This window comes from Cyprinus carpio, chromosome A7 (genome assembly GCF_018340385.1).
Source record: "Cyprinus carpio isolate SPL01 chromosome A7, ASM1834038v1, whole genome shotgun sequence".
NCBI lineage: Eukaryota > Metazoa > Chordata > Actinopteri > Cypriniformes > Cyprinidae > Cyprinus > Cyprinus carpio.
In genome coordinates this window covers 19,363,957-19,508,135 of record NC_056578.1, presented here as the reverse complement: position 1 = coordinate 19,508,135, position 144,179 = coordinate 19,363,957, and the positions used below count along the sequence as shown (strand labels likewise).

General features: G+C 36.8%; 4 protein-coding genes and 1 long non-coding RNA gene across 10 annotated transcripts; 1 reads left to right on the top strand and 4 right to left on the bottom strand.

Annotated features, from left to right (window-relative positions):
* Nucleotides 1-27,620: 27,620 nt before the first annotated feature.
* Nucleotides 27,621-35,976, bottom strand: LOC109094179 (membrane progestin receptor gamma-B-like). Its single transcript, XM_042760168.1, has 8 exons — nt 35,537-35,976; nt 35,089-35,216; nt 32,039-32,244; nt 31,157-31,284; nt 30,411-30,454; nt 30,040-30,136; nt 29,591-29,735; nt 27,621-29,277 (listed from the first exon to the last, which is right to left on the bottom strand). Exons 1-8 carry the CDS (start codon nt 35,642-35,644, stop codon nt 29,018-29,020), a joined length of 1,116 nt encoding a protein of 371 aa, XP_042616102.1. The 5' UTR covers nt 35,645-35,976; the 3' UTR covers nt 27,621-29,017.
* A 5,559-nt stretch (nt 35,977-41,535) lies between these two features.
* On the bottom strand, nt 41,536-80,487 carry LOC109066693 (D-glucuronyl C5-epimerase B). Of its 3 annotated transcripts, none has more exons than XM_042760166.1 (5): nt 80,296-80,487; nt 62,402-62,502; nt 53,194-53,699; nt 46,211-46,450; nt 41,536-43,806 (listed from the first exon to the last, which is right to left on the bottom strand). In XM_042760166.1, exons 3-5 carry the CDS (start codon nt 53,687-53,689, stop codon nt 42,782-42,784), a joined length of 1,761 nt encoding a protein of 586 aa, XP_042616100.1. In that variant the 5' UTR covers nt 53,690-53,699; nt 62,402-62,502; nt 80,296-80,487; the 3' UTR covers nt 41,536-42,781. The 3 variants fall into 3 exon arrangements, with proteins under 3 accessions (XP_042616100.1, XP_042616098.1, XP_042616101.1); XM_042760164.1 differs by having other exon boundaries at nt 62,388-62,502; nt 80,296-80,486; XM_042760167.1 differs by lacking the exon at nt 62,402-62,502.
* Nucleotides 80,488-83,498: 3,011 nt separating this feature from the next.
* Nucleotides 83,499-96,430, bottom strand: LOC122145628. Its single transcript, XR_006160442.1, has 2 exons — nt 96,166-96,430; nt 83,499-84,089 (listed from the first exon to the last, which is right to left on the bottom strand). It is a non-coding gene; the product is annotated as an uncharacterized LOC122145628 (long non-coding RNA).
* A 151-nt stretch (nt 96,431-96,581) lies between these two features.
* Nucleotides 96,582-100,935, top strand: LOC109063078 (acidic leucine-rich nuclear phosphoprotein 32 family member A-like). Of its 2 annotated transcripts, none has more exons than XM_042760162.1 (7): nt 96,582-96,767; nt 98,814-98,963; nt 99,064-99,186; nt 99,365-99,563; nt 99,657-99,775; nt 99,863-99,917; nt 100,042-100,935. In XM_042760162.1, the coding sequence occupies exons 1-7, from the start codon at nt 96,714-96,716 to the stop codon at nt 100,104-100,106; spliced, it is 765 nt and encodes a 254-aa protein (XP_042616096.1). In that variant the 5' UTR covers nt 96,582-96,713; the 3' UTR covers nt 100,107-100,935. The 2 variants fall into 2 exon arrangements, with proteins under 2 accessions (XP_042616096.1, XP_042616097.1); XM_042760163.1 differs by lacking the exon at nt 96,582-96,767 and adding an exon at nt 98,599-98,640.
* LOC109063077 (coronin-2B) lies at nt 100,731-138,778 on the bottom strand. 3 transcript variants are annotated; one of them, XM_042760159.1, is made up of 12 exons: nt 138,526-138,778; nt 116,351-116,551; nt 109,801-109,917; nt 108,937-109,086; nt 108,514-108,678; nt 107,911-108,030; nt 107,191-107,295; nt 106,457-106,553; nt 105,812-105,924; nt 104,294-104,384; nt 104,076-104,215; nt 100,731-103,959 (listed from the first exon to the last, which is right to left on the bottom strand). In XM_042760159.1, exons 1-12 carry the CDS (start codon nt 138,538-138,540, stop codon nt 103,792-103,794), a joined length of 1,482 nt encoding a protein of 493 aa, XP_042616093.1. In that variant the 5' UTR covers nt 138,541-138,778; the 3' UTR covers nt 100,731-103,791. The 3 variants fall into 3 exon arrangements, with proteins under 3 accessions (XP_042616093.1, XP_042616094.1, XP_042616095.1); XM_042760160.1 differs by having other exon boundaries at nt 107,911-108,027; nt 138,526-138,777; XM_042760161.1 differs by lacking the exon at nt 138,526-138,778 and adding an exon at nt 118,097-118,254.
* Nucleotides 138,779-144,179: the final 5,401 nt, after the last annotated feature.

Genomic DNA, 144,179 nt, shown 5'->3' with positions numbered 1-144,179 from the left:
AAGGCTTGGGGATAATCAAGATATTTTTTGGCAAATATGAGACAAGTCTTCGTGTTCTTTTTGGTCAGCAATGGCTTTTGCCTTGGAACTCTCCCATGGATCCCGTTTTTGCCCAGTCTCTTTCTTGTTGAATCATGAACACTGACCTTAACTGAGGTAAGTGAGGCCTGCAGTTCTTTAGATGTTGTTCTGGGTTCGTCGCTGTGCTCTTAAAGTAATTTTGTTAGGCTCCCCACTCCTGGGAAGGTTCACCACTGTTCCAAGTTTTCCCTATTTGTGGATAATGGCTCTCTGACCGTGGTTCGCTGGAGTCCCAAAGCCTTAGAAATGGCTTGATAACCCTTTCTAGACTGATGCATGTCAACTATTGTGTTTCTCATCTGCTCTTGAATCTCTTCAGATCGTGGCATGATGTTTTGATCTTTAAGCATGCTTCACTTTGTCAGACAGGTTCTATTTAAGTGATTTCTTGATTCAACAGGCCTGGCAGTAATCAGGCCTTGATGCGGCTAGTAAAATTTAACCCTCTGGAGTCGATTAACGCGTATACGCGTTTTGGGGTATTTTCTCCTGATAACCCCGAAAAGAACTTAAATTACACTTTCAGTTTTGATCGTAAAGATAAGTGCAATACATCAATCAAATCTGTAAAGGGTCTACTTTTTTTTGTATACAGACATAATAACAACAAAACTTTGTGCACTTATAAAATAAAGATAACAAACAAGGAGTGCTGTCTGCAGCCTTTGTCTGCGCTGATCTTCAGATACAAATGCGTCATTAAAATGAACTGTAACTCAGTGAATACTCAACGAAGAGACATGAGAGAGATATCTATAGAAAGCCTGACATGTCTACTTTTAAACTAAACAAGTGCTGCTGAAAACAAATATTCTGTGATAAAGTAATCCATATGAAAACAACGCGATGTCCGTTTTTCACGTCTCTCTTCATTATCTTCTAATGCGACCACGCCCCCGCGCCGAGCGCGCTTTTGAGATTCAAATGTTTCACTGAAGCGCGCGGCTTTTGAATACGCCCACACAACAGAAGACAACGCAGCGAGACTGTTCTTCAAGTTTTTATTATTTTACTGTTTGCTTCGCGATGAGAGGAATAAGAGATAATTCACCCCAAAAAATATGTGATGTGGTTGAGGATTTGAGATTTGGATTTCCTCAGAAAAAAAGAATGAAGCACTTTATTCAGCAGAGATCATAAACATGAGTAAGTCTCTCTTTTATTTATTTATATACTTGTACTAGTTTTCACATAACGTGTAAACATTTTACTAGTTAGACTTTTTCCAAAGACTTTTTCCAAACTATAATTCCTGACTAAATGTATAATCAAGTGAAATATTATGAAGTTTCAATAACAATATACACTATTATACCATTCAAAAGCTTGATGTAAATAATATAAATGTAACAATAAATGTAACTGTAACAAATGTAACAATCATTGCTGTTCTTTCAATTTATCCCCCCTAAAAAAATATTCTCAGCTCTTTTCAACAATAATAATAATAATAATAATAATAATAATAATAATAATAATAATAATAACAATAACAATAAATGTTTTTTTGTAGAAAATAAGATTGTTAAAAGGATTTCTGAAGGATTGTGTGACTGGAGTAATGATGCAAAAAATTCAGTTTGAAAGTCAGCTTTGATTTTTCCTAATAAACTGTTTAACTGCACTCACAAGTGAATATTAAATTATGTTGTGGGATAATTAAATATATTCTAAATAAACTACAAACATAAAATTATATACATTTATTTTGTCCTCACATTCTTTCTTGTAACTCATCCCTCTCAGTGACACAGCTGACTGAATGGCTCATTATGCAGCTCATTATGCAGGCCTTTGTCTTCTCAGGTGTGAATTCATGATAGTTGACGCCTACTCGCATATGACTTTTACCAACAAAAAGTGTCTTAGAAAATTTAAATCAATACATTGTTTTCTGTAAGTGAGTAAACAAGATGATTTTCACATCATTTAGAAAAAAAAAATTCTAGGCTACAAGCTCCAGTTCTCAAAATTCCTGGGAACCAATTTTCTGTATGTGTTTTATTGCCTTATTCAAGTGATTTAACATTTTTAGTTTTTCACTAACCACGCATAACATTTTTTTTTCTCAAAAACACAATCATGTACATACATGCTGCTCACATATTATTATAGCCCAGTTTGTGCTGATTACAGTGAGATTAGACTTTAGCCATTTAGATATTTATAAGAAACTGAAAAAAGCACAAATGTCAGGGCATGACAAAACTTCTCCAGGCCCCAAAAAAACCCTTAGACTCCAGAGGCTAAGCTTTCTAAAATAATGTGGTTATTCACAGTTCTTTCATGATTTAACAGGAGGGGGTAGTTCATTTTTCATGCAGGGCCAGGTAGGTTTGGAAAGCTTTTTTCCCTTAATAAATGAAATCATCATTTAAAAACTGCATTTTGTATTTACTTGCATTATCTTTGTGTAACAGTAAAATTTGTTTGATGATCTGAATTTTTTTTAAGTGTTACAAATATGCAAAATATATATATATAAAAAAAGAAACATTTTCACGGCACTATATATATATGTACATACACCACAACAAACAAAGAAAACGTATGACCTTTACAGTTATGAGACCCTGAATAATATGTTAACCTGAATAGTGTGTGAAGTGCTTAAAATGACTAATTAAACTATTTATTCACAACATTTGTAAATGTAAAAAATTGCATTAGGTAATATATATAGCCTATAGTTTAATGAGATTTGTTGGCCTTTTATTTACATTAGATAATCTGTTAATCTTTCTTTAATTAAAACATTAAAATGTATGTTATCTCATGGTTGTTTGAATACATATAAACTAATGATCCATTAAGCATTATAATGTTTGTTAAATCATTTGTAGATTTTTCTTTAAATTGCATGATCATATGAATTGAAAGTTGAGTGACATTTGTAAGCATTTCAATTTACATGAATGATCTGTTAATCATTATGTAGTGTTTAATAAATTCATTAGTTAACATTAACAAGCATTTTATCTCATATTTCTAGCTATGTGAATATATATTAACTAATGATCTTTTAAGCATTATGTAATGTTTATTAATGATTTATTAATTAAAGTTATTATAAAGTGTTACCTTGGTTTTCAGTTGTCCAACGGAAAATGAAAAATGAAGCAAATACTTAACGTCTCTGTTTTTCAGGAGAGACAATACTCGAATGATTGTAATAATAAACGACTGAAAGATTAGCTTCAAACATTCCCTACTGTCAGAAAACAGAACAGCTTGTTCACTTCATACTTTCTTATTAGTGTATTATAATTTACAGTTAATTTTTTTTATTATTTTAAAGTATAAAAAAATTATAGTACAGTTTTTTTTTTATTATATTTTAGCATGATTCATATTACTGCAGAGGGCTTTGTATATATTATTAATGAAAATGTTAAAATTCCTTTACGCATTCATTTTTAGGTATTATGTTAAAGTGATTTAGCTATATTAAATAATAGTATTTTTTATAATATTCCATTTAATTTGTATTTAATTATATTAATTTATCAAATTTGTATTATTTGTGTTTTGTTACTATTAACATTTATTTTAGTATTATTAGTATTACTCTGCATGTATTATTTATATGTTATTTAATTTTGCAATTTAATTTTGAATAGTTTCCATAGTTATCACTCACAATGTGATCTTTTTTAATTGTGAATTCATTATAAAATAAAATGATTTCCCTCCAGATTAATCTTTTTTTTATTATTATTTAAATAACTCTCTGTAATAGACTAACAGACTGAATGCATTTCATGTAAAAATTGAGAAAGTCATCATATCAAAGGCTGAAACTTCAGCATTTTTTAAAGAATAAAGTTTGACGGTTGATTTTATCAGTCTGCTTCTTGTTCTCCCTTTCTGTTTCCAAACAGATGCTTCACTTTCTCAGAGGCCAACCATCTCTGTCTTAACTCAAGTGTTTGCAACATCACTGCAGGTGCATTATCTTAGCAAGGTTAAGAGAGCTCACGGATGAAAAGAAACAATCATGCTCACAGTCTGTGGAATGTGAGGGCTGGTGCGGGCTGCCCGTACAGTCTTTGTCAATAAGAAGTAAATGAGGCTGGTAGTCGAGATCTTTGTGCTTTTGGAGAGTCCCTAGTGTTTCTCTGATCAGAGAAGATTAGATCTGAGCGAACAGCACAGACTTTGCCAACACACTGAGCAATCCACTTTCACATTTCTCTTTTATTCACATGTTTGTACTCCTCAATGCATCGGCATAATCTTAACGTTCCAAATCTGCAGTTCTCTGAAAATGACTCACTTCCTAGTAAGCACATCCTGTAATGTGGTATGTTTGCTGTACAGGACATTTGGCTACCCCCATTTGCCCCTTAACAGCCCAGACTGCTTTCTGATTGGCACTTAGATAAAGCTGTAGTGTTTTAGCAGCCATGTCCGACCCACCAAAAGACACTCTAATTTAACCATTGTAATCAAAACACTTTGAAGGGAAGGAAAGGGATGAAGATTGTCATCTCGTCTTTCATGATTAAGGTCAGTCTGCTTTGGAAAGTCTCACACCCCCATGTACAAGTCTTCAAAAGGTTCACTTCAAATCAAAACTCCTGTCAGTCACCACAGAGATGCATTCTAACAGATTTTATGCGGATTAACAAAGGACTTCTGAGAAAACACACACACACACACACACACAGAGAGGCTGCGAGCCATGTAGTCATTGACCTGTGTTATTTAGGGGCGAACCTTACTGTGTGACTGTTAACCTTCCATTTATTCCCATCGTGTGGGTGCGCTTTCTGTTGAAGCTGGCCTTCCTCTCACTCATCTCAGAGTTTTAGCCCTCATAACCTTCAGCACCTGCTCCTGCTTCCCTAGTGCTGCTTGTTTTTGGAGCAGCTGCAGACCTGCTAAAGAGCTAGAAGGAGCGAATGAGCCTCTTACTGGCCGAGAGGAAGTTGGTTGAAAGCGCAAAGGTCATTTGAGGGGTGAAGGAGGGAAGAACAGGTGTGGGATGAGGTAGTAATTGCGTATCAAAATACCTCATACCACCACACAACACACAAAACTAACAAAGCTGTGTATCCTAAAGGAAGAGGAACCAGCTGGAAAAGTGAGAACAATCATCTTGATTGAATAATGCTATAGTTTAAGAGCAGCGTGACTGTTGGTTTAAGAGTAACAAATTTATCCTTTGTCAATCTTGTAAACGGCAACTAACACGGTATCAAATTATGTTTTGCTATTTATTCTCCCATCAGCTAAATTCATAAGAGCAGCTACAGGAGCCACCTATCACATTATGTCATTCAAGAGGTGTTGGAAAGACATTTGGCAACTCAGGAATTGTACGTACTGATTTAGTGGCATGTGGACTTTGCCAGACTTAATTTAGTGTGACACCAATCTAACTTGGCTGAAACAAGAAACTGTCAGGCTTACCCTGTGAAACCATACACCTTTTGAGGTTGTGTCAGCTCAGTTGTCTTGACAGACATATCTTTAGACACACACACACACACACACGATCACCACATCACTGTCTTAGATTCACCTTGAAACTTAACAAAGAATACAACCAATGAGTTGTCGATCTAGAGGTCTGTGTGTGTGTGTGTGCGTGTGTGTGTGTGTGTGTGTGTGTGTGTGTGTGTGTGTGTGTGTGTGTGTGTGTGTGTGTGTGTGTGTGTGTGTGTGTGTGTGTGTGTGTGTTGGGGGGGGTGCTTAGTTCAGGGACAAAACTGTCTACAGAAATTTGTTACATCTCAAAAAAACTGTTTAATGTTTGTCTGATTCAAGTGGGACAAAGTTTGACCAATTCATGATGTCCTTGGGTGTCCCCAAAGAGACGAAAATGTTTTTTTTAATATAAGTTTTATTTTAAGTTGGGGTAATTTGTCTTGTATGAGTGGATGAAAAAAAATGTGAATGAAATGAGTGTGACAGACTCATTGAAACCTTTTGAATGGAATAAAATTTGCCAATCATCCACGCTCCCACACCCGCATTTGAAAACACACACAAATGTTATTAATGTTTCATCGTACTACTTTTCTCTCTCACTCTCTCTTCAGCCTCACACCTTTTTGTCCTTTCTGCTTGTGCAACATTCCATAAATTACATGCTGAGAATTGCTCTTTAATTTGTAGAAAATATGCTTCACTGGTTCAGGCTCTCTCTCTCTCGCTCTCTCTCACACACACACACACACACACACACACACACACACACACACACACAGTAGCATGCTGTCATAATAAGGTCAATATATATTCGTAATAACTTTGCAGATTCAGTGGATAGTTCTGGAATATGTAGCTCCTGTAATTCCTGCAGACTGTCAGGGAGCTTTGATTGACAGTTTGGCCGAGGGTATGTGAGGTCTGTCAGGCCTATGGTCTCATTGTTAATGCATGTTCTGCGCCAGCAGCGTGCTTTAACTAAACACACACACTCTCTCATCCTATGTGTGGTGTCAGGCTGCCAGTGCACTACTTTGCACACTACTTTTGTTGCATGTCAGTGTTACATAATTAATGGTCATAGTGTTGTTCATATGCATGGGGTTGCTAAGGGGTTAATTATATATATGTATATATATATATATATATATATATATATATATATATATATATATATATATATATATATATATATATATATAACTTTTATTGTGTATGTTTATATACATTATATAAAACAGTGCTTATTTAAAATAGATTTATATTTGTAAAAATCTAAAAGATTTTGTCTTTTTAATCAATTAAATGCGTTCTTGCTGAATAAAGTATTGCTTTAACAAAAGCAAAAGTGGATATTACAAATAATATGTAAATAATATTACTGACTCTAAACTTTTTAATAGTATAGCATATGTGAGTCATCAAATGTGCACATGAAACAGAAGCCTGAACCAGGTTTTATTACCTATAATGCATGTTTCAGGAAGTAAGAAATTCCCCTTACAACAAATATAAGTTCCTGTACCGTATATGTTTTTGTTCTTTACCTGAAAATTGCATGAACAGGGAAATGTTTCATGTAATTATTTTCAGCATTTACCCACCCTCATGTCATTACAGACCAAAAGATATCTTGAGAAAGATATTTTGAGAAATTTCTCAGTGTTTTTTTTCTCCCATACATAGGGGTCAATGCATGGTGACCAGAACTGTTTGATTACCAACATTCTTCAAAATATATTTCTTTGTGTTCTGCAGAAGAAAGAAAGTCATACAGGTTTTGAGGGGCAGTAGTAAATGATTTAAACAACCAAAGACTTTAAAACGACCAAAGAGAACATGGAAAATTTACAAAGCGGTTTCTTTTGGCAGTTTGTGTCTGTGGACAGAGTTATTGAGGGGAATGGGAATTAATTTACAATTTTCTTCCTTAACAAACCATCATGATAAATGAGGGTAATTTCACGCTCAGAGTTTCAATTTCCCCCTCAAATTATATCAATTCCCCTATGCTTCATCATCAGAACAGATCAGTGCTCGCCAACTCTTACCAAACCTGATTTTAAGCGTTACTATTAGGAGAGCCTGGTGGCATGAAAAATCCCTGAACTGGTCAAAATGTCCCAAATGGGAATTAAACAAACAGGCCAATGGAAGTTTGAGTATTATTAAATGGTCTGATGAAGAGATCTTCCCTAGGTGGCTGATGCTGTCAATGCCATGTCAAAAATCTGGTTGGGTCTTCATTAATCAAGCAAAACCACTGACATTTTCATGACTTCCTCTGCTCACTGGAGGAGGAAATGTGGATAGCTGGTATTTAAACGCAAAGCGATCCCGAATGAGGCCAACAAAAACAGAGGTTTCTTTTAGAACTGTGCTTGCTGTTCTGAAAGGTGCAACTCACACACACAAGCTTCATGTTTCTACTGATATCTGGGGGCTGGAGTTTCCAAATGTAAAAAAACCCCAGATGGAAACCCTATTAAATGATCTTGAAAGTAATCCATATATCTGTGCTGTGTGTTTTGAAGTCATATAATGATGAAATAGACCGAACAATTTTTTAAACCACTGTGACCAAATTATTGAGTCAGTGAATTGACCTCAAATCATTTTTTTTTTTTTTTTTATTTTACCGAATCAACTGATCTGACTCAAAAGACAGATTAATTTATGAATGGGGCATCAGTACTTCTCATGTTGAATTTCAGTGAATAAGGGCTTAAAATATGTTCAGTACTCACAAAATACAACTACATTATTTCAGAAGAATATTGAGAATATAGTGGACCATATATGGAATATATTGTTCTGGATATTACACGAAACATCTTTTCTGTTCCACAAAAGACAAAAGGGTTAAATGGGTAAACTGGATTACAATTTCCTTCTGTAGTACTGTAGATCAGACTTGACTTTCATATTCCAACATGTTCAATGAAAATCTTTTATTATTTATGTTTTTAATTGATAATTTAATATTTAGTCATGTATGCTATTATGTCATTGAATTAAGATTTTATGAATCCTTTTAGAGGCTACAAAGTACCACAGCAGTCAGAACACAATGTGTCTTTTGTGGCGTGTTTATTTATGTGCTGTCAGCTCACAGCAAGGTAAAAGCTCTCTGCAATAACTCTGTCTCTGTCTTTGCTTGCCAAGTGCAAACATCCTTCACATTATTATTGAAATACAGCGATTCCCTCCCTTTCTCTTTCTTTATCTAGCTCTCTCTCCCTCCGCCTTTTTCTTAAAGGCTGAACAAATTCACAACAGCTGCAGCTGACGCTTAGATAAATATTGTCCCTGAAGAGTCAGTTAACCAAAGGGTTAAACACAACGTCTGTCTTCTCTTTGTTTTTTTACACCTTAGACAAGAGGTGATTAACATCTCCACAAACATTTCACTACTGCTCTCTTTTCTTACATTCATTCTTTTCTTCCTCAGACTGGCCCAAAGTGCAGTTTAATTCAAAAATTGTCTTCATGCTTCTTGTTGTCTTTATTTTCAAACAGTTACAATGAAAAGATGATTCTTACCTAGAATTTTTGATTATTATAAGGACACACAATGACATGCCCTCAGTTGTGCAAAGACTTTTCCAAATGTGTTTGTGTATAAATGAAACACACTCACTGCACAAAGCCAAAGACCCCAAAAGCTTGGAATCTTTATTGAAGTTTGCCTTAACATGATCCGTGACATGCTGACACAACAAAGATAATGACAGGAATGTAAAGCTAACAATATCCAATGCACACTAATGATAGTTGTAGAAAGGAGGGAATGTCTGTCTTTGTTCAAACTTTGTTCAAACAAGTAATAAAATCATCAAGCAAGCAAGCAGAATATTTGAGCTTCTTCCCTTTTTTTTTTTTTTTTCTACCCGTCTTTGTTGTTGTTGCCGGGTTTGCATGGAGCGTACACTTAACACACAGTAACATACATAGCAACTCCTCTATGTCTGTATGCTCAGCCAATATTTACTCTGCTGCCAAACACTGCCACTATTGAGTTTGGCCATTTAAAATACTATTTGATGAGCATTAGAGCTACAGTGGAATAACAGCCCTGCCTGGGGCTGAGCAGAACAGGAAGTGATGTCACAGTGGGCAGGTATTGCTGTATGTCACTAGCATTTGAATCTTAACTGATTCTGAAACTGATTTTGTGATATTTTTAGTTATGTCTTTATGGCTGTAAATGACCTAGAAAGTCTTAGTTTATCACTTTATATTGTAAATGCCTCAAAGGGGGATGGGGAATAACCTTGCGAGTGTTTGCATATGATTTTCCACAGACTTGATAACAGTTTATGGGCTTAATGCTTAACAAGAGAAACTGTACAGCCTGGTATTGTTCTTTATTGAAACTGCCATAAATTTGCACAAACACTATAATCAGTCTCTTATCAGCTACTGCAGAACAATGGCCAGGGTAGTGTGCACTAGCTGAGACGTTTCTTAGTGTTAATAAAGCTATAAATAAAGCTATAACTGCTTTATCTAGTCAGGATAAATACTGGGATTGAGACCAGTAGATGGTGTGTGTGGGTGTGAGAGAGAGAGAGAGAGGAAGAGAGAGGGAGAGAGACGCCTCTCTGATAGACAGTACTGCCATCTCCTGGAGATAGTGAATTTAATGGTCTTTATCTTGACTGATTGTATAACAAAAATCATGACCAATTGTGAGATACAACCAGTCAGTCATCCAGGTCAAAGTCTTTTCTTGCCATCCCTGCAAGAGAATATGAAAAACCGAAAGAATAATATGCAGTAAAACATTATATGCCAGCACTTTTCTCCAAGTCCACTACAGTAATTATCCAATTCGTCTGCAGTTGACGGGAACAAATGGACAGTCTTCACTGTGTCCTTATTGAAAAACTCAGCGTGTCTTTTCAGTGTTTCCAACAAGCTTCTGCCAATAAAATGCTGGATAAATATTAGAGTTGGCAGGATGCAGCATACGCAGAACACATCAGGTTGGCACAATGAGAGGCCTCATTGATTGGTTTATGGATTCTTGGGGGAAAAAATGATGGAGAGAAAAACAGAGAACTAAAAGAGAAGTCTGCTCTCCATTAGAATCCACTAGGTGTTTTGGCAAACACGAGGAGCTCTGTGCAAACAGGGTTATTGGAGGAGTCTTCTCAGCCAGCCGTTAGCTCTGCAAACCCTGCACTGTGCAAAAAACTTCAAAGAATGTGGCCATCTCCTCCTGGCCCTTTGATGTAGGTATTGATTGAGGTGAGGCAGATAGTAGAATATGAGAGAACGAGAGAGAAAAACTCTGAGAAGCTCCAGCGAGCCAGTGTGAGGGTCTTCCCTTCTCCACTGGAAACAGCAGCTGGCTGTACTGCAGTGCTGGTGATCAAATAGACCCTGAGATCCCTCTGCCAAATGCACCCCCTCCTCAAACACGCGCACACACACACACACGCTTCATCTGTTAAGTACTATGTAGGGCATGAATTTATTACAGTAATGCTGTGGAATTACCGTAATTACATGTTGCTGGCTAGTAAAATTGTTTAAGTCTTTTCTGAACTCATAATAGCATGTTGGAAACCTGAGAATTTTATAAAAGCTTCCAGTGTTGAAGGTAGTTCTGTAGCCACTTTAAATGATATGTTAAAATATTAAAGAGGTGACTTCAGTATTATAAAATATCTATTTTCTGTTATGAGTGTGGCCATGGAAACAAATAATTATAACAAGAATTTTATTTCATATTTTATAAGAAGTGTTTATTTAGAATTAAAATCTTTTAATTTTATAATTTTATAAATGTATTTTTTGTTAAAGTCAATGCATTCTTGCAATATAAATTATTAAATGGAAGCACACATACACACACACACGTGCATTAATTGCAAAAGCTAGGTCATTAATTAAGTACAAGATGAGGTTTGAATACTGATGAGGTTTGGCTACTGAAAATGGTTTCATCCATTTTAGATGCAGTCTCTCCTTGATATTATTTATTATAAACATCACTATTGCATCACTTGAGCAGTTTTACATAAAGTTTTACAGTCTTTACATATACATAAAGTAATGCAAAGAGAAGAACACAACTATGCATTTGTTCTAAATGGCTTTTTTAATTGCACGATAAGCCATAAACATTTATTGTATGATGAGCAATAAACATTTCTTGTACAAGCTCAGTATCGACAAGTGAGCTTATCATTTCAGAGGAAAGTTTAGCAGGCACTAAACTATTTGTGTCATGTGCATGTTCACTCTCTTCCTCCACATGATGCACACATTCTTATTTTACTTACAGCAGCTGTAAAATGAGTCATTTTTAAGCTTACTTAAGTTTCTTTGTTTGTAAAAGCTTTATCTTCCTTTCATACCACAACAACTAAGGAAGTGTGATGATTTGCTGTTTGAGTCACCAATTCAGTTATTAAGTCCAAACATGCTTCAAACACAATTAGCAGGGGAACATTCTAATCCACTGCACAGGCTCCACTGTGACCTCCCACCACAGGTGCTTGAGTCAAACATATTCTCTGAATACTCTAAGGCCGCTTGAGTGACACTGACCAAATTTTCTGCTAGACTATAACAGTTATTTGCGAAATGCTAGAAGGGCCAATAACAGGATATGACAAAATAAAGCCTAGCAGTGCACAACTGCAACAAACCCTCGTGTTAAAAGGCTAGTTAATCCAAAATGTTCATTCTGCCGCCATTTACTCACCCTCATGTCTTTTCAAACCTGTATGGCTTTCTCTCTTCTGTGGAATGTAAAAGATGTTTTGTGTCTGTACAGAGAAAGTCAAAACCAAGTACTGAAGACTACTAGTAAAGGACTGCAGAACTGTCATTTCTGTGTGAACTATCCCTTTGAGAACCTCTCATAGGCTAGAAGAGGCCACAGCAGGGCATGAAGCTCAATTAGATGCTGAACTGGGATCCAAAACAGCTTAAATGGACAAAGGACAAAGGACATGGGAAAACTTGTCCATGTGTTTCCTGAACTTCCTTTTATCATGCCAGAAAGGATTTTACTGTACATGGGATGTGATTACTTGGAACAGGCTAAAGATATGGGGAGAACCAGGGAAAGATAAAGAGGGAGAAATCAGTGTTATATGATGTGAGAGAAAAAAAGAGGGAATATGGGAGTAATGATTATCCTTTCAACAATATGCGGTTAAAATTACCCTTCATTTGCATTTTTTTGTCAGCTCTGCCATCCTCGACAGAAAGGAATCCACAAAAATCAGCCTAAAAGTATTTTATGCTTCACAATTCATTACCACAATGGACTTACATCACTCTTTGTGTCAGGAAGTCTGACGTCATTTGTCTGAAGTGCAGGGAATTACTATAAACCCTCAACTATAGGATCGTTTATCCACTGAAATCAGCTAAAGCTTGATGCCAGAAAAAACTCAATCGTTTGTTTCATGGCTGCGTGGGTATTAAAGTAAGCTGAACACTCTTTGGCAAAGAGCAGAGTGCAAGATGGGACAGCTTAGCAAACAAAGAAAGATTAACACATTTTGAAGCTGTACATGGACAGCGTTTTGTGTAAAAGATGGATAGCAGCTCTAATCTGTTTGCTGTGAATTGTTGTGCCCTGTCTGCTGCTTTAAAGTGATTCCCAGGTCTACCACACCAAACATCTAATGCTGGCATCTAATGCTGACAGGTAACACCACTGATGTGGATGTCTACTAAACCAACCACAGAGTGTTATTGTCAAATCATGCATGAAAACACCTTAGCACCATTTAAACGCTGCCTCTAGATGCTTTCCAGAATGCCTCTTTTGCATGAGCACTTTCTAATGGAAAATGAAAGGACCTTGGGTTTGAACTTCATTTTTTTATGTTAATATCCTTTTGTCTGTGCAGAGACAACTTGAAGCCATATGTTGTATAATAAGACACTAGCCAGTATCCAGACCTCATATCAAAGTCTGAAGTGAGCTGTGTTTGATTACATATTGTTAGATGTTTTCCATTTCTCCAAACAGGGAAATGTTGAACTCTCATTTATTGTGTGTTTATATTCAGCAGAAGGTGATATAAAAATTACCATGCAAGATTTCATTGTCAGTTTCATTCACATTAATTTATAACTTCATAAAACACTAAATAAATTCATGAATTGATATCTAGTTAGGTGTTTTATTTTGCTTAGTGCTTTATTTCAAATGGAAAAGGTGCCAGGTTGTTTAACATTTTATACAGAAGTTTGTTTACTCCATAATTAGACATGACATTCCAATTCACTAAGAGCAACCTGAGAGGGTTAAATTCACGAGATTTAACAAAACTTTTCAAAGGATATGCCAATTGATGCTGCAGATCTTAACAGACAGTATAGCTTGGTATATTGGTATTAATTTTCTTTTTCATAATAAACAATTTCATGATAATATAATGTAATTAAAAAAACATGAGACATTTAATTTGCAACTGGTAGTCATCAGAAAATGTTACCCAGTGCAGTTAAATCATTTATTAGATGCTTCATTGGTTGCTGTTTATTTTACCAGAACATTCAGCATAATGATGTTAAATTCTTGGGCTCTGTGTTATTACATTAATCTGTAATGAAAGTTACAATAATAGAAGTTATTATGGAGGCAGAGCTCTGACAAACCATCAGGCAAAATACAAAGTGTTATTAAAATCAGCAGAGCGTTTTATTTAGTGTTGTTAAATTCAACAGGAAAACATTTACGGTTTTTTTTTTTTTTTTTTAAATTTGTGGAATGATTCGGAAATTAGTTTAATGATATGGAAATGAATTTGATATATATCAACCTCACACACTCAAGTTAAATACTGATAAAATATCAAATAAAAAAATTCTACATAAATGCTGTCCTTTTGAACAAAAGGATATTAATCAAAGAATCCTGGTTTTTGACAATAAAAATAAAAAGAAATGTTACCTAAGCATCAAATCAGCATATCAGAATGATTTCTGAAGGATCATGTGACACTGAAGACTGGAGTAAAAATCATCAATATTTACCCTCACATCATTAATTATTATTATTTATTTATTTATTTATTTTTTTTTTTATAATAATATATTATTGTTTTACTGGATTTTAGTCAAACGCAGCATTGGTGAGCATAAGCATAAGAAACGTATTTTAAAATAACAATAATAATAATATATCTGTATGTCCAGATGTATATGTGTGAAGTGTGCAAATAATTGATACAAACTTGATGCATGCTTGGGCTAATCTGGGTGATGTCTATTAAAACTTGGGTTAATACTGGTGTAATGAAACATATGATAAAGGAATACAAGGCCAAAAGTATGAGTCTGAGAGTGTGCTGATTCGTTACATTTATCCTGAGCAGGCTGATGAGAGGGAGTGTTCGCTCTCCGCTAAATGACAATCATCTAATTGAGAGAGCTCATTGGTGTCTCAGAACCTACATTCTCTGTCTTTTCTTTACACACGCTCATATACTCACTTGTATGCTCATATACTCACTCGTAAGATCAAATACTCACAAGTATGCTCATACACTCACGCGTATGCTCAAATACTCACTCGTATGCTCATACACTCACGCGTATGCTCAAATACTCACTCGTATGCTCATACACTCACTCGTATGCTCATACACTCGTATGATCATACACTCACTCGTATGCTCATACACTCACGCGTATGATCATACACTCACTCGTATGCTCATACACTCACTCGTATGCTCATACACTCACTCGTATGATCATACACTCACTCGTATGATCATACACTCACTCGTATGCTCATACACTCACACATACAGTATGCTCATACACTTACTCGTATGCTCATACACTCACTCGTATGATCATACACTCACTCGTATGCTCATACACTCACTCGTATGCTCATACACTCACACATACAGTATGCTCATACACTCACTCGTATGCTCATACACTCACTCATATGCTCATACACTCACTCGTATGCTCATACACTCACACATATGATCATACACTCACTCGTATGATCATACACTCACTCGTATGCTCATACACTCACTCGTATGATCATACACTCACTCGTATGATCATACACTCACTCGTATGCTCATACACTCACACATACAGTATGCTCATACACTTACTCGTATGCTCATACACTCACTCGTATGATCATACACTCACTCGTATGATCATACACTCACTCGTATGATCATACACTCACTCGTATGCTCATACACTCACACATACAGTATGCTCATACACTTACTCGTATGCTCATACACTCACTCGTATGATCATACACTCACTCGTATGCTCATACACTCACTCGTATGCTCATACACTCACACATACAGTATGCTCATACACTCACTCGTATGCTCATACACTCACTCATATGCTCATACACTCACTCGTATGCTCATACACTCACACATATGATCATACACTCACTCGTATGATCATACACTCACTCGTATGCTCATACACTCACACATATGATCATACACTCACTCGTATGATCATACACTCACTCGTATGCTCATACACTCACTCGTATGATCATACACTCACTCGTATGCTCATACACTCACTCGTATGATCATACACTCACTCGTATGATCATACACTCACTCGTATGCTCATACACTCACTCGTATGCTCATACACTCACTCGTATGATCATACACTCACTCGTATGCTCATACACTCACTCGTATGCTCATACACTCACACATACAGTATGCTCATACACTCACACATATGTTCATACACTCACTCATATGATCATACACTCACTCATATGCTCATATACTCACTCATATGCTTATATACTCACTCAAATGCAAATACTCTGGCTTTGGGAGAGCTTTTGACATATTGAGATGTATAGCTGTGGGCATTGAGCATGTGGGTAATGCACTTTCCTGTTGCATTATTTAGTGCGTGGGACCCTAGTTGAGTTTTAATGTCAGCGAATGCTCTCCTGTGAGTGTTTGAGTCCACAGTGAAAGTTAAGATCCTGATAGATAATAGCTGGCCGCTCAAATGGTCAGACCTGACAGCAGGTGACCTGCTTCAAACCTCCCTGATGCACACAATCCCACACGCTCACACGCAACCTCAGAAATACACCCCAGAAGTTGCCAGTTTAAATTTTTTACACAGCAGTGTTATTTTATCATCATTAAGATACTGCTCATTATAGTAAATCAAGTTTTTAGTACATCAAGCTATTTCTGTACATCAACAAAATTAAAATTAGAAATAATTTATATAAATAATGTTTATAATGTTATGTGTGTATAAATTATATATATATATATATATATATATATATATATATATATATATATATATATATATATATATATATATATATATATTGCTTATTTTATTTCAATTAACAACAATTTTCAAGTTTACTGTTGACATTTTGGACCTGTATCATTTCACTTTCAATCTTTGAAAAAATTTCACAATTTACAATTTTTTTTCAAACAGTTGGATATTGTGCGCAATTTTATTAGAAAATCCAGTGTCAGTTTTTCTTGAACCAAATCCAGTCCCCTCATATTGTGCAAATGTTCCCATAATACTCACTCAGCCACATCTTAGATAAAGCAGAGTAATAATTTGTTTTCAAAAATCCAGGCACTAGCTAATTAACATTGTGAATTCAAGCAGAAAGATGATGTTTCACAAGCAAGTTTAATTGTGGTGCGCACACTGTAATTTAATGGCTTCAAATGAAACATGGTTTAATTTCAGTAATTGCCAGAAGTTGCCTGTTACTCAGCGACATGTGCTCATGTATTTAGTTCTGAGGAAACAAGTTGAGCTAAACCTGAGTTCATTTAATTACTTAATAAGCTTGAATAGCTTTTGCTCCCAAGGCTAATTATGTGGCACAGAGGGCAATTATCTTATGTGATGATTGCTTACTGTTATAATTGTCAAAATGTCTGCATTTGTCCGATTTAAGAGATTGAAATTGTGTCACACCCCAGGGGTCAGCCTGTTAGCTGGGGCACTTAGACCCTACTCCCATAAGTATACTTTTATGCAGGCAAAAATGTCTTTTTCAATTTGAGGACCATTCAAATGTAGCTGTTTATTCTGAAAAAATGTATGCAATATATGTTTTTAGATCTCCTTGGTCACACCACACAACATGGACTGTTGTACCAAATGTCTACTACATTTAAACATGATTTAACAAAATTAAAACATTGATTGACTGAGATTACTTACCAGCTAGACATGTCTGTATGGGAGGTTTATTATGTGAGAGCATAAGGTAAATTTGCTGTATTCATGAAGCAAAATAAATGTATTTAACCTGCAGTTGAGTCAACTTGTTCTACAGATATGTGCTCAGTGATTTGAGAAAGACAACTTAATGAGCCAAATTAAATGTACCTACAGTCACATGCATGCGCACATCCACACACCAACACATTTAAATGGAGATCATGAGGAATAAATGGTACTAAAAATATTCATCTAGTAACCAAGAAAACAGAGAACAGCACAAAAGAGAGAAAGAGGGCATGATAGTGTTTCATTTGGTAACGTTTTAAACATCTTATTATGAAACAATGGACATTATTACTTGGGCCAATGAAAATGTGGCAATGGGTAAAAATGAGAGTTATGAGGCACAGAAACTAACAAGAGAAATATCCAAACATTTGTAATTTTCTAATCCATCAATCTACAGCATGAGGTGACTTGCCATGTGTTGCATTCATTTAAACATTATGACATTTTAAGCTAAAGTTATATTTATATGAGGGGTGAATGTGCTTCATCACGCACCTCTGTAGTGAGAAAGTCAGCCATATAACTAATAAAATGATAATACAGACTACCTCTAGGACCCTGACCTTATACACAGGACTATAATATTTTTCTGTCTTCAAACGTTTTAGAGCTTATACAAGCACAGAGGAAAAAGGCTGATCAGCTGATATTTAACACACTGATTGATTGAAATTTCTGTGGACTGTGAAAGTTGTGAGAAGTGGCTCAAAGACAAATACAGGTAAAGCAACTAAGATTATGATTGTCTATTTGCCAGGAAATTTCTCACCAGAATAAAAAAATAAAAATAAATAAAGAATTTATCTTTTGTTTTAGTTTATGTGGCCAAATGGTGTTCATGTTTTCTGAAAAAAAAAGAAAAAAAATTCACCATGAATTTAATGCTTTACATACAAAATGGTGACTTTTTTGATGACTGGCCTTCCCTTAATTCTTTCTCTCCCCGCCTCGCTTCCACATGTTTGTGAGTTTCGGTGACTGTGGCTGGTCCACGGGTCATGTGATCTCTCTCTCTCTCCCACATACTGTAGTGTGTGGTCCGCTTAACTGCCAGCTCAAAACCAGTGATGTGAATAACTAGATTCTGAGAGGGACTTTGGTATCTGACAACTATTGCCCTGAATTCTAGATTAAAAAACACACAATTAAACCCAAATGGTACTTCTTTAAAATGAGTCCTGCAGAGGTACTGAAACACTCTTATTCTAAAAAGTCCAACACAGTGTTTCTTCTCTGAAACGTTCTGTCCAGAGAGGAATCCGGTGTGTTCCTCACACTGCAGCTGGTCTGGCCTTGCAGATCTGCCAAGACACAGATGCTAGGATGCTGTGCTGGAACGGCACACTGCTGAACGTGCTTGCAGCCTGTTTGAAAAGAAAACAAGTGTAGAATATTTGAACCTGGCAGTACAACAAGGTTGTTGTGGCTTTGACTGTAAGGTGTGATATCCACCTGCTTTAGGAATTGCTGTGCACTTTGGAACGCATCTGTGTGATTCTTTACCTGCTTTTTAAATGTGTCTTTTGAGTGAAAACAGGCTTGGATATGCTGCTGTTGCTGAGGGGTTTATTTTCCCTGTGGTAGCTGAGGTGAGCTCCTCAATCCCAAGGTAAATTCTGCTTGCCGACAAGGAAAAATAATGTATAAATATTTTGAAGGAAGCTGGCCCCTGGTTGAAAAAATGGGTTGGCTCTCTTTTCCCCCACACCACCCTCATACATGAAGGCCAGGTCCTCTGCTGCCGAACAGACCGACATGATTGTTTATTTTTCCCATGCCTACCACAAAAAACTACAACATCCCCCCTCTCAAAAAATACACATGTTCCCATACCAAGAAATAGAAAGAGAGGAAGAAGAAAACAGGGGGAGACGAGAGGTTGGGCAGAAAAATATCAACAAGTCGTCATTTACATCAGAACAAAAACAAATAAACCATGAAGAAAAAAGCTGCTAAGGAGTTCAAGCTTTTTTAGAAAAAGAATCCATCTCATGTGGTATGGCAGCCTGCCAGAGAAATCTAATATGGATTTATATACAAAGTGCCTAGTCTAACATAATGAATATTCAATCATGCATGTACCCTATAAAACAATTTCACAAGAGTAACTGAAAGCCGACTTTGTTTATAACAAGATGGTAGGGGGGTGAATAAAGAGCTAAACTGTTGACCCATCGGGGCCTGGAAATCTCATGCTGGATTAAGTGTTTATACTCTTGGCTAAATGAGGCTGAATTCCAGCTCTGTGAGTTCTGTCCCCAGTGATTGTGTTACTGTGGGCTCCCATGCAAACTTGGATGCTGCCTTTCATTCTGCATGCCTAGAGTGCATTTCAAGAAAAATTTGACATGTTGGTCAATGAAACAAAAAACAAAAAAAAGTATCCATGATAATTCTGAAAAATTATACTTCATGTAAATCTAAATTTACTTAAAACACGTGACAAAATGCACTCTTGAATTCTTGGTTTCATGTGGTTCTAAAAACCATTTTCAATAATAGCTTCAAGTCATTACTTGTTGTTTAGTGTTATGTTTTGTAACCATCAGGAGAAAATAATAATACATTTTTCTTTCACTCAGAGTCAAACGTGAGTGTGCACATCTTTCTGTGTGGGAGCATGTAGTTATGCTATTAAAATGTTTCTGCATGCACAATCTATACATTCATAACAATAGTTTATTACATTAGTTATAACAATTTTTTTTAGAATACACATTGCTTCAAAGCAGGTTTACAGTAATTAGAAATACTGTCATGTCTGTAATGCCTTGTTGTTTTAACATGGATCTGTTTTAGGGTTGGGTAATATGGGGATATATGATGATCTAAATGATCTTCCAGATTGATCTATATTGTATATATTAGTCGTATAGCAGAATCATTACAGTATTTATTAATCTAGGATATGTTCATTTTTACATATACAAGTACATTTTTAACATTTCAAGTTGCATAAATTAACAATGTACTATGGATGAACATAAATTAATGATGATAGTACAAGTATAAATTCATATTAACCTACATGAATAAATAATGTAAAATACTGTTTACTTAGAGTTTATATGTTTATGCAAATGTTAAACAAATTGAACATTATTGTAAAGTCTTACCATGCAGTCTTTGACATTTAATCATAATGAACTAAATAAAATGTTTCATACTCTGCTGTATTAATCTTATTTCAAATGACTCATTCATTCAATTGACTGAATGTCATTTGTTTCAAATCTTTCTATTCTGACAAAATGTTTCATTATTTTGATTTTAGAATATATATGTTAATTACTTTATGCAGGGTTAGACTAGCTTTCACTGCCAGATGAATTAAGACTCCATCAATAGTTTACACTGACAGAAAATATTCTTGCTAGTTTGTTTAAAATACGAAAACCAAAAGTGGTCATATAGAAATGTTCATGGAAAAATCATTCTGTAAAATAAAAACAAGTTGGTTCATTTTGTGATCTTAGGGTGATCTTAATAAATTGGCTTAGCGACAGCCTGACAGCTTCATTCACTGCAAATCTGTCCTCCACAATAGCATGCGCCACTAATCAAAGATTAATTTAATATCTGTTTAATATTCTCCACAGAGAAGGAAACCTCGGAGTCCATTGCAAATGGGTCTTTCGGTTAATAAAGCACTACAGTGACTAAACATTAATAATTACACAATCACATGGTGTGTTCTGTTCTCCTGTCACTGAGGTGACTGTTTAACATTTCTAAGGTGTCATCATGATTGAGAATGTGCAGTCATGAAGTATTGTGTTTCCTGTGCTATTTTAACCTCTCACGTTCATTTGTTTTAAACTGTCATGCTAGGCAGCTCTAATATGTGCCTTATGTTTCAAACATATTTTAGTTTAATGTTTTTCATCTAAATTGGGCTTCTCTGTGAATGTCCCACTGCGCTTTGCTTCTCTGTGTGGTCTGTGCCTGGTTTCTGTGTCTTTCTCTGACTCAGCTCTGTCCCCATGTCACTCTGACAGTAACATTGCTGGCTAATTGCTATACTTGGTAGTTTGTCCTATTATGGTTAGCCTCGAAAACCCCAAAGTTTTCATGCTTTTCCTTTTTCCTTTTTTACGAGCCACTTAAAGAAAACCCTTTCAGAGGTGGTTAAAATAAGACTTGTGGTTTACCTCACTAGATAAATGACTAAAGAAAGTGAGGCCTGGCTGATATTACCTCAAGGATATTCAATATCCAGCAATCAACGCGAAGGACAGCACACTAACGGCCTTTGGTCAACACATGCTAGCTAATGGAACAGCCAGCATTGGCTCACTCAACAAGAAAATAAACAGAGTGAACCAGAAGTTATAAATGGAGAATTATCTGCTTTCGGTGGTTTCCTGCCCACTAAATAGTCACAGCTGCCTGTGTTTGGGGTAAAGATACACAGTGGAGTTCAGAACAGGCAGCCAGTCAGATATCTGAAGCCCAGAGATTAAAAAGAGTTTGGGGTTTGAAGTTAATAATACTGCCAAGGTAATATCCTCAACACACACACCTCTGGCACTATCTAACAGTAATTCATGCACACTGTTCTTCATATCTCACACATTTCTGTCATTCTAAATATTTGTATATGTAGACAGTATATTATATTATATTATATTATATTATATTATATTATATTATATTATATTATAAATTTTGTTGCTGATAACCAGTAGACAAAATATATTACAATTCTGTACTATTTTATATGCATAATTTAAAAATAAAACAAATCTAAAATCAATAATTTATGAAAGCATTATAATGATGAAAAATTGATATTCATTGTGACATCTCCTAAAGATTATATTTAAAAGTTTCTTTCTGATTTCTAAATTGTAATACCAGTATCAGTATGGTACAGATATAGTGTGTATTCTTACTTGTGTGTTGCAATTAATGTGTTTACAAAGGAAACTCAGTTCATTTCATGAGTTAATTCAGTTAATCAGTTAATTATGTAAATGAACAGTAAGCAGTAACTAAACTAGACTACGGGGCCTCAGCAAACTTCCAAGATGATTTAAAATAAGACAAAACAAGCATTAAATTAAGCTAATACAGCATTTTTCATTTACCCCTTTCAACAACTTCTTTTGAAAAATAGGGGTTTGCATGGTTAAAAAATAAATAAATAAAAAATTACTATATATGAGGAAACCTAATTATAAATATATGGTTTATAGACCTGGAAAAGTAATTGAAATTAATAAAATACATTTTAAAAAGAACATAAATGTTTTTGGTTATGTCAAGGCTAAAAATATTTTATGGGGTAGAAACTGAGAATAATAATAATTGGTTGGCTTTATTTTATTTTATCCTTAATCCTTATCCAGTAAATGACAAATGACTGGAAAAGTCTTGCTGCATTTGAATATTGTTGTGAGCAATGGGAGTCAAAAGGTGGAGAACCACAGCTCTTCACTGAATAAGCTACACTGCAGTCATTTTTATAACAGTTGTTCCACACACACACACACACACACACACACACACACACACACACACACACACACACACACACACACACACACACACACACACACACACACACACACACACACACACACACACACACACACACACACATTCTAGTTCTCATGCTGGCCCACAGCTGTGACAGTTATCCTGATGGAGCCTGAGAGTGAATCATTGCACCAATCACTCATGGGATGTGTTCCATTTAACAGGTGAAGGCAGCCACTGAATAAAGAGACAGGAAACAAGTCAGGCCAACAAAAGCTTCAAAACCTGCTTGTGTACTTTGAAAACATCATGCCGGCTGTCCAAACACACTCTGTGTAATTAGGAGAAACAGAAAGAGGGGAGGGAAGGGATGGGGATATATTTTCTATCACTGCTGAGTCGTAGGCTTTCATATGAGTAGTGAGCTAAGGGCTAAACAAACACGGCCAAACTGAATCTATCAACGCGCACAAACACAGTACGTCAGGACCAGCAGTGCGGCATGCTGCAGCCAATCCATCTTATAGTCTACTGGAATGCAAATGACCTGATTGCTAACGATCAAATGGTCACTTGAAATAATTCATCTCAAATTAATCCATAGAGTAAGCAATAAAATATGTTAACTCGACTTTAGCACTTTACAGTGGGTGAGGCAGGGCATGATGTAGGCCTATTATTAACAGTTTAATTACCATTGTTTTGAAATTTCATCCATCACATTATTTGTCTGCCATCCCTGAATTCAGTTCCTAAACCCCTCAGATACATGAGGAATTAAACACCCAGCTGGCAGACACAGAAGAGTCAATCAGTCATATTTATCACAATGCTTCAGTGGATGTTAAATGTGTGTGCTGTGTGCTAACACAAACAGGCAGCACAGAGAGATAAGAGGGTATTTATGCAGTAATTAGCAAGTGTGAGAGTGAAATGGTGCTGCAGACAGCAGCAGCTCTGTGTGATATTTGCTGGTGCTGTGTTTAAAGGCAGCCTGAGTAAACAGTACAGGGAAGGTCAAAGGTCAATATTATTACAAGGAAGTCTTGAAACAGTGGGACTATGGAGCAGAGGAAGAACTGACAGCTGTTTCCCTGTTCACTGATCAAACATGACAGGATCTCAGTTCCTACATGTCATGAATAAAGACTTTGAAGATGAATTAGGATGTTTGGCACTAATAAAAACTGGAGAAAAAAAAAAACATTCATTAAACACATGCATACATCACATGTACAAACATACATACGTAATTTTACATATATATTACATTAAAAGTAAAACTTTTATGTGGTTCATTAATATTTATGAATTGTTATAATGCAAGAAAATTGACAAAAATGTGACAACTTATTGATAAATTAGTAATGGTAATTAAAACAAGAGAACATACACTGTCCTATGCTGCCCCCTGCTGATGGTATTCCTAATTACAAAGCCCCTGAAGTCTTTTTAAAATATCAATATTGGCTGTCAAGAAAAGTATTCACCTATTTTAATTGTAATCATTTTGTCTTTTCAAATGAGAATCAAGTGTGATGGATTTCCTACAGTATTGCCAACAAACCATTCACACCATTTTGCACTTTAACAAAACAAACATAAAAATACTGCTATGGGGAGATCTCAAGCTTTCATTTCATCAAGCCTCTTTGAATGTGTGAGTGTGAAAATAGCAGTTAAATCTCTACCTACAAGGCGTTCTTAGCAGGGATCTGTACCCAGTGGAAAACCCCCCAAAAGTGAACCGTACTGAGCCGTACCGTGCTGTACCATGGAAGTGGAAAAGCGCCATAAAATATACTTTCAGTTGTGTGTGTATGTGTGCTTTTGTCAGCCTGTACAAAACAGAGAATGCTGAGCAAACAGCACCACGCATCAGTCAGTGTTTGCCCAGTAAACCATGTGAGAAAAAATGAGGGTGGGGGAGAAAGAGAGGCACAAAGGAGAGGCTAGATTGCCCTTAATCACAGGCTACATATTTTATACCTATAATTAATATATATATATATATATATATATATATATATATATATATATATATATATATATATATATATATAATTTAAATATATATAAAAATATTTGAATTTTCCTGTTTTTATCCAGGCTTCACCAGCATGTGGTGTTTCGAGCACTTTTAAATGTGAAACATTTTGCGAAACAGTTGGTTCAATTAAAGGTGCACTAAGCGATTTTTGAAAAACGCTTTTGACCACTGTGTCAGACCGAGTCTCAAAACAAACTCATAGCCAGTCAGTAGTAAGGGGCATGTCTAGTAATGATGGGAAAAGAGAGCGCTCAGTGAATGCACAGGATGGATATTAGTTGATTGGCTAATGTGAGAGATGGCAGTAAAAAAAAAAAAAAAAAAAAAAAAAAAAAAGGAGGAATATTTTGGAGGAACATTAAAAGGGTTACAACAGACAAGAGGTAGGACCCGCGTAAATATTGGAGCAGCTTTCACATGATTGAGTTTGTAAGAATCCACCCGCCAGCCCAAAAAGCATAATCCAGCGGCCTGGTCAAAAGTTTAATGCATATTCGGTCTATACTTTGCGCTTTTGAATTTATCAGGACTTAAGTTTCTTAGTCTAGCTCCGGGTTCAATCTGACCCCAATTTTAAGTGATCGGTTTTTAATTAGAAATATTGCCTAAATTTAATGACCACAAATATTAATTGTATATTAATTTAGATATTTGATTATTCCAGCCTCACTATACTTTCAATTATCCGTTCACTGGGGACCTAATGTCTCTTTTAAGTCTCACGTTGGCCTTACGTGGATCTTACGCTCACAAACTCACCAGTCTGATGTTAGTCAGAGGGTGTAGGTAGACTAATACCTGTTTTGCCTGCCGCCTACTGCTTGCTTATGACATACAGTGTAATTCACTTAGTCCTTGTTCGTACAACTTGCTAATATCAGCCATATACAGAAATCAGAAGGTCTCAGATACCGTGCCTACTGCTCCTACAGTATCATTCATGAGCCTTCAGTTTGACCTATCCTGGCCGTACATCTGCGGTAACAAAAGCCTCCTCACAGTTTATTAGTCATACTGATTTCAGGAGAGTTCAGAATAAATCAAATAATAACATTTTATTATTAGTCAGGTAAAATTGTATCATGTGAATTACATAACGAAACGATTAGAAGCCAATTTAGAAAAGAAAATGCAATTGTGAATCACATTTTAGCCACATGGCAACCTTGCTCCTGTACATGGTTTACTGTAGCTATATGAAAAATAGCCAAGTTTTCCACACAGGAGACAAAAAAATTTTACACAGTCACACATGTAACAGTTATCCTAATTTTACATAAGACACATGGTCTAAAATGCACAGTAAAGCACTCAGGTGTTTTAGAGAATAACTAGTTGATTAACTAGTTTATGCACACATGTAATAGAACAAACAATACAGTGTGCTCTATGGGCACAATGTGTTTAACACAATTACATTTCTGAATAAAAATTAAATGTATACCTGACTTCAGGATGATTCATAGTATGGAGCATATGAAATACACTCCACACTACGGGCTGATCTAACTACAGAATCGCCAAGTAGTGTTTTGTCACTTCCCTTATATACTCAGACCAGACAACAAAGACATCTTCAAATCAGTTGTAAAAACATGGTCACACCTGGCTGGAGATAGATAAACATTCCCACAGACCCCTAAAGAAGGACACACCCCCTCCTCAGCAGAACACAATTCTACAAAGGTTTTCAATATTTCTCATAATACAAGTGACTACTGTGAAATTGAGACCAATTTACCAATCGCACAGAGAACTTTAAAATGATACCAAACATGAAAAGTTAACGATCATGAATCCTGAAGATATAGTAAATGTTTTATGTGAGCATAGCAACTTGAGTTCTTGGCATTTCTCTATCAACTTTTAGTGACCTGGACCATGTACCCAGGTGAAGGGGCTGACGAGCAAATGGTCGTTCTTCCAGGTCTTCCTATCTGATAAGAGTTGATCAAAGCCCACTGTTTTGTGGCATGGCCTTTGTATTGCAAGAGTTCCTGAGTGTTTGGCTTCATGAGGAGTTAATTTCACTCCTTGCAAGTTGTTTCTTCTTGATAGGTGTTACGTTGATTTTGTTTTTTCACACAACTTTTCTGCGTTGGTTTTCATTTGAATAGGCCTATGCTACGGCAGCTGGCAGGCATAGCAGATTCCGACATCGTCGCTGCCAGGGTTGTGTACGTATGTGCGATAAAACTTTGGTGATACACTACATCAGGCCAGTAAAGGTAACTATAGGTCTCAATAAAAAATAAAAACAGGTCTAGTTTGAACAAAAACTAATTTTATTATAAAGAAACCTGCAAACAATAAATAGTTTCATTTTTGGTTACATGACCAAGGTGTGCCCTGATGTTAGGAAAATATTTTAACAGTTTTACAAAAAAGAAATATGTAGAATATACAAAGGCTGTCAATGTAGACAGTGACAGACTGTGCACACATGTAATTGTGCATATATTTTATACACAGTGCTATTTGTCGAGTTGTTTGTCTGTACATAAAAGAAATAGCAGCACATGAGAATGAAATAGTGGAGTGTGTTTCCACTGTAATTTGCAGACATTTGGTCAATCTCGGGACATATGTTAAAGAGATAAACCACCCAAAAATCTGCTGTAGATTTATTCGACCTTAGACCATCCATGATGTAGTTTACTTTTTTTTTTTCTTTTTTCAGTTGAACAGTAAAGAAGATTTTTAGCTGAAACCATGGTCCTTGGTGATTTAAAAAAAAAATGCAATGGCTACCATCACTTGAGAGTCAAAAAAAAAAAAAAAAAGCATATACAGGCAACACAAAATTAATACTTAATCTTACGAAGCAAAACAATAGGCTTGTGGAAGAAACTGAACATTATTTACAAAATTATTACATGCAATCCATAGTTTTAGGCTATCTGAAGAAAAAAGTTCACCAACTGGTGGATGGCTTAGGGGTGAGTAAAGTAACAGTACATTTTCATTTTTGAGTGAAGTATCTTTATGTCCTGAGATTATGACCAAATGTCTGAAAATTGAAAAGAAAATACTCTCACCCTCTCAATCCTATTGTAGAAAAGTCAGATTCATTCTAGTGCATTGGTTTATCACAAATGGTCCTCTCATACAGTAGGTAGCACAGGAAAGTGTAGTTCATTCTAGTGCATCTGATTTATTCAAGTGAATTAGTTAATTCCAAAAGCATACTCTAATATGTGTATCAAAATTGACGGACAATGTTGGATGGACAGAATGATCACCATTTCGCGTCTATGTATTAAAGTATGTCGGTTATGTAAATTAGGGTGTTTCTGTATTTATTGCACATTTACCTGATCAGGTTTGATACTGTAAACCTAATTGCGATGCGTCATTCAGTTAATAAATGTGTTTCTATTCACCATAAATGACCACTTTGACACACCTTCCCACTGACTTACATTTTCCTGAGATTCAGTGCCTTTTTTTTGATCTTCCCTGAGAAGCAGAGTTCATGTAGTAACACATTCATTACTCTTTGCAATTTCAGGTTTCATAGTTTCAGTAAACTTACAAACTCCTCTTGGGGATATTTTTATAATGTAATATCCAGTAAGAATGTCCTATATATATTTTCATAATAACTTTAGTAACTTGTGCAAGACTGCAATTATTCTTTCAGAGACCCCCTGTCTCACAGAGCTTTTAGTGCTTGCATTTCTTTCCTTTAGCCGATGTTGGGTGTGTTTCTGAGGAGCCGTACAGCAGAGGTAGACTATAAAGACATATGATCCCCAGACTGATGCAGACACAGACCAGAGCTGATCCAACTGTGTTATTAAATGTGATAGGAGGAGCAGTGACCAGCAGCTGTGACCGTCTCAGCACCATATCAGCTTCGATGGCCTTCATCTGGAAATGTGTCCCAATTATTGCACACACGTGAAACAGTTGATGGCTGTGGCCTGTAGGGGTCAGAAGAGAGCCATTCACGTGAGAACAATGAATGAAGATTTCCTGAAGAAATCCCTGTGGTCCTGTTTTAAAGATGTATTTTCTTAAGTGTGGTTTCTGAATTTCTTATGAATCTGGATTCTTAATTTAACACCCATTATAATTCAGATACTGTCTGTGTTCTGAAAACCCTCTTTAATGAACTAGTTCACACCCATAGGGTCTTCTTAGAAGAGATTGTGAAAATGCACAGCTAGAAACAGACACTATAAAATATCTAATATTTATAAATATTTAATATCTATGTGAGTGGTCATTACTTACCTATGTAATCAAAGCGTCCAGGTGCCAGTCTCTCAGGCAAGTGTGTTGCAAACAGGAATGCGGTAAGATAAGCAAGCAATGTATGGTGAACATGAATGGAGTTTGCTTCGTTATCAGTGCAACCCTCACCTACACACAGAAACAACTAGAAAGAGGCAACACAAAAAAATTACAGGTCACGCCATGTAGTGTATTCATATGCTCAAACAATATATTTTTTTTTAACAATGCACTGCAGTGGGTTTTCAGAGGAAAAGAAAAAATCGAAATCTAAAATTTAAGAAATGTGTCCCCAGTGGTTAACAAATACAAGATGAATTTATAAAACAGTCATTTCCAATACAAATCACAGAATTACCAGCTTCATTCCTTTGGGCATTAGGTTTTTTAACCAATCAGATCTTTGTCTGAACATTCTAGGCATTTGCGTTGAGTGTGCTGAAACTTACCCTGTAGAAAAGAGGAATGTTGTCAAACAGGTAAGGGAAGGCAAAGGCAAGAATTCGCAACACCTTACTCAGCCGTGGGCTCTGTCTCTCAGAGAATCTGACAGGTAAGGAAAGAAAGAGATTTTTTTATGTTCATTAATGATAACATCAGTTTCAGTGCTGGTGGTAAGGTTATGTAATTGTTAGGAGCAGTAAAGAGAAACTGATTGTTCATAATCACAAAAACACAAAACCACCTCATTAAGAAAATGAGGTGGAAGTGTTTTGTGTTAGTAATATTATAGAGCATTTTAACGGGTTAAAAGACAGATAAAGAAAGCATATTAGTGAGCGCCAGAGGATTCTGACACATTCTGTGTTTAAACTGTTACCTTTCATCGATGTCATGGTTATAGTGTAGGAATGGTAAGCCAAGTTAACAAAAAAATGTGAAAAATGAAAATAATATTCAACTATAAAACTGCCATGTCATACACCACCACAGTGTACACCATTTCTTTCATGGTTCTGTTTGTGTCCATGCTGAGGAGTTAGCGGGGTCCCTAACTTAACAGCATTTTTCAGTAGCATAAGCTATTTTCATAGTTAATTAATTTATTCTAGTAAATCAGTTCATCCCAAATGGTCTTCTCTCTCTCATTTATCAATATGTGAAATACAGAATTTGAAAATAGTCACATTCAATTCTTATATACTACACAAATTCATACTATATAGAACATACTTTTTTAACATGTAAGCACTTATTGAAAATAAGTACCTACTCAGAGAGTATGTGATTTCAAATGTAGCCAGCATTGAAAAAGTGAAGCATTGTAGTGAATGGTTCGGACAACTCATTTAAATCAACTAGATTTAGTCCCTGTAATATAGCTACTGTTTTTGACATGTAAATTCTGTTCTGTAAATTAGGGTGTTTTTGTATATTTAGCATAAATTTGCCTGTTCAAGTTTGATATTGTCACCCAAACTGATGCAATAATGAATTGAAGCTTGTTTCACATACTTACATACTCATTCACCAGAACTATGTAACCCACATTTTTGCAGCCTGCATTTGTGTTTTCAGTATGGTGGTGTGTTAGCAATGAGGACTATAGAATGAAATGGAGCCTTACCTCGAGTAGCAGGACAGGCTGGTTGAGATGATGGTGTTTAGTACAGCTACAGGGATGTAGTATGCATGAAAAGTGCTGTTCACCCATGCATCAGGAAAAACATATGCAGAGTAGCTGATTGCTGAACCTGCATCAACATGTTTCCATAATATTAAGCATCAAAAAACTGTTTTCAACATTAATAAATATAAGAATGTTATTTGAGCACAAAATCAGCATATTAGAATGATTCTAAAAGGATCATGTGACACTGCAGACTGAAGTAATGGTTGACGAAAATTTAGCTTTGACGTCACGGGAATAAATTACATTTCAAAATGTAATCAAATAGAAAACAGTTATTTTAAATTGTAATAATTCTTTACATATTACTGTTTTTTTTTTTTCTGTTTTTTTTCTTTTCTGTAGTTCAAATTAATGCCCGGGTGAACATAAGTGACTATTTTCAAAAACACTAAAAAAACATTTCAAACTTTTGGCTAGCAGTGTATTTTTATACTGTTTATATTTGTTATTTAGATAACACATATATATATTCATACTCAACATGATGACATTATGATGCCTAAATTCACTTGTATTATTTTGATTATTAGTTATTGGCCAAAACATTTTTAAATAATGATCAGCTTATGTGTGTTGGACAGAATTATATTACCAGTACATCTCTAGAAATAATGTACAGCATTGTGATACTGTATGCTGTATGTGATGTGTAATGCAATCTGTATTTTTATTAATTGTGCAAGAATTCCATTGTCTGTTAAATATTGCAATACAGAACTTTGAACCTTGAACTTTGTCTTTATGGCAATAATTTCTATAACAAGCCAAGGAACTGAGAGTGCTGAAGTGAATGTGCCTGTGTGTTCCTCCCTTACCGAGGCTGTATAGGCTGAGCGCTCCATAGTCAAAGAAGTAACAGATATGGCGAGCACAAGTAGACATGGTGCTGAAGGTGTGGGCGCAGCTGGAGGCCAATGGATACACACAGCAGGAGAACAAGAAGACCAGCAGAGGCCATGTATATGCATCATACAGTGCATTCTCCATCAACAACACTGTCATCAACTTCCATAGAAAATACCTGATGGAGAAAAAAGGGATGAGACAATGACAGACAAGTTTTTCCTCTTATGACTGTTTACATTCTTTTCCACAGAAAGCCTAACAGGAAAATTGCTTGCATAGTTTCTACACACAGTTTCTGACATGGAAACTACACAATCTATATCTAAGCAAGTGAATGTGTTTTACTGTGGAAATGAGGAAAAAAAAATTGTATTCAGATGTTTAACCTGCCCAGACTTGCTTGCAGAGTTTGTTACTATAGGAATGTATCTGTCAGGACGACACAGAAACAAACAGAAGTACATAAACACACACGGATCGCACAAATCAGTCTTATCAGTGAAGGTGTCTATAGTTCTAGTTTGATCTCTAAAGAGCACCAGTAAGGCTGGTTTCTATGCTGTACAGTATGTACAGTAAAGATCAGAATTAATACAGATGGTAGAGTTTTATAAAGGAGATTTTCCAAAGACATCTTACATTCAGGGTTCCCATGCCTGCAGACCAGCTATATATTTACTATAATAACACTTAAATTCCCAGGGTTTGCTATATCTATAGGAACATGACATCTAGTACTTACAGTACAACATAAGAGTAAAGACAAGAGTACCTGAAAACCATAATTAAGTAAAAGTACATATACCTTAGTGAAAATGACTCCATTACAAATTACAACTCACCAATTCCAAAACAACTTGAGTAAAAGTCTTAGAGTATCTGATTTTAACAATAATTTAATACTTTACTTACATTAAATATAGGCTCAAAGATGCATGTCAAAGAGACATGCCACTGAAAACAAGAAAGAGTTTATTTGTGAGGGCAATCACATTTATTTTCTAAAAACAAAATATAACTGAATAAAAAAAAATAAAAAAAAATCCCAAAAAAACAATATCCTTCAAAAAAGGTATCTTCAGTATAACGGATAAATAAAATAATGTTAAGTAAAATTAAAAAGTCAAAGCCTGGATGTGCTGGTTTCGTCCTCATTGCCGTCTGCAGTCATGTCCTCATCTTAAACCTGTGATTCACAACTACTTGCTAAGGAACTCGCATTCACATAAAGTAGCCTTGCTGACAATTTTAAGTGAGTAAGGGCAAAACCCACGAGATGTAGTCTGTAGTTGCCGATATCACTTCTTTTGTAGCAAAAATAAACTGCAGCAAAAAAGCTTGGTGCCATGCTAAATGTAACATGTAATTGCAGCACTCATTACAAATGTAGTGGAGTAAAGAGTACACATATACTTATATGTGTATACACATGTACATATACTTATTAAAACATGTAGTAAAGTAGAGAGTAAAAGTTACTAATATCTTTGATACTCCGTAAAACTACAGAGTATCCAAAAAGATCCTTTGATAGTACTGTAATTAATTACATTTACTCAAATACTTCACACCTCTGACTTCTGAGAGCTTCTTAGATTTAGCAATGTGCCCTAAAAAAATGTGGCATTTAGAGTTGTCTTATTAAATGTAGTCTTTAAATCTCAGATTTTTGAGTGATGAATCATGCTTACAGGTCTGATTTACTCTTGGCTGCTTTAGAGGGATCAGTGAGTTTAATGTAACCAAACATTAACACAGAGTCAGGTTACAGATTCCAGGTTTTTTGTCCTATTGATTTACTGTCAGTTGACTGTGTATTTAACCATTGTGTGGGATCAGAGGATGTGTTAGCTTTGAGATATGGCATACTTTAAACATACATGACATGGAAAAATATGTAAAAAAAAATATGTAAACATGTTTTTGCACTGAACTGTAAATTGACATTTACATGTAATAATTTAGAATATGCTTTTACATCCATAGAAAGATGATTCAAAGCAGTTTATCATATACAGCAGCCAATAACGGAACAGTGATTTATGCTAGATTATTACACAATTTATGCAGAACAGTAGAGAAAAAAAGAAGAGATGATGAAAATATTATTAAATAATATTAATAAAACAATATAACATTTGATAGTATATGTTTATTATAGCTTTATATTATAAAAATGATATAATATTTATTATTTAAAAAGTAGGTTTCCATTTCTTTTCATTCGTTCCATTTCTTCATTCTTTTTTTTACTGTAAAGCACTGGTTAAAAGAAACATATTATTAATGACTGGATGCGTGAATAAGATTTAAAATGATCTCAGTTCTGTTCACAGACCTCAGATGGAAGTTGTCTGGAAAATAAAGTGATTCAATGACAAGTATGCAATTATCTAGAAAATTAAAAATTAACCATTACAGCCAAAATTGAATTGCCATAAAAATATACAAATAAATAAAACCATACAAGATCACAATAAAGCCAAATAGACTGACAGAAGTTAATAAATCAATGGTGACATGAGCGACTCTTCAGCATCTTTAGGTCTGGAGAAAGCTCTGCTGAGAATCACACTAGGAGATCATTAACAGTGATTGCAGACCTTCTGTCATCATCCAGTAAGGTTAACTCTTCTAGGAACGGCTCAGTTGGGTTAAAGCTCGGTGAGGGACGTAACAATCCACTCTGAAGATTTTCAAGTCAAACTACTGTAAGTCTGAGCACACCGTACACACACACACACACACACACACACACACACACACACACACACACACACACACACACACACACACACACACACACACACACACACACAGTCTAAACACTGTTGCCATGTAACCCAAGGCCATTGTTCCATTAAAACTGTGTGAGTTCATATACTATTGTCTGTGAGTTATAAGATAACAAATGCCTTACTGAGAAAGTGGCAAAGACATGGAGATATTGAGAGAGAAAGAAAGCAAGCATGAGAGATAAAGGGTGACAGAAATTGCGCAAATGAACGTTTCGCTGTACCATGTTGGTAGAAAGTGTGTCCAGACATTGAGGGTCTCATTGGTGAGCTGAAATAGACTCAACACACAGTCTGTGGCAGAACTACGAGGGTGCCGATATCCAGAGATGATACTGTCCTCGTGAAATGCCTGCCATGGGAAAAGAGTTACAAACTCCTCATTTAATAAAGACAGCAAAGCAGCTCTAGCTACAGGTAAAAATGTAAGGCAATAAAATAATGCAAAGCATTAATATAAAGATCTCAATATGTTTGGGTACAAACCTTCAAACTGTTTTACATCAGGTTGCACAGTAATAAGAGAGTAAAGAAAATACAAATCAAGTGATTCTTTACTTCTTATCATCAGTTTATCTATACCAAGAACACCTTAAACTACTACAACTAGTTAAAAGCACACAAAATCTGTTTGTTGTGGTAATTTTGGGTTTGTTAAATGAGTGAACTTACTTTGGGCACTTGGTGGACAGTAAAGACACGCCGTAGTTTGATGAGGCTGAACATGATCCCTAGATGAACGGCCCTCAGTGCCTGACTCAGGAAAGAGAGGCTAGACATACATCAGCACACCGGCAGGTATGGAGAGACAAATGTACATACAGACACTCTTCCACTCCACCTGATCAGAGACAGGCTCGGTTAGCCCTGCCCTTTTCATCACACCTACAGACATCAACCTCCATCATAAAGACACACCTGACACACACACACCCGACAACCGGCTAGGTGAGAATGCTCACAGGAGCTATTCATAGGCACATTGTTTCAGAGTTCAGAGAGTTTCACTCCAAACATGCACATGAATGCACACAACATATTTGTAGACAGGTTTCCATATACAGTATACTACCGTTCATAGGTTTGGGGTCATTCAGAGGTTCCCACAAAAAGTTAAGCAGCACAACTGTTTTTAACTGATAATAATAAGAGATGCTTCCTGAGCACCAAATCAGCATATTGGAATGGTTTCTGAAGGATCATGTGAAACTGAAGAGTTGCTACTATTCAATTTTGGAATAAATTACATTTTAAAATATATTAAAATAGTTGTTTTAAATTGTAATAATATTTCACTGTTTTACGTTATTTTTTGCATTTATCAAATAAATGCAGCCTTGATGATCATGCAACTTCTTTAAACAACATTTAAAAGAAAAAACGTCTGAATGGTAGTGTGTCTAAAAAATCAATTAAAGGACAAATAAAAAATGTTTAAGAATTATGTAAACAAAGATTGTTTGTTTGTTTTTTGCAGGGAAAGTTTTTTCAGAGAATTTTAAACTCAAGCACAGGTGTAACATTGCCTGACTTAAGCATGCATACTAGCGCATGAAAAAAAATTGGATTATGATTTTTGAAAATAAGGTCACAGGATTGCCCCAGTACATCTACACAGAAAACTGAGCTTGTTGTGCTCTGCCGGGACAGACCCCACTTACTCATTCAGGGTGGGGTGTTCAAGGCAGGTTCAGGAAGTGTAGGTGAAGTTGTGAAACGAATGGATGGTGTGAAAACACATACATTTACAATGTTAATCCATAATATGATGAAATATAACACATTTGTAAGACTATTTATAACATTTATTCTGTATGTAACAATTCATATTTCCTGTCAAATAAGATTAAAAATCATACAACAGTCAAATAATAGATCTATCAAATGATCAACCACATCTTGTGAAAAAAGTGTGAAAATATTTTTCCATTTAAAACATATGAGTGTGGACATCTTGTGATTCTGGTGTGCAGAGTTTGAAATGAAATTAGAGAATAACTGCAAAGCAGGCATTACACAATATGTTCCACCAGAAGGCAGAATGTACAGTTGGTGAAAGTGTGGGTGAAGCGGTTTTGAGTGGTTGCATAAAAGTTATGCCAAAAGTCACCCCACGATGGCAGCATCTTCTAATCTAAAATAATCCACCACGTCTCTCTGTATCCAGTGTCATGTCAAAATTCATATTCTTTCAGAAGCTGTCAGTTTTCATTTTATTTATGGTTACTTGTTTTAAATGCTTTCTTATATAAACTTTACATTGATGAAGGAAACATTCAATGAAAATTAAATAGATTCAAAAATTAAAGAGTCACATAAATGGGACAAATATAGGGGTAGAATGTTCAAAAAAGGTAAAAATTTAAATATTTGCTTCTTTATCCACAAGTTTAATACTTCCCCTTTTTTATTAGTGGATATGAGCCCACTTTTTTAATCTCCAACAGTAAACAATAATCTAAATCTGTCTGTTTCTGTATTCTCCAGTGAAGGAGCAGAACTGAATGTTTACTGATATGAAATCAGTAATGCTATTGCATCTTTTTTTTCTCTGTTGCAATTTAATATAAGACTGTCTACACTTAACCTAAATCAGGATTTTGTCTTTTAAGAAGTAGGTTGCATATGAATTATGATGCAAAAAGCTATTTAAGAAACATATCCACTATAATACTGGCATTTGTCCAGTCTTCCAGATTGGCAGAGAAGGACGTTTGTTTTATCACTGCAGCAACTCTCTCATTACCTCTCGATCTCTATTCAGCTCAAACACTCTTCATCTGCTTCATGAAGTGTCTGTTTGTGTGTGTGTTGTCTGGAGGGCAAACATGAGAGGATGTGTGTGTGTGTGTGTGGCCTTGCTTACTGCATAATTAAGCATCAGCAGCAGCAGTGTGAAGGCCAGACACAAACAGACAGAATCAAACAGTGCTGCAGAGGGCATGGCCTATACAACCCCCCAGACTGCTACAATATGCTAGAATCAACTTCTGCCTCCACATCTGTCTGTCTCTCTCTCTCTGCAGCACTGATATCTTTGTCACTTCGGTCACAGTAATATTACCAAAGGTAAAATATATCAGAACATCTCAGGGTGTGCCGGATGAGAAGAGTCTGAACTCTGCATAGCTGAGGTATTAGGTCACAAATGGGAAATGACACGTACGTGTGTGTGTGTGTGTGTGTGTGTGTGTGTGTGTGTGTGTGTGTGTGTGTGTGTGAGAATCCCACACAGACACAAAAGTCACATCAGTCGCTGTCCGGTTACAATGCCAAACCAAGCAGACAACTGAAACGTCTGCTGTAGACATCAGAGAGGCAGACATGAGTTGAATGTAATGAAACACTCAAGAATAAACTGATATTTGACAGTTCAGTGTTAGTCTGGGAATTGTTTTCCTGTGTATTGCTTTCCTGTGTATTGGGTATGTGTGAGCGAGTCTATCTCTGAAGAAAATAGGTTTTAAAAAGACATTTCAAGGCAAGACACCAGGTGAATACAGTAAAAAAAAAAAAAAAACTAATAGATATCACCATACTTCCCCAGTTGATTAACCACAGAACATGAAGACAGTTTTTTTGTGTTACATTTCTTCCCAAAATGTTTTTTAAATATGCAAATGAAGCAGTATCTAATTTAATATGCACTCATTTGCATACATTTACAGAACAGAAATCTGAACATTGGATAAAGCCACGTTTAAAATTCTTAAAAAAAAAAAAAAAAAACAGCCAGAGAAAAAAAATTCACCGTGTTAACCACTTTAAATAAATCAGGCAAAAGACATGAACAAATCTCTCTTTAAAAACCTTCAGAATATAGATAGGAATAAAACTGGAGAGTTTGGTTTAAGTTCCTCTAAAGTGGAGATTTGTGATCTCAAATTTCACTAGGCCATGAAAAAAAAAAAAAAAAAAAAAAAAATCAATGGTTTTGCCTGTAATGGCTTGCTTTAAAAGAATAAACTAAGGCTGAGAAAGAATATTGATCTACTGATTAATGGAGATTTCCTTTTGAGGGATGCAGCTGCCAATGAAACTAGAGCCAGGGTTTGCAGTCTAAACAGAATTAAGAAATTTGCTAAAAGTACAGCAAGAAATAACTTTCTATACACTTGGACCACTCTAGTCCAAGAACAAATGACTATATAACTGATTCTTTTTGGTTAATCAAAGGCATGAGTCACACACAAATCGACAAAGAAAACTACATTAGTTTGTCTTTGATGCATGTTTTTGATCCAGTAAAAACCGGTTTACACAGAGCTATCATTATAGCATGAGCACAAACAAATTACTCTCACTTGAATTCAAAACAAAACAAAAATAAACTAGGCCCATTCCCGCACAAATGACTCCTAAAAAAACAAACAAAAAAAATAATTAATGTGTCCACAAGTTGAGAATTTTACAGGCCTAATAATTTTACACATTGTTAACAGTAACAGTTTAACAAATTCTTCACTGATTATTATAGCTGTATCTGCCAAAAGTACAGCATAGTTAAACTGTATATTTTCTAGTTCTATTGCAAATCTCATTAATTAACATTTTTGTAAATTTACCCATTCAGAAGCTTCCCAATTTACAGCATAAGCTAACAGCTAACATTTTTATATGGAAAATAGACATCATGACTGAAATATGCCAAAATGAAAAATAAAAATACACAAAAATTGTTATCTGGCCCAAGAAAAAACTAAAACAAACGAACAAAAAACAACTTACTGCCTACAGACAGACCACAAGCGTCAGCTGGCTGAGTCTGGTAAAACAGTGATAATCTGATCAGACAGTCATTAAAAGATGAGCTCCATGGGGCGCCTTCACCTACAGTCTACCAGTGTTATGAGCTCAGCTAATGCTGGCCAAAATAACATGCAGAACTGAGAGAGGCAGAGACAGGACAGAAGAATGAGAAGGGGGTTTAATGTGCCGAATCAGACCCCAGGCTGCAGCTAGTAATTAAACGGCAGTGTCCATATGTGTGACTGAGATAGAGAGAAATGTCGTGGGGATTCTAATGAACAGGGACTTTTGCAGGGAGATGCAGCAGGCACCTCAAGCCATGTTTAACACTGCTCATTTCTGCTCAGCTAGTGAGGAAGTATAAGTGACCGGATAGGACTTAGCAAATGAATCAAAATCTAAATAAATGAGAAAATCTAATCAATATGTATATGAAAGTCAAATATACTGCTTTATTAAAAGGAACACAGTGGACAATTTTTTATGTATAAAACGAAATGCCTTTATTTATACAATTTAAAAAAAAACTATTTAAAGCACAAAGACTTTAATAAACATTTGTCCTGCATAAAAATGATCGCACATTGTGCTTCCTTTGCAAAGTCTGTACAACCTCTGGGTGTGCAGCTGTTGCGATCCAGTTCAATCATTTATTGCATACACATGAAATACACCTCGCATGTCAACTTATAAATCAAGAATGAACTAAAACAGAAAAAAAAAAGGTAAACCTGTTCTACTCTTTTCTATAGTTTTACAATTCTAAACTGCAGCAGCTTGCAGAGGAAGGCTTTGCACATAGTCCAGACTGGAAACATTTTTAAAGAGAGAGATAGAATAAATTAATTAATTAAAGAAACTATAGTTGTGCTTTAACATTGCTTACTCCAAGGAGTTCTCAAATGCAAACAACGTTTGGTCAACTCAACTCAAAAAGGAGGCTGCTTTGAAACAAGGCTTTCAAGAACAGACATCGAAATCTCTCTTTTCCCTTTTGAAATATGTAGCACTGAGCATTAGCCCTACGTCAAGGTTTGCACACATCCCCATAGATAGCAGTGATTAATAATATTCCCTGTTCCCTTCTATACCCACTCCATTTCGTACAAATCTAGACTGAACGTGAAAAAAAGTATTAAAAGGCATTTCTTCCCAAGAGGAAGGCATGTAACTACCAACTCAAAGTGTTCCTTTAATCCCATCAGCTTTCCAAACTAAAATAAAAAGACAAATGCTCCATAGTCTTCCATACAGCAAAATACAAAAACTAATGCTTCAGATAAAAAGAACCCAAACTTTAAAGACTTTGGTACAGTATAAATTAAATGTAGCTCTCTGCCTCAGTCATGGTAACATCTTTTACCCTTTAAATATACTTCTGTCTAGTATGAAATGTGCATAGTATTGTACGTGAGATCTGTGTCGGCGAGACTAAGCAACCTGAATTTCATGGGAAAACACGATTTTTAAACCAAAAAAGGTCAACACAAAAGCTACGCCTCAGGACTAAAACACCCATAGTCTAAAAACGCTATCTCTGCCAAACAAATCAGAAGATTTCATATCAAACATTCAGAAATGCCACATTTTTCCTTTCTTTGACATTTATTTTCTGAGGATCTGAAGCCAAAAGCCCACGCTGGAATGTGAACATCTGTTTGAAATGGTTCAGAACAGCAGGATGCCAGATAATGGGATAACATCTCGGCATCTTAGCAGCTGTGGTTAGGTGAGATTAAGATCGACAGGATTCAGCCAGGTGGAGCTTTTACTGCTGAGGTCAAGCTGATCGCTCTGAGAAACATCAAGAAGTGACATAGCCAAAACTCAGACACTTGGCTGCACTAGTCATAAGGCTGCTGAAATGTTTTTGGTGAAGTGAGGAGATGCTTTTGGATTAAAACAAAAATAAAAATAGTATACTCTATACTTTGACGAGGAAGTACTGATCATTAGTATATTTTTAATACATGAAACAGCACTGTTTGCTTGCCTGAGATGCAAGTTATTCAACTGAATGTGAAAGAAACATTCTCATTCTTTTGCTCCACATTACAGCAATTGTGTTTGAAGAAATTGGTACAGCTCCAATAAAGAAAACCTAAAAATTCCCTTATAAATGATTCACTGCCATTAAGGATGAGAGAGAGAAAGAAAACTGGATTGATGTCAAAAATTAAGTCATAATTCATCACATGGTTGTATATATGCATCTTCACCACACACACACACCACACAAGTAAAGTGCATGACCAGTCTACATGTAGCACAATTTAACTGAGGTTTGGCGTCTTACAGGGATGAACACCAGCTACATGACTATTCAGAGTCCCTCAGATTTCTCAAAAAGCAGCCTCTATGTTTGTTAGTCCAGGACAGTGGTGTCTTAACTACAGCAATGTTTCCCCAAATCTGTTGTAAACAGGAAGCAAATGACCTACGACCACCTTTCTTAAGCTTTAAGTGCATTATGGGCAGGACTGGGCTGCATTCGTGACAGCTCAATCTGATTGTGGCGAAGGGTCTGACAGAGCAAAGGATCATGAAATGCAGACTGAAGGCTAGACAGTGGGTTGAACAAAAGGCGTTGTGTTTCCTTCCAATGTCAAGCCGACAGAGTAAACCTTCAGTGCTCTGTGAAATATATCAATGCTACACTTGAGGACATTTTCAGCATTTTTATCCGAAGCATATATGCATTATATGCAATGTTCTGCTCACAGGCTATGAACTTAAATAACTATTCCAGCTGAAGTTTGTTCTCTAAGATTTATTTCTCAGATGACCAATTCTTTTCCGAGCTTTTCTTGGAAGAAGGTTTGGAAAGCTGCTTTGCCATTCCTAATCTTGACTGAAGTGAGCCCAAACGTGGCAAATCTCAGCAGACGTGTTTCTCCCTCAAACCTGCAGATCTGAAGCTTTGAATTTTAAATACATAAGCCCTCCCTCTTCCTTATCCAGACACATGCTGCAAGCAGCTGCGTTTGTACTTAATTAAAACCTCAGCACCTACACAAGAAGCACTGCAATTACGGTCTCAAACTGAAAAGTCAGAGGGCTACCGAAGTGTTCAGCCATCTTTTTCTCCTCGCTAGACACCATGGCCCTCATGGCGGCAGTCGGGAAGAGGATGTGAGGGCTTGAAGAGACGTAGAGGTGTGCTCCGCTTTAGTTGTGCTTGGCCCTCCCTCCTTTCAGGTAGCTTTTCCAGCGCTTGACGAAGTCCCTGAATATGGGCGAGTTGTCGATAGTACCCAGTAGCTGGAGCTGGTTGATGTGCGTTGTATGGTAGTCCCAACGAGCCAGATTGGGCGCCGTGCCCAGTATAAAGTGGCGCAGGTCATAGATGGTGCCCGACCCCGTATCGTACAAAGGCAGCATAACTTTCAAGGACTCCATCCCCTTGCTGTACAGCTGGCCTGCATCCCGACCGAGCTTCTCACCTGCAGTTTGTGCCAGGTCATACAGGCCTATGAGGGAATAGATGAAGCCATTGAGAACAAAGGAGCTAGGGATTGTGGGGTACTCCTCATACCAGTCATACTTGTTCATGAACACAGCTTTGACGCCGTGCTGCTCCGATGGCAGTTTGAAAGGTCCGGTGGCACGCAAGGCAGCCTTTAGGTACGTATCATCTTTTGTCATCAGATAAGCACGCACTAGAGTGGACATGGCCTGCCCCTGTGCCATGGCCGAATACCAACCCGGCTCCAGAGCACGGAAACCGTCCCCGAGTTTACGAGTCACCATGATCGGCCAACCACCGCGCTCGTCCTGGTTTCGCACCAACCAGTCGCTGGCGGCGAAAAAAGCCGCCATATGCAAAGTGGTGGAGATTGTGATATTGTCTATCATCCCGTGGCCGTGCACCACTAACTTTACCACACGCCGTGGCATGGTCTTGGTGGCTTTGACTGCTTTGGTGTTGGAGAGGCCAATGCCTTTGCGGAGGTCGGTGAGAAGATCACGGGTGACCGTGGTCCATGCAGTCCGAGGGCCGATCCCGTAGGTGATGTCACGCTCCTTGAAAGAAATGAGCTGGGTGGTGGTGACGTAGTGGATAACAAACGGAGGACCTTTCTCTGTGGTCTCCAAGATGATAGAGACACTACCATTAGATGTAAACTTTAGGTCAAAAGAGATGATGAAATCCTTAGAGTTGCCAAGAGGAAGTGAGATGCCCTCGGAGTTTTCTAGAAACAAGGAACAGAAAAAACTGTTACAACAGGTTCAACAGGATGTCAGCAAAATTATATAGCAAAATTTTGGCTTTGGTACAACAACAAGCTCATGGTACTGACACTAAATTAATGCCAAAGGCAACAAATAAACAACCTTACATGACTATTAAAAATAAACTATGAAAATGAATTTCATGAACAGCATAGTATAAACCCTTGCAAGCACAAATGTTTGATGCATGTTTTTTCAAGCATTTTAATATTAATAACACTTTTTTTTCCTGTTTTGAGTCTCCATGTATTTTTGACAGATTTTTAAATGGATTATAAAACAACATAAGGGTGAATAATTGGTGACAGAACTTTTAATTTTAGATGAATTATTTCTTTAAAATAATATGTATTTTCATGGAGCTCAGCTAAAATGTTTTGTAATATTATTAGGGAAGTGTGAATTTGTTGATAAAAATGTCAACAATTGTGGTATTGTGTATTGTGGTAGACTGGCATGAAATGTGGTATTGTTTGCAGACTGCTGCTGCTTGGTTCACTTGGTGTCAGAGAGGCAGAAAAGCTCCAACCATGAAACAACTGTAAAACCATCCATCTCACGTTGGACAGTGCTAAAACTCATTTCTCCTCCAGAAGACTGTTGAACACACTGCAGTGCAACTTGCTGCAAAGGGAGCAGATCAGTTTCCCAACTCTCAATCAAAGTACTTTATCTCTTTTTATACAGAAATTCACATTCAACACTTCATCCTGAAGTTGTTTCTAACTGTTAGAGTCAAATCCCTCTCGCCGCCTCTGTCTGTGCTGCCTTCTGACAAGGTTATGCAGAACAAAAAGGAAACCAACTCATACCCTCTACTGAGAGGAGAAAAGAAGGCATAACAGAGCACAAGAAAAAGTATGAGGCCGAGTACTCGAGCAAGAGGAAACACACAATTAAGACAGAGTAATATCAACAACATTAAAGCAACACAGAAAATAAGACAGGAGAGGAATAAAGGACAAAAGCAAATCAAAGGAAAAGAAAAGAGGCAGCAGAGGACATTTTGGCTCAAACAGCCCCTATCACTATTAAATGCATTCATAAATCCATTACTTAAGGCAATGCAGAGACTAAGTGGATTTGTTCTGTCCTGCTCTGATTACCCTCCCATCAACAGCAGTGATGTGGAGGACGGAGAGAGCAGGAGGGAGGCAGTGCCCTGCTGGAGCCTTGGCCCTGCTCTGATCAATGCTCCGGGTGATGACACCAATTACTGCCTGCCAGCGCGACAGCTCTGCTAATTCTAATGGCTATTGATTAGCTCAATGCTAAGCAGCACAAAAACCCCAAAAATGCTGCCTTATCATGCAGTATCCTGAGGGAGGAACAGAATGTACTGTCTACTGTGATGCTGATTTCATCTAGTCGATTTCTGAAGGCTACATAGATGTTTCCTTCACTGTCTGCGAAACCCCATAATCCTGTGTGTGCAATTTGGAGACTGAAAGAATACAAATGCTGTCTGATGAAAGAAGAGTTTTTTTCATGATTCTATTTTTTACAGAGAAAGAAGCACTGTTGTCATTAAATAGCCTCTTTGTTATCTATAAAAGATGTCAGTGGTGCTTGAATAGATTTTAAAAGTTATTTCTGTAACGGTATGCTAAATTTCCAGCAGCTATTCATTCCTCAATGCCACATGACCCTTCATTACTTAAAAAAAAAAAAAACATACTGAACGCAGGTAGTGTATGAGGCACCGTTAGTAGAGTGTGTTTTAAAATTTTGAGGGTGTTTATGTGCATGCCCAGTGGAGCAGGACTGTAAGAGGCCATGCAGAGATGCTGATAGAAGAATATAGAAGAGATAAGAAAATGTGTAGGGATGAAAAAAAAAGATTTCATCATACTAAAGGGTTTACAAGACATTAAAAAAAAAAAATTATATATATATATATATATATATATATATATATATATATATATATATATATATATATATATATATATATATATATATATATATATATATATATATATATTTTTTTTTTTTTTTTTTAAGTCTTGTAAACCCTTTAGTATGATGAAATCTTTTTTGTATATGTATATATTTTTTTGTATATGTATGTATGTATGTATGTATGTATGTATGTATGTATGTATGTATATATGTATATATATATATATATATATATATATATATATATATATATATATATATATATATATATATATATATAAATATTGTTTTAGTCCAATTGATACTGAACTGTATACATACTAGGTGTGAAGCTGGAGGAGACTACAAGAATACAAGATCAATAAAAAATAGAATGGAGTGTATGAAGAACAGAAGAATGCCAGACAAATGATACTAGACAAAATAAACTGAAAGCATGTAATTCAATATCTGCTTCTGTACCTGGAGCGCTGAACTGTCGTACTGAAGTGGCTTTGGTCTTGTCATAGACTCTGGTGAGAGAAAAGCCTTTAGGGACAGTCCACGCGCTGGACCTGCTGTCTCTCTCCTCCGCTGTGTCATACACCTCCATGTGTGGTGGCCGCTCTGTCAGGTTCTTACTGTAATGACTCAGGCCATACTGAGCTATCTGGATAGCATAGAAATACCCTTGAGGACCCCACTGGGTGGACAAAGGTACTCCTGTAGGGAGGAACCAGAAGAAGAGATATTAAAATGTGTTGAACTGAAAAGAAGAGTAAGAAATTTTTATGTAGACTACCATTCAAATTATTAAGGTGCCCTTGAGCAAGGCACCGAACCCCCAACTGCTCCCCGTCCGCCGCAGCATAAATGGCTGCCCACTGCTCTGGGTGTATGTTCACAGTGTGTGTGTGTGTGTTCACGGTGTGTGTGTGCACTTTGGCTGGGTTAAATGCAGAGCACGAATTCTGAGTATGGGTCACCATACTTGGCTGTATGTCACGTCACTTTCACTTTTTTCACTTTTCACTTCACTTTCACAAAGGTATGTTTTTTTTATTTGAAAGAAATTAATACTTGTATTCAGTAAAGAAAGAAATAAACTGATCACTACAAACATTTCTAATGATAAAAATATTTATATGTTAAATAGATGCTGCACTTCTGAACTTTTGATTCATCAAAGAATTCTGGGGAAAAAAGTATCATGATTTCCACGAAAATATTAAGCATCACAACTGTTCATCATCGCTGATCATCACTGTTTCTTGACAATAAAATAAGCATATTAGAATGATTTATGAAGGATTGTGTGCCACTGAAGACTGGAGTAATGCCTGCTGAAAGCTTTCCCATCACAGAAATAAATTATATTTTAAAATATATTAAAATGATAAAAAATACATATTTTTAATTGTAATAATATTATACAATATTAGTATTTTTTCCCAGATAAATGCAGTCTTGCAGTCTTGCACAAAGGTTGCAGAGCTTAAGAGACTCAACAATCCCAAACATTTGAACGGCAGTGTATGTCTGGAATATATATGGTGTGTGTCTGTGTAAAGTTTGGGTGGTAAACTGAACACATCAAAAACATGACTAAACAAAGTTGGCATTTTCTCAACACAGTTGGCATTTTCTTATTGTGACTTGGTACGATGTTAAATATGCGGTGGTAACAAATACTATAGAATACCCAAGACATGTCACTCATACAGTTTTGAATGGGGAAAAATGGAACGCTCAATATAGCCAATATCCAATTGGTAAAGCCACCGCATCACTGAAGCTGCCGTTAGAAGTCCCGGTTGCTTTAGAAACAGTCAGCGTTCTGAGACATGTGCTCAGGACTGCACATGCGCACTGGCTGATCTAGCCTGAAAAATAAGCTTTATATAACGCTATTTGAGCAAAAGAAACCACATTTATGACACAGTTGTCAGATTTCTTTGGTACGCTTAGAGAACAGTTTTGGAGAATTTGATGTTTCCCCATTCAAAAAGATAGGAGCTGCACTTGCATGCCCAAGAGGCGTTTCAAAGATGGTCGCAGAGTGACATGACTTGTCTTAAAGAGACTTTGGTGGTACTCACACTGACAATGGAATCGAACAGCATATTGGACACAAATGTATAATGTAAAACATATGATGAAACAAAGTATCTAAAAGCACCCTTAAAAATTATTTTTTAAAGCGAAAACAGCATTATAGACAAATATATCAGTACACAGTTGAAATCATTAATAAAAAATAAAATAAAAAACCTTCTAAAATTATTCCTCTGAGTAATGTAATAAAGGTTATTAGCCTTTAGACTTCTTTTTGGTTGTCAAGCAACATAGCAACTTACCACATTAACATAAAATTCAACAATCACAAGTGTTCATATACAGATTGTTTACCTTGATAATTTTAGGCTTCAAATTTGAAGCATTTTGAAAATTAGAATATTCAGACATTTCACATTTATGTGTTTTATGTTATCCGTTTTATACTGTTAGCTTTTAGTGTTGAGTCTTTTTAGTTTTTAACTCAAGGGTGATCATGTAAAGCAGTGGTTTCTGCCATCTTCATTCATTATGAATAATCTTGTTTCTGGTTTCATGACTTTTACACAATTTAGATCAGATACACAATCCAGGGTACACAGTGAAAACATATAAACCTTCAATCAGCCAAAAATACAAAAAAAAAAGAAGCGCACACTGGGAGGAAAAAGCCAAAGTTGTGCTTTCCACACAAACATGAATGCTGAGAGCTACAGTTTACCCAGCTTTCATTCACCCTCTTTCCAACCTTTTCTTTTGTTTAACCACAGCTCATCTATTCTATAGCCTGGAATAACAATAATCAAGCCTCAGGCATAACACTGCGACCACAGCTGGCTTGAAAGGATCTATTCACAAACATACACATAAAAAAAACCACATGCAGGGTTAAACACAGACATAAGGCAATATAGATGACAAACACACCAATGAGCCTGCCTCCAGCTTTCCAGGACGCACGCTTACACATGCTGGCTCTAAGTGGGACCTGTATCAGGAGGCAGACGGGCGCTGTGGAGGCACTCTATGGCCTAGATACTATTCAGAGCACTCTGATCCTCTGCTGGAGGAGACACCATCCCTCAAACTGAAGGAGGAGGAAAAAGGAGCTCTCTTTCACTGTCACCCCTCCGTACTCATCTCCTTTTCATTCCTTTTTATTCTCACTCCCTCTCTCTCTCTTCTTCAGCTGAGACTGATGAGTCTGTCCGCTGTCTCTGATAATAGGCTCTCTGCTCAAACACACTGCCGCAGGCTCATGTGGGTTATTACCTCTGAGCTCAACACAATGTTTTTGTGCCAGGATGAAAGCGAGGGGAACAGAACCTCTAATTAATCTTTGTTTTGTGTTTGCATGTGAAACACCTTTCAAAAAAACGTCCATATTTCTTACTACAGTGATTTAGATCTTCAGTGGTGATTAAAGCTGCTTTCTGTTGGCATAATAGTTTGATGCTGGACACCAAGTTAAAAATACATGCCAGCTCATTACCTCAGTGAGATCCAACACTGACAGACAGCCGCACGACCTTCACATAAACACCGCAACATTCCTTGAACACTGGACTCAAGCCTGTTCTTAAGTGTTACACTTGTGTGTTAAGACAGTGCTCGCTTTAATTTTATATGGATACTGGAGGAGGCAATGCTTTAAACCCCACATGATTCCCTGCAGGCTCCTTCATTCCTACATGGTTATTACAGCTACAAAGCTTCTTTGTAGAACAGAGAGCGGCTCCATGAAAACAGACTCAGAGTAATGGACTGGCTCTTGGTTATGGAGGAGAAGAGGCTTGAAGGGAAACAAAAGTAGAGGACTGGTACAAACTCCTTTACTTTTGTGCTGCCACAGACATTGAGAATTTCATCTCAACAACCCAATTTTTCCACCTGCCACAAAGGATTTTGTTATGAATGTGCCTCTTTGCGGTGCTACAAAAAAAGTGGGTTCTTTAAATGCACACACAAAACAAGGTTTGCATGTTTTAAAAGCTTTCACCAGAAAAAGAGTCAAAAGTGGTTTAATACAGAATGCTGATCAATGAGTTTTTCAGACCAGAATGTCTGGATGTGCTGAATTTCTGCATTTTAGACAAAATACTGTAGAATGCTCTCTGTTTTTTGAGCACGTAAAGTGAAGTTTGTTTACACGCTTGTCACTGGTTACGCTGATGTACACTCACACATGCAAACAAACAAACAAACAAACAAACAAACAGATTGGCCTGCTTTAAATTAGATACACATTCATTTAATTAAAAAATTCTTACACTTTGTTTGCCATTAGTGTCTTATGAAGCACTGTGAGAGACTTCATCATCTTCAGTGAATAGTAATGATGTTGTGTTTTGGAAGGCATCCTTTATGCTCCAGTATTGATCAGACTAAACTCATTTTCAATACTTCCTCAGAAGTGATTACTTCATTACCCAGTCTAATTATAAAACAATACAGAAGAGCAAATGGCACTGAGCGACTCTACTCTCTTTAGAGAGCATCACAAACTTTGTGTTAATAGCTTTGATATGGCACTGTTAGTCTGATAATCAGAGATCTGGGCTCTTAAAACAAAGGTTGCAGGTTTAGTTCCAAGAAAGAGGTGATCCAAGAACTGGAGTGAGACTGGAATCAGAGCTCTGCTCTATCACTGTGATGCCTCGAAAAGGGCACTTAACCCCGTCTGCTGAAGGACGGTCCTTGCAAAGAGATAGAAAGGTGGAGAGAAGAGTGAGCCAGCAGGAAATTATTAAAAGTAATCTGTCAGAGGAGTGAAACAGTGCTGGATCACTGACACAGTGGAGAGAAAAATGCAGTTTCTGTACAGTAAAATCCCTCTGAAGGACACAAATGAGAGCCCCATTATCAGCTTTTTCCTGTCAAGGAGTGTCATCTATCAGTTCATTTTGAAATGCTTGTCATTTAGGTTCCTTATCAAAGAAGAAAATGACTAATAATTTGGTTTTGCGTTTCCTCATTGACATTCACCAGAAGACACATGGGAGTCTGAGTGCAAAATTATTCTCCATTACATTTAAGGTCATCAAATCAGCTTTTGTGATTCAGTTCTTGGCTGAATCAATCCCACTTTCATTTGCTTAAAGTATAGTCCATTGAGGGTGCATTACTTACTAAGAACCAGACGTAGATCATTCGAGCCTGGCTTCTAGGAAACTCCTCTCGGACTGCACTAAATGACTATTAATGGCCACTAACAAGTTGTGTTAGAAATGAGGCAGGTCACTTTGCCTCTCACTTCTCCCTGTGTGCCACAATTAAGTGCTTTAATGTGACGTGTTTAGGTGAATCTTGATGATGAGGGAGAAAGTAACTGTGTGAGACACATTAGGAAAGCCAGTTACAAGTAGGCCCAGACAGAATCTGCTGATTTTTCTTGCATCTTCTGCTCTAATTATGAGGGGAAAAACCAGCGGAATGGATTTAAACAAGGCAACCTAACCCTTTGAACACCTGTTATTAACATGCATCTCAGGTGGGGAGATGCATGGCCTCTTACAGTCCTCACATTGAGATATTAAGCAATAGTTTATTTGTTTATTTATAGAGACTCAGAAACTTTAATTACCAAAATAAAGTTTCAGTAACTAAATTTGGGTAATTTTGCAACTCTAGCATCATGGTCATGCTGAAGCGAGTTAACAGCTGACATGTTTACTTGTTGCGGTTTATCCACATTGTAAGTTTTTAAGTTATAAGTTTCATTATATATAGATCAGTCAACAGAACTTATTGTAATCAGTGATGCTGTCTACATGGATGCGGCACGGCGTGATACCACAAATACCTGACAGTATACTGCTGCCATGTTCTATTTATGTCATATTGACACAAATTTCAAATGACTTTCAACGGTCGCTTTGTCGCATCCAGTGTAGACAGTCTTTAGCTGATGCGGCGAAGCGCCACACGACAACTTTTGCGTCTGGTGTAGACACGGTGTAAGGAGAGATGACTGAGGATGATGGCGATTGATTTGCAGATCCACAGTACCACACTGACAAACATATAATCTTGTAAAATGTGTGGTAGGTACTGCCGCTCCATAGCATAAACAGAATACGTGTGATTGTGAATCTCAAAAGTGATAGTAAAACCCAAAATCGGTTGTGCATTCAAAAGGGGGGGGGGGTCACGATGCCGGTGTAACATCATGATGTCTATCAGCCATCAGCGATGGCATCGTCTATCGGCCCAACCCTAAATAGAGCACAGATAAATAAAATAAACAGTGCTTTTCAATTTTTTTTTAGGGAGCTCTAACAGTTATTAGGTACAGATATTGAATAAAGCAATCAAATGTAAAATAACATTCTATATTTAACTGTATAAAGTGAAGATTAATCATTATTCAAGTTACAAAAGCTATTCAATCAAGAGCAGAGAGTGATTTCCTTGACTTTTGCTTTTTGATTAACATTAAAAACACAGACAGCAATTTAATAAAAAAAAAAAAAAAAAAAAAATATATATATATATATATATATATATATATATATATATATATATATATATATATATATATATATATATATATATATATATATATATATATATCCTACTGTCACTTTAAAACAATTCACGGGTCTAGTTCACTGATACTATACGTTCAGCCGACTATGTCTGCTGGGATACTCACCAAGATGGACATGCTGACATAACTTCAGTGTGAATTTGTTTATTCAGGCAGAAGACTTGGAAGAGAACTCAATATTTGCACACTGTCTGAAACCTGAACGCGGGTTTGCACGTGCACACACAAATCTTCTCACGGTGTGCTCGAGTTCTCATTCGCATTCAAATGTTTGAATTAAACTGGCATGGCTTAAATGTGTTTAGTTTAAATACAGATAGTAATGTGTGCTGTTCAGGTCTCACCTGCTCATACACGCTATCAACACCCGGGTGATGACGGCATGAATGACTGGTCATATTCAAGAATACAGCACTCGCATTGAACAAAGTTTACAAAGAGTGACTGGTTTGTCCATTTTTTTTTTCATTGCTGTTTAAAGTATTGGGAAGCCAGAATGCGTATCCATCGACAGAAACATAGGCCTACATTAGCCGAACTCTGTCTGTTTTACATGTTGTTATTTTCAACAAGCCAGATTAAAGATGCGTTGTCAAATTTAAGTTGAACCTCATGCAAGTGCGTGCCGAATCGTGGGTGGAGAAAGGTACTTGTTCAATTTTTTACCCAGAACCGTTACAACCCTAATTACCACTGCACTTTTGATGCCTGTTTATAGACACAAGTTAATACCAGGTGTAAAATGCAATCCATCTCAATTGATTAAATGTGTTCGGACACCTCAGCATAGCATTACTAAGCAGCCATTATCAGAGAAGATCGATCAGAAATGAAGAGGTGTAACCATTACCACATCACTCACCTTCCACTCCACTGATGCACTTGACTCTGTCACGCACCTCCACGTTATACCCCTCAAAGGACATGAAGACTCCGCTGGGGTGATACGGCTCTCTCTGGGCATATACTTTGGAGTAACTGTGTGAAAACTCAAATCGATCGTAGCCGTCGTATTGTACCACCTTGCCATACACCTCAAAGTACTTCTCCATCCAGCTGAAGGGCAGGTATACCTCACTGCCTTCTCGGTGGCCCTTAATGGTGACATCGTCATTGATCAGGCAGTCGATCTCTTCGTAGCGCACTCCGCCGACCACAGGTGGAGGTTCGGGGGGCTGGGGCTGCTGCGGATGGCTGTCTATTTTTGGGCTGGGAGGCGGCTGGGGGTGCCGGGGCAGGAAGCGCAGCGCTTTCTCACTTGTACACTTGTTCCACAGAACAACCGTGAGCAGAGAGAGGAGAGCGCAGATCACTATCAGGGTCTTGTAGTGAACACGGGCTGCCAGACAACGCATCATCACTGCTTACCTGTAATACAAAGACACAAACGTACTTTAAAACACATTCTATGAAACACCCATTGGCTGAGCTGAAATAACAGACAAACATGCAATCACATGCTTATACGCCCTGCTATACACCAGTGACATTTTAGATTTAGGCTGTCGTGTAATCAGTAATCCAGTCAGAGGAAATTTTATGCATACCTACATGGAATTAATCAGAGTTTAAAAGGTCTAATCAATATTTTTCCCTCTGCATGAATAATCAAATGCAGCATAAGAGATTTTTTTTTCTTCTATATTTATTGTTAAGGTAATAATGTGCAGCATTTGCCCAAAAAAGATGCACAATGGAACCAGTTTCTGGATTTACTAGAGAAACTTTTATGTTTGCATGTTATTTATGTAATGTTTTTGTGTTATTTTAGCATTATTTATATACTATTATAGCATTTACAAATATTTTGAATTAGCTTTTATTTTTATGTTTTTAGTTTTCATTTTAAATTTAGTTTAGGCTTTAGTAATTTTATTGTGCCTTTGTCATTTTATTAGTTTTTAATGTTTTAAATTTAATTTTTTAAATTTTTAAGTTATTTCTATTAAGCTTTTCACAAGACAACATTTTTCGTTTTTGTTCTAATTTAATGTTCTAATTCTAATTTTCAAATTTTAAGCATTTTTTTAAATTAAGGTTTAATCCAACACTTATATTTTATTTTATTTTACAATGAAAACGACTGTTAAATCACAAAAATCAATCTGTGAATAAAACTTTTGAGATCCTATACACTGATACTAGTCTGATAATATGCATCTTCTCCAAATGAACTGTTCAAAAAAAGAAAAATTTAACTGCCCATCTAGGAATTTATTTAGTAAATGTGTTTCCATTCTAGTTTATGTGCAAGTTTGTGTGTATGTGTGTGTGTGTACTTGTGTGTGGAAACGTTCTTCGCATTTAGGTTTTTTCATTCATCATTTTTGATGCAATAGCTCAAAACATGCATAAAAATATGTGGATGCAAACCCAACTTGTAGTTTATGCAATGACTACTGTTTTAACAATAGTCATAAGCAGAACAGAAAAGAAAGAATTCAGTATTCTCTACATATCTTTCCTCTTTCACAAATCATATTCTGCTGCTGTGGCTTCTGTACTTGGGAGAGAATCCCATTAACTTTGTAAACGTAACTCATAACACGAATCAGCACCCTCTCACTCATATCATCCCTTCTCTCTCTTTGGCATGTTATCTTCCTTGCAAAGAATAAAATCAATAAGCAGAACAGCACTGCCTCTCACTACAGCTAATTACTGTGCTGGGTTTGGCATGGACAACACGCCAATACCATCATTAGCAGTCCACACCACTGTGAATGTAAAGCTAAGCCTAAGGTCAACGGAGAACAAAAATGCATCAATCCATCAACCCAAATGAAGTGCAGCATTGTGCCAAACACTCCATATTTAAGGACTGTGCAAAAAGGACCCAGGCATGATGAATGGTAGCGGTATGTACATGCCTTTAACCTGCCCTACATATGTATTAGGTGGAAATATAGTTCATATAGTTCTGTAATATTCACTCACTGGTATGGAAGATCAGGGCAAGTGAATCATTCTTTCTTCCAATCTTCCCATTTAATCCTCTTTGCAGAGTTTGCACTTGTTTGACAGACCTGTGCTCCATCTCTTTCTAATCTCTCCCCCCTTTACTTTGTCTTCCCCATGTCGACTCTGCATCCTCTGTTCGTAGCATGCGGAGCAGAGCAGCGTCTGACTGCACCGTGAAAGATAAGCAGCTCATCTCATTTGCCAAGGCTATAAATAATTTGATCTTTCGCTGGCAGAGTTCAGATGCTGTTACTCTGAGATTCAGGGACATGCTCGGAAAGTGCTGTCTGAATCCTAACATAGAGCACCTGATCAATGCTCGCTGATGGAGCATCTGGATCAGGCGGCACACCGCAGTGCAGGATGCATCTGTGTACAAGGATAATTTGCATCAAATCCACTAATATGCATGAGATATGGCCGAGCTCTGTATAATCCAGAGATCAAACTAAAAACAAGAGGAACACGGATGTAATCCCTTCTCTGAACAAGTGGCACAGCGGACTTAAAGGAAGAGTACACCATGTCCTAGGGAGCATCATACCATGTTAGATTTAAGAAAATGGCTTTTCGTAGAGAGGCTTATGACTGGTAATAGGAGACACGGATGAATGCGGTTTAACAAAGTGCCGTCCCCACAGCTACAGCTGTGGCTGATCTGCTCCTATGAGGGAAAGCAGGGTTCAGCTAACTTATTAAACGCAGTGCTCTCGAAAACTGAATTCAAAACAAGCACATCCATCTCAGTACAGCGCTCCCCATCAGAATGAGCTTAGCGCTGTCTCAGTTGCCGAGACGACCTGACATTGACCACACCCCCTCTGCATCCTCATCACGTTAATTCACAAGCTGATCTTTCATCTAATGCAGGCCGCTATCGAATCACCACATCTTCAGTTGTTTTCCTGCTACCTGGATCAGGCCCTCAACACCCACAGCTGCCCTGGTCAATCCAAACACAGCTATAACTGTATTCCTATGTCACTTAATATATAATAGATATAAAAATAGTAATGTACTTTATTATTTTTTTTATTCAGATGCCCAATTACAGTCAATAAATACAGTCTAATAAATATGTTAAGCACTGTGCTTAAATTTATTAGACCACCTGTCATAATAAAGAGAAAACAAATATTTTGGGAATCTGTCAAAAAAAAAAAAAAATAACCAAAAAATATATATTTTGTATGGCCTTGATAGCAGCTTGCATTCTTGCTGGCATTATTTTTAAGTACTTTTCCACAGTCTCTGCTGTTAGTGACTGTAATTGGGCATCTGAATAAAAAAAAAAAATAATAAAGAGCTTTTCTATTTTTTTCTGCCTTTCTTGTAAAACAGTAAATTTGAAAATTCATGGATAACAACAATAATTATATTTTAGCATTAGAAACAATACTGTAACTAAAGAGCTTACACATACTGGTGGATGAACCATTACAAAAACTAAACAAAAAAATTATTTTGATATTTACCTGTACTGTTAGTTTAAGGTAGTTGTGGCATAAACCTTACATTGGGTGGTGGTCTAATAAATTTCTTTAGTAACATAATTAATATTAATCACCATAATTGCTTGTTTAAAAAAACAAAAACAAAAAAAAATTGCCATTTGTAGAATATTACTGCAAAAAGCAGCTTAACATGATATAACATTAGAGTTACAAAAAGATACAAAGAAATAATTTAATTTATAATGGATAGTTTTGACTAAATTCATAACTAATTATATAATAAAATAATATATTGTATAATATAATTAATGTATTAATAATTAAAGTATTGCTATTAATATAAATTAATATAAATATAAATATAAATACAAAGCACAAGGTCAATCTACAAGAAAATTACAACATTCAATTACATTTAAGTACATACATCTTAGGTATGTTCACACATGCGCTAATTTTTGGCAACCGGAATGAATCCTATTCAGAATCCATACTGAAATGTCTGTTCATATGAACCATAAATGCTACAATTTTATTCACATATTTGTTTAGATCAGCATAACATTCATTTCAAGCAAAACTTCACATTGCTATGTTGAGAACAGGAGAAAGCCATAGTAACAATATCACCGGAGCTACCGCGAGTATGATTTTACCAAATATTTAGTAAATATTCAATCTCATCCACTGACCAGTTCATAAAACGAAACGTAAATAAACATACCCACATTTGTATGACGTAAAAAAAATGTAAATATATGCACCATGGCTCTGCACATATGCGCAAGATATTTGAATCCTATTTAAAAAAAACAAAGTCAGATTCAGCAGTTTACATGCTTACTTTTTTTACTTTGACTGGATTATTACAGGTCTACATCACCCCTTTTAATCCAATCAAAAACCCATTCGGTGTATGCATGGGCGAGGGTAACTAGCATGAAAGGGGGTATGTTTTTAACCGTCAATTCCCATTTCCGTAATAACAAACTCATGACCTCTTTGGCACACGTCCCACTCCGTATTTCTGCATTACTTTGTTACAGCATCATGTGCCAACAACATCAAGCAGTCCAGCCCACTGATAATAAATCTACCAGGGTATAAAAGAAACAATGAAATCTATATCTATGATCGCATAATATATACACAGCCTTACCGCCCAGCCCTTAGCAGCACTTTCCCAGGCTGCTGTCCTCTGCTGGCACCTTGAGCTCAGGGAACAGTGGAAGGTATTGTTGACACATGAAAGGTTGTCAGTAAAGGGAGGACAGGCCTGGCACAGGAGAGCTGGGTGCAATGAATACCAAGCCTTCAGCTCATTTGTCACCACAACCCACACAGACCTGCTCCCGAGACTGCACACCTGTCCTCCCCACTCAGGCCTGCCACGGGCTCTTCATGTAACACCAGACAATGCAGAAAGGAGCTAGAGCCCCACTGATGATTTTTATTTATTTATTTTTAGTTTTTTTTTGGTACAGCTTATAATGAGCGAGTTATGGTAATCAAAATCAATTCTATTAAAGAGAATAAAAGCTTTAAATATTGGCTTTAGAATTAAGAAAATCTTAGAATGCCAAATAAAGCGACAAATCTTACCACAGGCTATTTACTAATGTGCATGTTTAATCCACTAGGAAACCTCTGTGAAAACATTTTGTGACAAGGGTTTGACAGTGAAGGAAACGGATTGAGAATCTGAGACCTATTTAAGAAAACCTAATAAGGGTTAAATGGTATACAACCACATTTTGAAATGCCACAGGGAACAGGATTTCCTGCTCTATTACACAACATATTAATCACAGAATACCTCAAATACCTCGCCTTTGTGCAGGCTCGTACATCTCAAGCCAAACACAGGAAGGAAATAAGTCTAGCGAGTTAAGATTTAGATCATATACAATATGGCTTCTGGAAAAGAAGATCGAGACTCAGAAGGGCAGTTATGCCCATGCTGAAGTCTTTTATCACTCATTGGTTGGCTGGAACCGTAGACGGCAGTTTGCCAACTGCATGCAAACAGCTGCACAAAATTGTTAGCATAACAGAAATCACTGGCTAAATTTGTGGTCAGAACACAACCCTGGATCATGGCAACCCAACTAGTGGTGAGCACTCAATGGCCAACAGAGGTTAATTCGTCAGTCATTAACTAAGAAACAGAAAATAGATGATACTCATAACAACTAAAGCCGCAATAAACGTCACAATTTCCTTCCCTCTGTTGTTTCAGAGGTGGTTTTTGATGTAAAAACCTGACACCATTTTACAATAATGTGCACTCATGAATCTTGTACAATAATATTTATCAAAGTCTATAAGCATGATCATTGATCATGCTGTCTTGAAGCTAATTTTGGACATTGTGCTTACACTGTTTTGTACAATGAGGAATACTATTGCAATACTACATTGTATGTAATGTTCTTGAACAATTCACAGCCAAAGTTGCTTCATGGAGCAATGGCTAGGATCAGGTGGTGGCGTGCTCCTTCTAGTCGAGGACATAGTCTGACCTGCCAACAACAGCAGAAATAGTACAAGTCCAATGGCAAGGAGATGTGTTGCCCTCTTGGCAGCACTGAGAAGTGAGTCATGTGTTTGAGCTCAGGTGTGTCAGGTCTAACTAAACTCTGGACATATCCACTTCTCTGAACTTCTGATCTGTCTGGGGATGAATCGAGGGCAATCAGCAGCTTCAAAAGGAGCTTATTACTGATGCCCAACCTAGAAGCTAAAGAATAGATGCAGATTAATAACAGAAGTAAACCAATGAAACAAAAACACACCAATCCCCTCTGTTCTGATGTGGAACAGCTACATTATTAGGCTCATTAGCGAAAAAGATATTGCCAGAGGGACATCACAGGGTTTCCCCCTGTGTAACAGATGCAGCCCATAATAAGCACAGTTGACAGGATAATAGATAATAATAATGCACTGGATGTAATTTAGTGTAATTCTCATTATAAAGGGAGTACGGGAGAACTCCCATATCAACGGAACGGCAGTTATAGAGAACACAAGACTTAAAATTAGCCCTTCATTTTGGTGTAATATCAGGAGAGTAAGGCTCAAGCCCAGCTAATCAGATGCACTAGGACTGAACCTCTTTGCAGGTTTGATCAGATATTAGACTGAGGTGCACTGCTATTTACTCTCCCTCGAAGATGCAAATCCAGTTTATAGCTGGAAAGGCAAGATGATCAAAGAGCAGATGTTGCAAAGATCTCCTTCTGGCTGTGATTCATGATCTAATCAACACACCTGTTCCATCAACAGCACCATGTAGGCCCTAGTAAAAACAACTTTGGCTTCTACATGAATGCAATTAACCACAGCATATCCAGAAGTAGCACTAAAGACAGCTGGATAACCCATGAAGATACCTAACTGATAAGAGAGAGAGATTTCACTAAGAAGGCTTAAAAGAAACATTATTCCCTTTGTTTACTCTTCGTATACTACAGTACGCAGATGGGGTCACAGGAGAGGATTTGTACAAATTGCATGTTTTTTTTTTCTCCATATTTTAAAAAGAACTTGAATATTCAATTAATATTAAATTAAATATTCAATTTAATATATTATTATTCATACAATTTTTTTATATTATTTTAAATTAATTGTATTAATTTTGTTTTTCCCCTCGATAGCTTTAAAAAAATATACAAAACAAGCAGCTTTGCCATAATTATATCAGAATTAGTGGAAGATACATCTTACCTCACATGGGGAGGCCTTTGCAAATTGTGCTGGACATTGGGGGGCATTTGAATAAAACAAATTGAACACCACTGACCTACAGACCACATCATGGGGAAGAAATTCTACACATCCCCAAATCAGTCATTTTATGTTTTGGGGATCAAAAAAGTGGGTCATTACAGACATTCCCAGAATGGCAGCATTACAGCATATTATGATACATTATTTGGTATCTTTAAAAAATAAAACAGAAAACAAAAATCAAATTTACTGGTCAATGGTCTATTTAAACTAGTCTGTGTGATGAACCCGTGTTTACAGGCGTATCTCTTCTGGCAGTGGGTGAACAGAGAAATTGGTTTGAAGGTAATGCTCCTCATCCAATTCATCAGCAGTCAGGGGATTAGACCTGTTATATTTCCAAAAAGCTTACGATCTTACGGCCAACGGGGGGATTAAACACTTTTCATAAAATGAAGCAAACCATCTGACAGAGCCATTATGAGACCCCCCCCCCCCCCCCCACACAAACATCATTAGCAAACATACAAGTCACTCTTACACACATCCTAACCAGATGCCATGCAACACGATGTGGCGACTACCAAATGGAATGATGACTTGATATGAGCTGGATAAAGCCAGTTTACATCCATCAGCACAAAGACTGCGACATCCAGTTATTTAATGAGTAATGCAAGTCCATCAATCAGCATGTGCTTCAAAGTTGATGTTTTTTACACTATCAACAACATTTTGTTTTTCAAGCAGGAATAAGGTTGGCCAAATAGTCCCTTGAGGGCTAAGACACTTGTTAATTTCCCTAAATTAATGAAATATAAACTGTTATACTTATAACCATGTATACACACACTCCATAAAGCCCCTATTTTACAAATAATAATGCAGTCAGGAGATGCTGTGATGCAATGAGTGGTTTCCACATTTTTAAACATTTAAAATGCATGAAAATAAATATTTTCTATCACTTTGTTTATCACTCTTGAAATGACCTGTACACTAAATAATCTGACCCTCATACTTACATAACAATAGCAGTCTATTTATTTAGTGGTCCAAGTCAGTATGTATATTAATGACAATATGGGACAAATATAATGTAATTTAGTGGCGGCAGGTGCTGCGCGCGGCCGGTACATGTACAGTCAGACAAAACGATGTGCACAGTTATCAAAGGCGCGAGTGCAGTACAGTCGTAGGAAACATGTATTCGGCAGTTAAAGACACGACGCGGCGCACGTGTCTGTGGAGTGTGCGTCATTAGAAAAATTGTGCTCAGTAATTAAAGAGGCAGGGTGACGTTTCTGTTATTTGGTTTGTGACATCCTTTACGGGAAAAGCCGAATCATCAGAACACCAGCGCAAGACTGCTCACAGCGCTTGGTCACGTGTCGCACCAGAACCGTTTTTGGAACCGAAACTTAGAAATTGCTCACGGTTCCGGTTCTTTTCAAAAAACAGAAGTGGTTCTGAATAAGAACCGGTTCTCGGTTCCCAACCCTAATAAAGAAGCACAACTGTTTTCAACACTGATAATAATAAATGTTTATAAGCACAAAATCAACAAAACAGAATGATTTCTGAAGGATCAAGTGACACCGAAGCCTGGAGTAATGGCTCGAATTCAGCTTTGTCATCACAGGAATAAATTACATTTTTAAAATATATTACAATTTAAAAAAAGAGAGAAAAGAAAAACACGATTATTGACTGATTAAACTGTAATGATATTTCACAATATTACTGTTTTTACTGTAATTTTCGTCAAACAAATGTAGCATTGGTGGGCAAAACGCAAAAAAAAAAAAAAAAACTATTTTTCAACCATTTTGTTTTGAAGTTTGCATAGAGATTTTAATGTGGCATGACACCAAAGTGAATATCTGATCTAAAGCAGTGAAATTACCCAGCTCCAATCACCAGTGAATGTCTGACTGTGCCGTCATTGCGCTTTATGCCATAGTTTCGATACTCTGCTCCGGTTCATTTAGGGATCGGTTTGACAAAATAGTCTGTCATACCTGAAACAGAGGAAACAGAAACAGTAATGAGATATTGTTCCAGCTGAGCTGTGTGAACAGAAAAATCAAACTGAAATTTTTAAAGAATTTTTTTCCTGAGGACTAAGTCATCACCATGTCCTTATCTCTTTTGAGGTGGTGGCCCAATTTCAGATATCATCTATTAACACCAGCTAAGCCTGGTTATTGGTTGCCCGAAAAAGCTTTAACAGCTTTCAAAGGAGGACAAGTTATTCAAACCACCGATTGAATGTACTATCAAATATCATCTGATGGTGTTGGGGGTTGTTTGAGTTGACTGTTTGGTCAGACGAATGGCAAAGGCAGCATTGTTGTAGGACGTTAAGATGAGATCAACTCCAAGCTAATTAGACATTTATTCATAAATGAAATCTGTGAGTGCAAATAAAACTGGCACAGCACATTTGGCCTAGGCATTAAGTACACTTTCACGTCAAGGAACACTGACTTACAGGCTTTAAATAGACCATAAATGATGGAGAAGAAACAAATACATATTAGTAATTGCATTCATGATGAATTTACAGGCTTGTCGACAGCCCGGTCGTTAATGTAGTGACGATCCATCAGCTGTAGTGTGTGGAGAGTGACTGCAACTCTTCACCCCACAATTAATCTGTGCCATAACAGTCTTCCAGCACCCGAGGAGAGGCTTGTTCATTTAAAAACTGCAGTAAATCACACCGTAAAGAGGGTATTGATCATTTTTTATAAAATGAAAATATAGACGAAGCACTTAAACCAGATATTTGCTAGTTTATAACATTCTGTCGGATACAAGCCTCATTGACAAGGCTCCCATTTGTTACAATGTTATGGTGTATAAAAAGAATAGGTACCAGGATAACTTATGATGATTCAGCCAAGAAGAGCTTTAAAAAGCAACACACATTGTCATTAATCCTTTTGGTAAAATGTATTTAATGCTTTTCATTGGACGTCTGCTTAATAAAAAATCACGGAGGCTGATCTTCAGGATGCCTGTCTGGGAGTCACGGCAGTAAAATCTCAGCATGTCAGTTCTAGTTAACACCTCATTAACGTGTGGCTGTCTGCAGGGCATTGTCAGCAGTTACTATTAAAAGCCTTGTCTTTCATGCCTATTTCTCACCCAAATCACAAAAGCTCAAAGAAATCCCAGCAATTTAGTAATTCCTTCAGGTCATACTCTTATGGACTAGAAAGGAACGAAGGCTGCAGACAAAACAAGCGTGACATTAAAACAGTCTTTTCAAATTACCCTAGTGGCCATCAAGTATATATGAATGAGAACTTGAGCAAAGCCCACAATGCCGGTTCACTTTTTCCTCAAGCTTCTGATAGTAATCACTTAAACAGGATAATGTCCAATATCTGTTTATCATATTTAATGAACTAATGTGCACTGATCAATGTTTAAAAATTTATATACACATTTTGGGGTGAACTATTCCATAAGAGGTCATCGAACTCCCACACAGTCCCTACTCCCTACGGTTTCATTTATACACAAAAGTGTTTATCATTCATGTTTGGCAAGATATGGAAGGGGAAAAATAGCCAAAGTGGATGATGCATTTAAGTACAGTTTGTCCACCCTGCCTATGGTGTGTTTAATGTTCTCCATACACCAAATAAGTACGTACTATAGCTAAAAGCCCCAGAGGGTTAGTTAATTTTCAGAGCACATGCCAAACACTTGAGAGAGAGCCGGAGAGAGAGAGAGAGAAAGAGAGATATGCACTACTCTTGTTAACGTGGCAGCTCCTTCAGGACACTTCTCGCTGGAATACGTGTATAAACTGAGGTCCTTCTAAACACTACGTCCATCAGATGTCTGCATGCACACACATACACACTCTTATGAATGGAGGCAATTAAAAAGCTAATCGAATTAGTCTGACACAAATCTCAAAAGAGTTTCAAAGACTAAGGGGAGAGGAGGAGATTTTGAAGAAGAGTTGAGATGGTGGGGGCGGGGGAGAATTTGAGGTTGAAGAGTTCATGCTCAACAATGCGCAACAGTGAACCTTTTTCAATTTTCCTTTTAGAGACAGAAAAAAAACCTAACATCAACACAGTACCCACTGAAATATGTGGGTAATTTCCCAAACGTAGCATTATATGCTCAATCAATGGCTCTCACACCCTTATCAGACATAGATGGGGAGAAATACATTGAATATGTAAACAACGCCTACACACATCTACTCTACAAGAGCAACTACGCTATTCTTGAGAACAAGGACATATCCATAAGTCCTTGTCAGGTACGCTCACAATGTGTGCAGAAGTGTGGAATCCATTAAGAGCGAGAGTAACGAGAGTCAGCACATGGCCACATTCACAGGAAATCATCTCACACTTCATCTGCCCAGCTCTGCGTTTCGAGAGTAATGGAGGTTTCAGCTTCGTATGATAGAAAGAATGAAAATGGGGAAAGTGGGAGAGCGGCAGAAAGAAGCCGACAGAGGAGCAGAGGATAAAATATGGCCAGTTATCAGATGTGCACTTGAAAGCACCCCATTCTTAACTTACTGCAGGCTGGCAGATTCATTGCCTGTGAAGATGGATTGGACAAGAACATCTTAATATCAGATTCAGAGGATTCAAGAAGCGCGCAGGCTTGTGTTCAAATAGAAAAACAGAACAAACACTGTCAAAAACAGTCAGAAACGGACCTCTACATGAAGATTGCGCATAATTATTTATTTCGTCTGGTCCCATGTATACCATGGACAACATTAAAAACACTGAGAGAGCCAAAACAACAGCAACAAAAGCAGCATCAATTATCTCAAAAAGGTGAAAGACCTCTTTGTTTGATCCTGTGGACACATATCCAGGGCCCCAGCACTTTTTTGTAACCCTATAAATGGCCCGTGTGATCCTGCAGCCCCTCCTCCAGTCAGGCCCTTTGCAGTGGAAATGCGACCCTCACCGTCACAGTGGATTATGGGAACAAAGAGAATTTTGGGAGTTTGAGTGTCGCAGTAGGGGAGATGTGTGGGGCCTGTCAGTCTCTCAGGGATATGGTGCTCATCTGTAAAATTCCTATGGCTCTTGAAGAGGCTTTGCATACATTCTCAGGATATCTCTACACTGCCTTCTGGCATCTCAGTCTCATCTCATAATCTTACTCAGGGGTCAGGGTCCAAAATTAAGTTTTTGCCTCACATGCTAAGGTGGGAAGCTGGCTATGAAATGTTTCTTACCAGCCATGAAACTGTCTTTTGCATTGTTAAATTAACAATATCCATTATCATGTTCAGTCAGTAGGATTCTTTTTAAAAGAAATTAATACTTGTATTCAGCAAGGACACATTAAGGGACTGTAAGTACATTTATAATGTTATAAAAAAAAAAACACATCATTCACATTCATCACATTCACATTCATCAAAGAATCCGCAATGCATCACTAAAATATTAAGCAGCCCAACAGTTTTCAACATTGATGATGATAATAATAATAAGAAATGTTACTTAAAATGATATATTAAACAGTATATTAAAATGATTTCTGAAGGATCATGTGACACTGAAGACTGGTGTACTGACTGCTGAAAATTCAGCTTTGCATCACAATAATAATATATTCAATAATAATCCTTAAAAATATATATTATTTTAAATTTTAAAAGAATTTAAAAATATATGTGTTTTGGTTTTACTGTATTTATCATCAAATAAATGCAGCTTTGGTGAACATAAAAGGCTTTAAAAGCATACACAACAGCAAAGGTATTGTAGTCATTTCACAGATCACAGATAAACAAATAACTGAAGCTCACAAAGCATAAAATGGCATGGACACGATAAATAAATGAACATTAGGGCTGTGACGGTAAAGAAATTTTCCCACCAGTTAATGGACGCATATCCACACCAGTAATACCGGTATCACCGTGGGGGCAGGGGCATTAACTCTTTTTCTCGCTTTCCTTCACTTTTAAATAGCTTGTAAAAGCAGCGTGCGCATTTTACTTTCACTTTCAAATAGCGGAAATTCAGCGTAAAGAAAATGTTAGTTTTTAGTTTGTTAGATTTTTTCCTCGCTTTCCTTCGCTTTTAAATAGCTTAAAAGCGACATACGCATTTTACTTTCATTTTTGAAAAAGATCCTCACTCTGAATCGAAGACCTGAGACACTTTAGCAGCTGCTTCATAAATGCTTCTCTGCTGAGTCTCTCTACCTAAAGATATCTAATGACTTCTCACAACCTCCCCCTCTCTTTCATTCATCCATCGCTCTTGTTCTGCAAGGCTTTATGGTAGACACTATAACTTAGTTTTTCATAACTATGATCTCTCTCTTTCCTCTCATCACCTAATCTCAGAGTGCTGTGAGAGTTAGGAATGGTAAATTAGGAAGCTTCAAGTGAGAAAAAGTGTGGCATAGAAAGCAATCGTAATGTATTTTCCCTTTCATTTTTTTGACATCTTGCACTAATGTCACACAACCGAACCACACAACCAGAAGCTTACCAATGCACATATTACTTTTTCAGCAGCAGCACTGTGAACTGAAGACCCGAGGCATTCTCCTGAAAGCTCTTGCAATGCACACAAGTCCATCCAAATAACAGCCTCGATGGAAGCTCTCTTGGAGTGCTCAAGTGCAGACGTGGCTCTAAGGAAGCTTAAAAGATATTCACACCAAGAGCAAACGCCAATCATAGACAGCTCTTCACAAATCAATAATTTTTCATAGGATTGTTATGGATGTTTCTTTAACAATATATGGGCTCTACTGGTCCTGAGGACTTTTAGAAAATAAAATTTCTAAAAGCACACTTTTCACACTTTCTCTAGCTTAAAGCCAGCATGAAATAAAAATTTACCTATTTTTAAATGCATCTCATTGTGAACAATTAATCTAAAAGACTTCCCAGATTTCTCATTGCTGACATATGCCAGACCCGTTTAATCACTTAAACCCTTTCTTACAACCAACTGCAAGCTCGTATTCAACAGATCTGCCTCCATCCAATCAACAACTGATGGACAGAACCAAGTCCCCGCCCTATGTTTTTTTTTTTTTTTTTTTTTTTGGAATCTGTATCACTTGGCTGTACATCACAATAAGGAACAAAAGATCTGCCATTACTTCCATTTCATTGCAACTAATTTTTTTCTACTGACAATGTCCAACAATGAACAAACATGCATCAAAGGGGGAATTCTAACAGATTATGTATAGTGTTAAACATCCTTCGGGAATTGAAAAAGAAAACATGCTGACTTTTTATAATATATATATATATATATATATATATAAATAACTCTTTTGTCTGAGCCTAATTATTTACACTTTTTTTAATCATAATCAAAACAAAAATGGCAGTGGAAATGACAATACAGTACTGAAAATGTGGGTCTGGGACAAGGTAAAAAAAAAAAAAAAGTAACAAAAACAATACATAAGGGGCAATTATGCAAAAAAAAAATAAAAAATAGCAATGAAAGAAGCATAAATGAATAAATGAATGGTTAAAAAGAAAGTTTCCAAGGCTAATGTGACCATCCTGTAACAAAAGTTGAAATATGTTAATAAAAATCAACCCCCTGGGGCATATAAGTGCCTTTAAGTGAAGAAACATTCATATACATAAAAACTCTAAATGTTTATTCCTGATCCGTACATCTGCAGAAAAACCTGCAGCAAATTCAAGCTCTGTATGAACTGGACTGTAAGGACAATCCAAGAGAGATTGGTACCACCAGAGTCACCAAAGCCCCCAAGCCCTGCAAATTAAAAAAGAAAGAAGTCCAGGCAAGATGCGTTGCATTTCTCCTGATGCATAAACAGCCTCGAATCTTACACATTAAACAGCTGCAGTGAGGCTAAGATTTCAAAGCCTCAGGAGGATGCCTCAGCTTCCCTTCAAACCCAAGATGTGGAATCGCTTAAAGAAAACAAACAGACGTTCGGTCAGGCGGCCGTGGGCTCGTGCCTGACCACGGGGGTATGTGTGCGATTATTCACTGATGACGAGTTCAGACGGGCTAAATGCTTCAGTGACGGCACCGAGCAGGCCCACTCGCAACCCACCAGCCCGAGTGAAGTGTTACTCATGGCAGCCTTCTGCTGATTACAGAGATACAAGCCCAAAAACACACAAAGGCACAGGTGCATCTCGCAACCTCTGACCCTCATGTCAGTCCTGAGAGCGGGAGCGCGTCTTCTGGCTGTCAGCGAAGAGATAAGCGCCACATTCTCTGCACCTTGTTTGCTTATGAAAGGAACTTGCATGGAATATTTATCAGCTGATGCTTGAAATCAAAAGCCTTTGAGCGAAGAGTGCTTCAAAAAGCCATATCACTGCATCTATGCAAGGGTGATATGAGGGCAAGGACAAAGTGCATTGCAGCAGGAAAGAGCTTCTAAGAAGCAGACAGGAAGAGGTGGTGGGGGGGGGGGGGTATTCATCCATATCTGAACTTTGCATAAACGCAAGGCATTATTTACTAATTAAAGGCTTCGTGTTCATACAGTATCAGGATTTATAATTCATACTCCATGAGAAGAGATTGTCACAGTGGGGGGAAAAAATCAAAGACAGAGAGAGAGAGCGTGAGACTAGGGGATGGTAGATTCTGTTTCATAGATATAGATGATGATGATCTTCAGCGAGCATCTGGAATCAAGTCTTCCCATCAGTCTCTCCTGAGATCATCAAATGGATGTTACCAAGCCTGGGGCTGACACCACACAAATCAAATGCTTGAAACAAAACCCCACAAGCACAGGAGAACTGTCTAAAATTCCTACTCTTGTAATAGTGAAAAGCGTCTCTGCACAGAGGCTGCAAACGACAGCTGGAAGTGTTCTAGCATGTCTGTACTGTTGCCGTTTCTTAATACTGTTTCTATGCAAAAAGGCAGCACACACAGAGCTGGTGAGAACGAGGTGCAAGACAATCCACTATTTACAACCTACCAATATTCTGGTACTTTGGTACCGAAATGTAAAAAACATATCTAACAGTGAAAAAAAGAAAAACCACTGAACAAAGAAAGTCTTTTCTGATTGATAAGATGGAGTGCATGACAGGGTGACATTTAGGAATTAACTTTAATCCCAATGCAGGTACTTTTGCTCAATACTTTGTTGAAGCACTTTTGGCACCAATTACAGCCTCAAGTCTTTTTTGAGTATGATGCTTCTAACTATCCCTTTAATAACTTTATTAAACATCACGCACGTCCCCAATACACGATCACATGCTGTCTGAAAGAGTTGCTTTCTGGTACCGCTTTTCCACCAGTGCTGGTACCGGATCCGGTGCCCAGATCCTGGTTCCGAACCGGCCCCCAAAAAACGTGCTGGTCTCAAACAAGGGAATCTATGATGTCAGTAGGCGGAGCTTCCACTAAAAGCCGTCAGAGTTCAGGTAAATTAACAACATTAACAACAACAATTGAATTTGTCAGTTCAGCAGTGGTCGGCAGAAGAGAACAACGCTCTCCTTGCGCAAAAGATAACAAGCGATTCCGGTCACATGTTGGTGACGTAGAAGGTTCTGCTCACAGTCAGTGGAAATAAGGGGCCAGTTCTGAACGAATGGCAATAACTTTGTTATGTAGATATATTTGCATACTGCAGAACACACGATACAGCAAAATCTGTAACAACAGACACTTTATTCCGTTGTAACGATATACCGTCATACCACCTAGCCCTGCTTGGAACACTTTTCAGAGCTTTTTCCAGTGTTTTCAGAGCTTGCTCAAACAACCATTACAACAAGTCAGAATTACTCGGCGACATTAATTAGCGATGAGAAACCAGCAAACAAAACAGAGTTAAACAGTGCTGACACATCAGAGAGCGGGTCTATATAAAGCCTTTGGTATGCATTCAGACAGCAGCATATGGCAAGTTCTCACAGGCCAAACATGAGTGACTGTGACAGAAACACAAGCACAAATGCAAAAAAAATAAAAAAATAAAAATAAATATACATGTTGCTAAATCTGCACCGTACTTCAGTCTTCTGAAACTTTCCTCAAAAAATAACATCACCCACATAAATTTTACAGAAATATTAGGTCTAAAAAAAAAAAACTAGAAACTGTTTGTTAAAAAATCTAAATGATAAAATGTTTAGCATTTCTAACATCATTAAATATTTAAGATATAAAATCAACAATATATTTGTAATCTGCAATAACAGCAAGCTATTTCACCCTCATAAATGGAATTCCATGCCAGCTATAAATTCATGAACCACTCGACTGGAAAACTACATCATGTGGTGCCAAAAATTACCCATTTATAATGATCTAATAATAAACTGATCAAATAACCTGATGATTGCAAGACTATCACAACTTATTCTCATAAAATCAAAAAAATAAAAAATAAATAAATACTGTTACATTTGTAACTTTTTTTTTTTTTTTTTTTTTTTTTTGCATCAAACCTCCAGAAATCCAAATGTTTCAGTAATCAAAGGCATAAAAACAATAAATTAACAGCAATCGTTGAAACGCATTAACGCAAGTACTTTTAACTGTCAACTGGTCTGGTACTAGCCTGGGGCATCCTATGTCTAATAGGTTAATATTAGTCTATATTAGGCATGGGCCGATTACCGGTTTCAAGGTATACAGTATCAAAACCACTAATATTTTCCATTATACCATTCCTGCAGTATGTGCTGTTTTCCATGTCTCCTCAAAGACTGAAAGAGTAGGAATCCCTCAGGCTGAGTGCAGTGTAGAGAGTAACACTGACCCCTCCTCCTGTTGGCGCGAGCGAGCGGTCAGTCACACGTGTGTGTAGGATGGCCAAACTTAAGGCCCGGGTACACTTCACATTCACCGTTCCTTTCCGTCTTGTGCACAGCCGCGTCCGCACAGCTTTCAAAAGTATACTCAACCGCAAATGAACGCGGAGGGATGAGCTAGACACATGCGCAGTGCTAAAGGGTGCGCGGCTGCCAGCGAGCCCTCTTGATGACGAAAATAACGTAATGTCGACGGTTCGCAGACGGCCGAAGTATTTTGCCTTTATGCGATCGGCAACCGGACGTTTTTTGCCTTATTGCAACTCTCTATTCTGGACTTGCACAAACTGCGTTGCAATGCAATCATTTTCCAAAATGTAATTTATGTGAAAATATGAAGTCTGTAAACGCCCGTAAACACAGACCAGAGACGCTGAAGACAGACGCACAGAAAAAAATACTGTAGCAGGCAGATCACTCACTGTTCATGATGCATGAACTATTGGAAGAAAATCCTCAATATTGATTTTGTTTTTTTTATGAATGTGTTTCTGAAGGGAGCTGACTGTCTTCTGAAAAGTTTACGTGGTATAATTTCACAAAGCTTGTCAGAACATTCTGTTTTTGCTTCAAACTGGGTTATTAAATCAAATTATGTGTATGATTATTATTATTATATAACTAAATGATATGAAATGATATAAATGATATGTATTTGAATTACATAACTACAATTAAATAACTGTAATTACAGATTTAGGTTAAATAAAGATGTCAGTCTTTATTTTTTTTCTTTTTAGGAAACAAATCAAAGAAAAAAATAAACTAATTCTACTGTTTCTAATATTCTGTATGTTGCTCAAAAACAAAATATATTGTGTCCAGCGGGGAAAAAAAATATATATATTATTTTTTACCCAGTCACTGTAACAACAATACCGTGATACCATGATATTTTTGCTTAAGGTTATCATACTGTCAAAAACTCATACCGGCCCATGCCTAGTCTTGATATTAACAAGGGATGCCTGCAAAATATTCATGAAGATTCATAAAGCAGAATGCAGTTTCTTCTTTGTGCTTGTCTCTGGAGCAGCAATGTGCTAAACAACAATAAATGGTGATTTGAGGAAGCCATTTGACTCTTTTCCACCATGCTCATCTTCTAAACCTAAATATAAATACCCCCCCCCACACACACACACCACCATCCCCACCCCCTTATTGCTGAGCTTCCTACCTGGCATCATGGCAGTCATCAGGGACAAAAATCCTCTTACTGAGCTTGTGAACAACTCTGTTCCCCAGTGAGAGAGCATCACGCTGGACTCCCCACCCCCCACATAGGCTGGAATATTCCACACAAGCCTGCAGGGAGAGAGACAACTAACTGGGTGCAACAGGCTTCTGAGAGCATGTGTGTGCCTGCAGTATAGCACCATGAGTGCAGGAAATGTGCTTCAGCCCCTCTGAACCTGGAATAAACAAGTTAAAAAAAACAACAACTCACTCTGCTTTTAACTTTAAATTAGAAAGACAGCCCAATATAAGACTCTTTTAAAACAAATCGAACACAAAATTATCCTAAATCTGACCAATCTCAGCTAGACTTTAAGGGCACTTAACTGGAGAGCACAAACACAGCAGAGCAAAGTAAACATCCACCAATATGAGTCATATCATCCTGCATCCACACAGAGCTTTACCAGATTACAGAGCATTTTTTGATGTACAATGCTGGAACTGAATCTAACTTCCTGCCTTCTGTGGAAATGACATGTTTCAGTCAGAGGGATTTCAAGACACTCACCACATTAACAGATATCCAAGCTGTTGCTCCTCTTCAAAGCGAGCGCAAAAACGTATTTGCAAGGTTTACACTTTCCATACCAGTGTATCTGAGTGTTTCTGAAGACAGGATGCACAGCAGGGTTCATTTCAAGGCTGTCTACTTGGAAAACACTTCCTGGTGAAAATCCTCAGTTTTCTCAACAACGTAGTTTCTTGCCAAAGAAAGAGACGACAGGCTTATTTTTGAAAGCAATCTTCAAATATAGAAAATACCATTTCCATTCATCATCGTAGCTGGTATCTTTTTGAGTGTCTTTTATTATAAAGAGGTCATATAGGATGTTTTCACACAATGTTTTAAAAGAACCAAACTCAGTTCAGTTCCTTAAAACGGACCAAAAATGGAACAGAATGAAAAATTATTTTAGTTCTTATTACACTCAACTGTTCCTTGTCTTGAAACTGGGCTCAAATCTTATTTGGTTCATTATAACAGCGACAGTGTGTCAGTTTGTTTTCCTCCCATCTTTTTTTTTTTTTTTTTTTTTTTTTTTTTGTGAATTATGATGATTTTTGATTGTTATGATTGTTTTTTACTGTCAAAAATTAAAAATAAACAAAAATGTAAATTATCTGGTTTAATAATATGGTATTCATTCAAGACAGGTATTCATGCTCAGTAAAACACCATTTGTTAGTCTTTAGCATCAACAAAATATCTTCATTACATTTTGTCTTGTTTTCTAAAAGACAAAATGAAAGCATAAAAATCAGCACAAAATTCATATCAAACATAGCGTGTTCTGTTTTAGAGGTAAATTCAATCATGTTAAAATAAGATGTTTTTCTTTTGATTAGGCAGACTTTTTATGAGAGGGATCCATTTAAGCATAGCTTCAAACGTTAGCTAAATGTGCTTTTCAAGAACTCTCCTATAGGTTTCACTAAAGAAGGCCTGATAAATAGTAGTTCTTTTGACCTCAAAGCACTCCATCAGTCCAAGGAGCCAAAGCAGCACAAAGGATGCTTAAAAATGCATGCAGAGAGATGGGCAAATAAGTGCAGACGCCTGAGCTGCGCACTTTGAAGGGATTTTTCAGACAGCCCTTCTGAAGCACTGTTAAAAAGTCTCACTTCCCCCTGTGGAAAAAATTGTGTGTGTTTAGCCTAACTGCCAAACTTTATAAATAGAAGTTTAGAAACAAGGAAGCCTGAATTCACATGAAAGCATTATCATAAGACTTAAGTCATGTCATGACTGACACTGAGGGACTATTCATTTTAAGATGATAAAATAGATATTTCAGATCAATATCTTTAAGTGACGTGACATACAGCCAAGTATGGTGAGTCAAGTATGGTGAATTCGTGCTCATTTAAGCCATCCAAAGTGCACACACACAGCAGTGAACACACACACACCGTGAACACACACCCGGAGCAGTGGGCAGCCATTTATGCTGCTGTGCCCTGGGAGCAGTTGGGGGTTCAGTGCCTTGCTCAAGGGCACCTCAGTCGTGGTATTGCCGGCCCAAGACTCGAACCCACAACCTTAGGGTTAGGAATCAAACTCTCTAACCATTAGGCCACAACTTCCCCTTTTAGTCTGCTAAATCTGATATCATGGCTATTTAATGCACTAATTTCTTAGATAATGTTAGAGCAATACTATCAGTTGTTGTAGTCTTTAAAATATTTTGGTGCCGATTTTTTGTAAAGTGGCTAATTTACAGAATTGTTTGGTCATAGATCAATAACACTGAGACTTCAAAGCTCTCCTCCAGTATTTTTAACTGGAAGTTAAAAACTAAGTCTGTTAATGATATGGCTAAAACTATAAAAGACAAATAAGTATCAACCAGAGGATGGGTTCCCAGTCATGGTGTTTTCTCCTTAGATGATATAGACATGAAAGCAGTTTTTCTTTCTACTGTCACTGGGGGTTTAAAGCACTGATCTTTCTACAGCTGCTTTCAGAAAACATGCATTCAGAAAAGTACAATAACAAAATTGAACTGACAATGCCCCAACAGCAGTGTATGGGCAGAACTATCCTTTACGGCACTTTCAGTTAAAACAGGCCAACTTCAAATCCAGCTCATCAAAATTGCTTTACAGAACTGAAATCAAAGGGTTCATGCTTGTCATGAGACACCAAAGATCTCATGTGACAAGCCTTTGATAGACTTTAACTTCTTAAGAAGTAAAGATAATCAGCAGCACAATATTTGCTGAAGATCAAGGCAAAGCTCTAGAGTTGTCTTTCACAGAAGGTCACATTCTTATTCTCTTCACAATCGGAAACTATCGAGAGGTGACATGAAGTGAAAGTATATACTTGTAGCAGGTCTGAGGACAACTTGCCTCTGCCAAAAATTTGAAAACTAGAGGAAAAAGTATAATGCTTTCCTAAAAGAAACCTCTTAGGATCTTCAGGAATCCTTTAAGGGATATATTTTGGTTTGAAAACAGCAAATTTAATCAAAAAGCCAGAGGTCTGTGCAGCTGTGTGACAGTAACTCACAGATCAACTCAACCATCAGCGATACCTCGACTAGCTCGACCAGGCATGTGCTACTGAAAACTCACTGGAGCACTAAAGAGACTGAAAAATCAAGAGCTTGGGAAGGGTCCAGACGCTTGTATCTGATCTCAGCTGGGTGGTGGAGCAGAGCAGGTGGGGTGTGACATGTCCAACAGTCATGTCAATAGCTTGACAGCTTATTGGACAGCAGGAAACATAGCAGGCCAACGAGAACTCCTCCATCAGAACCCAGTGTGTGCAGTCTGATCACTACTATTACTCTGAGAATGTCACAAAGCTGGCACACACTTATAAAGTCTGGCTGGTGGCTGCTTTGCCAAATAATAATTGCTAGACTGGACCTCCTAACACCCCCTTCCCTTTGCTTTGTTCGTTCAGCAGCTAAAACAATAGATAAGAGAAAGAACAACACCGGCTGTATTGTTATTAAAATATTTCTTGATGCCCGAGTAGACAGGGCCCAAGGTCTTTGTTACAGGGCTGGTGGGATTTGCACTGTTGAGGTTAGGATAGTCGGACATTAATGAAATATGAATGTGTGCGTTTGTGAACTGAACTGTGTTGGAGGTGCCCCGACTGACACAGCAAGGGGCTCAACTGCCAGGATAAATAACAACCCCCCACCAACACCCATGGACCATGACACTTACTTGTGTACTGTAGCACAACAGACAAGCTGTCTACAGTCCCTCTGTGAGTTCAGCTCACAACACACAAACTTTGTTGTTATTTATTTAGGTTAGAAGAAAGCAAAAGAAAAACATGCAGATGAAATACAGGGGGAAAAAAAACCTTTTTTTTAAATTCTTAAACCTAGACTAACAGTTTAGTCAAGAATCGAACAACAAATTTATGGTCTACAGAGTACAGCATTTCAAAGAGAAGCAAAAAGCAGACCTGAAAAAAAAAAAAGAATGCTACATAAAACAGCTTCATTAAAGGCCTCCCTCATGCAGAGCTTAAAAGGCTTTTAAAAGTTATGTTGATAACTCAAAATATCAGACATGTTTGATATGATATCCTCCGACTCATAGTCTCAAGCTAAAAAAAAGTCTGTGCCCAACATACACAGGCTTGCTCTCACTTTCAGAAAGAGACTCTGCAAAAACCAGCCCAATACCATGAACACTGCTGAAGTACAACCTACTATTCTTCAATTGAGAAAAACGTCAATTTCAAAGCCAGCAACATGAATAGCATATTGGTTACAAGAAAGCCATAAACCTTTTCTGTCTCCTGGTTTTATTGATCTCAGATGCCTGAAATCCATTAGCGACCTTTACATACATAGCATTTTCTGTCCCAGTTTGGTAGAGCAAGCTTTTGCTCATGTTTCCTTTAAACCTGCCTGTGGGGGGGGGGGGGGGGCAGCGGTGGATTAGTTATGCTGGCAGAGGGCCTGCGCCAGCACTGCTCCTTGGCCAGCTCTCTAGTCATCAAGAGCATCCAAGTAATCCAAATTACGAGTGGCCCCTGTATCCAAGGGCTCAGGAAGTGTCCAGCCAAGGGCCAAGTGGGACCGACTTCCCACAATTGACTGATATTAGTCCCAGCAGGAGGCCTTGGCCATGTGTTTACAACAGTACCACAGAGAACCATCCATTATAACGGACTCCATCAGCTCAAGTATGGCACACAAAGCCTTTTTAAATCAACATACTACTACTTTTATAACAGGTGAATAGTGGCTTTTCACGTCTGAGTACTACTAATAGTAGTCAACAAAAGCCTGAATGCTTTCTCTGCTATTAGAGTTGGATATCGTTTACATTTTATCGATACCGATACCGCTTATGAACAGCTGAAGTCTTCTTCCACCTTCATAACAATGCATCCACAGAAGCTAAACACAGACGTACTCTCAGCGGCCTTTTGAAAACCAGGCCTCATAAAGAGACAGAGTTCCTGCCAGTTTACTTGCCCTCTTTTCTTACTACACTCTTTTGTGCTCCAAATTTCCCCCTTGGCCAAAATCAACCAGAATTCCCTCATGCCCCTTCCAGTACAAATAGTGTGACGAAATATCATATACCTCTTAATTAAACTGAACGATGGCGTTTGAAGCAGTCCCATTATAATAATTTGTAATAAGTGGTTGATAAAAAAGACAAGTAAGTAAGAGATCACGTCTTTGAAGAAAATTGAAGTCTGTATTTTCTTATCAGTGGAGACCAACTTGTTACGCTTATGTCAGAAAATGGATTTTGATTTTTTAACTTCATTTCTTTGGAGTGCTAATGTGCAGCATGTGATAAAGCTGATCAGAGACAGTGGAACGAGACAGAGTCATTGAGAATTGTTTACCTTATTTACAGGTCTAGGCAGATAGTTACCAGGTTTGACGAAACATTAGCAAAGTCAGGAACTGACTCTATCCCTATTAGGGCAGCACGATAAATAAAAATACAAATAAATTGTGATATGGCTGTAATTATCAAATTGAGATAGCTGTGATCTAATTAAAAAAAATATGTGCACCATGTCTTTTAGAGTGAAGCAAAACACTTGTGCGCACAGTTCATGTTTCAGTGTTTTTTCTTTGCATCAATTCTGCGTTTGATTTGCTTATAATGTATTTCTGGGAACGCAACATGCACCAACCAACTTCCCAAATTTGTACTAAGAAGTGTTAATAGACCAGCTGTTGTCAAAAAAAGAGAAGCTATAAGGGCTCCCTGGGGTTTATATTGTTTGTACAAGTTGTATTGTGAAATATATATATATTTCTTGAATACTAGATTGTTTTATTTTACAGTAAAATAGGGTTGGTGCTGTAACGGTAGACACGATAATTCGGTAGAAATTTGTCAACCCAACTGGTCTATCGTCTAATTTGCAGTTATATTCACATGACATTTCCATGCTGCGCCGTCACGATAGCTTGTCATTTGAATGCATTTTTAAGCACTGCAGTTTAAAAACAAGTGATTTTAAACCATTTGTGTGTGTTCAATTAGCAGCAAAAATGTTAGCAGCCAGTATATGTGCACACTGTCTGAGAGAGACTGTTTGAGTGCAAACAACTGAAACATGTGCACATATATCCACTTCTCACACAGAGCATGAGTACTGAACTGAGACTTTTTGGTGCCTCATTGGCCTTGAACAGTCAGATATTCACCCTTCGGCACTCGAACAGTGATTCCAGAGAAGAGAAGAAGATCTCTACTTGAAGAACAGCAGCACAAAATAGCTATTTGTTTCTTTCTTGAGACAGCACAGCAACTAAAACTAAAAAAATTGTTCCACAAATCTCACCTTATACTGGACTGGACAGTTTTCTGAAAGTGAGGCTATCAGATGCCAATTCCACACAGCTCAAATATGATGACCATTGAACACCTGATCCCTGAAACTATAACCGACTCATGTAGTCATTTCAGATAGCACTTAGCTAATGTTAAGCCCACACCACAGCAAATTTGTTACTGGTCCAGGTGTCTGCCAAGCACAAATGAGCATGCATACTCAAAAATGTGTGCTGGCTACTAATTTACTGACAATCTGAAAGGATGCACAAAGAACCATTCATAAAGTTTCTTGATATGAAAGTCCTTCTTTCAACCAAATGGTTTTGCACTTTATGGACCATTTTCACATTTCCAGGATGAAACGTGGAAGCAAACTATAACAGGCTATAGACCTCTCCCTCGTTGGGCCCTTGGAATCATCCTAACCTCCCCCCCCCCCCCTTTACGGTACCCCTGCTTTGGCTCAGCTGTTAACCTGTCAACTTGAGATTTGAATCTGTGGCGGAAGGAAGTAGTTCACACAAAGAGGGTTTTTACAGACACTCAGTTATGTATTTTCACACTCATGCTACCGAGCTGTTGTATAAATGCAATATCACACTCATAGCTGTGCAATATGGCTGTATATCGGCATGCTGTGATGATTACCTACGACCGAATCACAGCCATGCTGATTATATACAACCATATCGCACAGCTACTTGTGTGATATTGCTCATATATACAGTGTCTCCATTTATTGACTTATTTGTGGCGACCCGACACAATATCAAAACTGACCAACACAAATAGATTGTCTAATTTTTTAATTAGCAAAATATCACCAAGTACACATTTGTTGAGGTCAATTTCATTTTCAGGTATATGCTCAGTCAACATGTAATCTCTGTTCTAAACCAAGGACCACTTCAGCTAATAAAAGCGACTATAACATATCCGAGCAGTCCATTACTTTTGTCAACTCGGTGAAAAGCAGATAGTCTTACCAAACGTACCCATCAATACATCTAATAGTATCTTGTACACAAAACAATTTATCCCCAAAGGAGGCGATCCTGCAAAGATTCATCCTCAGTGAGAGTCCGACCACACGCACGTTCACACAAGACAGACACTGACAGACCGTGTACAGAGAGAAAAGGTTTCTGTTGTTCTATCAGAGCTGTCATCACACACACGAGCTTTAACTCTTGTTTATTCCACACTAGCACTGATTAGTTAGGGGACTTCCCCGACAGTCGAAAGGACATGCTGTCAAAAGGGACGAGCATGGGATGGGAACCAGAGTTTATCGTTTATTGATTTTCAAGCAGTTTAGAGATAAACGAACAAGAATGACTGAGACTAGCTGCTAGCAGTCCTGATGCTCAACTCGAAGGTAACGTACTGCACTGTCGACATGTTAGCACTGCAACTGAATGAGCAAAAGGATTCATACTCGCAGGGACGCAGAGAAGCAGCATTCACTCACCTTTAAAAACATTCAAGCACGCTGTTCCACAGGCCCTTCAAAAGTTAAAAGACAACGTAAACAGCCTCGATATATCAGGCTGCACTTCGCTTGAGAGAAAAAGAGAGAGAGAGAAACGATGGCTCCACTGGCAGTCAGGCACCCACACTCTGCCCGCTACAGCGCTGCAGCGAGAGAACATATGCCTGAGATATCGCGATATCACAACACTACCGACGGCGCTGCACTGACCAATCATACTCAACACACGTAGTCCAATAAGGAGCAAATATATAAAATACAGACTAAATATATAAAATGCATATATGTATTCACTGTATATCTCCCAGAAATGTGTCTAGTAAGATGATATCCATGAAAAATCCATAGTTTTATTATTAAAGCTCTGCAACTCTGGGCAAAACATAATGCAATACAGTGATGATTGAGAGATGTACAAATAAACATTCCTCAAAAGCCTTATTTTATCATGTGTTTATTTTTTTTATTTATTTATTTATTTATTTTTTTACATTTTGTGAGTAGCCTAATCATCAATAAGTTGCTTAAGTCCAGTAAATACTAACAATAAAAAAGTTATTATTATGTTAACTTTATAAAAATCATTCACAGTGAAAAGATACATGTAGGCTATAACCTAAAGGTGGACATTATTAGAATTATACTAAAAAGGCCTTTTACTTACTAAAAAAGTATGACATATCAGTCAAAGGGCAGAAAGCATGTAATAGATTCTATGCAACAGGTTTTCAGGAAAGTTTTGGTCACATTAATAATTTAGAGGCCTGAGAAATTCGCATTTCAGGACGCCAGTGTCTGGGTGCGGATTAACAGGTTAAGACAAAAAGAGTATAAAAATAAGAGAATAAAATAGAAATAAAAGTAATAGAAGGAAAAGGGAAATAAATGGATAAGTAAAATGTGTATATAGGTATATATGTATATAGTGTATATAGTATAGGCTAAGGGAAGAAGAAGCAAAAAAAAAAAAAAAAAAACTATGTGTTAAAACAAAAGAGTTATCGAGCCATAATCAAGCCAGTTATCGAGCCATAACCAACAAAATTATCGGACAAATTAGTTTAGCAATTTGGGTACCGCCATTTTTGAAGCTATGTGTATCTGTGTGTGTCCTGCCTGGTTAAAGCTCTTGGTAATAATTAAGCTAATGACGTAGGCTATTGTGAATATACTATGGCAATATTTATTACATTTTAGGAATATTCCAGTTTCAAGACAACATTCAACAAGTCAATGGCATTTAATAATGAACGTTGCTCCTCAAATGCTGTTGACAGAGAATGGTATTGAATGGTAAAAATAAACCTTTGATAAGCACATTTTAACATCTACAAGCGAATGTAAGTTTTCATGCTTCAAGTCAGCATTTGTTTTTTGTTTTTAACTGCTGCCTCTGTGAAAAGTTTGACTTTGAGACTCATTATTAGAGGCACTGACGTCTCTCTTCCTAACATGTGTGTGTGGTGCACAGATTAACACAATGAGTCAGTTTGCAGAGTGAAGGAGCATGACAATGATCATGTGCACCGCCACTGTACTGCATTACTACCCACGATCCATCTGGAAGCAATCCTAATGACCAGCCCCATGACCCTCATGAGTTCCCCAGCAAAAACATGTCAAGCTGCGCCAACAGTCACAAAATGCTTGTGATTATGCACCCACACACTGTTCCAGCACACAGTGCTGTGATGTTGAATTAACTACCTCCATTTAAAATATGCCAAAGCTAAGGGGGAAAAAAGCCTTTAGAACAACTTTTAAAGCCAAATCTTTTATCTTGACAGCTCTCTCTGGGAAGAATGGAAGTCTTTTAGTCTTTTTATATCTGTGTTCAGTTGATTTAGTTAGACATGATGTCATCCTAGCTACTACAAATAAATGCCTTGGGCTATTGTTCTACTTTCCGTCATTTTACTGATGTAAAATAATATTAAACTTTTATAATAATATAAAAATGTATATATATTTTTTGTTTGTTTGTTTATGAACTAGATTGACAAAGAATGCTTTCTAGTCCATGGCTTTTTCACCTGTCAGACTCTAACCACAGCTGCAAATTACGTAGAATGCATATTCTGAAATTTGACTATGAAATCTATTTCCCTCTATCATTTTGCTAAATGCCAAAAAACAATCCAGAAGAAAGGGTAGTCTTGGGTCTGGAAAATGGTCCATTCAGTTCTTGAGTCACCACAGTCAGAGTAATCCTCAGGGACTGCAGTTTCTGTGCTCCTCCGCAGCTGCAGAAGAATTACAAGTGAGAGGGAAAAGGCAGTTTGGAAATGCTCAATACAAAAAGATGACTGATGTTATCTCACTCTCTGTGTGTGTATGTGTGTGTGTGTGTGTGCTGGCCTGAGCCACTGAGAGCAAAAGATGGCATTGTTCTCGAGGTATATTCAGTAATTTATAGTCCACTGCAGCTCTTCAGTTCATTTTCTCTAAGACAGTAATGATGCCCCTTTTGATGCTCCAATGTCCTTTTGTGATTATCACCTTAATGGAAAACCCTCGGTTTAGAAAAAGAGAGAGTTGTGGATAGAAATGATTGAAGGCAATAAATCCAATAACATTCAAGCACATCTAGAAGAAAAAATTAGACATTTCCAGAGTATTGTAGATTTTTATGTTTTCATTTACTAGCACACATTGTTTCAAACCTATACTAGGATTTTCTTCCTACATTTTGAAGAACATTGGTAACCAAACAAATTTGGTTACCATTGGCTTCCACTGTATCCCTTAAAATAAGAAAAAAGGAAAAAAAGAAAAAGAAAAAAAAGAAACACTGAGACATTTCTCGAAACTCTTTTATATTCCAAGGGGAAAAAGTCATACAGGCAGCATGAGGGTTAATCATAACAGATTTTTTCATTTTTGGGTGGACTATCCCTTTAAATGCTATATAAAGTTTTTAGGAGCTCTAACAGGGTTGTGCAATTTAAAGCACACAATGCAGGAGAATTCAAAATTAATAGTCTTTTAATAATAAATACAACAGGAACACTTAGAAGATAACAGGAGAAATCACGGCACAAAAACTATAAGATAAGCAATAACAGACAAGAAACAGACAGGAACACAAGGCTTACATACTAGAGAAGTGCAGTTAGGGAAAAACAGAACAGATGGGTGTCTAATTAACAACCAAGGAAACTAACTAGAAAACACACATGGACTGAAAGCCACAAAACTTTATTTTGATTTAGTTAATCTCCTTTGTGTGTGTGTGTGTGTGTGTGGTAAACATGTTAACATATTTTATTTCATATATATTTTACTACTGCAATAATCCACACAAATTTGCCAAAGTCAGCTTTTACACATTGTATTTTTGTCTTTCAGAATACATGTGTTGCTTTGAACATAAGGTCCATCCTTTCAGACGTTCTAGACAATACTGTAGCTACAGCTTTCAGTTTTGTACATCCTGTTGGTCTGCAGAGAGAGTGAGGGGCTGACAGCTGATTGATTTCAGGGTTGCTGTGTGTGCTTGCTGCAATCCTTTGTTGTTGTTTTTTATTGTCGTTGACCTCCAAGCATATAAAAGATTCATGCAGACTGCTTACTGTGTTTGTTAATGTACTTCAACGCACCGCATCACCCAGCCAGCGACCATCAGCACCCCTTCATAAATATTTACTACGCCTGGCCTCTTCTTCCTTTTGCTTTCCTCTTCTCTGCATTTCTTTGTTTATTACTGTCACACTGTTCTTGAGATCTCGCCACCATGAGGAGGCCAATGTGACACTGGCTGACAACATGGCAATCTGAAAGGATTTAATGATGACAGGATGGAAAAGAATGTTTATTTTTAGGAACTGGTGGGTATTTCTCATAAGTAGGTCAAAGGTATAATGATCAGTTGCATATGGACAATAAGCATAGGGACACGTGTGCCACACACACACACACACACACACACACACACACACACACACACACACACACACACACACACACACACACACACACACACACACACTGTTTCCTTAAAGAAAAGTGAGCAGGTGAAACATCTGTGGGTCACTTCATGAGACATGTTTGCTGAACACTAGGCAACCGGTCACATCTGCTTAAACAATACTGACATCACCATGACAACAGCAACAACAGACTATGTGATCAAATTTACATTACATTTACATTTACATTTAGTCATTTAGCAGACGTTTTTATCCAAAGCGACTTACAAATGAGGACAATGGAAGCAATCAAAAACAACAAAAGAGCAATGATGTACAAGTGCTATAACAAGTCTCAGTTAGCTTAATGCAGTACACGTAGCAATGGCTTTTTAAATAATATAATAAATAAAAAGAAAAACAGATAGAATAGAAAAAGAATAGAGCAAGCTAGTGTTAGAGGTGTTTTTTTGCTTTTGTTAATTGTTTAATAAATGAAAAGAAAACAGATAGAATACAAAAAGATTAGAAAGCTAGTTAGTTTTTTTTTTTTTTAAGAAAACATGCAGCAAATGAATAGAGTGCAACTCTAAAAGGGACGTTTTTTTTTTTTTTTTTTTAAGAATACATTTAGAATAGAGAGTGCTAGAGTTAGAGGGTCAAATAAATATGGAAGATATGTGTTTTAGCCGATTCTTGAAGATGGCTAAGGACTCAGCTGCTTGGATTGAGTTGGGCAGGTCATTCCACCAGGAGGGAACATTTCATTTAAAAGTCTTGAATTTTATGCGAGCAGTTATTGGAAGCCAGTGCAAATTGATAAACAGAGGTGTGACATGCATTCTTTTCTGCTCATTGGATTAATTGTAAATGTTTGATAGAACTGGCTGGAAGACCTGCCAAGAGAGCATTGCAATAGTCCAGCCTGGATAAAAAAAGCTTTTTTTATTAAAGCTTTAAAGCATTAAAGCTTTTGGGAACGGCAGCCCTGAACAATGCTTATCAGAGGACAGGGGAAAAAAAAAAAATGTGCGAGTTATTTCACAATAAACAAATTGATATTGTAGCCTATATAGTTTGTGCAATTACATTTATGTAAATTGAATGCTGAAAGATAATATTAATCATGTTCTGTTCTGTAATGTTGATAGAAATCATACACTATCAGAATAAAAAGGTTGCACTTTATGCATGCAACAGCCTGTCACTGGCAGTCCCTTATGAAAATAAACCATGGTTTTACTAAAGTGAGTGACCATAGTTCAACTGTAGTATTTGTAGATTTGAATCATGTGTAAACAAAAAAAATATTTGAACCACGTGTAAACAAAAATATAACCTAATAAGTTACAATTAAGGCATATTGAATGTTAAAATGTGTTTTAAACATAAAGTTAAGTGGTTATCATTACCCATTTTACTCTTAGTAATTTGATAATTTTATAAATTTCATAATTTAAAAGTTTAGTTCAGAAGTATCGTATTAGTATCGATATCGATGATACTGCCTTGAAAAATATCGGTATCGTATCGAAAACAAAATAAGTGGAATCGCCCATCCCTAAGTAACAGGCTTGAGGTATTCAGCCAATCACAAGGCACAGGATACGATCAGAACGATAAGCTTTGTAAAAATCGACGCATTTCAGAAAGCCAAGGCATAGAGGAAAAACAATATATTATATGGAAAATAATGTGTTTTTTGATCCTTAAATCACATAAATACATATTACCTAATACACAACATAATGTTCTTTTTAGCAACATCATATTACCCTTTTAATTGTATTTAAGTATTTTTGTTTCTTCTTATTTTTGTTATTTTGTTTTACATTTTTTATTATTTATATCTTTTTTTTTTGCATAATTATAGTGTCGTGTGTCACCATTGTGTGTGTACTCTGGATGGCTTACTATTTTACCACCTTTGTGGTTTTCTGCACAATTTAAGGTACATGCAAGCTTTGGAAGTTCAAGTAGATTGGTATATTAACATTATACCACTTAAAACTGAGTTTATAAGTTGTAAAATATTCAGGCAAAATAGAATCCAATAAAACCCGAAGCATTGCCACCGTGTTTTCATGGTGAATTCATGGCAACCACAGCTGACATTTTTTACAGCCTACATTTAACAGGATTTTTTTTCTTACAGTAAATATAAACATTTTATCAATTTAAAACCCTGCTATGAAACAGAAATTCATCCAAGACATTGTAGATCTTTTTCAGCTTCTCACCCTATAGGGTCTCTTTCTTAATGTCAGTGTGTGTGGTTGTTTATATCTGCTGTTAAGCAGATGTGCATTCCTCTCCTGGGTGACACACAGAAAGGCTGCGGGAGAATGAGAAAAAGAGAGGTTTGGGGGTGAGGAAGCTTGTGAAGACGGTGGCAACAGGACCACTACTGCTCATCAAATTTCCATCTTTCTCTCATCCCTCCCCCTACATGCACAACATACTCATTAAATCCTCTCCTCAGTGTCTATACGTCTGACAGCTCGGCTGTCTATCTATTCTACTTCTACTCTCATCATGAGTTCCCCTTCCAAGCCTTTTCACAAATCCATCTATTATATTGTTCAGTCTGCCATCAGCTCTCTGTTTCTTTCTTCTTTCTGCATCTCAAAGACTGTCACCTAGAGCAAGGTACGATAACAAGGACAAATTCTCTGCTCATATTCAAAATGCAAATGCACTCTAGTTTGTCCCTTAAGTGTCACAGAACCTTTAAGGTGGGTGGAACAAACACCTGTGTATGTCTCTAGCATACAGAAGTATTCATTTAACTCTTTATTGACAGAAAAAAATGTATTGATTTAAAATATGAATTGTGGAATATTAAAGGGATAGTTCACCCAAAAATCAAAATTATGTCATTAATGACTCACCCTCATGTCGTTCCAAACCCGTGAGACCTCCGTTCATCTTCGGAACACAGTATAAGATATTTTAGATTTAGTCCGAGAGCTTTCTGTCCCTCCATTGAGAATGTATGTACGGTATACTGTCCACGTCCAGAAAGGTAATAAAAACATCTTCAAAGTAGTCCATGTGACATCAGAGGGTCCGTTAGAATTTTTTGAAGCATCGAAAATACATTTTGGTCCAAAAATATCAAAAACTACGACTTTATTCAGCATTGACTTCTCTCCCGGGTCTCTTGTGAGCGTGTTCACAGCACTGCAGTTTAGTGATATCCGGTTCGCGAACGAATCACTCGATGAAACCGGATCTTCTTGAACCAGTTCACCAAATCGAACTGAATCGTTTGAAACGGTTCGCGTCAACAATAAGCATTAATCCACAAATGACTTAAGCTGTTAACTTTTTTAACATGGCTGACACTCCCTCTGAGTTCAAATAAACCAATATCCCGGAGTAATCGGTTGCATCGGTTTTCGGATCACCGGTAGTGATGGGAAGTTCTGTTCTTTTCCGCGAACCGGTTCTTTCGGACAGTTTGATTCAATAAACCGGTTGCCGAAAACGATTCACCAGTTCTTTTGCGCTCGACGTAATGACTTCATTGGCGATGATTGCCCTTGATTCAAGCCTTCGGTTTACCCGAGCTCATAACATTAGCACAGAACCGTTTCAAACGATTCAGTTCGATTTGGTGAACTGGTTCAAGAAGATCCGGTTACATCGAGTGATTCGTTCGCGAACCGGATATTGCAGTGCTGTGAACGCGCTCATAACAGACCCGGGAGAGAAGTCAATGCTGAATAAAGTCGTAGTTTTTTATATTTTTGGACCAAAATGTATATTCGATGCTTCAAAAAATTCTAACGGACCCTCTGACCCTACTTTGAAGATGTTTTTATTACCTTTCTGGACGTGGACAGTATACCGTACATACATTCTCAATGGAGGGACAGAAAGCTCTCGGACTAAATCTAAAATATCTTATACTGTGTTCCGAAGATGAACGGAGGTCTTACGGGTTTGGAACGACATGAGGGTGAGTCATTAATGACATAATTTTCATTTTTGGGTGAACTATCCCTTTAATAGAATGTTAATAGTGTCTGTTTTCAGTTTTGAAAAGAAACATATGACATATGTTTCAAACATTAAGTAGAAGAGCTCCATAACAACCCACAAGCTAACTTATTTCACATGAATATGCACAATAGGCAAGCTATACATAAATGTTTCTGTTACAATCTATCACTGTCACAGATGATCACTTTGTTGGTCATTGTTTCTTTCTAAACAAGCGAAAGTGAGGGTCTGGCTCAATATATTATAATAAACATATTGCAGATACACCACACTGATAACAATAAAATCAATATCAAGTTATAATGCAAATCTGGTAATTAAATTCTCCTTACCTCTTACTTATAGAACAGCACGAGGCTTACAATCACAAAATACCAAGAATTGACCGGAAACATCGTGAGAGAGAGAGAAAAAAAAGTTAACTGGTTAACTAAGTTGCTTTACTACATCCATTGAGAAATTATATGAACTTTTAAAAAACATTAAACATTGTTTTTTATTACGCTGTGAATCAAATAAAACATTTTAACTAATTAATTGCACACGTTTCTGTGATTCATCACAATCACACTTAACAGCAAAATTTGTAATCATAAATATATTTATATATTAGATCCCTAAATTAATGTAGAATCTACATAAGGCAGTGCATTTTATATAATATTTGATTTATAGCATGTTTTTACTAAATACTCTTAAGCCTATATTGCTAATACCATTATCTTTGTTAGAATGACACTATGTACACTACATAGGGCTATATTGTACAAGTATCTAAAACTAAAAGTATTTTGTGGTGACCATTTATGCTGGTGTTCTCAGCAGGAACCTGCTCAAGGACACAATGACTGTCATTGTAAGTAAATCAGTCTGTCTTATCATAAATCGTGAATCAGACTTTCATGATAGTGAAGCCTATAGAAGACAAGGGAGCAATTGGAGAGAAGCCAGGTTGTAAACCTAGGAGAAAAAAAGAATTTGAGCTCTCTTCAGGGAGAAAGTTTAGTACACTTTCAGAGGACAGTGCTGATTTATTACGGTATGGGATGGTTTGTACTATTAGCGGGTAATATCACCTTTTCCTTTGTTTTCTACGATTGTGTTCAGCCTTGGGTTATCCTCTGAACAAGCTTGCACTGGCCTCCGTTTAAATGTGAATTCTTAAATTGTGAATTAAAATCAGTCCACCATCTTTATCACTTGATGACCAAATAGCAGGAGTCACACTTACAAAATATCTCATACCGTGTGGCAGATTTCCATTTATAGAACCCAAAGTTACTGTCTGTCTGGTTCATGTTCTTCTGGCACCAGTGTGGTGTATTGCAGACAGTAAATATACAATTATGAAGCCACTGCTGCACTACAATGTGATTATCTACAAGCTAGAGGATGGAGTCATATAACACGAATAAAGAGAGAGATATTAGGAAAGAGAATAGAGTGAGAGAGACAAAGATTTGGGGGGGGGGGGGGTACAAGAGAATTCAGTTTGATACAGAGTAAGCAGACTGGACTCTTTCAAAACTAAAAGATCATAAATAAAACTAGTCAGACGAGACTGTTTTGAGGTTAATTGTTCTAATTTTGTGTCTCTGAAAAACAATGATCTATGATATTACATTATGTTGAACATCAAAGTTTTGTAGTGCCAATTTGTTAAAGGGGGATCTGTGGGCATTTTTTAGAATTATGGAGTAAAAATTCTATTTTTTATTTTGAAGGAAAAAGTACAAAGTAGACCCTTGGGGTAAATTGGGATAGCACCCCTGGTTTAGGCATGCTTTAAAATGTAATAATTGTAATTAATGGGGCTATTATCAGTATTTCCATGAATTAGATACATTTCAGGCTAATTCAGTTTGCATTCATAGTGTTGCTATTATGACACATCTTCATTTAAAATATGGTCAATTAAATGTATTAATATGTCTGTATAAAAGTCTTATATATGTGGACCTCATAACAATATAAATATAAAATATAAATTTAAAATATAAATAATACATTTTACTCTCAGATCTCTTTTGCTGGCATTCTGATTTGTTTGTCATCGGTTATTCAGTTATTCAAATAAATTGTCAAAATACAATTTAAAATATTGATTTAGTATTTTAATGACACTTTGAAGAAAAAAAATACATGATGTTATTTCAACAATGTGTATCAGCTTTGCCGTGCGGACTTCTTGCCCTAGGTACTGGTAAGTAGTACTTAAGTGGAGCAACTTCCCTCATCTTATATATTATTTGCCTGTTAAGTACATAAAGATAAAGAGTAGGTCTAATGCACAACAGCAGTGTTAGAATACACAAGACACTGGGGAATCCTACAAAATGATGTGCAAGCAATCTGAATGAGAGAGCAGTTGTGTAGATCAGTCTTATATGGTTATTAGACACAGCGAGCCATCACAGCTTTCTGCCCCAGTCTCTCCAACAGATGAATGACAGCACTTGCTAACAGACAAGTGACTCTGAGGCTTTGGAAAGTGGATACAAAACTAGTACATTTCGTCTTTTGATAGTTTTCCAAACTTATGTACATTGTTTTGCACCATTCTTGGTGTTGCTTTCTATGCCACTTTGTAAGTTGCAAAAGCTTTGGCAATACAAATGCGCAATTATGTCATGATAATAAAGCACATTAAAACTGAAACTGAAAATTTAAAGAAAGAAGATGATAGATGACATTTCAAAGATTGTGGGGGAGGAAACAGAACAGTTGAAGACAACATCTTATGATCCTGTTGGACAGACTAGAGGAATCTTCATGAATGTTTGAGAAGATGGACTGAGAGCTGCACTGTTAATGATACACAACATGACACATTTTATCACAAAATAAAATGCACCACATAATCACAAATAATTTTAGAAATTAACATGATATAAACTACATACAATCAATATTGTCTTATTATCTGTGCTCAAGAAAAAAAAAGAAAAAAAAAAGATGTGGGCATGTTCTAGACTTGTCGCCATGTAAGTGAATCATGGAAAGTTTCTGAATCATTGCAGTGCATCTGTGTGTAAACGTTGTTATGTTTGTTCTCTGAACATGTGGTGTTGAATCCTGTCATTATTTACTCATACTCATGTCATTATAAAGCCATATGGTCATATTTGGTTTATTGAGCACAAAACAAGAATGTTTGTTTGCATGCAGGTAGACTATAATAGTTAACGTTTTTTTTTTTTTTTTTTAGTAATGCAGATTTCAACCCTTGGAAAGCCATAAAGGTTGTGCATTCATAACAATTCCTAAAATCTAAATCATGGCCCTTCCAAGCCATGAAACTATCTTGTGCCACTTGTAATGTTACAATGAGATGGCATAATTTGATTCAGCCACATGGTCTATAAATCTTTTGTAGAGCAGGATATCCATACCCTCTAAGTGGCTATCAAATTACAATCTCCATCTTAGATCTGATCCTAGAGTCTATTAACATTAATAATGAATGCAGGGGTTTATTTCAGATTGCTTCATCTGACAAACACATATTGGTCTCTAAAATATACATATTTGTAATTTGTACCTAAATGGTACATACAAGTACATTTAGAAAGGGTACAGCCCCAATGACAGCTTTTGTACCTTTTTTTCTGATTTTATTACATATTATATCAGCATAAATATCTGAAAAATGTAATAGTCTAACTATTATTTCTATTTCTATATATTCAGAATTAACAGAGTTTTGCTATAGGATTATTTGAATGAAAAAAAAAAACATAAAATAATAAATATAAATAGCCTCTGATATAAATAAATAAGAGATAAATCATTTGGATCATTTGTAATGGATCAAGTGTTTGTAATGATTCTCATTTTCTAACAGTAGATGCCCCTGGGACTATTCAGCTCTAAATAATGACAGCTGAGAGCAGCAGAATCTATGAGTCCTGAATACAGGCCTCACTAGCAGTATTCATACTTTCCCTAAAGACTGGTAATGTGTTTTCTTAGATTGCCATCTTGTGGTCAAAATATTTTACTGCAATGATGACCCAATAAAGTATAAATGTAGTCAATAAAAATATATTTCTAAGGTTGGAGGTCGTACTTAGCTGTATGTATGATGTAACAGGAAATGTGCCATCATGTGACTGTACTTTTGTGTGTGCTAAATTTTTTTTTTTAAAAAAGATCTATTAGACAAATGGGTATTGTCTTGTAAAAATGGGAAAATGAAAATCACTCTTTACAGTACTCTATATTAGTAAGGTCAACTGTAGTGAATATTTCATATTTAGGTGATTGTGTTTGTTTGTTGTTTAACTAATGAACCAGTAGATGGCAGCAATATGCCATCGGTGTTTTAAATGTACTTTCTGAGAAACGATATAATAAAGTTTATTATTATTATTTTAGAAAAAAGAAAATAAAACAAATAACCGTATTAATAATGAAAGGTTATAATCAATTCAGTGGTCACTGAAAGAATGTGCTCCATTTTCTTAGACCCAAATGCATAATCCTTTTTAGATTAATCCTCATAAGTAGTCTACTTATAGTAATGAACAAGTTCCTTAAAGAAAGCGGCCTCTATACATTTTGTGTATTTTAATGAAAATCGGTTATAAAAACATGAATTAGAAAAAGAAAGAAAAAAATCTATGTATTTTCATGATTTATCCATTAGTCCTAATCTAAAGCAGCAATAATATTGTGTTCGCCAAGCTGTAGCTTTCAGCCTATGAAAGGCTGTCATCTAGTGGTGTTTCAGGAGAATGCAACCTTTGGACATGTTGACAAAGATAGTTAAACAACCTAACACATGGCTCAGCATTTAGTTCTCTGTCTTCCTTCCGCCCATATTTTTTTCTGAATAATGGTGTTTAGTGGATCTTAAATGATCAAAGTGAGCCCTCAACAGCACACTTCAAAAGTCTACGAAAGTCAAGATTAGTGGCCTTGTGCTGTATCAAGTTGTTATATGTATTTATGCAAATGCATATCTCATTACATTAAATTATTGATACATAGCTATTGTTGAGACAATCATGTTTCCATAGGCCAGTGTCATAACTCCATCATGAGACCACCTTCACAGAGTGTAAAACAGCATGTTCTCCATGCAAATGTTTCCTGCTTTAATTTTGCATGCATTCTCACAGCACTGGCTGTAAGCTGCCATCTATCAATGCAATGCATGACACAAAAGGGATGAAGTGTGGAGACGAGATTACCGTCAAAACCCTCAATCCAGGAAATGCTTCAAATCATAAAGTGACTCCAGTTGGTACAAAAAGCAGCTTCTCCTAAAGTATGCTTAAACGGCCCCTGAATTTATACATCCTCACTAGCCTGTACTGAATACTCTTCAAATCTCTCCATTTACATGTATGTTCTAGTGCTGGGCAATGATTAATTGCGATTAATCGCATACAAAATAAAAGTTATTGTTTACATAATATATGGTAATATATGTGTGTAGTGTGTATATTTATTAATACACACACATACGGTATATATTTAGAAAATATTTACATGTATATATTTATGGTCATATAATTTATATTATATATACACAATTTTTTTTTCTTAAATATATACATACATGTGTCTTTATGTATACATAATAACTATACATAGTACACACACATATACTATGTAAACAAAATCTTTTATTTTAGATGCAATAAATCGTTGCCCAGCACTAGTATGTTCTCCTCCAGTGTTTCTTAACAAAGAGCAAAACATCAAAAATGCACAAACAACATAGGCAGGATTTAGCAGGTAGCTAAGGCCTCAAGAGTTAATGGGATCACTAATAAAAGGTAGTAGGAAGTCTTTCACCAGTTGTGAAAACACTGCGAACACAGTCAAAATAATATATATGGGGCATTACAGAAACATTTTCAGTTAGGATGTCATTTAGAAAACTAGTCAGATCTTAACTACAGTTTCTTTATTTACAGTCCCCGCCCCAGTTCAGTTCAGAAACCCCCTGAAACATTAGTCAAATCAACAACCATGGTACATATGTGAATGTAGAGCAGTTTAGTGGGAAATGCATGATGGTCATGCGTTTAAAAAAATAAATAAAAAAAATTATATATATATATAAACTGGATAAATGGTAAATAATTTGATTATTATCATTATTGTATCATGAAGTAGGCCTATGTATTACTCAAACAGTACAGTGAGTGGCAAGAACTACACATTTGTGACATTATTTAGAAAACAGGGGTTCTGCCCTATTGATTTGCACTGTTGTCTGAACTTTTTAATTACATTTGTGCATGTGCAGTGCTGCTGTGACAAAAATATATATATAAAAAACTTGACACGTGGCACTCCAGTTTTGTAAAAACGCAGTAAATGCCTCTGCTCTGACACAAATAACTGATCTCGTGTAACGAAGATGGTGATAAAAAGAAAAGCACTGTTGTAAAGTGACACTGACATGAATGATCAAGGTTGATGATTGAACATGTCACGAGCTGACCCTGTGCACCACACTTTTAGCATTATGGTAGATGGTTGCAAATGCTCCTCAATCCATCTGTCCTCTTAAAACAACCCCACGTTTTTCCAAACACCTTTTATTCAAATATCTAACCCTTCTGGGGCGAGTCACATGATGCACGCGGTTTTCATTGTCACTGTCAAAACGATAAAGTCTTCCGCGCAAGAAACAGTGTCCTGAATATGATTTCTGGCTTGCATGAGCAAACATGTTCGTGCACGTTCGCTCATTTTCTACGTTTCTGTCCTGATGACGTTCCTCGCCATTCACGCACAAAAGTTAGCCGTCGGTGATGTGAAAAGGAGCGACTGTGTGCCACAAAGCGTGCGAATACGATTTGGCTCTGCGCACATCGTGCACGCACTCTGCAATGCAATCCACACACAGTTGATGCAGTACTGCTAGCAAGGGCGTTCAGACAACGAGTGAGACACACCCAGAGGAAAAATGGTCTCAACTAATGCGCAAGTACAATCAAAAGGGCTTGAGAATAGCCCGATTGCGCGGGTTGGCGTCAGTGGCCAGATCAAGAGAAGAAGATTTTTTTTTCTGTTTTCTTCAAGGGCAAAATGTCCTGGTGTGAAGTGATTTCGAAATAACGTTGTAAAACGACAGAGTCGCCAGTGAAATGAGCTCTCTCTCAACAAACAACCCAGCCGGTGCACTTGTGAAAACAATCATGCGCCAAGCAGTTGCTCTACAGTTTTTTCTAAGCGGTAGCGGAGCGACACACAGACATGACATCAAATATAGGTAAAGTCTATTGCTTTTTGTTCGTTTTAAAAGTCAATAAATGGTATTATAATGATTTGAATGTGTTGTATTTTGCGAGTAAAGATGGCGCCGGGCACAGTCAGGTGACCTTGTTTTTTTACCCCCTCAATACCAACAATAGTCAAAGCGAGAAGCGGAAGTGAATGCTCCCCCTGAAATACGATTGGCTGGTTTGAACTTTAGGAAAAAGCGTGGGCCCGTGGTTGGAGTGTGCGATGTGGCAGTCAAGTGCATGTGACAAACTTGTTTTTATTAATAAGACCAGTGGCTAGCGGTAACTTATGGGCTCTGCCGTAGCGGGGCTCGTTTGGAATAATTAAACTACGGGGATCTATATCGTATTTCGCTTTGTAGATATCACGCTTGTATATGTTCTGTCCAGTGCATCTTGTTAGGCAACGTCCCTTGGTTCACGCTGAAATATTACGCTTTATCTCTTTAAATCATATTTACATATAAGCGTTTATATAGCTCATTTAAAACTCTCACTGCACGAAAGCCCATTTTTGTGAGATGCAGTGAGAAAAATCCCGTGTTTACTGCGTAAACTAGGAAAGAAAGAAAGGTTTTAGCGCAGAGAGCCTCAGTAGACGCCACCGTGTGTTCCCTCCAAAAGGGGGAGGGGTCGTGTTTTCCTGACGGTCTACCAATCCATCAGTACAAAGTGACTGTACTTACCTGCCAGGGAACTATGTGCTTCGAGACAGAAAGCAGCAGTTTGACAAAATATTTAACACGTGTACAGCCCTCGCTTACACGACCGTTGCATTAATTGTAACCAACGCGGCAGCCTGTTTCAAAATGTCTCTGTAGTCCTATAACTCCTATACCCTGGTCTAAGTGTGGATAAACCCACTCTAAACTAAAATAACTACCATACCCCTGTTTAGTCTCTGCGCCTTCGACAGTTCAGATGATTTTATCGCATAGATGTCACCCTAAAACGGATTCGCCGGATCAACCTAACAGTTTCTGTAACCCCACCCAGTTTGTGATCGACCGCTGATTGGTCGTCAGTGCAGTTCTGTATGTTTTCACATTCCATTCCGCGCTTCTGATTGGTCGCCGGTGACGACAATCCCACACCCAACTCCCACCCACTGGGGCATCATGTTTGTGAGACTCGCAATAGCTAGTTTGTTAAGAGGCTATAGCTGAATGTGCAGCAAAGACTCCAAGTCTAACTGCGCTCTTTGGTTTAAATCACTCATTTAGAGTTCAGTAAGATGGATATGAAAAAGAGAATTCACCTGGAGTTGCGGAACCGGACGCCGTCAGACGTAAGCATCTTTATTAATTGCTGAGTGATATGATTTTAATAAAAACTGTTGGTCAGAGGAGTTCTGCGTGGATGAACAACACTAGATGTGCACGCGTCAACTTGATGTCTTGAATGAAAAGTTTGCGGCGACTTTGTTACAAGCCTAGAGCCTTGGATATTGTTATCTCAGTGTGGCCCATAAGTTTAACAGTTTTACCGATTATTTTTTCCCCAACTTTCGCGAGAGCCTTTGATGATGCTGTGGTCGGAAACTGCAAGAGCTCCATGCATTCAGTGTATAAACAAGGGAAGCGGCGTGAGAAGCCATATTTGTAACTTTGTAGCCCCTGAACGCGCCCTTTTCCTTTGCATCCTCAGTGCTGCGAAAGTCGTCTCCTGCCGTCAGTTCGTGCCTCTCTCACACTTTCGCACATCCATTTTCAGTTAAACATTCACGCTCGCCAGGCACGGTGGTCGTCGGCCAGTTCGCTAACTTGTTGTGGGACGCATTTTTGTGGATTGCTGTGCAGACGATTTGACAGATAACCCGATCGCTCAAATACATTTCGTGGCATCTCTCCAGGCAAACGGCTTTTATTGACGGATTTGAGTCTTAATCTAAAGCATTTCCGTTTCTCAATCAAAGAAAGTTGTGTAAATACTTAGGCGGGATCTTTCCTCGGGCTTCTGGCACGCGCCTATTTGATTTGGATAGGAAAACGAGCGCATTTGTTGTTCGGTCGCGATATGGAAAGGAATCGTGTCACAGCATATCTAGTTGCGTAAAGGTGCCCAAACCTATTTAAACCTGCATTATATGTCGACGATGTTGCCGGAATGCAAAGAGCAAATCGGCACTCTCTCTTTCTTAAACATCTTCCGTGTTTTTCTTACTGTTTATCAATCCCCGCAAGCATATAAGCACCATCTCTGATCAGTTCAGTGCAGCGTTATCAAGGTCCCTGTTATTGCCCCTGTACGCATACCTAAATACGCTGTAATAGACCTCGTAATTAAAATGTCATAATCGTGTTCTGAGCGCCTCTGTGCGTCTTCCACTGGCAGGATAAAGAGAGAGGTTTCCAGCCGTGTGGCTCAGCTTGTTATTGACACAGACCGCGCGCTTATGTGAGCGCTACGCAACTTGAAGCTGCGCTGCTCTAGTTGCAAGATCTAGGACAAGCCGCCATTTTAACCAGCAACAAAGACGCACGGTATTTAATCGAGCAGAGAACCGTTGCCGCCGTCTTAATGCTTTGAACCGACCAGAATCGTTGAATACAGAGAATCGAGCGTGCACGAAGACGGAAATTTATTTTTTATTCCGTGAAAGTCAATACCTTTCGCTTACAGAGCGACTCCGTTGCATTATCACGCGCCTCTCTGCCCCTCCTACTCGTGAATTCTTGGGTCCGTCCTCGTGTTTTTGCCCTTCCAAGACAATGCAATGCATTTGTGTAACACCCAGGCTATCGTTTACGCGTCTTTACATTGCTGTTCGAGCACGCACGCACGCGCTACAGTAAAAATGCTCTACCTCCCAGGAAAACAATGTAAGCCGCTTGTTGCGGAGTCAGCCATTTTGTTGGATAGGGAGTCAAATGTGAGCTTTTGTCAAAGCACCGAAATATGCTTCCCTCTCTGGAGCTGTAGACCGCATGCTGAAGTAAACTTCACAACTGCACGGCGCCCGATTCGGTCGCGGCGGCGTGTTTATCTGTGCTCTTTATTTTTCTCATTCTAATCTGATTAACATAATCATATTTTGTTAAGAATGGACGCTGGTTTTCTGTTTGTTTTTAGTTATTGCTGATAACAATATGGGATTATCTCCTTAGTTTTATTTCCAGTTGGGAGCATATGTTATGCCCTTTTGCTGGGTCATCATAAAGGTAAACACACACAGTGATCGTGGCATGCTTCGAAAGTTAGAAGCAGCCCTGATGTGACTGGATTTAAGCGGCTTTGTCCACCTCCCCTTTAGTTTGAAGCTGCTCAGGTGGAGACTGTAACAAATGCTGTATTCATTAATCATAACATTTCGTCTCACGTGCCCTTTCAACAGGTAAAAGAGCTCGTGCTCGACAACTGTCGGTCAAATGAGGGCAAAATCGAGGGCCTCACCGATGAGTTTGAGGAACTGGAATTTTTAAGCACAATCAACGTAGGCTTAACATCAGTCGCCAACTTGCCGAAGCTAAACAAACTCAAAAAGGTAATAGATGCTTTCTTGTCTACGACTACAGTAGTATCAGAAATATATTTTGGGACTGTGTGAAGTCTTTGCCGGTCTTATTAATGTGTGTTTTCCACAGCTTGAGCTTAGCGATAACAGAATCTCAGGGGGTCTGGAGGTACTGGCAGAGAAGTGTCCCAACCTCACCCATCTCAACCTCAGCGGCAACAAAATTAAAGACCTCAGCACCATCGAACCCCTGGTAAGACGCGTTCATAGTATCATAGTGGAGTTTATCTTAGACTTTAAAGCACTACTATCATTAATATTCTTGAAGAACACTTCTAAATAATGATATTGTTGCTTGACTTGGATTTTAGACGGCTTGCGATGAATTTATTATTATTATTAATTTGTTCTCCTGTCTTTTTCCCCAACAGAAAAAATTGGAAAGCCTCAAAAGTTTAGACTTGTTCAACTGCGAGGTGACAAACCTGAATGACTACAGAGAAAACGTCTTCAAGCTGCTCCCTCAGTTGACGTATCTGGACGGCTATGACAAAGAGGATAAAGAAGCCCCCGACTCTGACGCCGAAGCTTACGTCGAAGGCCTAGACGACGACGAGGACGATGAAGATGGTATGTTTGTGAAGAGTCTGACTGACACCGTGCTTCAGGATCGAGAACTGAGATCAAGCAATTCATTTGTCATTGACCTAATTTTGTCCGCAGAGGGAGAAGAGGAGGAGTATGATGAAGATGCAGCTCCAGGAGATGAGGATGAAGAAGAGGGAGAGGAGGATGATGAGGAAGAGGGAGAAGAGGAGGAAGAAGAGGACATCAGCGGAGAGGTTAATGCCGGAATATAATGATTATTCCTCTGATTTTTACAAATATAGTACATGGTGTCAATTTGTGCCTTTTTCGCTCTCTTATAGGAAGAGGAGGAGGAAGAGTTAAATGACGGCGAGGTAGATGATGAGGAAGACGTTGGTAAGTGAATAGATGAAGTGTCTTTGTAACGTTTTAAGGGTTACCAGCACCTGTTGAATGCTGGTAAGCAGGGTGAGAGTAAGAGTAAATGAAACATCTGGTATCTCCTGTGCTTTGTTTACAGAGGAGGAGCGGGGTCAGAAGAGGAAAAGAGAGCTGGATGAGGAAGGGGAGGAAGATGATGACTGAACATGCACTCCCCCCAATCGTGATCTGACCGTTTAACCCCTGTATATCTGTCCTGTTGTCACTCTGCGATGGTTTGGGGAGGTATTCAGATGGTAGGGGGTGGGTTAGTGTAAACGAGGACACAATTTAAATATTTGTTTTTAGACTTTTTGTTGTTGATGTTGTTGTTGTTTTCTTTTGGTTTGGTTTGTACTTTCAGTTTGATTCCCTTCATTTTCTCCAAAAGCTCTTCAAATGGCTGACAACACAGTGTGGAAAATTATTATTGTTGGAAAAAAGAAAAAAAAAAAAGACCAGTATGCTCTTGTAATTTTTCCCTTGTCTTTACTGTTGATGCCTAAATGCTGGTGATGACTTATGTATTAAAAAAGAAAAAACAACCAAAAACCTTTTAGAAGTGCATGGCTGACTCTATTTTAAAGTTGACTACTGGATTACAAGGAAGAACATTTTCTAACCCACTTTTTTATTGCATCTTTTATTTGTGTATTTCGTTTCTTTGGTGTTTTCTTCATCATCATCAACACCACCACCGTGTGACGTGCTATTTAGGCATGAAGAACGCATCATGATGTCTGCTTGGACATGCAGAGTTCAACCTCTCAATGTGATTTTTATTTTTACTTTATTTTTTAATGTCGAATGTCTGCCCTTGTCAAATGAGCCCTAAACCCCTTCTCCCTTTTGTGTGGATAGTTCAGAGGCTTTGTGTTCTTTGTAAATAATGACCAAATATATTTTTTTTCTGATTCCCTTTGATAATGGCAGACATTTTCACAAATAATCTCAGTTGTAACCATTAACTGTAATAAAATGAATGAAAACGCAACAGGCTCTATGGTAGTTTGAAGTTCTCTGTTCTGACAGCTACAGAAAATCCGCATATTGTAATTAGATGTGATACTTGGATCAACGGGTTATGTATTTGAAGTCTTGTGCAGAGATGGCAAGTGTATATCACCTCGCCACTGATATAACGGGTTAATTGATATGAAGTGAAATTGCATTGTGACGCTCAGGGAAAATAGCCTGTATATTTTTGATGATATGTGACTGAATATTGTGTAAATATTCAGAAGCATCATGCCAATTTAAATAGAACGCATAGTTTTAACTGAGCTGTGTCCAGTTGTCAGATCATACTGATTGCAATTTTTATTAAAAAGAAGACTTCAGATTTCACATGAATAAAAGTCAGCATTTTTGTTCCAATGAATATTTACTGTACACGCATGTGCTTTGCTAACATGAGCATGAAAGCATTGCATACAGTGTAACGGAGGTGTTTTTTATATAATCTGTGTGAACAGATTGCCATTGTGAGTGAGTGTGTGTGTGAGACTAAGGTAAATTGAGCTTGTCTCAGTCTAGACTGTTAGATTTGATGCACCATTTGAGTAAATTCGGCTCAGCACATTATTGCTCTTCATCAGGAAGAGGTTTTTTACCTTGTATGCAATTACCTTTTGTACAACATGCTGTAGTTAGTCAGTTAATCCTAATGAATAGTGAAATACAGAGTAGTGATTACATATTAATGTTCTTCATTTTAATCAAAGACAAAGGTTAGCCTAATGTCTTGCCTCATAATTCTTTAGAAAGTGTCAGCTTGAAATATTTCAGCATTAATTGTTCTTGTGTAGGCAGTGAGTGCCTTGTCTAACACCAGATAAAAGGGGCCTGAGTACAACACAAATATTCTGGCACCTCACACTGTGAACAAGTTAATAACCACTTCATCTCAAAATTCTCAATGATGCACAATTATCAGGCATAAGATTCGGAATGTAGCTACTGTCCACATAACCTATTCGTCACTGTTTGGCCCATTTAAGTAGGCCCAGTGTTAGTATTACCCAGTGTTCATTAAGCACTACTGCTTGTGTCCGAACTGCTCTTTATCATGTTAAGAGAATGCTGTGTAGTCTGTTTAATGGCAAGTGTAGGCCTTTCAGTACGTGCTGACGTGAGCAAGACTGTGGCTTTACCGCCCCCTAATGTCAGAATACCTTAAGTGCACTTTACCTCAAAACGCGCTATTATAATGAAGCAGAAGATGCTGGGGTTTGTGTTATTGTTTTATGAAGCAAAATATTTACAAAGCTTGAGGCTCATAGTGTTTTCATTAAATAGCGACAACAGGAAAATGTCAAACCGACCGTGCTGGTCGAGCGAGGTTATTTATAACTAGTTCATTTGGGAATCAGAGGATCAATATATTTTAAAAGGGATAACATTTTAACACATTAGCTCTATAAGTGCTCCATTAAATGTGCCTGCAAAGTTTTTTTTTTTTTTTTTTTTTTTTGAGCTGGTCCAGTTTGTTCTGGGCAAAACCAATGTTTTAAATATATAATTAATAGGGTAACGTTAATTTCTAGAGAGTAGCGCGCACTGAGGAGCGTGACTGCACCTGTAGTGTTTCGTGCCGCATAATGTATTTCACCGCAAAGAATTTGTCCCCTTTACAATAAAACATTTGAAAGGGTTTACAATGAAAGTTAAAAGTTGAATACGATGCAATTTATTTTACATCCAATCTAAGAAGCTATTTGTTTAAGAGGTCAGTAATTTAAATGTAACAGGACGGCAAGGATACAGTAAATTCATGGTTACTCAAGACTCTTCACTTTAAAGTATGAACTGAAAATATAAATCAATAAATATGTTTGATTTAAAATGTAATAAAGAAGTAACATTATGCTTTATAAATCACAGTAAGTCTTTAAAATTAAGAATCGCAATTAATTCAACTTTCAGAATAAAAAAAATAACAATTTTCGTGTCTCATTCCCAAACGTTCTTTTTCTCACGTTCTCTACAAACTTTACTTTGAAATACAGTGTAGGTATCTAATACTACATCTATTACTAATTCATTTCATAATTGCATTTTACAATTTGTGGACTTTTATATTTTCATCAGGTGCAAAGTGTAATTTTTCTCAGTTTATTCTGAACTTTATTTAACTTAAAAACCCATTTGAATTGCCTTCATAAACTGACCTGAACATATTTCACATAAATTATGTGAAGCAACACAGTCCCCAACTTATATTAGTAAAACCCAATACTTCTAGATTTAGGAGCATGTCAATTGGATAAATATCATCTGCGATGTGAGATTACTGCATGGTGGTTTTTTAGTTTCTATATTAAAACTGCACTGTGGGTCATATCAAAATGATGCAATGGACCTAGTGTTTACATGAGATAACAGCTTGATTGGTGAAGCATGTCTGTTTGACCTTATTAAAACACGTTTCTTCTCTACATGGAGTTTATTAAGCAATTTAGAACAAGGCTAAGTAGCACAAAGAAAAAAAATGAAATAAATAATTCTAATAATGAAATCTAGTGTAGTCTACAATTATGAGATGATAATGCAATGAATAGATTGTTCCAAACCCAATCCATATAGAGAGAATCAATCCACTGCAGGTGGACCATCAGTGTGGCTGAAGGTCATGTAATGGGACAGTTTTCACAGGGTTAGTGAATCATCACTCCAATAAAGTCGACTTAGCACACAGCAGCTGTGGGGTCAACATTGGGGGTCAGAGCAAAACACTGCTTTATAAAGACAAGCGCTTGCTCTCCTGTGGTCTTGGTTTTAGGAAAAGGAAGCCTGTGTGTTTCAGCAGCGCTCACTGTAGGAGATCAACAGACACAGCACAGATCCAGCGTCAAATGCTGCTACCATTGCTGCTGCTGTTGTTATTGTTGTTGATGTTTGGGCTGTTTCTTGTGTTATTGAGCTCCAGCTCAAGCTGTCGAATCTTAATGTCCTTCTGCGTAAGTTCGTCCTTCAGTCGCCGCAATTCCTCCTGCTGCCTGAAGAACATCCGCAAGAGCTGCAGAGCATAAAGCACAGGGTTAAACACACATAAACACCTCTCAGCTAGAAACTGTATCTGCTAAACTGCCCTTATAACAACCATAATAAATCTTAACAGAATCGTGTTTACACCTCATTCTCTGTACGGGGAGGCACATTTTCTAGCAGGTCAATCCCATTGACCACTCCACCCTTCTTCTCCTTCACAGGGGCCTTGAACACCAGTTTGTTTGGTCTGTTGTAGCCCTCTTTTAAAGACATGAGTACTGGACCTAGACGTGACGAGTCGTTTTATTTCAGTATTTCTCTTTTCAAATATTTTTTTTCTGAATATAACTGCAGGTCTTTACCTCGGTTGATTCCACTGAGCCACTCATCGGCAGACAGAGCAGGTTCTGTCCCAGGAGTCATGGGATAAATGTCCTCCTGATATGTCTCTGACTGCAAAGAAAGAAGGACTTGATTTACTGTTATTTTTATAGTTAGTTGTAAGATCTTCATTAGTGTTTGGTGATGCGTTTGACTCTGGGCAGGTAAATGTTCAGTCTAAACTAATATGTGGAATCCAGAGGCTCACAGATTATAGTACACTATTATCACTCTGTTCATTGTGCAGAACACTAAGGGATAAAGCTCCAGTAATTAGTGTACTGTGAGGAACTAGGGATGTAAAGGAAATAATCCCAGGTATGAAAATAATCCCAGGTATTCAGGGACTTATTCTTACAGGTTCATGAGGGTTTGCTGAATTCCAAAGCTTCTGCTACAAATAAAACAAAATGACTAATGTTTCGGCTATGAGTAAACCTAGATGTTTTCAAAACATTTAATGTCTGCAACCTCCAAATATGATGATTTCCTTCCTAAATTATAAAGGCAGCTAAAAGTATAAAGAATATGTATTGTGTGATAAATAAATGAAATAAAATACTACATGTGTTGTTTCCCAAATGAAATTATAATAATAATAATTGTATATTTGGTTTGCCATTTAACTAAAATAAAAAAATAATAATATTAAAATATTACAATATTAAACATTTAATTAATATTTACGTTCACTGTTTTTTTAACAAAATATTAGAGAAACATTTTTTCATTTCAATCTATTTGTATAACACTTTACATAATAAAGATAATTCCAAAGCATCTTTACAGAAAATAGTTCCATAAAATGGCAAGTTAAAGGCAATAGTGCTAAAAACAGATATAACACAAATAAATACAATTCTTAAACATACTGTATGTATGTTGCGAGGGGGAAAAAGCATATAATATGCATAACTATATTCATAATGTTAAATACACTGTAATTTTATTCCTCCAAAATTTACAGAACACCCTCTTGTTGCGTCCTGATTTTAAAACCCCTTTATTAAACTGTCGGCTGGGCAACATCTGATTCGCTCTCTATCATGAATGATAGATATGGATTGATAGGTATCAGGACCCTTTGCACTGAAACAGAACTGGCGCTGGATTTATTTGGGTGTCTTTTACAATTGCGGTGTTGATAGGAGGCTGCTCTTCCCACTGTTTTTAAAGCCTTCCGATAATGGGCCAACCTGTCACTGCCCATTGTGTACAGAGAACAAAACACACGTGCTGTGTCTCTCATGGAGGTCATTACATGGCTCACTACTCTCGTCTCACCGAGGCGGCAGTTACACCAGCAACAAAGAGCTGACGGATTCCTCCATCCTTTAACACTGCTTGCTTAAAAAAATGCCATTTTGGCAAGATAGTCAGCTATAGGCCTCTCACAAGGGATGTGTCTAGCACAAATTTCTCTCATCCTTCAGTGGAACTCTCAATGATTCATTTAATTAGGAAGCGTGGACTAATAGCTTCATGGTGCTTATGCTCACCCTTCTAGGCACGATCATAGAGACTGGCTCAATCAGCCCCTTTAGAGTGACCAACTTATAAAACCTGAAGACTTCACACGCTCCTACATCCAGCCCATGCTTCGGCATCACTCCTATCAGAATACACATATGAGAAGTTTAACATTAGACACTGGTAATTGGAATGCTTTGTTGGTTTTGTCTTGATATTGAACAGACCACAACACAACACAACACAACACAACACAACACAACACAACACAACACAACACAACACAACACAACACAACACAGTTGGTTTATTAAGAGAGAGTCCTACTGAGAAGATAAAAGTGCTAAGGTTATACTGTACATACAAAATTCCAGATTTAACCCTAGACTACATAAAGACATAAAGTCAGATGACTAGATAGGGTGTGATTTTTGGAATATTTTGTTAATTCGTTGCACTTAAAATTAAGATCAATCAAGGATGCCTTTCTATGAAGAAAACCACTAAATCCAATATGAGCCATTCTGACCCCCTTTATCAATATGTGTAGGTTGTTTTGGTTTCTGTATTGTTTTTTTTTTTGCATTCTAGGGTTAATTTAGAAAGTTTCCTACACCATTTTACAGATGTTGCTGGTGTAGTGTGATCATCAAATGGTGTGGATTCAGTTTTACCGAGCCCTTTCTGTGGTGCAGGGGACCTGAACTCCATGAGATACTGCAGGTAGGGTTTCTCCAGGGTGATCTCGTAGTAACGGATGTTCCCATCACCCTGCAAATACACCATCTAAGTCAGTTCAAAGACAATTACAGTTTTTTTCCTAAGGTGATCATTTGTGATGGCAATTCAAGCAACTCTGCAATATCAACGTATGATGCCCCACTGATGTATTAATGTCTTTTCAGTATATAACTAAAACATAATATTTATACATCTAATATATTTCTAAGTATACGCTACTTTTCAGCAGTTTGTGATTGGGATTTTTTTAATGTTTTTGAAAGAAGTCTCTTATGCTCACCAAGGCTTAATAAATGGTCAAAAGTAATAATGTGATTGCAAATATTGTAATAAGAGTCTTTATTTTCAGTGTTACTGCTTTTCAACATTGCTTTCAATACTGAGTGTTTTTTTTTTTTTTGTGGAAACTATGATTTTTCAGGATTTTTTTGCTGTACAGAAAGTTCAAAAGAATATAATTGATTTGAAACGGAAACCTTTTGTAACATTACAAAATTTTGTGTTTTTTTTTAAAACAATTTAATGCCTTGCAGAATAAAAGCATTACTTCTTTAAAACACTTACTTTTATAAAACACCTTATTGACCCTAAACCTTTGAACATCTTGCACATTTATAGTACAAGCATGTAAGAATCCTTAACAGTATGGAGTAATATGTAATAATACCTTTCCTGCCAAGTAGAGCATACGTGTGTCTGCATCATAGAAAGGGAAAAGCAATCCTGAAAGGCCATCAATCTCCTCCTCAATGATTGGCATGGACAGATCCTCCTGTCATGAGAGACAATACCTTTGAAGCCAGATTTGCAGAAAGAAATTTTCCTATTTTACAAAATATTTTTGCGATACAGTGCTTTCTTCCAGCCCTGACCATGTACTAAGAGCAACGCAACCAGCTTTCTCTTTACCCACATTCTCTCATTAGTGCAGTTGAGTGTAGCTGTTTAGCTACACTTACAAAGAACAATGAATGTGATTATCACACAATAATTACAGGGAAGATGCTGAGAAGAAAACATAATGACTTTCAGCATGGTAATCTTTAGGGTAATGCAGACATCAGGGACAATGTGTATTTCTGGAGGAGTTTTGGGAATTATTCACACAAAGACACACATACATTTGTTTATCTGTCATGGTGAAGACTTTCCATTAACTTCATTTGTCTTTAAACTAAACTAATGATATATTCTTGCCCCTTAAGCTACACAAACCCCTAGCCCTGATCCTCACAGACACATTTTAGCATTTACAGTTTAGTTAAGACAATATTTTGTGTTTATTAATTTGTTTTCCTTACAGGTTTGATTTCAGGTTGAACTACCCTTGTAGGGTCATCTGATCATTTCAAAACTTGACCCACACACATACAGAGGTTGTTCTCACCTGGTCCCAGAGAGCAATCTGGCGTGTGTTCCAGCGAGACACACCTGTCGTTAGGAGTCGTTTCATGTTGCCTAGGAACACAACACGGTTCACTTTGTGGTTTTTAAAGTTCGCCTCCTGCTTGACAATGTAAAGCAACAATAAGTGAAATTTTCATTTGTGCAAACAATTTCTCTCAATAGTGCATTTACAAATCATTCACGGAAAATATAATTATTCTAGTAAATATTCAATTTAATATGCTGACTTGGTGCTTAAGAAACATTTCTTATTATTATTGATGTTAAGCTGCTTAATATTTTTTTCAAGTTTCATTGATGAATAACAAGTTAAAATTAACGACATTTGTTTAAAATTGACATTTTTTTTGTAACATTTGAAATGTCTTTACTATAACTTTGATTAATTGTATACATCCTTGGTGAATAAAAGTACTAATTTCTGATTAATTAAAAAAAAAAAAAAATGACTGACCTCAAACATTTGAGCAGTATTGTTTTCAGTTTTTTAAAAAGGATGTAAAGTCAATTTAAGTTCTAAGAAATTTGGCACGAGTGTGTCTACATCAATGGGTGTGTAAGACTAAACGCACACAATCCACACCTGTAGCACTTTGCCAGAGCGTGGCTCGATGACGCGGAGCTTCTTGTCCTTGCAGCTGGTGGCCAGTAGGCTGCCCTCTGTGTTAAATGACATACAGAGGATCACATCTGTGTGACAGTCAATCATTTTCACCGGCTCTCCAATCTCAAGATTCCAAATGAGGATCTACAGAAAGAAAAAAAAACAGTAGTCAAATATCAGATTCAGTGTATTTGACTGTTTTATTTTTGTGGCACTCTCATGTTCATATTTTGGACATTCAGAATTAGTTTTCACATAAAATCTTTAGTACCAACTGTCCACACTGTTAATTTAAACGATTAAATACTAGTTTGATGTTGTCATTTTGTAGCTCATATTACTGAATTAAAGTAAATTAATTAAAATTAAAAAAAATCAAATTGTTAAAAAAGATTTCATTACCTTGTAGTCATAACCAGCACTGAAGAGAATCCCACTAGTGGTTGGGTGCCACTCTATGAGCCCCACACGCCTGCTGTGGCCATACAGTTCTAATACAGACTCTGTCAAATTCCTCCTCAGTCCACCATCAGGAATCTCCCATATTCGCACCTGACACATACACGTGCAAACGCAAAGATGCAAAGAAGCAGAACACAAGCAAATAGCACTTCTGAATTAATAGCACAATTAAAATATGAAGGCAGTTTTAAACAATAATCTCAGGTTAGTTATTAATCTATAACTTCATAAATGGTTTAATTAGTCTCGAATAACAGAAACAACATAGGACATATACTGAAGCATTACAGTGATCAAGTATTCCTGAGAGCCAGCTAATCATCATCATGATCATCACATGTTTTCACCTGCTCTATCCATACTGTGATTTTGAGCAAGGCATTTTGGGCATCTTTCTGAGTATGTGTGTGTGTGTGTTTTTTTTTATTAATGTAATTTTTAACATTTATGCTCTAATTTATATTATTATAAATATAATTATAGATTCATTTTTTTATACTTACATTATAATTATTTACAGGGTTAATTCATATGATTTATGTAAAACAAATTTAGACACATGCAAATGACATTAAATTAAATTTCTATTTAAGTGATATTTTTGGTTCTGTTCAACAGAATAATGTTTCAGGTTCATGTGTTGGTAAAAAGTCTTCCAAAACCATGCACGTTATAAAAAAGTAAATGATGGTTTTCTATTCATGAACCAAGTTTTCATTGCACAGAAAGAGGTTTCCACAGATTATTTGAATGATGCTGACTAATTTGACCATTGTGGTGATTTTTCATTTTAGGTTTACTCACAGAAGAGTCCTCTGAACAAGAAGCGATTATGTTGTCATGAAAAGGATTCCATTTGATGTCCAGCACGTTGCCTTGGTGACCGCAGACCTTTGGATAGTGAGGGTCGATACGGCCAAACTGCAAGAGAGAAGTACAGGTTACTGACCTGATGTTTTATTTTTCCCCAATGTATAATCTAAAAGAGTATAAACAAAAGAATGTATGGACAGACATAACAAGATTAAAACATATACATATGGATAGTTGAAAACATTTACATTTTTATGAGTTGTCTGATATATGTATATAAAATCTGACAATAACACACCTGCACAGATACACACAAACGTCCACTGTGTGGCGCTACATACCTACAGTCATACCGTCAGTAGTAGACAGAATGTTAGTCATGATGTCATGCATGTTTGATGTCACTTTATTCCATTGAACTCCTTCTGAGGTCCTGCGGGATTTGTAGTTCAGCTCATGCGCGTTTATTAAAGACATAACGCTATCCTCTATAGGTCAGGCCTTCAACACAATAGTACTACTGGCAACACTGCTATTCTCTCAGATTAGCATGATAGAAATCATGTATTTGATTTGCTCTGTGTTAGATTATTGCATTAAATTAGCACTGCTGTTGCTTGAGGGGTGTTCATTTAGGAGATCAAAACTCCAAAGAACACAGAAAACACGTCCAATTATAAAATAGCAAAGCTTTTACTACTGTGACCAAAGCACTCAGTTACACGTTTAAATGTTTGCATACATGTGAGGATTTCTGATTTGGCACAGTGTTTTCCAAGATTATGTACAGCTCTTAGACTGATCCTTTGCTTATCATACAAACAATTCAAATTAAAAAGCAAATTTATTAGAACTATTACAGCCAAAACAACTTATACAAACTGGGAATTACTAAAGGCACAGCAGCCAAAAAATATAAAATATAAAATATAAAATACATACATACATAAATATACAAAGTGGCTTTAAAGTATTGCTTCACTAAAACTACTAAAATTATTAGTTGACCTTGGGGGAATAAATTAGTAAATAAATAACTAAAGGTATATTATGACCACTTTAATAATCTTTTAATTGCATTTGCCAAAGTGTCATATGGAAATGCTTTTGGTTCTTATGGCTGTTTCTCAGTTTCCTCGCTCTATTTTATTTTTTTAAATTCTTGCTTATTGTTATTCTTTGTGCAAAATAGTTACGGATTTGTGTGTAGGAGTGTGTTGGCGGCAGGCGATTGTTGACAGATGTGTTGGCTGAGTAGTCGCTGTCTGAGATCTTACAGTCAGAGACAAAAGGAGATAATATATTTAGCCACACCCTCTATTGTGAGCAACACAATGATGCGTGAGGAACAGCCATGTGATTACACTAATTATGATGTCAGTGGATGTGTAGACTACAGTCTAGACTGCCATAACTCTGATAGCACATTCTTGTAAAAAATGGTGTTTTCTTAGAGGACTAATTTAACATCCTTAGCAGAGAAGTTCTATGGCTTTGCTGAGCCACACTTCAATTAGTGTCACATGAATATCTACATCTAAACATTAAGTCAATATAACATTATTATGGGACAGCCCAGAATACGCTAAGTGTCTCTTGTATACAGGTTTAGAAGTTCGGGTTTGATTATGATGTTATTATGTATATGAGTCCTAATCACACACTAAACACATTTCTGAATACACATGATAATTTTACTCTTTAAATAAATATGCTAAATACAATAATGAATGAGTTATGACTCACTAGACCTGTACTAAAACTTGAGGCAGAAACAATTTTTTATAAATGTTAAATGCACACATCATCAGAACATGACTGGCTTTTCTAAAGCCTGTTCAAAATGATCCTGCATTCTTCTAACATTTTACATGGTTTCTGTACAAAATTCTAAACAAAGGGCATTACAGTTTCTGAGTTTACTGTATCCTAACTGAGGCATTATAAAAATGGGTGTGGGTCCAGTAAAAAGCACTTTTGGCCATGTTAAGTCTGAACTGGTTGGCAGTTTCCTATCAGTGTTGCCAGATGGCCTAACTCCCTTTTATATGTGTATATATATATGTGTGTGTGTGTGTGTGTGTGTGTGTGTGTGTGTGTGTGTGTGTAACTGTGTGCCTGCCTCCTTGAGCCTGCATTATTTTAAGAATTCTGATATCAGCCCAAACCATAACAGCACCACCTTACACATTATCTTTCACAGAAGTTTCTGTCAACAGCAGCTTAGCAGGTCAAGGAAAGGAACGGTTTCATTTCCAAATGGTTAAACAGTTTAATGATGACATCATCACGAATACCAGTCTTCTATTCATGCTCTTTTTTTTCTCTTTCCCTGGGCCATCTCATCATGGTTTCTGAATGCAGTTTCCATTCAACAACTGAAGCTCCTTTGTCATATGAGGAATTCCATCTGAAAAGCCAATGTTCTGCCACTATATTGCTCCCATGTGTCTGGATTTCAAATGTTCTATGAGGATTGCTTATTCTTAATCAGACAGTTGTCTCTGTAATATAGACTAATGTCTTGGGTTGAATAAACACATTAGAAAGATTTAATAAGCTACATACACACATTACAACAAATACAAAATTGCATTAAACTGCCAAACTTCACACAAGTTGTTATTTAAAAAGTATATTAATATTAATAACAACTATATATATATATATATATATATATATATATATATATATATATATATATATATATATATATATATATATATATATATATATATATATATATATATATATATATATATATATATGGCTATAAAAAGCTAAAAAGCAAAAATACTAAAGCTTATATATTGGTTACATAATGCCGCTAAAGATGAACTATAGCTTCACAGTGATTTCTCTGATCTCTATGGCAGATTTCAGTGATGGTGACAGAGAATTTCTCAGTATTACAGTAAGTATGTAAACTTTGCAGGGAGCTGTCAGTGCTAGACAGAGAAAGACAGACACACAAGGGAGAAGGAGGATGAAGAAGCTGGAAAAAAATAGCCCCACGTGGCGTCCAAAGAAACACATATGCGGAAGTCAGAGGGACTGAACTCTTTTCCAAGGCCTGGGAGCCCAGTTGGAGTCACAAACACTGTGGAATAAGCACATTAAGGGCACAAAGCTGGCCTTCTACATCACACATTAACTGGGTGACTCTGAATGTTCATTACAAAAGTGCTATTGATAGTTTATCCAAGTTGGCTGAGACTATGACCGAGGATCTGCAGGCCCACTGGGCAGTGTAGCATGACCGGATGCACTAAAGAGGAGGGACAGAAGAATAGACAGAATAAAGAGCGGAGAGAAGAAGACTGAAGAGAAGAATGGGACATCAGAGGCTGCCCGCACAGTTCTCATTGTCATATCAATGATAAACAGTGTGTGAGTAATTTTTTCTGCATGTGCTTTTTGTGCATTCTATCCACTTGCAGTGGAGGTGGAATTTTGAGGCACATTTAAATTCACTAACTTTGCATTTCGTATCTTTAGGACTTAAAATGTAGAAGAAAGAAAGTTGTACAGGTTTGAAACAATGTGAGGGTGAGTAAATGATGACAGAATATTCATTTTTGGGTGAACTCTTTAACATACAGAAACCCTGTCTCCTATCTTTCCATATGAAGCAGACATATAAAGCTGTTCTGTTCCAGCCAGAGCACATTGATGTCTACATTGATTTGTCCACATCACTATTATAACAGTGACAATCACCAGGAGTTTACAGCTTCCAGTGCTTGTCTATTTTACAGCATTAAAGCCAGAGATCAAACAAAGGAAAAGCATCTGCTCTCTGTTCACTTGTCAGGCTTTTTTTCTGGGCCTGTGAGCACTGTAACAGAAAGATTCAGTTTAGAGCATGTCAAGCCACTGGGTGAGGGACTTCATGGTTCTATGGAGTCAGGGGTAATGGAGATAGCAAACTTGCAAAAACAAACATTTGTGCCCTTCAAAATTATTAAAGGGGTCCTATTATGCTTTTTCACTTTTTGAATTTTAGTCAATGTGTAGTGTGTATCTCAAAGTCCACTCCAAAGGGAGATATTTCGTTTTTAAAAACTCCCTTTTCAAGAACTACAACAAACGGCTCTTTTGGACTACAGCTTGTTTTCCGGGTTTTGTGACGTCAAAGCAGCCCATTAGAATATCATTAAAATAATTCCCGCCTATGAAAATTCGAATGATTGGGAGGTGGGGAGGGCCGAGGTCATGGTTAGAACACTTGGTTGAGTGCATCAGAGAAAACAAAGAAGAAGAAGAGCTACTGCAGCATCAAGTTTTCGCAAGTTATTACACATGCACCTGAATAATTGTGTATGTAAATATGTATGTTACAATTATAATAATTTGGTGACAGTACAATACTGGACAACAATGTAATCTGTAGAATTTACACTTCAATTATGAGACTACAGTGTTTCCCATACACTGAGTGCGGGTGTTTTTATATCACTGTATTTCTGAAGGAAACCGAATGTCTTCAGAAAACTGGATGTCATTTTCATTTCATCTTGCATGTAATGCAGCGCTTGTGAGCGGAGCGCTGCTTTGTGTACAGCTGTTACCTCGATCTCTACCACTCCAACAGCGCCTCCTGCTGGCAGAGAATGATTTTGTTATATATGCCACACAAACAGAAAGTCTGTGGGAAACACTGGACTATGGTATAAATAAATTCCATATCTTGGAATATCCGTGCATGCAAAGGTTCTGCGCGATCCTCTTGTTCAGTATTCTCAGGGTCTGAATCCGACTCAAATCGAAATGGCAATACTGACACTGGAGCAGACGGAACTTGCTGCTTTGGCAAGGGGCGGGGCAGTACTGAAACACCGTCTAAGCTGTTCACCAATCACAACGCACTGGGACAGCTAACCAATCACAACACAAAAGGTGTGCCTTCATCAAACCTGGAACTAATCAAACTGTTTGTGCCAGGCTGGGGAAAAAGGTATTTTCATAATGTAAATTGTGTGAAAAGGAATGCGTTTTTCGAACCACCAAGCATGAGAGCATGTTCTAGTACACCCCCAAAACAAAATCTAGACTTTGTAAAAGAGCATAATAGCAACCCTTTAAACTACAATTTACCTCATTTTCAACAGAGCAATGGCAATAACATAACATTCTGCTGATTAATCTGACTTTATTGTGCTCTCTGGATGCAATAAAATCGTGTGTAAAGAGATATTTTCATTCAGAACGGCATGTAAGGCTGATGATACACAGGGAAACTTTTTGAGCAATGTTGCCATCAACGGGCAACCAGGTGAGACCATAGACTGTATAAAAACATGGACGTAGTGTCAGTGACGTCACCCGCAGATTTCTGAAGAGCGTATTTGAAGCACATAGTGGGCGGAACGGGCCATCGCCATCTTGGCAGCGCGTAACTCCCGGATAATCGAAAATGGGCCATGCCCACCTAGCTCGATGACAATGTCAGCAGCGGCAATCCACCTGTCACTCAAGTGGCCACGTCCTTAATTATGCAGAACTTTAAGGCTTAATATAATTTAAATTAATATAAGTGATGATGGAGCGACTCAAACCCGAAGACTTGTCAGATAAGAGGTGAGGTGAGCTAATCATAGGCTAAAGACCCAGGTAAATAATGAATGAATCTTTTCTGTTTCTTATAGCATTACAGTTGTGTATTGTTTGCAGTGTGATCAATGTTTGCGTAAGTGTTAGGGAAGTAACACGTAACATTTTAATTACATTTTGCTAAAATGAACGAAATGGCTTGCAAAAAAGATACATTCATTTTGCTAAACGAGACTCAAAGGTCAGAGTCGGTAAAATGATCCGAACTCCCCATCACAACAATATATGTGCAACATAAATGATAAAACTTTACGAATATTACATGTAATAATGCTATTTTGGCCTCATTTCTAAATATTTTTTATATGTTTCAATATATAGCCATTCATGGTCAATGCATATATTGCAGTATACTGAAAAATGTAAGCAATAGTTTCCCATATATGGAAATGTATTATGTAATACACTTGACTGATTGCACAGACACTACTGGAAGAGAGATGAACTGGATGATGACATCACTGAATCATCAATTACTGTAACTTACTTCAGCTGGGAAAAAAACAATTACTTTTTGTTATTGTCCACTTGCATTATTGCCTAACTATTTTCCTGTTTGACACTTTACAGTAAAGCTCTAAGGGTGACTTATATTGGATTATATTTTGCAGTAGACCTATATCTCCATATATATTTGTTTCGTAATGGAAGGTGTCAATTTCGTCTCATCCTGTGTAAAAATCAATAAATAAACTATATATTGGACTGTGGCGTTAATGAGTGACATTTCACCATGTGGCTCATTCCTAATAGGTTAAAATGACGGTTTTAACCCCATTTCACAATACTTACCGGTCTCCCCTATAGGCTGCTGTTCGTGTTAGTCTGAAGCCCTACATTGTGTAGGTCATGAATCCAGCATAAGCCATAAAACAAATCTGTCTCGAGAGAACACTGGTACGCGCGCGTGCTGTGTCGTCGTGGTTACCTGAGTGACCGGGATAACAACGAAAGATCCTCCTCCCGCGCTCTCCGTTACTATGGCGAGGAACTTGGCGTTGACTGCGCAGAAGTGGTTGTCATGGACGTTCTTTGTGACCGGGATGCCCTCGAAGCAGTGCTCTCGGTTGGCCACTTTGCCGTAGACGTTTCGAAACTTGGAGCTCCGGTAGGTCGGCCGCCATGACATCTGCAAAACCCATGCGAAGAAAACAGACTAGATTACAAATGAGACATTAGTTCTTTTTTCTGTAGCTTTTAATTTTTATCCTTATTAAATGTGTGACGCGGGCGGATGGGTTGTCCATATCAAGCCTGCATTTTAAAAATAAAGGTCCTAATTAGACTAGAGCTCGAGCCATAATAATCTGTTTACCTCTCTGTACTGGAGGATGATGTGAACAGGTGAGCATGATGTGAACTGATACTGTTAAAAACTGGGAAAAATCCATCATGTCAAGAATATATATATATATATATATATATATATATATATATATATATATATATATATATATATCTCCACAGAAACAGGCAACTCAAGAATCTTACACCAATTTTATTTATTTAGTTATCTATTTTGGATCCAAGCTGCTGCTGCTGCTGCAAAAAAAACAAAAACAATGATGAACCTTTATTTTTAATTGTATCAGAAGACCACGAATAAAACAGCATTATACATTTTAGAAAAGATGTGTGTTTTGGCATTAGACTTGCAGTAAAGCTGAATCTGCATTTTTGCAATAGACCAGCAAAATCTAGAAAAATACAAAAATTAAAATAAATCAAAACCATGAAATTAAAACAATGTAAACAAGACTGAACAAAAATCAACACCCAGATCCCAAATAGTTGTTACCCAGCCCATCGTCACTTAGGGTCTTGGGCCTATAAGCAAACTCATATACAGACTATGCCAAAAATATGTAACAATTAAGATGTCCAATGACCCCATGATATGATAAGTGAAATACAGGTATTGGACCCGTTAGTGCTGATTTGGCTCCATTTTCCAATATTAAACCTTTTAGATCCCTCTGCCACTCAAACAGAAAGCGGTTTTTGGATGCTTGTAAAATTTCACATAACTGCTGTTTGTAGTTTAGCCTGGAGGAATGCGCAAGGAACAATTTAGGCTCTAATGAATGAGGCTGTGTTATTCAAAATGAGCTGCGATTCCACCAGATAGCGGTCACAAGGAGTACAGGAAGTGTTAAATCACCAGTGTCTGATCTGAATCTTTATGAGAGATTGACATCACTCGTGACTAAAGACTGCATTGTGAATATCTGTCTGCTTTTGTGTGAGAACATGTACAACCCTTAGTCTTTAGTTGATTTCTAATATATATGACGACTAATCAGGAATTGTGTTAGCATAGTTAAAAAGTTCTGCTAATCATGTTCTGTTAGCAGTGAGGCTTGAAGTTGCATCTAAGTTCTTTCTGTCCTTGTAATTATTTTTTTTCTCTTCCACGTGTAATTTTCAGCTCTCCTACTGTGTGAATGTTTACAGCAGTCCTAAAGCATTGAGAGGTTTGTGTGCTTGTGTCATTTAAAGCTGCATGTGCATACACACTCGCTCAGTTCTCCAAAAAACCAACTGACCACTATCTGTGTACTGTGTACTCTCTGTATTACAACAATTCTATATATGAATCCACAACATATATTTTCTTATTCAATATATGAAAAAAATATACAAATATACCAAATTATTGAGGCTAATTTCCTACCTTTCCTCTGGTTTTGAGCTCACCAGCCTCTGAATTCTGCAGTCATCTACAATAAGAGCTTGTATCTTCTTCGGCTTCCTTAGTGCATCTAGTTTGCCGGCCTGAGTTGCTTGCATTGGTTTCTCTCTTTCCCTTTTTTCTCCAAGCGTTCTCCTCCCACAGCCTCCTTTCATCCCTCCCTTACTACTTCATTCCCTCCCTCTTCCCAGGCCCAGCCCCACATCAGCTACTTTGGCGCTACTGTAATTGCTAGAGGTCGAATATCTTTTTCTCTGCCTGAAACACACAAACACACAGTTACTCCCTTTCTAACATATACACATTACCTCCCTTACAGGCACAAATTGTTGCTCCAGCCTCTCTTTACTGTATGTCAGCATTTGCTTATTAATGTCTTTCTGCTCATTACTGCCATTAACTGAGCACACAGATCCCTCAAAATCTCTTTCAGTTCATAAAACATATTGATCTAAACTAAAAGACGATGTTAAGTTATATAATAAGTATGACGCAACTGCACTGTCTAAGTATACTTATGTCTGGGGGAAGTGTCCTCATTTCCACTGGAGAATGATCTTTTCGTGCATCCACCTATAGCAGTTATGGTCTTAAAAACATCATAACAAGATTAGCCTACCTTTTTGTTTCTGAGCTCTTTCCCCATCTACAGTATGTTCCTGTTTTTCTTCTTTTTTTTATCTCTCCACTCACTGTCCAGTCCTCCAGATAAAATCGTAAATATTATGTACTGTATTTGAGGTATGTAGTCTTACAGTTGCATATATATAACATGACATGATTAAAAGTTTCATCAGTATGTTGAAAGTTCAAGCTTTGGGTCGGTTTGGGTTAATGCATCTATATTAATTTCTTCCACAAAAAAAAACAAAAAAACAACCTTCAGATCCATTGATATACAATTTGATATGTGTGATGTATGTTAAATTTCTCAATGCATATTTTGTTTAATATGTGGACATGTTAAACAGAGTAAATGCACTTTTTATTAATTTTGTTTTGGTAGGACGTCCTGTTTTTTTTTTTGTTTTTTGTTTTTTGTGGTTGATCGATTTACAACTTCTCAAATAATTATAATTAGGCTATGATATTTTTAGAAATAAACAGGGGAATGTTAATAAGACCTTGGACATTGTCTGGGGCATTCTCAGGTCTATGTTAAAACAAATGTATCTCACTCTCTCTAATTATGTTGAATGTTTAAATGGAATATTTTGCTGGCTCTTGACAACCTCTATGCAGACAGACAAGATTTATTTTACTTTAGTGAGACAGCACTCTCTCCTTGGCCTTCCCTTCAGCTCTTCACTCTGTTCACCATGTGTCTGACACCCAACAGATATTTTGTGGTCTGGACTATTGCACACATTGATGCAAATACTGTCCAGAGAATATTTCTGACAGCATACTACACATTATAAGATGATGTTTATTTACCTGAGAGCATTTATGTACTGGTAATCAAGAAAAAGATGGGGTGATAAAGGTTAGTGGCAATAAAACAAAGTCACATTCATGTAGATGTAGTACTGATGTTGAACCTTAAGAGAAGTTAATATGTGTATTTTGAGAACTTGTCTTTATGTAAGGGATGCAAGGAGATGTGTGTGTATGCATGCACTGAAGCATTAGTCTCAGCCTCAGACCGCAGTTTGTTTAATGACCATCTGATGCATATTGCCCACAGAAATGGCAAGTGCCAGCTGAAATTGCCAGTGCTAATTTGACTGGCCGCATGGTGCTACCCAACATCTAGGAGTAAAAACACAATGGATTTTTTTATCAGTCATACTGAAAAACGTAAAAGTGTAAAAATAAATAAATAAAAATAAATAAATAAATAAAGTTTAAAAAATTTACCATTAGGGGTACAATAAATTGCTATGGGGGCAGCACTCTTAAAAGGACACCTTTGAATCTTATCTACCCCTAAAAAGTATATTTTAGTACCTTTACTATTACTAGTACTAGTACTATTGTGATTTGTGAACTGTTAGAATTAAATCTGTGATGCACTTCGTATACATTTCAGGTTTGTTTTCTGAGTATGTCTGTGAAATAAGCAATACATGTTTTTTTTTTGATGGAAGAAATTCTGATCAGATCATCTGGACACATTTTTGGTCTCTTTTTCTTGTTTCTGTATAAATTATTCATGATTATTTTATTTTTTATACTGATCTATCTAGTCTATTTCAAATCTTTCTTTCTGCCTTCCATTAATGCATCTTTGCACCATTACTGAATGGCAAAATGCAAGGCCAACCATAGGCTATTATCATTCATTTTTCATAGTGCACTGTCCCATTCATTGCTCCATTACAGCATCCAAATATTAGATCTCCCCAACCCAACTCTGCCTTATTCATGTAAATAATCATTCAAAGATACTGATATTCCAACAGCTTCCAAGTCAGGAAGCAAGCCTCTTCTGTCTTTAAAATGGGACAAAAAAATAAATAAAAAAAAACTGATGAAAGGCCTCCAGAGGGCCACAGCTGGACATTGGTTAGACTGCTTTCAGCCCCTCACCATGTCAGGGAGCCCGTATTTGTTGGGCATTATAGAAGCTAGCCTCAAGCTCCCACTTCTGAGTAGCACGAGTGAGTTCTGATGCAATTCTGTCTCTGTGGGAGTTAAATAACTCTGAGCCTGGAGACCCACTGCCTGTTTAGGCAGCTTTGGCTCCAGCTGTGAATGAAATACAGCTGAAAGAGAGCCAGGTCAAGTTGCATGCTGTCCTTTCACACACAGAGAATGAATGCTGGTGACTGTAGAGACAGGTTTTAACATAGGCTTCGATAAATCTTGTCCTTAAATCTGTCCAAAATCTGCCAGCCTTGATCTTTGGGAAACTAGCTATAGAAAATTCAGCATTTACTTTACTGCAGACAGAGATATAATGAGAACAACATGAGATTTACCTGAGGTATAGCTGCCAAGTGGCAAATGATAACCCTTACGAAAAAGAAGTTTATTCAAGTGTGCTATTAGTATACTTCTTTTAAACTAAAAATAGGAAAGTATGCTTTTAGTTTACTTTTTATATACTTCTCAGAAATGGGCTTTATGTACTCCTCAGAAATATAATTAAAATGACATTTAAGTATACTTGACTTATACTTACAAAAAGTCTAAATATATTTGATCTATACTCGTGCTCCTAGAATCCGTGTTTTCATTGTTATACGTTAGAGGGCGCTAGTACACATCTTCTGTACAGAATTTCCAAAAAAACACAAGTGAAGAAGAAGAAGAAACAACAGATACTAACACATGTAACACGATCATCTGATATGAAACAGCATCAAAACTGTAACATTATGGAATAAAATGTTGACTGATGAAGAGGTAATCATAACAGTCAAGCTTTGGGGTGTTGATTGACTCCATCTACATTTTGATTATCATTCTGAATCCAATTCATTTTTCAGTTTTTTGTTGAAAATGTTATTTCTTTATTTTTTATGAAACTTACCCACATTAAAGTGTTTAAAAAAAGAATGCATGAAGCTAGAATAAAAAGTTTTTGTTTACAAGCAGATACCCTGCTCTTTCTTTGGATGTTTTGTATGTTCAGATATTCATATAACAAAATATATACCAATTAAAACCTAAATAGGGACATAGTAGTATACTTAAAGTATTGATGTAAAGTTCACTTAAAGAAAACTTATGAGTATACTTGCAGTATAAAACTACTAAACTAGTAGTTTACTGAGACTATACTTCAAAGTGTACATAGTATTTAATTAGTAAACTGTCAGTATATCTATAAGTTCACTTTCAGTATAATTGCAGTACATAGAGGTAAACTAGTTGTGTACTCAAAGTTTGCTACTGTTATACTTAAAGTATACTTTTATATACTAGAAAGTGGGCCAATTTAGTCCCAAGGAGTATTGAAACAGAACACTTACAAGTATACAACTAGAACACTGATATTTGTATACTTGCTGCATAAAGTATACTTAAAAATATACTTGAACTTTACTTAAGTATACTTAATAAAATAAACTTGAAGTATACTAATTTTTGGTAAGGGAACACTACTTTCTCTGTGTATATTGTTTGTTTTGACTGGATTCGCTATATTCTTGCATACACAAAATGATGAGGTCATCCTAAGCCACAAACTTATGTTATTCAGCAATGGAAAATACCTTGAGGAAAACAATTATATGTTTAAGTTAAGTTCCAGAACAGAATCATTTTGTCAGGGCTGAAGGGCATTTAAATCCCTTCGATTCTCAGTGAGGGCAGAACTCAGGGGAGGGAGGAAAAAGGCTAGATGTGATAGAAACCCTCATTACTACTGTACTGGAGGGTGTTTTGTGTACTGGGGTGCCCTCTGTTTGTTATTGGCTGTCTGATTGGCTGTATTTTTCCTCCACCAGGCAGGGCAGAGGCAGCTGTAACAACTGACACTCAGATTTGAAAATTTTGCACACTGTACTTCATATATAACATACTGAAACATGTCTCTCATTGTAAATGTCCTAACAGTGTAAAGGGAGAAAAATTATGAAAAGTCAGCCTTGTTTTAGAATAAGGGTCTTCAACAGGAGGTTCACTGCCGTACTGCCAATTATTGTCTTTCACAACTTGCTTCATTTTGATATTATCATCATAATCATCTGTTTTAAGCATTCGATTAATGAACCAGCTCATAAAAGTCATTTGTTTGTGAATCAGACTACACTGGTTGTGCTGTATATTTTTGATTCACTATAAAGAATTGGTTCATACGAGTCATTTGTTGAGTAATCAGACACACACAGTCTTTTTTAGATTCAGTACAGACAGCAACAAGTTTAAAACTCAGGGAAAATATAATTTCTTTTGCCATGATGCGGAACAGCAGGTTGTTGATCTAAGAACACATGAGAAATTTATCGAGTGTGTCATGACATACTTCCTTAAATACACAAGAAACAAGAATACCAGTTTCCTCCCTTTTCGTCTCTGTAAGGGATCAGACAGACAGGATGGGTGCAGTCAGGCTACAGCTCTATAGCTCAAAGACAGACGATGGAGTGGGGGGTGGGGGTTTGTGGGGAGACAGAATGAAAGAATAGAGATTTTACACAATATTATATTCAGTTTGATCTTAAAGGTTTTATTTTGATAACTCTTGCAAAAAAAAAAAAAGAAAAAAAAGTAAAGTGCTGCAAGTGTCATCTGGGGTCTGGGGATATAAAATGTTGTTGTAAATGCACTTAGGGACAGGATGTTCTTGAGAGAGTTATCAAAATTTCATAAAGAAGCAGAAAATAATGAAAGTTATCTGATGCCATGCTGAGAAAGACACATTTGGTCCAGTTATGCTTATAAAAAATCCTTTCTATCATAGAAATGGTAAACACCTCCTCTATCTTAATTTAGCCTACACTCTGTAGCCTCTATTACTTATAATACTTATAGCTTGCCTATTAGCATCTTTTCTGAGTAAGTCCATACACTACCAGTCAGAAGTTTTGTCATTTACTTTCTCTTTGTTATTACTATTTCCTACATTTTAGAATAATTGTAAAACTACAAAAACTATGAAATTGCAAAGATGGGATAACTAAGGTATGGGAATTATGTGGTTATTCTTTACATTATAGTAGCGACCTTTTACGGTCACCACTTTAGGCATTATGGGATATCATCATGTATTGCACTATTCGTTTTAAGTCACAACCATTAAAAACAAAACTAAAATAAAATGAAATGAAATTCATTTAAAATAAAAAAATAATAATTTTCAAATTTATACATATTATTAAAGTAACAAATTATTTAAACATTTTGATATAAGCCAATATAAGATCAAAATCAGTTGTTTACATCCAGGAGGCCGTGGCCTCAAGATGACTTGAAATAAGACAAAACAAGCATTAAAATAAAACAAAACAACTAAAATGTAATATAATCTTAATTTAATCCATCCTAATATTTTTTTTCTTTTCATGAAGAACTATGATTAATGCAGGCTTAAAAAAATCACGCAGACTTGATATATGAGGTAGGCTATTTTTTTAAAGGTGTGCTTTTAGACCATTTATATTTAAATTGAATTTTTCTAGAAATGCCAAGCTCTTAAAAAATTGCAATCCACTTTTGACTTTTTAATAATAATATACTGTACAATGATTTACTTATTGTTTCTTAATGTTCAAAATCAGTACTAAAAAGACTTGTTCCTCCCATATGTCCTCCCGTGTCCTTGTGTCTTTAAGTATTACTGCAGTGACTGAAAGAGCATCCCCTAGAGATTGTCATTGCCAGGAGAGGAGCTGTCTGTTGTTTTCCTTCTTCTAACCTCCCTGTTGCTAATGGTCAGGGTGTGATAAACAGAGCCAACAGATGGATAGATGGGGATTACGGTGGGGAGGTAGAGAGAGGAAAGACAAAGGATGGCACACGTTAGGAGATGGAGGGGGTAAGGCAGCAAGAAGGTGATGCGGGTGGGGTGATCATTATGGTCACCATGAGACTAGACCATGACTCGGCTCTCTGCTGATCTATCAATCAAATTAAACAGGATTCACTAATGACATTTTGCTGTGTTAAGACATGACTAATTCAGCATGAAATGAGGACATTTCTGAATGAAAGTAGGCATAGAGTGTGACTTTTTAGCATGCATAGAGAATACAGAGTGACTGATATGTGCCTGAGCTTTCTGACACAGCTTGAGATGTCCTGATGCCAGCTCTGAACCGCATGCAACAAAAACATGAGCCCCAGTTGCAATGATGGCCATCTGGCAAGTGCTCACAAAAAATATTCGGTACTGACTCTTTGCATCCAAGAGACAAACAATATAAACCAAAATCACTGCAGTGTTTTCAGATAGGTGCATCAGAGCTGTTCTCTTGGATCTGGTCTTTTAAGAGTGGGTCAGATGGGGTTAAAGCATGCAAGAGTTTGACATGCAACATTTCTTTACCGCAGGAGCTGTTCTCTGCTCGCAGAATACTTTTCATTATTTAGAGAGCTCCAACACAGATGTAGATGCACTTTGCAAAATTACTTCCATCCCAACCTACATATTTCTTAGTTTCGAATGCCAGGAGTCCAGCAAAGAACTGCATAAAGACTAACAGCCTGTCATCTCTGATTCTGTAGATATCCACTTCACCTGTCAGGAATAATTCACTGAAGTGGCCCGAGTAGCTTTAATAGCAGCTTTCTGTTTTTTTGATTGATAGCAACTAAAACAAACAGAGTCCTGAGAGATAAAGATGTCAGATGTTTTTTCTCGGATGAACTGTGCACAGTGTGACAGCACAGGTAATAATCAAACCTGACAAAAACCTCTGTTAGTGACATAGTATTTTAATACTAAACCTCACAGTCTGTACAGTCCATCTTTTCCTCACTTGCTTAGTAACTTTCTACAGGAATTCACAGAAATGAAAATCTGTGAGAATAGGTTATTTAAACGGGACATTGGATGCCCAGTTTCCAGAAGTTGGTATGATTCTTCAGGGTCTTCATGAAATCTGCAGCAAGTCTGCTACATACTTTGGTTAAAATCCTCAATGGTTGTGTAAAATAACACCCTTTTTACAGGGTCAGTTCTAGACATTAGGAGGCCCTAAACGAAATTCATGCTGGAGCTCCTCCCCCCACCCCCAATAAAAAGCACTTGAAACAAATATGAATCCTAACCTTTTTATTTATACAACATTTAACATTAAACTTTGTATATCTTTACAATACAAAAATTTGGAAACATTGCTATTTTAAATGTTTTTGAAAGAAGTCTCTTATGCTCATCAAGGGTGGATTTAGCCACAAAAATATAAAAAATAAAAATAATATTGTGAAATATTATTAGAACTTAAAATATTGGTTTTCTGTTTTGCTCTGCTTTAAAATATAGCCCTATTTCTGTGATGCAAAACTGATTTTTCTTCAGCCATTACTCCAGTCTTCAGTGTCACATGATCCTACAGAAATCATTCTATTATGCTGATTTATTATCAATGTTATAAACAGTGTTTAATATTTAGTTTATAACCTGTGATATTATTTTTTCAGGATTTTTTAATTATTAAAAAGATGTTTAAAAAAATATATAAATCATTTATAACAATATAAATCTTTACTATCACTTTTTATGTATTTAACACAGCCTTGCTGAATATTACTGTTTTTTTCCCCTCTGTATTTCTGATCAAATAAATGCAGGCTTGCTGAGCATAAGAAATTTCTTTCAAAAACAATAAAAATAGTAATGGGTCCAAACTTTTAAATGGTACTGTATGTACATATTAATCAAACTTTACCTAAGTTAATCTCTTTTTTTTTTTGATGAAGATGTTATTGTTGATGTTATTATTATTTTGCAGTTTTATAAAATTTTAATCACAGTTCCAGAATACCACTTCAGTAAGTGCTTTTATAATTTTTTTTCTAGCTGGGTATGGGCAGGATTTCCCCGTCCCATTTGATCAATATTGACTACAGATATCGTCATATTATTGATATCAATAATATGATATTATGTATTGCATTGTTACCTTAAATATGACACATATATACACAAATCAAGTGGAACAGAAAGACAAGGTCGCTACTAAGCAGAAAAAAAAAGTTATTTAGCTAGTTGAAACAGAATTGTGTTAGAGCAGTAATCTAACCATCAGCAGAATTTAGAAGATGACATCAATGTTTTTGACCCTTTAAAAAATTTTCTAGTGTGTTTGCTTTTTTTAACTTTGAATACAAACTTCTCTGCTTTTACTTTTTTAGCTATTTTGATTGTCAGTTCCCGATGCAATGTCATTCATTGAACTCACAAATTCAAAGCGTTGCGTCTGGGTGCTCTTTTAAACTCGTAATAAAGCAGTGAATGATCTTTCCAGAAATCACGCTGATCGACAAGTTTATATTTAGAATACATTGCAATCACTCCAAAATAGATTAAAAAACAACTCACACACCTGCATTAGGAGCTATACTTCTTTTCTGCCTATTTAGCCGTTTGCATCTCACACTTCGTAGCACTTGAAGGACATTACACAAACATCCAGAAGGCGGGACCCGCTTTGAAACTGCAACATTAATTGGTTTAATTGCAGAGGAGTGACAATTCAACTATATCCAATGAACAATGAGGCTAGTATTTCTGCCCATGTTGACTGGTGGACTAGCATATAGGGGATTTTACGTTAATGGAGGCCCCTCTTAAAAGCACGAGGCCCTAGGAAATCGCCTGCTCTGCCTATAGCTAGCGCTGACCCCGTATGTTCACAGTGACCCATTTCGGTGCAGATCTCTTTAAATTATAATAAACTACTGCTCCCCCCACCCCCCTCTTTTTTGTATATTCGGTGGTGCGTTATCATCAAAAATAAAACTTATCCACTGCATACCTGCATTGCTTATGAGACGTTGCCGCTGCAGCATAAAACTGGTTGAGGGCGGAAATAAGCTAATACGGGACAGTCTGTCATATGCTGGGCCTGATCAGTATGATGTCATGATGTCATACTGCTCAGAAAATCAAAACAACTTGATAATAGAGACTGTTTAGGTTTTCTGGGGATTTAAAAAGGAGTGAATGGATTTTAGACATAGACATTAAGACATTTATATGCAAATTTAAACACATTTAAAGTGAATTTTGCATTTTGATGCCCCCTTTAATATTTCCAAAACATAGTGCCATTTTAAGGCATCATAGAAATACTTCAGACACAAAGACTGTTCTAAATAAGAAGCAACATTATGCTGCCTTCAATGCTAACTTATTTCGACCAGATTCTGAGGCAGCATCACCTGTATCTTTCAAAGAGAAAGCAATCCCAGAAAATATATTTACAATTCAGTTTTGATACAATAAGTATTGATAAAATAGTTTAAAACGCCTGTTCTTCTATTTTAGAATAGTACTTTTACCAATAGTGTCCTTTTGCATGTATGAAAATTTTATGTAAATAAACACTTGAAAATGCTAATTTATTGTATGCTCATTGGTGTGAAAATATGAATGACAGCTTTTGATCTTTAGAGCATTGATGTACATTTAGAAAATTTGAAGTAAAAAATTTTGCCTATATGAGATTAAACCATTTTTTGGTGGTATGTCTCACCCCTTGTACTTCTCAGTCTATGTTGTGCTTTCTAATGCTATGGAAGCTGTGGATAAGTTAGTCCCTCTCCTGTATTCTCTGTCTTGGAGAAAGTCCCTTTATAAATTGGATTAAGGCTTCCGATTTGGCGATGCTTTGCTGACTAGACAGACTTTCCCTCCTGCTGTCTCTGGCTCCCTGTGCAAGTAACAGTCTGCTCCTGTGCTACACAGAAGGGGAGCATCATGGCTCAGACATACCATCTGCCCTGGATAAATTAGCCAGACACACCACATCCAAACCCAAAATAGTCACAGTGCCATAGGCATTATGGAAAATCTATAAGCAATATTAAGAAAAGTGGTCGACCTATAGGTTTTCTAATGGCCGATTCTTATTTAGTAGGCTGATTTTTGTTTGATTTTACTCATATTTTTATAAAACTGTATACTCATATTTCTATATGACTATATTCTACCATTTTCTGCCTTTTTGTATATATTTCCCTAAGACTTAAGAAGCAATAGTGTGAATGATTTAGACAAAGCGCTGCCATTTCAGATGGTACTATAACACCATCAGCCAGACCTCAGAGACTGGCATCCTGTAATAGTGTTACGCAGCCACTGATGAGCACCGTGACCTTCCACAGTGACATGACAATGTCGTATTAGCCTGTTGTGTTCCTGCTTAGCTAATCTCTTCTGACTGTTTGTCATTGCTGGCATGATTCTGTTTCAGCGTGATTGCCAGCACAGCACTCTGAGCTAAAACTGGCTTTTGCAAGGTGTGCTCTGAAATGTGCTCAGGCTATTGTCAAATATAAAACAGCTGTATGAGAGGCTGAGTGAGATGCTGAGTAAAACTATTAAGCAACATATCAGGGGAGATGGCATTATTAAGGTAGCATTCAATGACAAAACCAGTGATTTCTGTGAAATGTAATCTAACACGTGCACTAGTGAGAAACTGAAAATCAGTTTTAAATCTCATGTTGTATTAAACAGGTACTAAACAAAATGTAAGTCCATTTCATGCTTTTAAGAGCCCCTTGAAAAAAAATCAGGCACTAGTTAAATTGATTGAGTCATTTACATTTTTAATTATAAGCTAGATGTATTTTTCCTGTTCTGGACCTGGAGCAACTCCCAGCACCACACATTTAGAATCTCCTCAGCCTGTTAGCAGAGTGCTCATGAACTGAACTGGGTTTGTCAAATGAGGGACACATCCAAAATGTGCAGTGCTGGTGGTGCTCCAGGACTAAGACTGAGCAACACTGGATTAGATCTTTAACTGCAGGAATACACATACAAAGTGATTATTGTAATTAATCTACACTATGATGTTTTTTTTCTATAACAACCTAAAATTTTGTATTTCAAAGCATAAATTCTCATAAACAATCTAAAGACATACCAGTGGATGTCAAAAGGTTAAAATCTGGTCTATTTTATCATGAACCATGAAGAAGCTGGTTGTTAACTGGTTGTTTAGGGAATGTAAAATTAACTTCAATTTAAATTTAACAAAAAAAATTAATATATAAAATATAATTTAAGATATTAAATATAATTAAATATACTTTGCTGCTCCGTATGATATTTAAGGACCTTTAGTTTATCTGTAGTGCTTGTTATTTGTGTCACAGATGTCATTAGCAGAAAACAAATCAATTTTCTTTATTGACAGATTTCTGTTTCTGCACAAATGCATGCACGTATGTGTGTGTCCTATCTGTCCTACATCATGTGACCCATTTTGAAATCATGCATGGATTTGAGCCCTTGAAAAAGTCAGTTAATGTTGATTGGATGATTGGTAATTTTTGGGTCAGCTATTTCTTTAAATAGTGGTCTATTTTTGTGTAGCTTCACAAACAAATGCAATAAACAATTGGAGTGTTAGAGCTGAAATCTGTGTCAGTGGGTCTCCACCTGGCTGCAATCTATCTGTCCAGGCCTCAGGCCCTGTCAAGCAGTACCTTTTGTTTTGCTCTGAAAATGTCCACAACATTGCCTCACTTTTTTTCTCAAACATCCTCTCTAGCGTCTTCTTGATGCTGCTTTTTGTTTCTCACTCTTGCACATTCTCTTTTGTCCTTCTACCTGTATCTTTCTTTAAGTCCTCCAGCTCTGTTTTGTTGTGTGGGATTTGTTTAGTCAGTGAAGTTTGATTAATCGGAGGCTGGAAGCAGAGCTAAGCGCTCTGAAAACTGCCTGAAGGAAGTCTGGGCTGCCGTAAGTCCAGGATCACATGGGGTTAGATTCAGTTGCCTCTTTAAATTGCCTTCCACAACACTGACTTTCTTTCTGAGTACTGTTATACATGTAATGCATTTCTTATGCCAAGTTTGCTTTCTACCCAGCCCAAGTTTTCCATTCTGATTTCTCCATTTGAGCAGGTTTTTGTTGCCCTTATTGCAACAGAGAGTGTACAGATTTGATATGGAATTGAATTTGCATTAAATGATTGTATGTTATCATGTTCTGGCTGGTGTTTAAAAGAATATTGATCACTCTTGCTGGAATAGCTATCACATGCTGTTGTGAATGTGCAGTGTCTAAGATTGTTCTTAAACACACACACACACACACACACACACACACACACACACACACACACACACACACACACACACACACACACACACACACACTCTCACACACATGCTTTTTTGCTCCTTTGCACTTTCTCACTGATGTGTTTTCTAAGAAAAGAAAAGGCTTGTGTTTTTGGCATATCACTTCAAAAAACACTGCTGAGGGCCAGAGAATGCTGGGAAGGAATGTGAACCTTAACAGTGCTCAGCTGACCTCTCTCTTTCTTTCTGCTCAAAAAAAAAGCTGCTCTCTTTTCCCTTTTAAGCGGCAATAACCTCAGACAACTAGGTATTGTTTACTTCAGCCTGAAGTATTAAAAACATTTTCATAATGTTCTCATTGTGCTTTCTCTCTTATGACCAGGCCCAGATGGAGTCTGCTATCTTTTTTTTTCATAATTTCTGTGCTAATTTTGTGGAGGAAGGGGAATCTGTGAAATGGATTTAAAAAAGAGACAATGTGTTAAACCAAGCTGAGAGCACTAGACTATTATTAATATCTGGAATCACAAAATTAGCTATATTATTTAATACACGTGCAAAAAATTAGGGATGGATTTGTGATTGACAGGCATTTCAGTTCTGTGGTAATCTGCCGCATCAGATTCTGCATAGGCTTGCTAAAGATCATAAAGGCGGTCCAAGGGGTTTTGTGCAAATTTTGGAATATTACATTAAAAAAGTTCCAAAATTTGGATAAAAAACATGTACGCTGACTTCAGGTTGACATTCTGTATGAAGACATACACATACACTATGATGGAAACAAATTTAATAGATCAAGATGTCATGAAAATGACTGACTACTATTTATAAATAAATTTTTCATTTTAAATGAAATCTGAAATTTTATCGGAAATTTCTTATAAAGAAGATAAAAATTTATAATGACAGATCCGAGTGAAATTTTATCAAAAGGCAATTGGATTATATTGTGTGGAACTGCAGTGTCACATCCCCACATTGTCTTTATGTATGGACAGTGTAGATATGCAGTCTATTCTTTGTTTTGATGAACTCATAGAGGGTAAGAAATGACACACAACACACAAGTGACTGGAAACCTGACATGTACATGAAAAAAAAAAGTTATTTAAGTTGAGAATATATTATATAAAGAAAGCGAGCAAAGAACACTAAAGTGGTCCATGACTTCAGTCTAGTGCTGGTTTTATGATGAGAGAATTCATGGGAGTGCAGATTCAGAATTCAGCCAGTATGCACGCAGTAAACAAATTGTTGTTGAAACAGAACACCTCTGATTGGACGTTACATTGAGAAGCTCAACGGAAACGTGTATGATTGGTCATAACGCTCAAAGCTGCATAAAAAAAAATGCATAAAATGAAATTTAATGCAATGTGAGCAGATCTTAATGTAATGCTGTAATCAAAATTTTTTATTAATTTTCACATTTCACTTGTATCATGACAGCCAGAATAGATTTAGCTTGTTTTTTTTTTTTTCTCAATGGAATGCGTTCTTAATTTTGGTGGCATTACTGCACCAAGCCTGTCATAAAACATGCATGGAAGAAAGTGTGTAGTTTACCAGCATTTTAATGCAGCTGATTGCTGTTCACCTCTAAACTGAAAAAAAAGTCATTGGTGAGTGGGATCACTCAATGGAATGTGTTGCAGTACTGCATTACAGATAAAGATCTCCACTTTCATGAGACTGTGTTAGTAGGAGAAGCACGCTGAAATCTTGAGAGCGGAAGCATATGACCCATCTTCATCATGCTGTCACGCTTTAGTTCCCTCTCCCACATTGTTTGATTTGTGTAGGCTGTAGCATTTCCTTCTCTGGTCTTATGTTCAAATGTGGACCTCTTTACACGTAGGGACACAAAAATGGGATTGCAAAAATAAAGTGCCCCATTATGGATTTTTGAAAATTACATTTCATGTAGTGTGTAATGTAGCCTGAGCTTGGTAGATTACTTATGAATTGTAATCAGTTACTGATTACAGATTACATGACAAAATTTGTAGTCAGTAATATAATCTCTTAGATTAAACATTTTTGGTAACGTAATCTGATTACTTTTGGATTACATTTAGATTACATTTGTGCTAACCCTTATTTGATATCATATATATTGAATTAGTCTAATCTTGTACTATTTTGACATATACAAAAAAAAATTATTTATATATATATATTCCACAAAATATATTTAATTCACCAACAAGGGCCACAATAGTTTCTTTTTCAAATGCAATGTATGGACAGTTAATACTTAAAAAACACTAACACTAATGTACCTTGCTGTTAATGTTAGCTAGTAACACTGAATAAAACAAAATCACATCTAATGATTTTAAAGGAATTTACTTATAATTAAGTAAATTTAGAAAACAGCTACATTACAAAAAGCAATATTGAAAAACATGAAATTCACAGCAATAATACTGCCAGGTCAAATATTTAATCTAATAAAACACTAGAAGTGTATATGAATGTATCAATGAAAAACATAAAAAAATAGCTACATATAATAGCTAACATAGCTAATTTTGAAAAAGACTAAATTCACACAGCAATGGAATTTTGGAATTTAGGCATCTCAAAACATTTTAAGTGCATAGTAACAATGAGGAAAAGACAAACAATATTACAAAAATAAATATAAAAGAACATGAAACTCACAACAATAACATTGCTAATATATATATATATATATATATATATATATATATATATATATATATATATATATATATATATATATATTAAAGACCATATCTAAGTTAAATATTTAATCTCAAAACACTTGACGTGCATAAGGTAGTAACAATAAAGAAAAATCAACATTACAAAAAATATATTAAAGAACATATTAAAGGCTGTGTTCCCCTCCATTTTCCATTATCTTGTTACTGATTTCTTTTGAGCGTGATTCTGACATCCCTCCCCCTCTCCGCCGGAAAAAGAATCACGAACGTATATATGTGGCAGGTTTAATAGGAAAAAATATAAACATTAAAAAAAAGGAAATTTAGGAGAATCAGTGAATTGTGAACAACTTATTACCATTGTGTAAATTAAATGTAATCATGTAATCCATAAAAAAGTAACTGTAGGTCTGATTACGAGTATTTTAAAAAGTAGTTTACTCTAATTACAAGTACTTGAGTTTTGGAATCTGATTACGTAATCCAGATTACATGTAATCCGTTACTACCCAGCTCTGAATGTAGCTATATATGGATGTAAACAGTCTGCAAAGTTGTAAAGCTGAAAGTGCATCATAAATAAAGTTATTGTCTCCCAAGTCAACTCTGAACCAATGAAACAAGTCGTTTTAAATTTGAATACCACTCCGCGAATTTCACACAACACAAATTCTCACATTTGCACAATGCCCACCTACGTTCTGCGTGTACATCCCGCGAAAACAGTGCAGCTGTAGGTCTCCGTTAACTGCTATTGTCTAGAAATGTGTCGATTAATATAGAATGTTTGTTGTACTTGGAGTCATGATAAAGGATGGAGCAATACATTGTTTGGGTCTTTACTACCAAGCTGTGGGTCAGGTTCGCTTACATAAGAGTAAAACATCTTTTTCCCCTCTGAGTCTTTCTTTTTAGAACAGAGTGGAGGACTATTAGTATTATAATAATATGTATTATTGATAAGCCGTAATTCAGTAATGGTGATGGGCATTCTGTTTCCGACATGAGCTGCACACAGTAAACCAATCACAACAGATTGGGTCACTGGACCAATCAGAGCAGAGTATCATCACACAAAGGGGGGGTTTGGAAAGATGAATCTTAGAACGAATCGTTTGGGAGTCATTGAGAAAATAACAAAATTACATTCATATTGTCAGAAAATGAAAGTGTTTTTAGACCTTGCATGTATGTAAACCTGTTGTTGGGGACTCCCAAAACCATTTCAAATGATGAACATTTCCAATAGCATAATAGGGGCACTTTAATGACTGTTTCTAAAACTCAAAATGTTTTTACATTGTGATTAATTCTTCTTGACTATAGAGCTTGTGAGTGTGTGTATATATCTATGCGTCTAGGATTGCAGTGGCAATAGATACAGATATCTTAAGGCAAGAATCTTAATATTTTCTCAGTGTCTTTGCCTTAGAGTAGGAGTGAAAAGTGTGCAAAGACAAACAATGAGAATTACAAGATGCCTCACAGCTGCTGTTTATCTACACTGAGTCCTACAGCCCAGGACCACAGGAAGCACATCCTCTTCCCAGTGTCTCTACCTCATGTTCACTACTGCTATGCAGGAGCTGAGCAGGATATTTATAAATGACATGATCTCCTTTTCTTTTCAATAGCAAGTCCCAATGAAACTCTCAGTCTCTGTGGAGTTAGGGCAGCTCGTTCTCACCACATAATATCGACAGAGGCGTTCTCATATCTGCATCAATGAATACTTTGTCTTGCACTTTCTCAAGCTTCATAAAAAAAAAGTTGAATAAAAATGCCAGACCTTTTAGTTTTTGTTCATTATTGGATGTTTTCTGCATAAGCACATTGGCCAGCAGGAGGTTCGAGTTGCTAAGCTAGCTGTTAGGACTTGGATCAAATGTGACTCTTCTCAGCATGTGTTCACACTGCTTGCATAGGGCATAATAGCCTGCAAATTCAGTCCAGATTATAAGATTCCCTCTGAGGATAAAAGAAAAACCAGCATCCAAATCAAGCTTGTACTCAAGGTTGCCAGGTTTGCTAAACATAACTAGCCCAGTGTGTCTCCTCTGTTTTCATTACGGAGCTCAAAGTCTTCCTTCCAGTGTCCCTCCCTCACAAAACTCATCATCTAGAACAGTTTTATCATTGGTAGAATATAAAATGGGTAAGATATACAAGCATTTCAGTCAAATAAAATCTATGCAATATTCAAATAAACTATCAGGAATATTTTAGAAGTAGCCTAATTCCACATAGCAAGCCAGGCCTGCCTCTATTGGTTATTTCTGTTCTATAATATATTCTATGGTGGATTTTTAGCCATTAGAAAATATTACTGTATTTATAAGTGTATGCATTGAAACAAACATACACTAGACAAACCAAACAGTTTTGTTGTGATTCGCAGGATTGTATTAAAGCTTTGCTGAAATATCCTGTAGGGGAACTATGATTAATATTGAGATGGAAGCTTGGGCAGGACATTAAAGGGCTTGTTTCTTTTCTTTTCTTTTCTTTTCTTTTCTTTTCTTTTCTTTTCTTTTCTTTTCTTTTCTTTTCTTAATTTCACTTGGCTTTAGTTATGTCACAACCATGCTTTGCTGCTTGCTAGTTTCTGAAGATAATGTTAGAGGAAGAGCCTCTTTTTTGTTCTAGAGACCATTTGATTGGACAAAAATCTATGTAGTGTAGAATGAGTCATTCATATTTGTGAACAGTGTGAAAACATGACACATGCAATTAGCATCAGCATTGTGAAGTTCTGTAATTTGATTAAACACAGTAGTTCACAAATTGTTATCTGTACAGTATGTATGTGGGAGTTACCAACATACCTATGTATATGTAACATAGCATACAATTATATTCACATTTCTGCAAAAAAAAAAAAAAACGCCCACTAGTATCTGCATGAGGTCAGTTGTGCATATGGAGTGTAGTTATAATGTGTTTTACACCTGTGAGTTAACAGTCCTCCTACCCACGCAGTGTCTTCTCAGTCGCTTAAACACTCCTGACAAGTATGTTTCTGTGCATTTTATATGTGAAATTGTCTCTTAGCTTTGTAAACATACCTGTACACTTCCTACCTGCCTCTCGACCTACTGACATGCAGACATGTGCAAACCACCCATGCACACCATAGACGAGGACCCTTCTCACAATCCCCCAGTTAATACACTCACACGTTGACCTTTGACTCTATGGAGACAGAATGATCTCTAACCCCTCCTCCATCCATTCCTCCTGCTTCCTTTGCCTCTTAATATGTAATTGATTACAATTTTTCTGTAGATTTCATACCTTTAAGTCACTATGGGAATTAGGGATTGATTTTGAGTTGGTTGACTATTTTGATTTAATTTTTAAAGATCTTAAAATTTCTAAAGGTATTTTCAAGGTTCAGTCTGTCATGGTTTATGCTGCCACTAGCATAGCCAGCCAAATGTCTTTTTTGTTTTTGTTAAATATTTAACTAAAATAATAATGAATTATCAGCCAGTCTGTGCCATGCAGTTATATGTGCTATAAATTAGTGCAAAAATAGCTCTAACTCCTCTTATTTCTTAGATTGTGCGAGAGGCACTTTTTGTACACTTTATTCCCCACCACTGAATAAGATATTTTGATTTGCTTCTTTTATGAGATTTTTTTGGCTGTAGTTCATAACCTGTATGAAATTAACATCTACAGTGATTTATTAACCATCGCATTGCGCTGTGTGTGACAGGAAGTGACGTGCAGCCAGATGTTTTATAGCCCTGCAGTGAGAGATGCATCCTGTCCTATTCATGACAGTCTGGGTGTGTGACCGTTTCAGTCCCGAGAGTCTGTGAGGATATCCTGCCACACAGCTGTGTGGTTAAACACTACTCTATATGTGCACTCACTCTCACATATGCAGACACACTCTTGAGTGGAATTGCTCTCTGTCTCTTACTGTCTGACACAGAGTGTTGTTCTGCTCAGTCAGCACACATGCACAAACACTGCAAGGTCATTTAGCTCTGTACAGTACCCATCACTCGAACCTCCACTCAACATCTCAACCTTAGAGCAAAACACACACTCACATCAGTTCTTACACAGTCAGCACCTGCGTCAAGCCAGTAATTCTGCCGGGGATAACTGCAACACACATCACTGCATGAACACTGGTATTGACTGAGATTTAAGTGAGATATGCATCACATAAATGAAGAAACTACAGTATATGTGTCTTATAAACTGTGTCTCTTTGTGTTCATCTCTAAAACATCAGGCTTAGACCAGGTATGTTACCAGCTTTACAGACTTTACAAATCTGTTTGATTGTGTACTGCATTTAAGATAATTTCATAGAGTTATTTAGTTAGTCCAACTTTTATTAATTAAGTTCAGTTAGCCAGCAGCTCATGACAGCTATGATAGTCAAATGACATAAATCAAACTTAAACAGACACTTTTATAAACATACAAACAAGCACAATAAAGACTGATCCACATTCATACTTATAAAATGAATTCCGCTAAATTGGGCTACTTTTTGACCATCATCATAATCTCATAATGGCCCAGTTGACCTGAATTCTCCCTATATCCTTTGACCTGCCCCTTCTCATCTTGTTCCTTTCCTCTTTTTCCTTTTTATAACTGTCACACATACTGTAGTATGTGATGTCACATGCTCAGTCTCTCCTTGAAAAAAAAGCACAGCTCAGGCTTTATGCAGAACAGCACTGGATTAAGAGCTCCACATCGTAATCAGTCTGCTAAAGCTACACACACAGACAAAAACACACACACACCACACACATAAACATGCCTCACCCAGCCAAGACCCACTGCCCTACTGCGGGACAGGCACTCGCATATTAAACACTCACAGGGGAGCCAGCTGGACAAATGCACATAGAAGTTTGTACCACACAGCTAATCCAGCAGAAACAAGATTCACCTGCATTAACAAACACACTCCACCTGTCCGGCACTGCGGTACACTACAGTCACAGATTCAGCAGAACATCCCACTGCAGTGAAGCCCAAACCCAGCAGCCCCTCCCAGCCTTACACGCTCCAGCACACGCTTACCTTTGTGACAGTCATGCAGAGAACAGTGCAGAAGAGTCCGTATCTGTTCCTGAAACACTGAGTGTGACAGCTGGACAGAGAGAGAAGCACTCACTGAGTGTGTGCAGCCTGCAGTCTCTATGACAGCAGAGTGAGATACGAGAGACTGAGAAAGAGGAGAAGAGAGAGAAAGGGGGAGGGAGGGTTTGGTCGCTGTCTCTTGTATCCAAGCCTATCAGTGCCGCGGTAGCCGTGGTCCTGTAGTCAGGAGGATACTGCAGTGAAGCCAGCTCAGTTAGTACTATTACTCCTTGCTCTCTCTCTCTCTCTCTCTCTCTCTCTCTCTCTCTTTCTCCTTCCATGCTGTCAATCTGATTAATGCATGTGCTAATGAAGATTATTGATTTCCACAACAGCATAACTCTGTCTAACATGTCATATTCTTTCTCTTTAGATCTCTTAAAAGTCATGTTCTCTCTCTTCTTGCTGTATCTAGTACTATAATCATACTGTGGTAACTTGGCTGCTTTAATCAAAATTTAGAAAGCAAACAAAATGACAGAAAGACTTTGAAAATGTACAAAGCAGTTTAAGAAGACCCGATATTAGATAATATGGGATTATGAATTACACAATAGCTAGTTTTTTTTTTGGTGGAAACTATGGTTACCATGGTTTTTGGGGGTGTATTAAAGCAAAAAATATAATTGCTTAATTAAAATGATATACTTTAACAAGTTTATTATACTCTTACTTAATATTCTTCTTACTTAAAGTAAGAAGTGTAAAGCCAGCAAAAAAAAAAAAAAAAAAAAAAAAAAAAAAAAAAAAAACATCAGGAGGCTATAATTGTTGCAAGAGCTTCATAAATGAGAAAACGTGACATAGAATGAGGTGTAGCTTTATGTTTATGTTATGCTGCCCTCTTGTGGGCCAATATTACTTCACTAATAACATTTATTGAACAACACATTTAAATACACGAGTAGCCAGGTATGGTGTCCAATACTCGGAATTTAAGCTCTGCATTTAACCTATCCGAGTGCACACACACACACCAGTGAGTAGTGAACACACACACCACTCAGAGTAGTGGGCAGCCATATTTGCTGCGGCACCCAGGGAGCCATTGTGGGTTCAATGAGACCCTTGCTCAAGACCCTTGACTGAGGCTGTTATTCTGGCTAACATCTTGTGCTGTATGGTTGAAAGCCATAACTTTGTAACAGAATGACAATAAGTAAATGACAGCATTATTTTAATGCACATCTTCATTTCACTGTAAATTAAACCTAAATGTCCCAGAAATGGCTGCTGTCATATTGTGCTGATGGCATTTGGAGCCTGAGTGTCAGCAGTGATCATGAGCTGGAACCATGGTGTCAAGGTTCTACCCAATCTCCCACAGACCCAATTGAACAGCACACAATCATGACCCCACACCCCATTTTTATAGCTTTGAATAACCTACTAAAACCAAACATTGTAGAAAAACAAACACTTGAAGTTACATCAGCGTCACTTTTCAGGATGTGTGCGCCATACTTTTATTTTTGTTTTTTTAGAACTTAGCCCCTCTTGGTAGAAAACATAACTACACCATTTTCAAGGACAAAAAATAAAATAAAAACAATATAAAAATAATAATTTTCCACTATTGACAGCCATTCAAAATGAGTTGTGTGTCTGGGGTTGGTAATATATTTTAATGTTTTTGAAAGAAGTATCTTATGCTTACCAAGGCTAAATTTATTTGATGACAAATCAGTAAAAAAAAAAACAACAACAATAAAAAAACAACAACTATATTGTGAAATATTTTAATTGTCTTCAGTGTGATCCTTCAGAAATCATTCTAATATGCTGATTAGGTGCTCAAGTAACATTTCTTATCATCACTGCTGAAAACATTGCTATTTTTGAGGACTGTTTGATAAATAAGGTTCAAAAGAACACCATTTATTAGATTTTTTTTATTTTTTTTTGTAGCGATTTAAAAGCCTGTACTGTCAATTTTTGATCAATTTAATTAAATAATGGCTTTGGAATAAGAATTCCCAAAATAGTTCATAGATAGTTTGATTGATAGTCCTAACATGTCTTAGAATAACTTAAAGGGATAGTTTACCCATAATATATATATACTTACACTTCCACAGGTCTTAAAGCTCTTAAAGTTATGGTGATTATGTCTGATGTTTGTAGTTTTATATTAGACAGTGATGAGTGCAGTTATGTGTTACTTAAAAACTTTTCTTTGGGTGTTAATGTTTGTGCATTCATGTGCAACAGGGAACAGAATGTTAACACTAGGGGGCAGTATTTATATGTTTTGCCTGAGTAAGAGCCTGTTTCTATACAGTCTGTGGTCAGAGCACACACTCACATACTTATGGTGAGATTTGAGGCAGACCCCCAATTCTGGCTTGACTGTCCACCAGATCAGTCTGCACAGAAAGTGTAACTCTAGTGGAACTTTTAATGTGCACTTCTTTGGTTACAGCTTCCCATGTACATGACACAATGTTCCAGCAACACGCTGTCTGCACAGAAACCACTTCCTCTGAAGTCAGGGGGCGAAGGGAAAAGGTAAGGGCCTCCAGGAAGGAGACAGGAGAGAAGCTGACGAACTGACGGCTTTATGGAATACAAACAAAAAGAATATGGTGTGACAGAGGATATGGAATATTATAGCCAAACTTTAATGTTTTAAAGGGATAGTTCACCCAAAAAATATAGATATAAACATTTGAAACATTTTCCAAAATATCTTCGTTTGTGTTCTTGCAAAATAAATAAAGACATATTATGGGTTTGGAATGACATGGGAGTGAGTGAATGATGGAAGAATTTTTGAATAAACTGGCTAATGAAATGTGCTTTAGTATGTTGTTCACATACACATCAAAAGAAGTGTACTTCTTTAAAGCACCAGATTATTAAAACATAGTGACTTAAAATGTATTCTGAAGTAAAACCTTTAATGTGATGCTATTAAAACGTGCACTTTTTAAAATTGTACTTAAATGTGTTAAGAAACAGTCAGAGAATTATGCACTTTTTAAAGTACACTTAACTGGCCATTTATTTCATTAGTACTATTTTGTCTGCAAGTAGGCCTACAGTTTTTATATACTTTTAAGGTTGAAGTACACTGCAAGTGCACATTCAATACAATTAAAAACACTTTTTTTCACAAGGGGTGCTGTGCATTGTATGAAATCCTTAGTGTGTCAGAAAAATTTAAAAATTAGTGGTTTTGAAGTGCACCTGACCTTGACATTTCTATATAATGTTGTATTGAGCTGCTGCAGTAGTCCTCTTTATAAGATTTTATTCCCCATACGTTCACCCATAGGGTCCATAGATCTGCACCTTTAAAAGATTACAAGTGGAAGGAAACTGTGTCACTCCACCCCCACATCCACCATAACTCTCCCTGCATTTTCTCTCAGAGTGATACATTAAGGTTTGCATTGCACACATGGCATTTTTCCCCTCATAAAGACATTAACCTGTTAACCCCGTCACATCATTTCAGGCTTATCCTGGTGAGTTATTGTCGCTGCTCCAGAGGGTTAACTGGCTGTCAGGAAATAGAGCCATCTCACTGATAACTTTAAACAAGCTTTAAACATCATGTAATGTTCTCATAAAGAATTACATGCTTTTGCATGTCATATTTGACTGATTCATTGCACATATGTGGAAATGGTAGCAAAAGACAGCTTATAGATGCAGTTTTTAGATGTTTAAGTTATTGCAGTGGAATTATTGAAATATAAATAAATGTGAGTGTAATTTATGTGTCATTATGTGTAACCTCATGGTATTATTAATGAAAATACAATAATTTCAGCTATAGAAAAATATTTAGAATTACTGTAAAAATAACTGCACAAGAGAAATAACGCAAGAACTAAATGATCTCACATTGGGTTGAGCATGGTGTCTCAGTATAAAATATAGATGATTTTTATGGATATGCTGCTCATATTTCAAAGTGTGAATGCTTTTAAATGCTTAAATTGTGATAGTTTAGAGCTGTCCTGAACTCAGTGGTCACAAATGCTTTGATGTGGTCATGGATCCATTTAACTGTTAATTTAATGTTTGTTTCATTTAATCCAGTGCAAGGTATTATGTGTTTACACAGGTCAGCACTTCCGTGTGTGTGTGTGTCTTTTGTGAGACCAAAGTACAATATGGTTGAGTGTGTGGTCTGTCAGCTACCTCACCTCTGAAGCGCAAAGAGGCTTTAAGCATGAGCCCAGTGGTCTTGCTTCAATTATAGCAGTTTTGTGAGCCACAGGGGTGCATGGAGCTTCAACTGCAAAGCTTTATTAACAAACCAGAGATTAGAAAAAAAGAGGAAATTCTACTGAAGTCTATAAAAAACGTGCAGGCGTCAAGCTGTCAAAGCTTGGTTGTGTTTCCTCCACCATTTACGTGTGTTAGTCTTTAGGATAAGATGCATGATTGCACAGTGTCTGGAGTACTTGTGCCAAACAGTTAAAGACCAGAGAGAAATGGAAAAACTTATATGAGGCTTACTCAGTTACAAAAATAGGCAAATCTGGACACTAATGATAAATCTGGTACAGTGGAAAATTATTATTGTGATAATCTTGAAAGCATTGTGTTGAAAATTACAAATCAATTATCAATGTTTTGCATCATATATCATTTAGTTTATGGTGCAGAGCTGTTTATCGTTCCTGAATTCTATTCATTTTAAAGGGAGTCTGTGTGATTGGGAGTTCTTCATGCAGATTTCATTCATGTTCATGTTGGTCATGTGAACTTTTCTATTGAAAACTTAATGAAGTTAAGACACCAGCTAATGAAATTGTCAAAACCATCAGGGAAAGAGATGCTTCACCAAGAACACACTTTTTTGGTGACTATCCAAATAGATCCTGTTCTAATATTCTTGGAATGTTTTACAGGAAGTTCCTATAGAATTGCTAAATTTGTGATTATTCCCTGAAAATAATCAATCTTTATGTTCTGCTTGACTTTTTCTGTTGGATAATGTTATTTGTGCCCCTTATATGCTCAGGCTATGTGTCTCTACTTTAACATATAGATCACCTGTATTCAATACAATATTTGTGGGATTTTCCATTCTTTCCATGGAGTGGTGCTTCTATGCCTCTGGAATAATCTTTACCTCTCATCCACCAAGCAGTATGTAAAATCATCCGGCTGAAAATCAGCTGAACACTCTCTCCAGGTCCCCAGCTGTTTGGCCAGATCCAGTACTGGATTTCAGTACTCTTTGTAAAGATGCCCATGCAATATTTCCAGACCTTTTCAAAAGACTTAGGAAGTGAGTCATAGCCATTTGTAGAGCAATTAAGTGTTTATTTTCACTTCTGTCCATAGCATATTTGCAATTTCTGCGGTGTATGTGACTGTGACGTAGGTCTAGGAAACTGATATTGTTGATTGCTTAATCCCTGGCTTGTTCATTCCTGACAAATGACTTGCAATAAAATCAACTTTCTGGGTGTGATTATCATACAAGCTGATGAAGCAGAAAGCACAAATCTATTTTAAGGGATTAAGTCACATTAGGAAAAAATCTGAAAATGTGATTTTTCCTTTTATAGGTTCCATAAAGGGCATTTGTATTCACAGTTTGTGTGCATGTCCACATTATGGATGATTCT

Coding starts and splice junctions, on each gene's coding strand:
- LOC109063078 (XM_042760162.1), top strand. CDS start 96,714: ATGGATATGAAAAAGAGAATTCACCTGGAGTTGCGGAACCGGACGCCG. Junction 96,768..98,813: donor GGAACCGGACGCCGTCAGAC/GTAAGCATCTTT, acceptor CCCTTTCAACAG/GTAAAAGAGCTCGTGCTCGA. Junction 99,918..100,041: donor AGATGATGAGGAAGACGTTG/GTAAGTGAATAG, acceptor CTTTGTTTACAG/AGGAGGAGCGGGGTCAGAAG.
- LOC109094179 (XM_042760168.1), bottom strand. CDS start 35,644: ATGTCTAGCCTCTCTTTCCTGAGTCAGGCACTGAGGGCCGTTCATCTA. Junction 29,736..30,039: donor ACATTCCTCTTTTCTACAGG/GTAAGTTTCAGC, acceptor GCCTCTTTCTAG/TTGTTTCTGTGTGTAGGTGA. Junction 29,278..29,590: donor TGGACGCTTTGATTACATAG/GTAAGTAATGAC, acceptor TGACCCCTACAG/GCCACAGCCATCAACTGTTT.
- LOC109066693 (XM_042760166.1), bottom strand. CDS start 53,689: ATGATGCGTTGTCTGGCAGCCCGTGTTCACTACAAGACCCTGATAGTG. Junction 46,451..53,193: donor GTGCATCAGTGGAGTGGAAG/GTGAGTGATGTG, acceptor TCCTCCCTACAG/GAGTACCTTTGTCCACCCAG. Junction 43,807..46,210: donor ACGACAGTTCAGCGCTCCAG/GTACAGAAGCAG, acceptor CCTTGTTTCTAG/AAAACTCCGAGGGCATCTCA.
- LOC109063077 (XM_042760159.1), bottom strand. Junction 109,918..116,350: donor TTGTTATCCCGGTCACTCAG/GTAACCACGACG, acceptor TCTCTCTTGCAG/TTTGGCCGTATCGACCCTCA. Junction 105,925..106,456: donor TGCACCACAGAAAGGGCTCG/GTAAAACTGAAT, acceptor GTATTCTGATAG/GAGTGATGCCGAAGCATGGG.